The 144,179-nt window shown below is 48.0% G+C and overlaps 3 protein-coding genes across 8 annotated transcripts; 1 reads left to right on the top strand and 2 right to left on the bottom strand.

The window, feature by feature from the left end:
- The first annotated feature begins 33,054 nt into the window (after nucleotides 1-33,054).
- LOC119375092 (pleckstrin homology-like domain family A member 1) lies at nucleotides 33,055-40,355 on the top strand. Its single transcript, XM_049411158.1, has 5 exons — nucleotides 33,055-33,278; nucleotides 33,350-33,461; nucleotides 33,799-33,871; nucleotides 34,075-34,373; nucleotides 36,345-40,355. Exons 1-5 carry the CDS (start codon nucleotides 33,055-33,057, stop codon nucleotides 36,558-36,560), a joined length of 924 nt encoding a protein of 307 aa, XP_049267115.1. The 3' UTR covers nucleotides 36,561-40,355.
- Nucleotides 40,356-40,896: 541 nt separating this feature from the next.
- LOC119373972 (putative nuclease HARBI1) lies at nucleotides 40,897-42,111 on the bottom strand. The gene is made up of 3 exons (XM_037644033.2): nucleotides 41,460-42,111; nucleotides 41,210-41,351; nucleotides 40,897-40,925 (listed from the first exon to the last, which is right to left on the bottom strand). The coding sequence occupies exons 1-3, from the start codon at nucleotides 41,994-41,996 to the stop codon at nucleotides 40,897-40,899; spliced, it is 708 nt and encodes a 235-aa protein (XP_037499961.1). The 5' UTR covers nucleotides 41,997-42,111.
- A 2,293-nt stretch (nucleotides 42,112-44,404) lies between these two features.
- LOC119373622 (uncharacterized) lies at nucleotides 44,405-140,903 on the bottom strand. Of its 6 annotated transcripts, XR_005179920.2 has the most exons (6): nucleotides 140,725-140,903; nucleotides 112,873-113,012; nucleotides 112,747-112,814; nucleotides 82,068-82,154; nucleotides 80,021-80,175; nucleotides 44,405-44,624 (listed from the first exon to the last, which is right to left on the bottom strand). XR_005179920.2 is itself a non-coding variant. In XM_037643672.2 (5 exons), exons 1-5 carry the CDS (start codon nucleotides 140,875-140,877, stop codon nucleotides 44,488-44,490), a joined length of 585 nt encoding a protein of 194 aa, XP_037499600.1. In that variant the 5' UTR covers nucleotides 140,878-140,903; the 3' UTR covers nucleotides 44,405-44,487. The 6 variants fall into 6 exon arrangements, 4 of the variants coding, with proteins under 4 accessions (XP_037499600.1, XP_037499601.1, XP_037499602.1 ...); XR_007414346.1 differs by lacking the exons at nucleotides 80,021-80,175; nucleotides 82,068-82,154 and adding an exon at nucleotides 99,230-99,303; XM_037643672.2 differs by lacking the exon at nucleotides 80,021-80,175.
- Nucleotides 140,904-144,179: the final 3,276 nt, after the last annotated feature.

Here is a 144,179-nt window from a genome sequence, read left to right as displayed (position 1 = left end):
GGCCAATTTTTACATTGATTGGTCAGTAAGGCGAATAGGAGACGATAGTAAATTAGAGTATCTCGCACATAACCCTATTCAGGATATGGATGCAGTGTGCTGGTAAAGCACTTGTTCATTTGCTCGGGCACACACACAGCCCACCTGCATGTATTAATGGATGATGCATGCCGAGAATTCAAGTTACGTCCATGTTGACCATCATGTCCTCATAACTGTAGAAGCCAACAAACCTTACCCGGTAGAACGTGTTGTTTTGAGTTGTTCCATCGTCTTCTTTCCGGAGGATGCAGGAGGTCCCTGCGGCGAATGTTGTACTCCTTACTGTGCATCTTCAGATGCATCACACCATTTATCTGCAGCAACAATGACCAGCACAAGGACGGTCATTTTACGCATAGCAGCCATTGCTTCGAAAAACAAAGCTGCTGCTTTGAAATCGGCAAGCACGGAACTTATATGCCCCTTTTTGGTTTCTTAGTGTGCCATTTTCTCTTAGAAATACGGATGGGTGAAGCGGCAGCTTATGACGTTTGCCGTCATCACGTCCACCTTTTGCAGACGTCATGAGCACTTGAAAGAGAGGGAGCACCTGGAATAATAGAATCGACGTCATATTCATCACAGGTTCATGCTCTGGTTGTTTGTCGAACAAATCAAATAGCGCAGGAAAAAAACAATAAACAAGATGTGCACCGCAAACTCTGATGACGTTAACCATACTCACATGAAGGTGCCGCTATTTTTTCTTTTTTTTTCTTTTCACTAAAATGTACAAATAGGAAATAAATTCGCGCGACCAATTACCTTGTCTCCATAGATGTTCCTATTACGATCGCTCACAATTGGATTTCATTGGCGACTAGATTTGCGGCATTCCATTTATTTCATGCTCGAGTGATAGATTTCTAGAAATAAATGCTCATACATTTTCTTTCAGACTGGGTCCTATATTTCATTGTACAATATTCATTGTACAATAGGTTCAGTCGCCCGCAGGCTGTACAGAGCAGAGGCTACAAAATGTAGAAGTGAAAGAGGTGACGTTCGAATTGTCGAGGCTACATGTGGCTCTCATGACGGCGTGGTCGCGGTTCCCGGGCAAGTGAGCTTCTGGAGTAATGGACTGATGAGAAGTCAGACAGAGCAAATTTCTTTTCTACAAATATGTCTGAGCAATTGGTAATGATCAAACATATTTCCGGTAACTGATGCGACAGCTCTCTCTATATATATACTTAGAACTAACGGACAATAATGCCAAGAAAAGTACAGGAGATGATATTTGTAATAATTGGGATATAAATGCGAAGAAAGAAAATTGGACGAAAACATGAATTGCCGCCGGCAGGGACAAAGGCAGGTAACAAAGTAAAACGAGCTCTTGAAAGCCATCTTCTTTTCACACACACACACACACACACACACATATATATATATATATATATATATATATATATATATATATATATATATATATATATATATATATATATAATATATATATATATATATATATGTATTATATATATATATATATTGTTAAGCGGTTTATTGGACGGGACTCGGCGACAATTCGCTATGGCGACAGTCCAGGCCAAAGCACGGGCTCCGAGAGCGAGCGGCGTTTACAAGAGGACGACCCACTAGGAGCCGCTGGAGAACGCAACCGTTTAACCGTACCAATTGCTTCGCCACAATTACCCCGGGTACGAAAAGGGAGCCGTCCGGCGACCTAACAGCTCGTCACTATGAGTGGGTCATAGTAGGCCTTGAGACGCTCCACGTTGACTATGTCGCGCCCTCGACGGCGCATGTCCGAAGCTGGCTCGATGGGTTCGATCAAGTAGTTGACCGGGGATGTGCGCTCGACGACCCGGTATGGGCCTTCGTATTTCGGCAGCAGTTTTGAAGAGAGGCCACTTGCAGTGGTAGGGACCGAGAGCCATACGAGCGCTCCAGGGAGGAACGTGGGCTCAGAAGTGGCGGTGCCGTCGCGAATGCTCTTCTGCAGCTCTTGTTCCTGCGTCGTAAATGTATTGGCAAGCTCGCGACACTCTTCAGCAAGCCTGGCTGTGTCAGAAATAGGCGCACACTCAGATGGATCCGGCTTGTATGGAAGTATCGTGTCGATGGTGTGCGACGGGTGCCTTCCGTACAGTAAGAAAAAGGGTGAAAAACCAGTAGTGCTCTGAGGGGCGGTATTATAGGCGTAGGTGACGAAGGGCAGAATGGCATCCCAATTGGTGTGATCAGCGGCGACGTACATTGACAGCATGTCGCCGAGCGTGCGGTTAAAGCGTTCAGTTAGGCCATTCGTCTGCGGGTGTAAGCAGTAGTTTTGCGGTGAACAGCATGGCACTCTTTCAGAATGGCTTCCACGACTTCCGATAAGAAGACACGGCCTTGATCGCTGAGAAGCTCTTGGGGTGGACCGTGACGCAGTATGAATCTGTGTAGTAGGAAGGAGGCAACATCGCGCGCTGTAGCCGCTGGGAGGGCGGCGGTTTCGGCGTATCGCGTTAGATGGTCAACAGCGACGATGGCCCAGCGGTTACCAGCCGAAGTCAGAGGAAGGGGTCCATACAAATCGATGCCCTAGCGCCCAAACGGCGGTTAGGGCAAGGTAATGGTTGTAGACCTGCTGGCGACACGTGCGTTGCAGGTTTTCGGCGTTGGCAATCGAGGCAGGAGCGAACGAACTTCTGCACGTAGCGGTACATCCCACGCCAGAAGTATCGTTGTCGTATGCGGTGGTAAGTTTTGGATACCCCAGAGTGCGCGCATTGCGGGTCAGAGTGGAAGGCTTCGCATATTTCAGAACGCAGACTGCGGGGTATTACTAGTAGCCACTGGCGGCCGTCGGCGTTGTAATTGCGTCGGTGCAGCAGGTCGTCACGAACGGCGAAATGGTGGGCTTGACGACGCAACGCGCGAGTGGATGGTGTTGCCGACGGATCAGTGAGCAAGTCGATCAGCGAGGTGATCCATTTATCCTTGCGCTGTTCGGTAGCGATGGTGTGAACGTTGATTGAAGCAACAGCCATATGAGATACTGAGCAGGGGGCATTGTCGTCAGGCAAGGGAGAGCGCGAGAGGGCGTCGGCGTCAGCATGCTGGCGTCCGTTGCGGTACAGCACGCGGATGTCATAGTCCTGCAGGCGAAGTGCCCAGCGGGCGAGACGGCCTGAGGGATCCTTCAATGACGACAGCCAGCATAGTGCATGATGGTCGGTGACGACATCAAATGGGCGACCATACAAATAAGGTCGAAACTTTGTAAGGGCCCATATGATCGCCAGGCACTCTTTTTCCGTGACTGAGTAATTGGTCTCGGCTCTGGTAAGCGTACGGCTTGCGTATGCCACGACATATTCGGGGAACCCTGGTTTGCGCTGCGCAAGGACAGCGCCGAGGCCTACACCGCTGGCGTCCGTGTGTACCTCCGTTGGGGCCGTAGGATCGTAGTGGCGTAGGATGGGAGGAGACGTCAACAAACGACGGAGCTTGCGAACGCGTCGTCACACTCGGACGACCACGAATTTAGGGGCCCGTTACTTCCAAGGAGCTTCGTCAGCGGCGATATGATGGTGGCAAAGTTTCGTATGAAGCGTCGAAAGTACGAACATAGTCCTACGAAACTGCGCAGTCTTTTACGGTCGTAGGTTTGGGAAATTCGGCCACGGCCCGAAGCTTGGCCGGATCAGGAAGGATTCCGTCCTTGGAGACGACGTAGCCGAGGATTGTCAGCTGCCGTGCTGCAAATCGGCACTTCTTCAGATTTAGTTGGAGGCCGGCGTTGCGCAAACGCGTCAAACATGCCGCAGACGTTGGAGATGCGTGGAGAAGTCCGGAGCGAAAACCACGACGTTGTCGAGGTAACACAAGCACGTGTGCCATTTCAAGTTGCGCAGAACGGTGTCCATCATGCGCTCGAAGGTCGCGGGCGCATTACACAGACCAAACGGCATGACGTTGAACTCGTACAAGCCGTCGGGCGTGACAAAGGCTGTCTTCGGTCGAGCGTCATCCGCCATGGGTACTTGCCAGTACCCCGAGCGCAAATCAAGAGGCGAAAAGAATTCGGCTCCTTGCAGGCTGTCAATCGCGTCGTCGATTCGCGGCAGCGGATAAACATCCTTGCGAGTGATCTTGTTGAGCCGTCGGTAGTCCACACAGAACCGCACGGAAACCGTCCTTCTTCGCAACGAGAACAACGGGAGAGGCCCATGGGCTGTCCGAGGGTCGAATAACGTCGCGTCGAAGCATATCGTCCACTTGCTCGTTAATGACCCGGCGTTCTGCGGGAGACACGCGATATGGACGTTGCCGCAGTGGTGGTTGGGCGCCGGTGTCGATGCGATGCGTAACAGCGGAAGTGCGGCGGAGAGAAGTTTGCCCGACATCGAAAGAAGAACGAAATTCTTCCAGCAGGCACAGAAGTTGGGAACGCTGGACCGATGTGAGGTCGTCAGCAATGGAGCACCTAAACACATCAGCAGGTGACGAATCGGACGCGGAAACAGCACTGAGTGTACCGGAACTGGGACAGTGCGTGTCATCGGGTGCGTCCATAACTTGTGCGTCTTCGAGGGGTTCCACTCTGCCAAGACATTCCCCTCGCACCAACGTAACAATGTATGGAGATGGGTTGTTAACAAAAATAGCGGTGCTGCCCTGAGTGACTTGGACGGTCGCGAAAGGTACCAGCAAGCCTCTCCTTGTGCAAACGTGGTCAGATGGCGAAATGAGCGCAATGGTGTCGGAAAGACCGGCGCAGTCGACTGACACAGCCGTCGACGAGTTTGGAGGCACTTTGGTATCGTCTTTGACGAGGATCTTGCTCGATACCGATGATTGATAGATTCATTCATTCATTATTATTATTATTATTATTGTTACTATTATTTGATTGTCCTTAACTTCTGCTTCGGGGGTGCGAACGAACTGCTGTTACGAAATTTTTTTTTATTCGTTGTCATGATATTCTTTACAGATAATTGATTATTTATTGTCGACTAATGAATGCTTTTATTTCAAGCTCTCTTTTGGGAATGAAGGTTTCAGATGCCTCAGCAATAGCAGAGCGCGATGGGCTCGAAACATGCGAGCCACAACATCTTTCATTGTGCTGGGTCGCTCGGTTATGGAAATAGAGCAGGGGTGACGCTCAAACCAAAACGCACGCGTAAGAGCTTCGCTCAAAAGGAGTTGCATCAGATGAAATAGTGCTTTAGGGGTATAATCTTTCGTTTTACTGCTTCTTCTTAATGTTTTTTTGCATTCATTACCACCCACACGAGGAGTTTCGTGTCTTCATCGTTGAATATTACGCACTGACGTCACACTGGCAACGATTTCAAGAGAACTGTGTGGCCATGACGCTCACGCACGATAATGTAAGATAAAATCAAACACACAGTATGATACACGCAGAAATATGGGAAAGGCCTAAAGACATCTGCGATCGAAAACGTCGCTTATATGCAGACTAAGCTTCTCTTGCGTAGGACAACCGTTGCAGCGCCATTATGCCTTTGTTTTCTTTTATGTACTCTTCATCATCACGTTTACCTCTAATAGGGATATCAGCCATAGAAACGATATTACCATCTTGTGAATGTCAAACCACGTAGCCTCAAAGAGGTGTATGTACTGTGATGAACGAGACACAAGACAGCACCCGTTCCTGGGCCGGCTATTCCATTCTGAACGTCGTTGTTCTCTTCCATCTTCCTTGTCCCTGTTGCTTCCAAGCGATGGTGCCACTCTTCACTACACTCGGCCACGCTACAACGGGTCTATTCCTGCAAGAAAACAACGTGGGCCAACGTCACGTTTGTAGACGGACGCAGTTCTTAATTCGCGGCACGTGCACAGTACCAGTAACTATGAAGCAGAAAGGCCACCTATTACAGCCGTCTTCATTACGCACATGACAAGCAGTGGTCGTGGTAGTTCTATAAATTAAGGATTTACAATTCATTTACGAACACTTAGAAAATTGCAGTTACAGGTAAGGGATCTTAGTACGTGTATTAGCGCGAGGTTTCTGTTTTGAACCTTTACAGCACCTAGATTTTTTATTAAACAGGTATTTCTTACGTCCTTTACTTTTACACACACACGGGTGCATCATTCTTAGCATCGGACGAGTTTAAGGTTTAAGAGTGATTCGTGGAACTTGCTTGCAGCTTCTTTTATAATGGGTAGAAGGCCATAGCCGAATGCCCTAAAATTCTCAAAGTATTTTCGCTTTGTTGCTTTGTGAAAAGCTCGCTGTACCCAGTGTGAGCTTGTATCGAGGCGTTGTCGACATAATCGATTTCTGCAATTCTTATTGCATAGGGTCAGTGTTAGTGTGCCCTTCTTCAGATACAGAATGCAGTTACGCTATTGCTAGGAACCTGCCTATTCATATCACATTCGCTCCCACATCATTGCACAAATTGTATTGCGAATTCAGTGGTTATATTCCAGGGCACCGTAAGAGAAGCTACCCCACACACAATAGGGGTAACTTTCAAATAGAGAAAGGACTGTTATTTGTTACTTATTCTGCGGTTTGAGCAGTTCGATGTTGTCAAGAAATAAAATCAGGGATGTTCTTCAGGAGCCGAGAGGTCTATTGATACCAGTGACCCAAGCCCTCTTGGAAAGCGTTCTCGATTTATTTGGCATATTTTACGACGTGATGATTACCGTGATCTTCGAAGATGTAGACGCACCGTAGGGTCACTATCGCTTCTGCGAATCTCGAAAGAAGGTGTACGCGTCCGCGTTGTTTCCGAAACTGCGATCGTCAGCGATATTTCCAAAGCAACATTTGTTCAAATTGTTAACGTGTATTCTTTGTGCGCATTTCCCACTCACGTCAGAAGCTCTGGCACTAGTGGACGCGTATGCATCCTTGAACAATACAGTTCATCGCCTAAAGCCTGGCTACTGGCATGACGTTATTAGAAAAAAAGCTGATGGAATACTGCCTCCCATATCGGCGCTGTTCTTGCAAAAAAGTCGGTGTATTTCACCACCACCAATATGCTTCTTTACGGTAAAGCGAAATGTTTTAGCTGTGACGTTTATTGACTCCTGGAGATGTCCTTTCTGTCTTGGCATTTGTCTCATGATTCATTTGTGATTACTAGCGATCTATATTAACATACGGTGCCATCTGATCTTCGGATGGCAAGCATGCCGGCATAATTCGGGGGTCATATCGTTTTTCTGAGCATATTGCTTGGAAAATCTCCAGCCTCATCGCTCGCTGACCGTCCTACTGTTCCAGGCTTTCTAAGCATGATTTGGGCTCTTGGAATGATGGTCTTCATTTCTACATGTAGTCTAGTGTCACCACAATTCGGCTCACTCACAAAGATGAACATCAATGCATGTGGTTCTTTAAAGAAATATTTCTCTCTTTCCGTTGTGGTGCCGTAACGCCATGCTTCAACAGGGACTGGTTCGCCAGAACGTGGACAACATCGGATAGCACATACTTCAGGTCTTTTAACCTTTATTGCTCGGAGGAAGGGTAAATCTTTTTAAGTCTTCCTCTTCTAAAACTTCTTTGTCCAAATGGTACCGTAGATCGCAAGCAGGGACGCACGGGGCCCTCTCTGTGTGTACGGTGACGAAATAGCAGGAGCTTCTCAGTGAAACCTTGTTCCTGGTGAACACTTAGTCACAATCATTCAAGGACTTGCAGTACGAGCCCTTGCAGCGGCGTTCCTATGTCTTCATTTGGCGTAACAACATGTTCCAACGCACGTATGGCCTGACGCAATAAACAACCAATGCTGGCTATCACAGAAAATGCGCCCGACAGCCAGCATGTGGCCCGTGGACCTTTCGCTATGTCCGGGCATGTACATGACTGCCTTTGTTCCATATCTGTTTAGTAATGAGAATATCCGGGAGCCCTCATCCGACATTGGAGAGCTATCCATGCCAAGAAAAAACTTGGTGGGCAAGCGGACCCATGCGTCCCAGTAAGACATAGCCTGGCATTGTATATGTTTAGCTGTACTAAGAGTGATTAAGCTGGTAGCAATATAACTTTGGCGAAACTGTCATCCGTTTGAAAGTAAGAGCAGATGCAGTCAGATATGCGGCATATACAATTTGTTTATTAGAGAATGAATCGTAGGGTACAATGCAATTGCTCTTCAAATCTCAGGATGCCGAGCGTATGGTAGCATAAGAGTTTTTCTAGGCTGTTTAACATGCCTACCTCTCCTCTGCGTCTTGTTTCTTCCTTTCTTTCTACATATTTCAATTACTTAGCAGGGGATTAAGAAGCTGGAAAGAAGAGGGCGGAAATACCAAACAAGTGACCGATCGCATAAGTCCATTCCTCAATAGACGCGATCTGAACGGTTGCGTACACACAAACATTTTTTTGAAAGGGCGCATTTCACGCAGCGGCACGCACTCGCTGACACCTTTCATGCCAGGATCATGGTAAATTGTACATATATGTCTCTTTCACCCAGCTATTCAACGTTGTTCACTGCAACCTATTTTTCCCAAATGCTTCCCATTTGCTGTGTATATATATATGCTGCACATGTGAAAATGTGCTGCCGCGGAGGTAGACTTTAATGTCAATTGGTGGGCGTTAGATGTGTCTCCCAGTAATGTTTCAGTGAGCTTTCGGCAATAATTACCGATCAGTTATTCATTCGAAGGAGAGGATGACCTTTTTAACAACGCAGGTTTTAAGCTTTTCGTTGCGCTGTTTGGCGTGACCAGAAAACTAAACTGTGCCTAACGCGTACAACACAATGACTCCGACGGCGCGCGCTTTCTTCGCCCTCTTCCTCTTGAGCTTGACTAAACGCGTGTGTTATTATGCATAACACTGTTGACCGAGGCATGAAGTCTACCAGATAAGTGAAGTGATCGTGTGCTGATGCATCGAAATCTAGATGTAATTTGAAAAAAAAAAAGAAAAAAAAAACAGGCGTAGCTTGCAATACTGCGATGTAAAAATTGCCCCTTGTCTATGTACAAAGGTGAAGATTAAACGTTGCCGATCACTACCCGCTTCCAAAGTATAGCTGTTTCCTTAAACGGGGTCTCCTTAGAAACCTTGCACGTTCTTCTCCTAGAGACGTTGTACGTAACCTCTCGTGGAAGTGTTGATCGCTATCACTGCATATGTAATTATGCTCTCAACTCCTTGGCAGAAAAGAAGAAGCTGCCGCGGACATCAGTCAGTAGCCATTGCGGTCCTGCAAGAGCCACGAAGCTGCATGTAAAGCACCATATATTTCTTCCCTACACAGCAGCTATTATTACAACTTTTTAAGTACTGTGTGGTGACAAGTATTGTGCATCGGTCACTGTAAAACAAACAAAAGTCCACCATTTCCACATGTCATATTCCTCTGCAAAGTTTATAGCGTCACTGTGCTCCTACAAACCGTGAGGCAGGACATAGCAGTGGCAAGAAGCATGCATACATACTACTTTCTGCCAAATAGACAGCGAATATTCCAGCTGTTGTGAAGGCACAAAGGTGGAGTTTATTCTGGCAAAGCCTAGGGATGTACTGTTCGCACTCTGGCTCATTTGAAAAGAGAAGGAACGGAAAAGACGAGGACACTTCAACTAAAAAAAAAAGAAGGCAATCTCTGCAAAAATCACTTTTGCATCTATCTTGCAATAATAAATGAGCCACACAGAAGCAGGTTTTAAATTTTGATGCATCCACAGCATGCCCACAGTCACTGAAGAGGAAACGGCATGTGTCCCCGAAACCACTGCACGAGTGAACAAATGTAGTGGTCACAGAAAAAAATACCAAATGAGTACTTTGCAGACGACATTAAAAAGACACAAAGGCGAGACATTAGGTTTGGCTGAAATGCTAGATTATCAAATTGATATTCTACATATGTAAGGTGACCAGGAGAGCGAGAAAACAGCGTAAAAGTAAAAACCGTATTTTGCCCACTAGCTGTCGCCAACGCACATTGGTGGCGAACGGATTCGAACAGAGGCTACCTGAGAAGGGGCGTTTGTTTTTATCAGAAATACCGAATTATAGGGACAAAAGAGGACATGAAAACACGATCGGTGAGATTTAGCTTTTCTGCGCAAAACAAGGCACATGCAACATGAAACAAGGAAATCAATATATACACAATTCACCATTGCTAAGGTGCGCTCGTGAAACAGTTCACAATATCACGCACTGACGTCACACTGGCAATTATTACATGAGAACTGTGCCCGCGTGACGCTCAAGCGGGATAATATAACATAAAACCAAACACGCAGTTTGAAACACATTGAAATATGGGAAAGGCCTAAAGACATCTGTGATCGAAAGCGTCGCTTATATGCAGAGTAAGCTTCTCCTGCTTATGATAACCGTTGCAGTGCTTTTATGCCATTGTTTTCATTGATGTACCTTTTTTCGCCATCCCGTTTATCTCCTATAGGGATAGTAACTGTAGAAACGCTATGACAATCTTATGAATGTCAAACCATGTAGCGTCAAAGAGGTGGTTATACCAATGACTATGAAGCAGAGAGGCCAGCTGTTACAGCCTTCTTCATTATGCACATGATAAGCGCTGGTCATGGTAGTTCTATAAATTAAATGTGTATAATTTGTTATAACGGACACTTAGGAAATTGTGGACGAATAAAGGCTTTTATTTCAAGCTTTCCTTTGGGAATGAAGGTTTCAGACCCATTTGGCCTACCTCGGCAATAGAAGAAAAGCGTGATGGGCTCGAAACAGGCGATCGAAAACATCTTTCATTGTGCTGGGTCGCTCGGTTATGGGAAGAGAGCAGGGGTGACGCTCAAACCAGAGACGGACGCCTAAGAGCTGCGCTCAAAAGAGAGATTTAGGTTTTAGTTTCATCAGATCAAATATTGCTTTAGGGGGTATTCATCTTTCGTTTTACTGTTTCTTCCAAATGTTTTTTTTTACATTCATTGCTACCCTTACGAGGAGTTTTGTCTCTTTATTGTTGAATCTTACCCACTGACTCACACTGGCAATGATTTCAATAGAACTGTGCGTCCGTGACGCTCAAGCACGATAATGTAAGATAAAATCGCACAGTATGAAACACGCAGAAATATGGGAAAGGCCTAAAGACATCTCCGATCGAAACCGTCGCTTATATGCAGAGTAAGCTTTTCTTGCGTGTAATAACCATTGCAGCGCCATCATACCTTTGTTTTCATTTATGTACTTTTCTTCATCACGTTTACCTCTAATATGGATATCAGCCATAGAAACGCTATTACCATCTTGTGAATGTCAAACCACGCAGCCTCAAAGAGGTGTATATACTATGACGAACGAGACACAGAGACAGCACCCATTCCTGGGTTGTTTGGTTGGTTGGATCCTCAGTACTTTGGCGTAACCCACTCCGGGTGATAGGCCGTGAAGCGGACGGTGCCTTGCTTAGGAATCTAATTCACTTAGTGAAGGACCGGCTGTTCTATTCTGAACCTCGTTCTTCTCTTCTCTCTTCCTTGTCCCCTTTGCTTCCAAGCCGTGGTGCCACTCTTCACTACACTCGGCCACACTGCAATGGGTCTAGTCACTGTTCCTGCAAGAAAAGCACATAAGAAAACGTCACGTTTGTCGACGGACGCAGTTCCTAATTCGCGACACGTGCACAATACAAATAACTACGAAGCAGAAAGGCCACCTATTAAAGCCTTCTTCATTATGCACATGACAAGTACTGGTGATGGTAGTTCTATAAATTTGTATCTATAGTTCATTCTAGCGGACACTAAGAAAATTGCAGGTACAGATAAGGGACCTTATTACGTGTATAAGCACGAGGTTCCTGTTTTGAACCTTTTGAGCGCCTACTTTTTTTATTATGCAGGTATTCATTATGTCCTTTACTTTTCCCGACACAAGGGTGCATCATTCTTAGACTCGAATAATGTCACGTGGTCGTGACGTCGACGAAGGCAGCAGTCGGCGTTTGCAGGATGAAATTGTTTATTTGGCCGAACTTGTGGCCGGAAAATGAGAACTGGAACTACAGCAATATACGCTGTACAATGATAGCGGCGAACAGGGCGTCGTTCGTCGATCAACTGCCAAGCAGTCAAGCGCGTCGGCTTTTATACAGGCGCTATCGAACTTTCCAGCGATATCGCTGGTGGCGGCGTAATCTCTAGACAAAGCTGGAACATTCGCGTGCGGGGCGCAATCTTAACAAACCGATCTACTACAATCGCGACGCTTCTAGAACACTACTTCGCCGACAGCGTCGAGCGTTGATAACCGTCCCTGCCGGTCAAACCCGAATACATCAAAACAAGACAAGAAGTGGGCGTGGCATTGCCCCCCTCTGAAAAAGCATCGTCCCGATGCATGTGAAAGAACATAGAAGAGAGAAAAAAACAAGTGCATACACAAATAAATCACAATAACAAAGGAAAAAAATAGAGTCCCCAGGCTCGCTAACGCGCAAAATACGGCTTCAGGCGCACGACATGGACGACTTCAGGTCGCGCACGGCGCCGCTGAGAGTTCGTAATGCCGTCAGGGACAACCTCATAGTCGAGTGCGCCGAGGCGTCGAAGTACCCTGTACGGTCCGAAGTATCGTCGAAGAAGCTTCTCACTAAGTCCTCGTCGGCGTATTGGCGTCCATACCCATACACGGTCACCGGGTTGGTATTCCATGTGGCGTCGTCGAAGGTTGTAGCGGCGGCTGTCAGTCGTCTGCTGGTTCTTGATCCGTAGGCGGGCGAGCTGTCGTGCTTCTTCGGCGCGCTGTAGGTAGGTGGTCACGTCGATGTTTTCCTCGTTGGTCACGTTTGGTAGCATGGCGTCGAGCGTCGTTTCAGTTCATGAAATGCTTCGACTTGCGCTGTTTGCCACCTGAATTCGACGTCGGTCTTCGTGAGCTGCGTTAGTGGTTCGGCGATCCGTGAAAAGTCTTTGACAAAACGTCTGTAATAGGCGCACAAGCCGAGAAATCGGCGCACGGCCTCCTTGTCGGTGGGTAGCGGGAAAGCGGCGATGGCAGCTGTTTTCTGCGGGTCTGGGAGCACTCCAGTCTTGCTGATCACGTGACCCAAAAACAAGAGCTCCTCGTACGCGAAGCGGCACTTTTCTGGCTTCAGGGTGAGCCCGGAGTTCTTTATTGCTTGAAGTACGGATTGAAGTCGCTGGAGGTGTTCGTCGAAGTTCGAGGAATACACAACGACGTCGTCCAAGTAAACAAGGCAAGTCTGCCACTTCAAGCCAGCCAGCACGGTGTCCATGACGCGCTGGAACGTCGCAGGTGCCGAGCAAAGACCGAAAGGCATGACCTTGAACTCAAAGAGGCCGTCGGGTGTTATAAAAGCGGTCTTTCTCGGTCTCTTTCGTCTACTTCGATCTGCCATAGCCGGTCTTGAGGTCCATCGACGAAAGTACGTCGCGTTGTGTAGTCGATCCAGGGTGTCGTCTATCCGTGGGTGGGGGTACACGTCCTTCTTCGTGATTTTGTTCAGGCGCCGATAATCAACGCAGAAGCGCAGTGTCCCGTCCTTCTTCTTCACTAACACCACGGGTGACGCCCACGGACTCTTTGAAGGCTGGATGATGTCGTCGCGTAGCATTTCGTCGACTTGTTTCTTTATGGCCTCACGTTCTCGCGTCGAAACTCTGTAGGGGCTCTGTCGGAGTGGTCGAGAATTTTGTTCTGTTATAATGCGGTGCTTAGCAAGGGGCGTTTGTCGGACCCGCGATGACGACGAGAAACAGTCCTTGTATTGCAGGAGCAGGGTTTTCAGCTGGTCTTGCTTGACCTTCGGAAGGCTCCGGTTGACGTGGAAATCTGGTTCGGGACATCGATTCGTTGAAGCAGGTTCGGCAGCATCGAAGAGGGCGAAAGCATTGCTGGCGGCCACACATTCGTCGATGTAGGCGACCGTCGTACCAATGCTGAGGTGCCTATATTCGTGGCTGAAATTTGTCAGCACTACCTTTGCTTTACCGTCACGCAGTTTGGCTATACCTCTTGCGACGCAAATTTGACGGTTCAAGAGTAGTTGCTGATCGCCCTTGATGACGCCTTCAAGGTTCGCAGGTTTTTCGGTGCCGACGGAAATAATGACGCTGGAGCACGGTGGAACGGTCACCTGCTCTTCTATCACGTTCAATGCATGGTTCCCTGGCGTCGCGTGGGGCGGGAGCGCTTTGTCTGAGGTTAGCGTTATCGACTCAGACCTCAGGTCGATGACGGCGCCGTGGTCACTTAGGAAGTCCATTCCAAGTATCACATCCCTAGAGCAATTTTGTAGGATTACAAAGCTCGCAGGATAAGTCCGTTATTGATGGTGACTCTCGCCGTGCAGACACCAATCGGCGTTATCAGGTGGCCTCCAGCTGTCCGGATTTCGGGTCCACTCCAAGCGGTCTTTACTTTCTTCAGCTTGGTGGCGAACGGTCCACTGAAGACGGAATAGTCGGCTCCGGTGTCGACGAGAGCTGTGACGCTGTGGCCGTCGATAAGAACGTCGAGGTCGTTAGTTCGTCGTCTCGCGTTGCAGTTAGGTCGTGGCGTGGGGTCACGGCTGCGTCGGTGTGTTCCGCTGCTTCCATTTTGCGTCGTCGGGTCTTCTTCAGTCCGCGAGATTTCGTCGTCAGGGGTCTGTCTGGTTCGCGTCGTGTTTTGAAGGTTTCGTCGCGGCGTCGTCGTCGGCGGCGGAGGATCTTCGGTAGTTCGTCGTACAGCAACCGCACCTCCATCGGTTGCTGCCCTTAGTTTTCCGGATACGGGCTAGGCGACCGGCCCCGGTTTGGGCCAGTGTACGGTCGGCGGTGCGGTGACATGTAGCGGCCGGGCGACGGCGAGCGGGAAGGTCGTCGTTCTTGCCACTGTGTTCCGGTGAGGTAGTCGTCAATGTCGCGCGGCCGTTCGCCTGGCTGCGGGCGCGGCGCGTTGATGGCGAATCCGCGTAGTCCCATCTGTCGGTACTGGCAGCGGCGGTACGTGTGGCCGGCCTCTCCGCAGTGGTAGCAGAGCGGGCGGTTGTCGGGGGCACGCAAGACATCGGTCTTCCTCGGGGTGTTGCGCTGGCCGACAGGTGGTCGGTAGGGCGTCGGTGGCGGCGGCGGCGTCTGGCGACGGTACTGCGGCGGTGTGGCGTCTTGGCGCGGGCGTGGAGGAGGAGCATGACGGCGGGCTGCAGCAGCATAGCTCATAGCTTGCGGCTGCGGCTCTGCTAGCTGAGGCGCGCCGAGTGAATGCTGGATCTCCTGGCGCATAACGTCGGCGATGGACTCTACTTGAGGTTGCGACGAAGGTAGAATTTTTCGCAACTCTTCTTGCACGATTGCTCGAATCGTCTCACGCAGGTCGGCGGGTCCTAGGGCTTGAACGTCGGCGTAGCTTGTAGCCGAGAAGCTGCGGTTGTATTGCCGCGTTCGCATCTCAAGCGTTTTCTCGATCGTGGAAGCCTCCGATGCAAATTCAGTGACCGTCTTCGGCGGGTTCCTTATCAATCCAGCGAAGAGTTTCTGTTTGACACCCCGCATGAGGAACCTCACTTTCTTCTCTTCGGGCATAGTTGGGTCGGCGTGTCGAAACAGGCGATTCATCTCTTCCGTGTAGATGGCAATATTTTCGTTGGGCAGCTGCACACGCGTCTCCAGCATAGCCGCGGCCCGTTCCTTGCGCACCACGCTCGTGAACGTGCTTAGGAACGTCGTCCGAAAGAGATCCCATGTTTGTAGGGAGGATTCTCGGTTCTCGAACCACGTCCTCGCGGCGTCTTCTAGGTAGAAGTACACGTGGCGCAGCTTGTCCTCGCAGTTCCAGTTATTAAATGTTGAGACCCTTTCGAAGGTCTCGAGCCAGGTCTCGGGGTCTTCACATGGCGAACCACGGAACGTCGGCGGCTCCCTGGGTGGCTGCATCACGACCGTTGTAGGTGGCAGGGGGTCTGTCATCGTCTCGGCGGTCGATGTGACGGTCTTCGGCTGCCTGGCGTTTTCGGGAAGGAGTCCGTACTCTGGTTGTAGTCCCTTCTGCCGGCGGCTGGTTCGAGGATCCGGGTTGTCCTTAGAGTCGTCTTCTTCGCGGCTTGGGCTTGGGTCAGCGCTCCGCGGTGGCGTCCGGATCATGAAGCAGCACCTCCACCAGATGTCACGTGGTCGTGACGTCGACGAAGGCAGCAGTCGGCGTTTGCAGGATGAAACTGTTTATTTGGCCGAACTTGTGGCCGGAAAATGAGAACTGGAACTACAGCAATATACGCTGTACAATGATAGCGGCGAACAGGGCGTCGTTCGTCGATCAACTGCCAAGCAGTCAAGCGCGTCGGCTTTTATACAGGCGCTATCGAACTTTCCAGCGATATCGCTGGTGGCGGCGTAATCTCTAGACAAAGCTGGAACATTCGCGTGCGGGGCGCAATCTTAACAAACCGATCTACTACAATCGCGACGCTTCTAGAACACTACTTCGCCGACAGCGTCGAGCGTTGATAACCGTCCCTGCCGGTCAAACCCGAATACATCAAAACAAGACAAGAAGTGGGCGTGGCAATAAGCTTTAAAGTTTAAGTGTGATTCGTGGAACTTGCTTGCAGCTTCTTTTATAGCGATTGGAAGGCCATAGCCGAGTGCTTTAAAATTCTCAGAGTACTTTTCACTTCGTTGTTTTCTGAAAAGCTCGCTGCACCGAGTGTGAACTTGTATCCAGTCTTTGTCGACATAATCAATTCCTCGAATTGTTATTCCATACGGTCAGTGTTACTGTGCCCTTTTATAGATAGAGAAAGCATCTACGCTATTGCTAGGAAACTGCCTATTCCTATCGCATTTGTTCGCACAACACAACACAATTTGTATTGCGAATTCAGTGGCTATATACCACGGCAGCGTAAGAGAAGCTACCCCACACAATATAGGGGTGACTTTCAAATAGAGAAAAGACTCGATAATCTACGATTTGAGCAGTTCGATGTTGTGAAGAAAAAAATCAGGGATGTCATTCAGGGGCTGAGGAATTTATTGATTCCGGCGACCCACGCCGTCTTGGAAAGTGTTAACGATTTCTCTGACATATTTTACAACGTGATTAGCGTGATCTCCTAAGATATAGACGCAACACCCGGGTCGCTATCGCATCTGCGAATCTCGAAGGAAGGTGTGCGCGTCCGCGTTGTTTCCGAAAGTGCGATCGTCAGCGATATTTCCAAAGCAACATGTGTGCAAATTTTTAACGTGTGAACTTTGTACGCATTTCCCACTCACGTCAGAAGGTCTGGCACTAGTGGACGCGTATGTATCCTTCAACAATGCAATTAATCACCTAAAACCTGGCTACTGGCATGACGTTATCAGAAAAGAAGCTGACCTATCACTGCGTCCCGTATCGGCGCTGTTCTTGCAAATAAGTCGGTGTATTTCTCCACCACCAATATGCTTGTTTACGTTGAAGAGAGAGGTTTTAGCTGTGACGTTTATTGACTCCTTTAGATCACCTTTCTGGCTTGGCATTTGTTTCATGATTCAGTTTGGATTACTAGCGATTTATATTAATATGCGTTGCCATCTGTTGTTCAGAAGACAAGCACGCCGGCATAATTCGCGGGTCATGTTGTTTTTCTGAGAATATTGCTTCGAAAATATCCAGCCTCATCGCTCGCAGACCGTGTTTTTCCAGACTTCCCAAGCGTCATTTGGGCGCTTCGAATGATGGTGTTCGTTTTCTTCATCCAGTATAGTGTCACCACAATTCGACTCACTCACAAAGATGAACGTCAAAGCATTTGGTTCTTTAAAGAATTATTTCTCTCTGCCCGCGCCGGTACCTTAACGCTATGCTTCAAGAGGGAGTGGTTAGCCAGAATGTGGTCAACAATGGATAGCATTTACTTCAGTTCTTTTATCCTTTTTGCTCGGAGGTAAGGTAAATCTTCCTAAGACCTCTTCTAAAACTTCTTTGTCAGAATAATACCATCCCAAGCAGCTCGCCGGCATTGAACCGATTTCGGCCCAACGTTGGCAAATGACGGCAGCAATATTGTCCACGTCGGCAAATCACGCTCGCGCTACTTTCACCCACGGGGGCTAGCCAGCGTCGGTCCGAGACGGGTCTGCCGTTAGTCAGCCGATGACAGGAAGCCGTCATTGGACCTATGTAAGCTAGCCGATGCTGCCGTGGTGTCGGCCCCGCCGACGTCGGATAGCCACCGGCGTGACCGTTTACACCCGTTATTATGGTGTTTTATCAGTGGTGGTTTACCGTGCGTTAAGTACGATAGTACTGTACCGTCGTGGTCTGCACGTAGCTGGTTTATATGTAAACATCGGCGGCAGTCGCTTGATGCGTACAGTAACTTGATGACAAAGGCTGATAGACGTGTTATAAAGTAACACGGCTGCGTGCCGGCCACGGTATTTCAGTATTGCTGTAGTTACTGTGCTGTATGTCAGCAGTGCTAAAAATTACATCATCTCTCAATAAAGGGGACCATGAGGCGATGCGAAGCCGGATCACTTGAACGATCGCGTTCCGTTGGCGCTCGTTGCGCCTGCTACCGACCTCGCTCAGATTGTTATCGAACCAAAGTCGGTCGCACAAGTTGCAGTTGTGCCCGAAGCTCCGGTCGAGGAATTCGCGCTGGAACCGGGCGTCGGCACCGTCGAAGCGCGGTCGTTGAAGTTGTCCAGCGAGGTGTTCGGCACGGGCGTTAAACTCGCGTCGTCTGTCCGCAGCCGACGCGTGGCTCGACGCGGATGCTTGGCTTCAACGTCGGCGTTGCGTACGGCGCGGTTTGCTTGCCTGACGCTGCCGTTGCGTTTCGGAATGTCAAGCCCGCATTTCATCCGTAGCAATTTCCCGTCGACGTTGCCGTTTGGGCTGTGCTTCCCTAGCCCGGAGCTCGGGGTCCGCTTGCCGACGTTTACGTTGCGCTTCGGCACGTCAAGCCTTCCGCTGCTCCACCCGATGCTCCGCGATCGCGGCAGGTGTTAAGGTATTGCTGCAACTGGCGCCGACGTTGACGTTGGAACTCATGACACCGGCGCAGCCGGCGCAGTGACTGAGCGTGTGTAGGACCTACCACGAGCCTTTTATCTAAACGAGGAGGGGGAGTTGAGAGTGGGAGGAGTGGTGGAGAGGGTGAGTGGGAGTGAAGCGGAGGTGTGTGGAGGTTTCCGCATGTGCAGTAAGGGTGGTCACGCCGCACACCATGTGAACCCGGCCATAAGATGCTTCGCATCCAATAGCCTATTCACGGCCCAACGGCATTCATCGACTACCATTGGGCCCTCCCACCATGAGGCCCTGCCATCAATTCTCCAACAACCACCCGTCACTGCGACGCTTACCTACGCCGCCGTCGCTGCTCGCCGGCAGCAGCCTATGCCATATTCTCGACCTGCCATGCCGCCCCATCCCTTGCCGACGATCGTGAACGCACCATACCATACCTGCGCGAGAGCTTCGGCTCCATTTTACCGTGGTACAGACGCGTGGAGTATGTGGGAAAATAGGCTCATCTCCTTCGCCTGTGGTATCACTGGATACGACGCCCGCTACAGTCGCTAATATTCTTCTCCATTTGACGCCGTGGGCGGGCCTGTTGCGTCGTCGTCAAGGACGCCACTAAGATGCAGCCTTAACGATCAACGATTCTACGCCAACCACCGATCACCACCTCCTCGACAACGCTCCCTGGTGCCCATGCGTCGCCGACCTACTACGGAAGAGGGAAACTGATTGCTGCAGTTCCGGGGGCAAGCGCTGTATGCGAGTCGAACGGCCCAAGGATTCCATCTTTTTCGCCACGAAACGTTATCGAGGTCAATGTTGAACGAACCGCAACGCAAGCGCTAATTGACAGAGGGACTGCCGTTTCCGTAATCTGCAAGAACCTATGCCGCAAGTTAAAAAATTGGCCGCGTATCTGCTTGCTTCGCTGCAAATGTCGTCGAACGACGATAGTCTTGGGCCGGTCGTACTACACAAGACCTCGGCCAAAGACCAAGTATATAGAGAGGCCGAACGGGTATTGCGTACGTCCAAACTGGAAGAGAGAAAACTGACAAATAAGTGGTTAACGGCGCACGCGGGTGACGCGTCGGAACGCAATGCCAACCACAATGAGACGGCACACACAGCGGCGCGAGCGCTAACTCACCGCGCCCCGGCGAAAGACCGTCCGACGTGGTTCGGAGCCAAGGACCGCATGGCGGAGTCAACAACATCACAAAAGCGTACCGCCTGGCCCGCAGGACTTTCCCACTCCCGCACCCGCGCTTGAGTCGAGCGGAGGCGGTACTACTGAGACAGCTCCAGACCGGATCGCTACCGAGCCCGGGACTGATGCATCGCATGTACTCCGAGACATACGCGACCGACAAGTGCAAGGTCTGCCGGACGGAGACGGCGGATCACACGCACATCTTCTGGGACTGCATCAAACACCCAGAGGAAGCGAGATCAAGAACAATCCCGTCGCGGCTCGAGAAAGCCACGAAGAGCTACGACCAGGATCAACAGCTCTGGGCCGCATCCAGCAGGTCCTCGGGACGCTCGAAAGGAAGGGATCCAGCGAGCCGGCCACGGCGAGCGGAGACCCGCGCCGAGTAACGGCAACTCCGAAGGCCCTCGTCTATCTATCTATCTATCTATCTATCTATCTATCTATCTATCTATCTATCTATCTATCTATCTATCTATCTATCTATCTATCTATCTATCTATCTATCTATCTATCTATCTATCTATCTATCTATCTATCTATCTATCTATCTATCTATCTATCTATCTATCTATCTATCTATCTATCTATCTATCTAGCCGCCTACGTCTGCGCGTGTTCCCGGTCGTCTCCATGGCCTGTAATATGCAAATATTTGCATAGTATAGGATGAGTGTATGAGGAACACGATTCAATGGTGATGACATGAGCAACCCAAAATACCCGTCGCGTACGTCATCAAACCATTTCCCTCAGTCACGTGTGACACATACCCGCATACCACAGTTCTATGTTCCCCGTAGTTGAGGGAGCACATCATGTCTTAAAAATGAACAATTGACTCCCGTGTAATTTTACCTTGCAGCAAATACTCCGAAGAACATGTCTCTACCAGGCGCGCAAATATTTGTGAGTATATAGCAGCCCAATAAAACTAGTGTTTCTCTCAATAAAGTGCGCCACGGTGCTGCGCTCAGCCATACATCATTAAACTAGCGTTGTAGGCCAGAATTATAATGAGTATCTATAGACACAACCTTTCTGCGCCACATGCAATTTATTTCCTTTTAACGGGCTTGTGTTTTGGATTTCCACACTTATATGCACGCGTGTGCTTTCTGGAACAGACACCACACATGAGCGCTGCCTAACTGGATTTATTTTACACCAAGGTAGTCTTATATGCGTACATAAACGTGACAAATGACACCTGAGTTATCAGACAGAAATCGCCTTACGTGGTCTATCAAACAAGACACACCATCGACAGAACGACATGGGGTATTCTAAAAAGACAGGGCGTGCAAACACGGACACAAGAAAGAAGTCAGGACACCACAAACGCCGACTAACAACTGAAGGGACGCACAACGGCTGAAAAGAATGAACACACGAAAACTTATCTGCGCATGCCCGTGCCTTCTTTGTTTTCAGCCGTTGTGCGTCTCTTCAGTTGTTAGTCGGCGTTTGTGGTGTCCTGACTTCTTTCTTGTGTCCGTGTTTGCACGCCCAGTCTTTTTAGAATGAATACTTACCAACTAGCTCAGCTCTATGTTATTCTAACATGGGATACCCCAGGACTTCACTGATGTTTTAGGGGCGAAGCTCCTTAAGGCGGCACCCGTTCGTCCCTCGTAGTCGTCGTCATCGTAGTAGTGCGTAACAAGTCTTACGCTTTGACCTCCAAGGTGGTGCCGGTGGGAGATTTCTCCTGTGCGTTGTTGAACAATAAAAATTCGCAGCGTGCGCGTTAACTAAAAGCCGAATTCTTCTGTCTCTCATTCCCCATTAGCAGCCATTGGCATGTTCCAGTAGGAAACGTTAGTAGAAGTAGAAGTGTAAGTGTTAGCTAAAAGCCGACTTCTTCTGTCTCTCATTCCCTATTAGCAGCCATTGTTTACCTCCAAGGTAGTGCCTGGTGAGATTTCTCCTGTGCGTGATTAACAATAAAAATTTTGTTCAAAACGCCGTTGATTGATGAAATAAACCAACGAAAGACGCCAGATGTTTTGTAAAAGCAGAACGAAAGAACGCCAGATGTTTTCTTAAAGTGTAGTAGTAGTACTTGTATGTAGCCACCTCGCCCGATCGTCAACGGGCGAGGTGGACCGGCAACGGCGCGAGGACCCTGCCGTACGAGAGTTAAATCACACTAAAAGACATTCTTTGCGGGCGATACACTCTAGTGAGCTTTCAACTTTTCGTCTTAATGTACATGATAAAGAAATTATTTCTACGAAAAACGCAAGGCACACCTTGAGCAATATATTTGGTTTTGGGACGCTAAATGGAACCATGAGGCGATGCGAAGCCGGAGCACTTGCACGATCGCGTTCCGTTGGCTTTTCGTTGGGCATGCTACCGACCTCGCGTCGTGGAACGCGCGTCCTGTCTTCCCTCTAGCCTTGCCTTTAATTCGCACAGGGCGAGCGGGGAATGCGGTCGCTCTTGGCGCTCTTTCGCTCGGGAGCGGACTTCTTCCTTGCATTTCACCGATCACAAGTGATAATGAAGGGACCACGTAAACCAACAGTACAATAAAAGTTGGATGTTTAATATATACACGATGTTTCACACTCTTTATATTATGTACTGGGCGCATTTCACGGAAGAGTTTCACGGTTTACAGATGATTCCCTCCGTAGCTTCGCCCCATTCATCATCATTCACCCCGTGGATATGCTGTGATTTTTTTTCCTTCGTGAATATGACGCTGCTACAGTGCATACTAACAGATGGGAAACAAAAAAAAAAAAGCTAGACGAAAACGTTCCGCAGGTGAGAATCAAATTCATGACATGTTGGTCTGCGACAATGGGCGCATGGTGCTCTACCGCCTTCATCAACGCAGCACATGCACGAGTGTTGACCAACGTGCCTTATATATCTCGCACATTCTCGCACGGTGCTCTCTGTTGGTGGGGCACCGTCTGTAAGTGGTGAAGTGAAGTACTCCGTCACGCCTCTAACAAGCGCCGCTCGCGAACGATTCGGCAACGACGCAGTAAACGGTCGCGATGTCAGTGGGGAACGCTCGCCGCGCTGGCATCGAGGAGTCGCCCTAGACGCGAATATGTTCTTTGCATTTTGCTTCGTGTTAGCGTGTGACGGCTCATTGTCGGGGTAGTGCAGCCTCCACATATACCAACAGTGTTTCTCCGCTGCCAACTGCTACGAGGGCGAAAGCATCAATTAATAAAACCGCTGCAACAGATTTTTAATGTTTTTATTCTAAAACCACTCAATATTTGATTCCGGCTTTTGGCACGCCATGCGGTGTTACATTATATATCTTGGCACGCTATAATTTCTTGCACTGCTTGCGCTAGCTGCAGGGGCGCACATTTGCCTAGCGAGTCCCGAAGGCGTCGGCAGTCTTTGTTCTTTAACTTTCATCACTGAAGAATTTAGGATGTTTTTGAGGACCTCTGCAGAATGAACATAGCTCTTCATGGCATCCCTTCATTTCTCTCGTTCCCAAACGTCGTGCCACTCTCAATATCATCTATAAAACTCCTCTTTGAGGGCTTCTCCTTGCTGTTCTCAGCAGTGTATGTTATGCATGGTTTGCACCGTGCTCGTTCTTTCCATATTACAATGGTGTATGCCTTCCCAATGATGATTTACCGTTAGAAGGTGGCCATTGGACTACGCGGGTAGGACTGCCAGGAGGTGGAGGAAGCGATTTCGATATATTTTCGGGGTTCGTTCCAGTTTGGTAATAAAGGCGCCAAGAAGCTTCTCGATGGTAACTCATTCTGTGCATATGGTTCGAGGTAAGGGGACATCACCCGGCACGGAATTCGTAATTGTCTTTTTTCAAGCCAGATATTTCGTCACGCGAATATGCTAGGCCCTACGCCTTGTTCAATGAACCTATACTATTCTTGCACATTCCAAAGCTGTTGCGGCAGTCCCCTGTAACTCTCGCATTATATATATCGCAGGGGTCTCAAACACGCGGTCCCCAGACCTCCCGATAGCTGCCCGCAGTCCTTTCGTTTTAGTGGAGGGCTGGAACTTTCAAGAACGTTTCCCCACTTTGGAACTCTGTGATCGCTCTTGCGATGATATTTATTATATTACATTTATTAGTGAGATTGAAGAATTACATTTGGGATATAAAATCATAACGAATGCAAAATAAAGCACAGAATAGCGAGATCTTAGATATATAAGCGCCTGGTCTTTTTACGCTTAGCTTGCCCGTTTAGCTGAATCAAGTAGCCGCGTATGCAAGAAGCAAACGAAGTTCAGTACTTGTACCTCATGAACTTTTCTAAATGGCCTGCCCACATATATAAAGTGTTTTTCGAGATAAAAAGTGGAATATATATGTATGCACAACGTATGTGGAGCAATCTTTAGGGACACTAAACAGAAAAAACGATTTCTCTATTATCAGCATATTACTCTTTTACAATTCCAAAAAAGCACGCTCGCTGCGACAAGAGTCTTGGTAAGCGAGAAAACGCGCGACAGAAAAATGCGGATAGCGAAGCCACCTAGAATTTCGCGCAGAAAACGCCATGACGTCATAGATTCTAACGGCGCCTAGTGGGTCCTACGTAGTTCCTAATCGGTAAACAACGAAGCCTCTGAGGAAGCCATGGACTTAACATGCGAAGTTACAGGAAATACCATTGAGCAAATGCCCCCCATACACGACAACAATTAAGTTTGAAGTCAGGAATGTCAGCGTAAAACTTGAAAATAGAACTTTGACCTTCATTTTCTCCTCTAATGATGAACTTGCGATGGTAAAATTAATGGCATTCGATAGCTCACAGTACTCTTAGTCTAAAGCGATTCATTTGAGGTAGGCGTTCAAGAAAAGATTTCCTTGCAGAGGAGATGTGACTGTCAAACTTCTAAGGTAACCTTCCCTTTGCAATATATCCACGTTGTATTTCGCACTGCATTTAGAAGCACGCATCAGATATAGAAACCGTGTTGTTTCTGCGCGACTTGTGCAACGCTGTGCTGATTTTCTCGGCTCATCTCTTTAGACTCGGGTATCTCTACACCGTGAGCAATAGCGCGTGTCATAGTTGTTTTTTAATAAACAAGGCGTGGGCATGTGCATTAGCGTTCGCCGCACACCAAACCAAAATACGATCGCGTTTTTCAACTCTATACATAGACAGCGGCCCGAGTACAGCTTTTTACTGCACACTGATTGTTAATCATGCCTTGTGGTCGTAATCTACCTCGCGGCATTAGCAGTGCCGTTCTGGTTCTCTTTAACATTCTACGTATGAGTTCATTTGCATATCTTTTAAATATTCCACTCTTTGATTTCGCATCCCACGGCGGCGTTGCATTGCCGTGCGCTATCGCGAACAGCATACGTAGGCCCGCGGCCAGCGGAAAGATGAGTGCGATGATCTTCCGAACAAACAGCTCAATCTATGGTACGGCTATGTAACTCTTTGCTCCGTGTTCTCAGCGCACCCTGATCGAAGAAAGGAAACGGAAAAATCTGGCAGATCACACGCACCGTGGGAATCAATGCGATACGAAGCAGCCAGCAAAGCGCTGTATACACCAGAGCACGCCTGTCTCGCACCCAGGCTGCTGGCGAGCCGAGCGGATACTCTCGCACCCAGACGCCGGGCTGACCGGGCTGCCAAGGCGTGCGCGGGCTGCACCAAGTAAACAGGGCAAGCTGCAGTTCTGAGGCGTTAAAGTGCGAAAAAGTACCCGTTCACGCCGCTTCAGCGTATAAGAGCTCGTCTGGGCACTACTGCGTCGTCTTTGGATGCCAAAACAAGCAGTGCAACAAGAGGATATTAGCGTTGTCTGCGACGATTACGACGCGCCACGGAAATAGTTCCGGTGCGGTGTTTTCAGCTTCGCCGCGAGTGGATAACTGTGATACAAGCAAAAAAACTAGGAGCCGAGTGATAATGCGCGAGTAAGTGCACTAACTGCGTGCATTCTGCAGTGTGATGCCCACCTATTTCATTTTGCGAATCTAATTTGCGTGACACGCAGCTAGGCTGAAGGCAGGCGCGAGCTTTGTGTGGGGGTGCAGTTCATACCTTTGAGCGTTTCCTTTGACGAAAATCTAGTACAAGGTAGTGCTTTCAAGCACAAGCAATCAGCATGCTTTGCCACTTTCAACGTAGTATTAAGTTTTGGTGCTTTTGATGGCATCCACGCCTTCGAGATTTCGTCTTCAAAAGGTAATAAATGGCACGGTGCTCAACAGCTGGCCAGAATTTCGTGCTTTCATTTCAGTGTTTGATGTCCCCAAATTTATTTGGTCACGAGGCACCCAGCTGCACATAATACATATATTGGCACGTAAGTAAACAGTACTCGCGCCAGTGTCATTTACGTCTTAAGTGTAGCTAACCGGCTTAACTAAGAGTAGCACAGTTTCGCTTGTAAAGCACCATTGTTACAAGAATAAAATCGCGCAGGTAGCTTCCAAAAGGGATCGCTGAACGATACTGCAGGTTATACTCTCTGATAGCACGCTTTTGTGAGCAAGACACGTTATTGTAAGAGCGCTCGTGAAACAAAAATTACGCTCCGCGAAACTACCCGTAAAACGTACTCTAATTTTTACGCGATGCATGCTGAAATGATGAGCTTTCACAAAACTTTGTGCAAACTTGTAATATGGGGCAACAAAACATCGTTTCACTCTTTGGCGAGCTGCACTGCAATTACGATTCACGCGTACTACAGCGAGAACGTTGTTTTACAAATGTAACAGCGTACGTATCTGACGAGGTTGCTTCCGCAGCCCACTCATCACGTACTGTATACATTGTGGACTTGCATGAGCAAGATGTCTTGATGTTCCAATATAATCAGTGAAAATGTCCAGGCTAGAAAAGACGCGAAACACGCTCTTCGACGGGCTGAGTTTCGGGAGTTTCACGTTTGCTCTGTGTAGCGTCTGCTGGCGTGGCAGCCCGCGCATGTTGTTTCGTCGCGTGTGCGATAGATGGCGCGACGCGCGATGCAAACATGGCGATGCGCATGAAATTCGCTGTGTTCTGGTCTATACATCGCCTGGTTTGTTTTTGAGGCAAATAAACTGATTCATGACATGACATCTAAAACCTAGATTTCCTGCCCAAGCCGAAAGAAGGAAGCAGCGAGATAGAGCGAAGACCCAATCTTTGGTGCTGCGCTCTATCCGGTCTCCCGTCTTCGTTCTTTCTGCATGCGCAGCAAATCTAGATTTTAGTATGAACCAGCTCGTCTCCTTGAAAGTATTCACGACATCTAGTGCCCTAAATATCGCATGTTCGTCATGCCTTCAGGCATGTACAATCTGGTTATACCATGGTAATAAAATATACATTCTGGTATGTACAATGCATGATCCGTCATCATGTTCATCACGCACTAATGTCATGCCTTATCAATTTTGGTTTATATCCAGCTAACAAAACAGCCGGAAGCACATCAAGGCAGTGTCCTCTAAATTATGTGGCACATGACAGGCACGTCACGATTTTCATGTTACCGCCTTTCACGTATGTTATTCATACAGTAACGTTGCGCAATACCAACTTCGGTGTTCATCAAATTAGCGAACCGGGCGTCAGCAAACCATGAGAGTTCACCGTCAACATTCTTGTTTTTGGTGAAAATAAAGTTCTTTGATTGATTGATTGATTGATTGATTGATTGATTGATTGATTGATTGATTGATTGATTGAAGTAAACGACGCCATACATGACATTCATATCATGATTTTCATGTTACCACCTGTCATTTATGTTCGTCGTACAGCCATGTCACGCAATACCAATTTTGGCGTATATCAATCTAGCGAAACGGCTGCGAGTGCACCATGATTGTGTCATGTAAGGCAAGCCGCACATGGCATGCTTATCATACTTTCATGTTAGAACTTGTCATTTTTGTTCGTCATACAGAAATGTGTCATCACGTCGATTTTGGTATATATACATTTTATTAAGCGATCGCGAGTGCCCCGAAACCATGTCATGGAAATCATGCTGTATATGACATGCGTATCATGATTTGCGCTTCAGGACGTTTAGCTTATGTCCGTCATACAGTCTACTCGCGTCGTCACAATTTTGTTATATAACAAGTTAATTCCCAATTTTGTTATTAATCAAGTTAATGACCGTGGCACGTAAATCACGGCGTTCATGAGATGCAGATCATGATTTTCTTGTTATATCCTGACGTTTATGTTCGCCATGCAGTCATGTTGTGCCATACCAATTTTCGTATACATTCCAATAACGAAACGGCCAGAAGAGCACAAGGAGTAGGCAGGCAGATAGATAGATAGATAGATAGATAGATAGATAGATAGATAGATAGATAGATAGATAGATAGATAGATAGATAGATAGATAGATAGATAGATAGATAGATAGATAGATAGATAGATGATACTCCCAAAGTTGCAGGAGTTCGCTAAATGGTTCGCATTAAAAATAAAAGGGGAGGGGTTGGGGGATGTCAAGCCAAAGGCAGACTCCGCATGCGGACTATTGCTTAGGCACAGTAGACTGTGGCGCAAAACACATTTCGTGAAAAAGGTGCTTAGAGAAGAGAATAAAGTGACTTTCTTCTCTTCACTTTCTTCTTTTCTCTACGCCCCTTTTTCACGAAATGTATTTTGCGCCACAGACAAGTGTACCTAAGCAATGTAAGCACGAACTCAACGTCTTTGCTCAAACACAAAGACGTAACTGTGGCAGTTGTTAGTTCGCGCTGGTCCTGTGTATATATGTGCGGTCTTATCGAGCGTCCTTCTTTCTGCTTGAGCGGTGCGCTGCAAGCTTCGAGCTGCTTGCCGTTCTTCGTGTGACATTCCACTTTCTTGCTATCGCATTTTTTTCACCTTTTTTCGAGCCGGCATCACGCAAGAGCACCACCTGTGTAACGAGCAAAGTCATGGCCACGGTGTTAGAATAGTTTAAGTGGAGCGACGGCGCATTGGAATGAGGAGAAATCGGGGACCTCTTTCCCTTTCTTGCCGAAAGGAGGCGCGCGCGGGACGGTGGCCACCGTCCTTCGAGTAACTACCGAAAGGGCAAAAATGAAATAAGGAGGGATGCATTTTACGACAATTCAATGGGAAGCGCTTTACTGTTTGAAGCGAGATCGGGTTGCCTTAGAACGGGTAGTTATAAAGCGAGATTCAGTAAAGAAGAAGAACAATGCACGTGCTGCGGGGAAGATCAGGAAACGGCGGAGCATGTTCTGATTGAATGTGGAGACATCCACCCAGGTGTACGTTTGGGCACGAGCCTACATGACGCCTTGGGTTTTAGGGACAATGGAAAGCTGAACACACCCGCGATTGAAATAAGTAAGAGACGGTTAGAGTATTGGTGGCAGAAAACTAGAGAGAAAGGACAAAAAAAATAAATAATGGGAAAAAAAATAAGGACATTCTGCCGTAAAGGGCACAGAACGGAGCTGAAAACTTAAGGTTTTTTTTTTGTCTTCGGGAGTAAAATAGTTTTAATTGAAGTAAAGACACTAGGCCAACGCTAAAAAAAAGAGTAAAGGTTTTTTTTTTCGAGCCTGGTGGCACACTTGTCACCGCCCCGTTATAAAGGGGACGCTCATAGCATCCGTCCATCCATCCATCCATCCACCTGGCTATACCCAGCACAAACCTGACGCTTCTAACATTCGGTGTTTTAGCGTGTTTAGCAATATCGCAAGGGCCTGTGAGGATTGTGTGGTATTGTAATATCATATACATAAGTTAGATATAAAGACTTAGTAGTGTTTTATGCATGACGGTTCGGCATGGGGCGTGAAGCTCATAAACACCACCTTCGGCCTAGGCGATCGTGCCCGCATGTCTCTACAAATGTAAATCTGCAGTTGCGTGACGCGTCTTGAATTAACCCTTCATTTGCCCTCGAAAGATTAATTAATGTATTTGCGGTCAGCATCATATAAAGAGCAGGTGTCATGTTAAGGGGCATTTTTGCATATGAGATCAAATGAGCCTTCAGAAGCTTTTACTACGAACCGCTCATTTGCAAATTCCGTAAACATTTGCGAGAAGACGGATGCTTTCATGTAATGGAATAAAATAACTCTATTTAGGTCTTTCGGGGCGTGGACTAGCAGGTGACGCGCCGCTCCCACGTCAGAAAATACAGAATTGAAAGAGAATGCAATGAAGTGGGCGACAGCTTGTGGCCGATGACTACGAAGCCGCTCTTTGACATATTCAAAATAAATAGACTGCAAGATATATACGTTATGGTGCGCCAAGAATTTTATCACAGTATTGGCACGATCTACGAATTTTACATATTTTTGCCTGAAAAAGCTGCTTTAGCTCGAGTATTGTATGGTGCGGCTAAATGACACGAAAGAATGTTTCCTCGCAAGAACGTTTTCTTTTAAATAGCGCTTACCATGATTTGGTGACAATACGCGCATCAAAATGTTTTTTCACAAACAAAATTTGTTGTTTGCAACTCGCGATTTTTCAGTAGAATAGCAGTGCCCACATTTTCAAGTGGTCACTATCCTTCGGAGCAGCGAAAAAGCAAATTTTCTCCGTGCATGATTTGTAGCCCGAGATGCATCGCGGCAAAGAACACTTCTTGCCCATCTGGACAATATAAGTTGTGTAAATAAGGACACGATGAACAAGGATAAGCTATTTCAAATAGGCTAGCATTTAGGCGGCAGGCGTTTCGACTGGCGAGCGTATGTGCACGAATGGGGCCTCGTCTGGTTTGGCGTGTTAGTTTTAACGGGTCAGACAGTGACGTCACGGAATATGGTGTCACTCTCAATTCCTGTCATTCCCTAAAGAAGAAACTGGAAAGCAAATGGTTAGGACGCTGAAAAGGAAACGGGTACGACCATTTCACGTTTGTGCACCCAGAGCAGGGCACCAAGTTCTACTTCTGCGACTGCAACAAACAGCATGTCTGTGACGAATAACGAGAGGCAGAATCGGAATGGCACATGGTGAGTCATGATGGATTGGTCAGTAAACGGACGTTAACCTTCACTACCACGCGCCAGCCAGCACGTGTAAACGTTGCAATGGGGGCTGAACAACTAACACCGTGGGCGGCTGCTAGAATCCATGTGATATGATGCATGCACAACGACAACCCATGAAAGGAATTTCTAACCTACCATTGTCAAATGTGTTGCTTTCTTCTTACAAGCATCATATAGAGAGACGTCAACCCCCCCCTCACCCCCGCTTTCTTTTTCAGGGAATACCTTTTTCCTTTTGACTAACCCAGTTTGGGTCCGCCACGGTGGACCAGTGTCTAAGGTGCTCGGCTGCTGACCCGAAGGTCGTGGGCACGGTGTTCCGTTGTCGCGGGTTCGATTCCGGCCGCGGCGGTCGCATTTCGGTAGAGGCGAAATGGTAGAGGCGAAATGGTAGAGGCCTGTGCGATATCAGTGCACGTTAAAGAACACCAGATGGTCGAAATTTCCGGAGCCCTCCAATACGGCGTCTCTCATAATCATATCGTGGTTTTGGGACGTAAAACACCAGATGTTATTATTAACCCAGTTTGTCGCGGCTGCCTCAACCGATTTGCCACGGTGGCCTTATTTGTGCACGAGCTAAAATATTTTTGAAATTCGTGTTCACCTGTAAACTCATTATCGCTGTTCGCAGAAGCTATATTTCCTATGAATTTCCATCTGTTGGCTACCGCCACTGAATTTCTTGATGTTGTGCATTTACTTTCAAATCAGATTGATATGTGTGGTTACCCTGATAAAAAAGGAACGGCCGGCAGTCGAAGAGTTGTCGCAAATGCAGGGGTGCTATCGCGGAACGATTCTATTTTTTATTCCAATGCTTTTCCGCGTGACGTCTTCGCTTGCGTCAGCGCTGGGCGGGAACGCGCAACGTTTTTTGAATTGTCCAATCACGAGCTCTCTGTGTTGCCCGGATGTTTCTTTTTCTTTTCTTCGCCCTTTCAGGGGCCGTATAGTTAATTTATTTAATAAGAAAGCGTGTAATGAAACTGATGTCGTATGCTTAATGAACTAAAATTGTTTTACAAATGGAACACATCAAAATGGTAGGTATTTAAATCAAAGAAAACACAAGTATCTCTATATTTTGAGTCGTAGCCGTATTTGCGCCATACGTGCAGCCAAGCCGTGTCGTTCAGCGCAAAGAAAATAGCTGCCGATGTCAAAGAAACAGCTGTGTGTGTGTGGTCGCCCGTAATACGTCGCAATTACTGCAAGGTGGGGATGGTTACTGTCGGCTAAGAAGAGTATTAGACTCTGCGATCTTTCCGGAAGCCGCGCAATCTGCTGAACCGAGGTGAGTAGAAACGTGTCGTGCCGTGGTGTGTGTTCTCGGCTGCATGCATCCGTCTGACGAGTTTCTTTTTTTTTATCTGTAGCGACGCAACGGAGAAGAAATCCGAATGACTGTGAAGCGCTACATAGTCAACAAGATGCGATTGAGAACTCACGAAGCAGCGAGTACCGTTTGTTGGGGCATCGCCACCGCAAAGCGTCACTTCATGAACGCGGTGCGCTGCATCGTGCATCGACAGTACTCCGTTGCTCAAGCTACCATGCCGATCCGCGAAAGCTGCTGCTGCTGCTTCGATTTCGAAGGTAAGTGTAGCGCAAGGAGGTTTTTTTTTAAACCTTAGTGTAGCGCATTTATTATTTTTGTTAGGTTAAAAATATAATACGGAAAAGAATGAGAGTGCGAAAATGAGAACGATTTTTGCAAGGTAGAACGATCAGCGTAGAGGAAGGTTTTGCCTCTTAAATTTTCTCTGCGGGATGGCTGATGTGGGAAGTCGGTTGGGAAAAAAAATGTCGGCGAAAGGACCGCGCGTTTCGACAGTTCAAAGGGACATGCTGATACAGTTCCTGGAGCAGCACCCGTACCTGGGGAGATCTTGCACGGAGGTCTCCCCGCGTATGACTGCTGCTCGAAAGAAGCAGCTGTGGCAAGAAATCGCCACGCTGCTGAATCAGCAGGGGCCCGCGGTTAAATCGCCACAACTATGGCGTAACCACTGGGCGAAGATGGTCTGCGGCGCGCGAAAGGAGCTCGCGAGATCGACAAGCGAGAGAAAGTGAGCTCTGTAATAATCTGCGCCTTCATTGTCGTTTCACGTTGTGGTTGTGTTTTCTTTTTATTTTGCAGCGCCACGGGTGGCGGCAGGGTTGGCGACGTTGACGGCCGCGTCTTAGATATCCTTGAGAGGACCGGCGCAGTGGTCACCACCCCGCCCGAGTATTACCCCGTTCCCGACGTGGTGCGTACCTCTTCTCTCGCTAATCATGTCCGTGCCAGTCAGACAGCGATAAAAGTGGGCATTGTGATTGCCGAAATTTGTTCCATTGCCACAGTCCATACTTTTAAATGCAGAATACTGTGACTTGTTATGAGAGCACAAGCATGGTAGTTTAACGTGCTTACGTGATCTTGAAAGATGAATCCTTTAGCGAGATTGTGAAGATGTTCATTGTTGTCATTTTTATGCATGAAGCTTGTGCGATGGTCGGCTATACATTCGAAACTAGCTTGCTTAAACGATGCTTGTTACACCCGATATGCAGCATGTGTCATCAACGTATTATGCTCAAATGCAGGAAACTGAGGTCGAGGTGGGAACCTCCCGTGCAGCTACTCGTGCAGTTCAACGGGGGCCGAGCGACGTTGACCGTAAGGCAACCTATGTGTTTGTGCTGTGAGAACTTATGTTCTAGATATTCATGCTTTCATGACAGGGAAGCATGTAGTCGTAATTATGTGTACGTGAAAATGAGGTTTCCAGGTTGAAGTTTTAGAATAGTAAAGTGGCATGTTTTCAGAGTGGTGTAACAGTAAATGAGTAATATTTCTTCTTGTTGTTTCACACACACCAGTGCAACCAGTACCCCTCCAGCCACAAGTGCCGCAGCCCGGACCATCGCAGCCGCAGCCCGGACCTTCGCAGCCGCAGCTCGGACCTTCGCAGCCGCAGCCCGGACCTTCGCAGCCGCAGCCTGGACCTTCGCAGCCGCAGCCCGGACCACAGCCTCAACCTCGCCGAAGACAGCCCAGGCAGCTGGAGGAAGCTGTGTGCCGGGCTACGGCTGAGTACGTGCGGCAGGGCCAGTGTGCTGATGCGAGGGCCCTGGCAGACCGCAAGTTCCACCACAAGATGTTGGAGCAAAACCGGCGTGTACGTATAACTACAGCCATGCACATTCACGGCATAACAAGAGTAGCACAAGTTGCCAATATCGCATCAATACTGCTCATCTTGTTCGCCAGCATGACACGGAGAAAGCAGCAGGCACGGCTTGCCTGTTAAAGCACGAGTGGCCAGCTAAAATTGGCCCATGGTAACACCGACATTTCCATTGGTGTTTGCAATTTTGTTGCTCAAGTGTGTAGTCACTTGTGCTAATAATTTCTCCGTGGCGACTGTACCTGTTTGCACGTGTAAGTGGTGTAGGTGAAATTGTAGTATAGAATGTATAAATTGGTAAACGACCTTAAAACCTACATTTAAAGAGGTCATGAATCACATCTCGGGCATGGTGAAACAAGGCATTCTACAAACATTCACTACTGTGAACACATCAGCCACATTTTGTAGTTGTATGAGGCACGCTGAGGATGCTAGCGGATCACGCTGTTGCCATTTTTTTCGGGCGCCCTTTTTTCGTCCAGAGGCAGGTACTCACTATGTTCAGTGGCGGGTGATTGTTATTCAACATAGAAGATATGGCATTTCCATTGGCCAGTAGCTGACTTGAATAGAGCGGTGTTTCAATCAGATGCGCTTCTTGGTGCAGTATGCCACCATGTGCCGGCGTTGCAGCATTGGAATCGCAGTGCAGGCACGTTTCTTGACATGCATTCAAGGTCATGTCACACGATGACGTAGCTTCTGCCCTTGTGCCATCCCTCCCTGTTAATTTCTAACACTCATCGGTATGAGACGAGGGAGAAAGCGCTTAAAGCGTGCGACAGATCGCTACTTGAAGCGCAAGACACAATAAACATCAGTGCTGAGGTCAATCAGTTATTACTTGAAAAGTGGTACAGTACTCCTCTAATGGTTTTATTACTTCTTGTACACCTTCGCGTGATGCAATTAGTCGTATTGCTTCGGCCCTTACTTGCCTAAATGAGGCTACACAAGCAGTTCAAGAAAAGAAGGGCAAATAGCATTCTTACCCATCTTTATGGAAAGAAGGCAGCACCTACAGATGCCTGAACGTGATGTTAAATGGATTAAGTTTCCTTATTGCTTGAACTTGGGATAATATTTTGGTGCATATGTAAAGCGCACACTACTGCCATATTTGGGAATGTCGTACGTGTTAGGTGAACCTGTTGTGCGCATGATCTATAGACTGTTGAAGATCATTCCATTATAGTGTTCTTGTCATTGTGCCGTTCTGCAGTGCTGTTTCACATCAGTGTGTAGCCATTCACTCGCTGGTCAAAACACTACTCTGTTGTTACATTGAAATGTGAGCACTTGAGAAATTGGACTGCACCTTAAACTGCGGCACCATGTATTGACATTGCATGCGTACACTTAGTTTTGGTAGTGCTCTGCACAATAACAAAACGTACTTGCATCCAAACACTGAGGCGCTGAGGAAGTCAATCATTATGTTTACAAGTGCTACCACCCGCCACGGAGGTCTAGTGGGTACATTGCTTCACTGCTTACCCGCAGGTCACGGGATCAAATGCCGGACGTGGTGGCCGCTTTTTCGATGGAGGCGAAAGAAAATGCTACAGGCCCATGTACCTAGACTTAGGAGCATGTTAAAGAACCCCAGATGGTTGAAGTTTGCGGAGTCCTCCACTAAGGCATCTCCCATAGTGATGTCATGGTTTTGGGACAAAAAACACTAACATTTGTTATTACGAGTGCCACCACTAAGCGGTGCACTTGCTTATTCATGTTCACGTCACCTATGTTTATGCTTGCAATCTGTGGGCCTAATGTGTTGACGTTGTGAAACAAACAAGCATAGATGGTCACAGCAATTGTTATGCATGTTTGTTTGGTGCAATCAAAGTCAATAATAGTATGCACTGAAAATACTACTATTCAGGAACAATTCGATTATAATCTGAGGCCTTGGTACCATCTCCTTGTAAATACATGAATTGCTTTCTCAACCAGCATCACGAGGCCCAGATGGCCAGCCAAGAACGGCTGGAAAACCAGCTCTGCCGCCTGACGGAAGAGGTGGGCCGGCTGCGCCACGTTCAGCAGCAGCGCCTCGACCAAGAGCGCAGGGCGAACGAATGTACCCAGCGCCTGCTGCAGCAACTTTTGGAGGCCCTGGCCGGTGGGGCTGCACTAGTCACTCGCCCACCTCAGCCTCCTAGCGCCTAAATTTTTATGATATATACTGAGTATGTACAGTGCAATGAAACGAAGGCAAGAGAAACACGCAAACGACATAGACTGGCACTGACTTCCAACTGAATTATTGAAAAGCATGAAGCCCGCTTTTACGCATGTGCACATCTTATCAGCAACTGAAACGAGTCATGGGTGAGCATACATCTCTCTGTCACTTAGATACACGCTTGGCGTAATTACACACTTGATACCGGATTTCCTAATGTGGGCTGCCTCGAAGTGCATTTACACTTGTTGCAGTGATATGCAAGATGTCCGCCTGAATTGTTTTTTTACAAAAAAAATACTCTTGTGCTCTGATGTTGAAACGTAGCCCGCCGGCCCAATGTACTCTTTTCCACAGCGGAGTGGCATCTTGTATAGCACGTGAGGCACACAATCGGTGTAACCATGAGCATGCTTCTTCGTGCAGGATTTTTTCTATTCTTTGGTGAGCATAGGGCAAATCTGACCTAACTTACATGGCGCAGAAAACACCACTTTCACACCACATTGCAATCTTAAGAAGATCACCCAAAGGTACGACGTCAAAGTGGTGTTTTCTGCGCCTTGACTCGTTTCCCATGACTCGTCACCCATGACTCGTTTCAGTTGCTGATAAGATGTGCACATGCGTAAAAGCGGGCTTCATGCTTTTCAATAATTCAGTTGGAAGTCAGTGCCAGTCTATGTCGTTTGTGTGTTTCTCTTGCCTTCGTTTCATTGCGCTGTACATACTCAGTATATTCAACACATGTACCAACCATCAACGGATCCTTCTAGCATAAATTTTACGAAGGAATGAATTTTTGTCACTTTTTTTTTCTTGGCACACTTGCCCATCTACCACTGATGGTATGAAGCCCCAGTATCTGTAACATACAACAGTTCTTTATGTCACCATTTCATTAAGGCACAACTGCAACATTTTAGTACAGTAGACTCTCAATAAACGAAAATCTCTTAAATGAAACTGCTGCTTAAATGGAACAACTGCCTCTAACATGATTGGTTTTGTGCTTGAATTCTGCACCCCTTTTCATCTCTCAGTAAACGAAACTCCTGTTAAATGAAACATATTTTCCTGGTCCCTTCAGCTTTCGTTTAACAGGAGTCTACTGTAATGCCCAGCAGGAGTGTCCAAACTGCAATGCTGTACCACCAGCTGACAGTGGACGGCAAATTGAAAGGTGTCTCATTGTTCTAATTCTACATTACTCATGACGCCTCATGGCAAGTCTTTTGCATTTTAATCTTGTCTCACGAAATGGCAACATTGCTTTCTTCAGTGCAATGTCTTCATAGGCTAAATGTGTAAGAAGCGTTCACACAAAAAAAAAATCTTGTGACAAAAATTCCTTCCTTGTGTTCCTTCCCTGCATTCATCTAGTCTCATCTATGTAATGTGTTGAGGCAGGAAAGTGAGATTGTTTTTTATATTTTGTTCATTCTGTGTAGTTTGACGACTTCATAACTTGTCCCTTGCGTCACATTAACCCGGCGCATGGTGAATGCATGTTTTCTTTGTTTTCATTGTATGATTTTTTATTTTTTAATTGACACAATGTTATAGGAGTTGCACATGCCTTCTCTTTTACTGTGACGTGTATTTTTGGATACAGCAGGCTGTGATCCCTTTACTGTTTTTTTTATGTGGTTCACATTGAATGTAACCTTTATGTGCAATATTGCTCATTTATAAAAAATGTGCACTCACTGCTTACTTTTGCATGTGGAGGCGCAATCATTTCTGCCAGTAAACAATAGTTTCTATGCATTTAAATTCCAATTAAGGTGACTTCCAGATGAGCAACTTTCATGAAAATATGTACCTCGCTAGTGGCAATACACAATAGACTTAAGAAACATTGTTTCACGTTGTGCGATATCAACAAAGCATACCTTTGCACTTTGTCTTCGGGAGGGAAGTCATGGCAATGTGATATGCTGTATGCTTCCCTGCATTGCAGGAATGCGATGTTTCGAGTACTTTCACTGTTTCACGTAGGAGATACAGCCGTGACCACATACTGGTGGTAGGACACTGTTACGTAAAGTCAACTTAACAGTGTTTTTTTAATAGATTACGGTCAATTACTCATGTACTGTGATGCATGTAAACATTTGGACGTTTTTTTTTGTGTGCTCTTGTCATCAGCTGCATGAAAGGAACAACCAGTGAAACGTTATCTGCCATTAGTGGTACATTATTACAAGCAAACGCGGTTCATGGTATCGTGTTCACAGCTACTGTTCTTACAAGATGTACCATATTGTGTGACATCCAATGCAGTTTCCATACAGTAGTTACATTATTGTATAAACAGAATGTGTTGCTTGAATGAATTGTTCCGAGGAAAAAAAGGAATGCATATTTATGCAAGAAATAAAACATCAACATTGAGGGCTTTTATTTGCGCATATGATGCTGGCTTGCATTGTACAAACTGTGCAGACACATTACACAGCTCTTTTTACAAGTACGGACAGGTTGTGTGCATTCATCAACAGTGAAATATTTCCTTTTGTCACGCGATTAGGGTGCACGTACCGGGGTTCCTCGTTTGCAGGGTTTGTACGGGAAGTATTGGAAGCAGCACAAGCATCAAAACGAAATTTAATATCTGGACACACCCTGTGTGCATGCTATGACTGCTACTACACTTTGCATCTTGTACTTGTGCTGTAACTAGAAAATTCCAAGTTACTGAGTACCGTTATTCCAGTACAGGCACTTTACGTTCACGTTATGCTCATTGGTAATTTCACTTTTCTGCATATGACTGCACTTAAAGTGAGGCATGTTCTCTGGCATGGCAGATAATGAATTTCAACAGCATTTCTGCCTCTTGAACACTGTGCGATGGTTGTGTGGTCAACTGACATAGGAACTGGAAGTGGAGTGAACGACGACACTTCTAAAGGAGCGGAAGGTGTTGTGTGCGTTGCATTTTTGTGCGATCGGAGGCTTCAATGCTTCCATAGGGAGTGAAAAGACAAATAGGAATGGATGTCAATGAGCACTGCAAAACGACAGCATACAGCTATCTCAGGTGGGACAAAAGAAATGCAGAACATACCTACAGGCAGAACAAGTTGTTCGCCATCTCATTCACAGCAGCAAAAATTCTAACAGCTACGTCACAATCGCTCGAATGCCAAGACAAACGAGATACCTTTCATATGTAAAAAAACAACAACATGGTTGCATTTCAGTGGATATTACAGGGCAATGGCACATACTCGACAGCAGCAGCAGCATCATCAAAGGGGCTACATTTCGTTACTAAGCAATGAAAACTTTCGAATGTAAAAAAAAAGTAACATTGCAGTGCATGCTATGCAACACAATTCAGCCACATTGCTTCACCCATCACACAGTTGTGAAAAGAAGTCGCCAGACAAAATATTGGCGCGTAAAAAACAACACAGCTTTTATCCCACCCTCAGCAGCAAGCTTAACACATGAAATGTTGTATGGATATGACCACGCTCCAGTGCAGTGTATGTTCATACTCTTGTTTTACACTGGCTTTTCTGCAAGAATGCATATGTTCTCTTTTCATCCCAATTCTTGTACCATGCCTGAAAGAGGTCACACATCAACGCAGTAATAATATGTGTAAATCAATTATTTGACATCTCTTAAATACACACTACTCCAACTGCTGCATTACGCATCTACCAGCGATGCTGTTGGCGTCGCAACCGCCGGCGCACCCTCCTCAAGTACTCGTAGTGCTGCGCACGGGTGGTGCCAAAGCGCGCAATGACACCGTCCCGTACTGCGCGCCCTCTTAAATAATAGCTTCTTGTGGCCCTGTTTCGGGTCAAACCCTGTTGGATGGGGGACCCGTTAGAATCTTCGCTGCTGGTGCTGCTGCTGAAAAAAGTCTTCAATGCAGGGGCGTAGCCAGAAAGTTTTTTCGGGGGGGGGGGTTCAACCATACTTCATGTATGTTCGTGCGTGCGTTTGTATGTGTGCGTCTATATATACGCAAGCAAGATTGAAAAATTTCGGGGAAGGGGGTTTGAACCCCCCCAACCCCCCCCTTGGCTACGCCCCTGCTTCAATGCCTTCAAACTCATCAACCGGCTCAGTGGCACCCTCACCTAAGCATAGATTGTGAAGGGAAGCACATGCTGCAATAATGTCAGCAGCACGCTCTGGCTCGTGGTGGAGGGTGCGGTAACGCTGCAAGCACCGGAAGCGGGCTTTAAGCATGCCAATACACCGCTCCACAATGGAGCGCATGGTGATGTGCTCAGCGTTGAACCTGCCTTCGGCACTGTGCTCGGAAGGATCGCCAGAGACCGGGATGAGGAGCTACGGCTCCAATGGGTAGCCACTGTCACCTGCACAAAGACGGAAATAGTGTACTATACTACGTATACCCATGTAGCATAACGTTAGTAGTCAACATCAGAGGCCATAATGTTACATCACTGCTGCAACAATTGTCGAGACCCTTAGTGCAGTGCTCTATTCATTTGTTCTGATCACTTGGGCCACATCCTTCTAAAAAGAAGTCGCACAGTGATTGCACTACTACTTTTTTTTTAACCTTCGGGCAGGACCCAGGGGGGTCTCAAAATTTTTTAACACAACTTCTCCCGTGAGGAAAACGCTTTAATCTCACCAAGCAGGTATTCGCCTGGCTCTGCAATGCGTCCCGCCAGGAACCGTCGGCGCAGCCAGGTCGTCTGCCAGACGAACGAGTCATGGTCTGACCCCGGTCGCATAGGGTCGATGGCCAGGATCCGCATCGCCGCATCGCAGATCTGGGAAAGCGTGCGCGGCGAAAGCCCATTGTTAGCAAGCAAACACAACAAAAGATGCAGGCGCGGGCGCAGTAAAACGAAAGGCAAAGAAGTCGGAGGTTAACTCACGATCATAACGTTGAGGGCGTAGAAGTGCTTCCTGCACATGAACGAAGCCTTGCGGGGTCCCTTGGGCGCCTTGATGCCGATGAGGGTGCCGTCGATGCAGCCGATCACTCCCGGAATGGCGCCGAGCCGAAGGAAGCCTTCTTTCACGGCCGCCTTTTCTTCGGTCGTCGTCGGGAAGCGCACCCACCCATTTCGCGCGCCCACTTTCACTATAACTTGAGCGACGCGTTTGACGCATTCGCTCACAGTCGACTGCTCCATGTGAATCGTCGTCTCGCTCCCGACGGAACCTTGGAAGCTCCCGGTCGCAAAGAAGCGCAGCGCACACAACACCTTTTGTTCCACTGAGAGCCGCGTCGCTCGCACCCCTTCCAGTTCCTCGGCCAGTTGACCACACAACCATCGCACAGTTTCCTTCGAGAGTCGAAAATGCCGCCGAAATTCGTCATCCGTCATGTCAAACGCATCGTCGGGCTCGCGTTGTTGTCGCCGGCGTCGCATGAGCGCAACCGCCATTCCGATCAGCGGAGCCGCCATTTTCGATGCTTTTCCAAACGACCCGCTCTCTGGCGATGCTAAAAACTATGCCTTTTCTCTCTGCATAATGAGTGTGTAAACGTCATTTTGACGTCACGCTTTTTTATGGTTGTTTGATTGACAAATAACATGGCCTCCCTTCGACCAATCGGAGACGACTAATGGCGGCGAAAAGCACAGAAAAAAGAATAGAATCGTTCCGCGATAGCACCCCAGCTTCGTAAGCGACGCGGCTCCCGTTTAAGCGGCTCCCATACCCCTCTCTCCCTCTCCCATACCCCTCTCCCCTCCCACTTTCCACTCTTCCTCTGAAACGCGGGCTAGACATGCCGAAATTCTCTCCTGCGCAACGCCGCGGGGAGCTCAAGCGCATGCGCGTCCCCTCCCCTTCTCTCTCCTCTCCTACGCTGCCCCCTCTCGCCCACCTGTCGACCGCGTTCCCCGCTCGCCCTGTGAGAATTAACGGCCAGGCTAGATAGAACATGCGACGCGCGTAGCGTCCCTCTTCGCGTTCCACGACGCGAGGTCGGTAGCATGCCCAACGATCGCCAACGGAACGCGATCGTGCAAGTGCTCCGGCTTCGCATCGCCTCATGGTCCCCTTTAGCGGGAGATGGTGTAATTTTTCAGCATTGGCCCGCACTCCGGTTGTAGCTTGTATAGTCTGAGGCTACCTTCACTCTCCCGGATAGTGTAGATGTCTTCTTCGCGACACGGGTTCGGTTCTCAGCATTACAGCGGCTTCGCAAAAAACGACCAGCACCTCTACCAGATGTCATACTCATGGCAGGGTGAGGCAAGCAGAAATGAAGAAACACTTGATTAGGCGAACTTGTGCACAGAAAAAAAAGAAGTGACACACTCATTGCACCGAATACCCTCGAGCGCAATCATCTGTCGCTGGTAAATTGGTGGTAGTCGCAACACGTCGTTGTTTCCGGAAGAGTGATCGGAAATTCTAGCGTTATCGCCGGTGCTCATGTAAGGTCCCGGACAAACTTGGGTAGTCGCATTCTGCACGCAGTCTTACTAGAAAATCTTAAAGAATCACGAACATTTGCAATCAATGCGGCTTGGCCTGTGCCGAGCTGTGGTATCACCTTTAAACAGGGAAGCTGTTTAAGCTGTCGGCAACTAATGCTCCGTCTTACGAAACATCACAGGTGGGTGTGCGCCAAAGAAATTGGGCAAGCTGTACCACCGAGTACCGAAGGTGCGAGAGTTAAACGAAAACTCTTCTCGGCGAAGTGGAGCGCGTGAAACACGTGAATGAGGTATAGAAAGAAAGGGGAGAACTAAAGATATAAAAGGAACGAATGAGAACGTAATTGATGGAAAGAAAGGGAAAATGGAAATAAAGAGAACTAAAGGAAACGAAGACAAAAAGATAGAAATAAAGATACATATATAATAATGACATCTCGGGTTGAACGTCCCAAAACCACGATATGATTATGAGGGACGCCCTAGTGGAGGGCTCCCGAAATTTCGACCACCTGGGCATCTTTAACGTGCACCTAAATCTAAGTACTATCGGTGTCAAATGAAACCCGAACACCGGCAAGCCTTCGCAGTGGTATACAGTGCGCGCCGTCCAGTTATCACCATGGACAGGCGCGCATATGCGCAGTGCGGTCAAACCGGATGCGCGCGTCTGTCAATGATGATGACAGGACGGCGCGCACTATACCATGCGAAGGCTTGCCACTGTTCGGGTTTCATTTGACGCCGATTGTACACGGGCCTCAAACATTCCCGCCTCCATCGAAAATGCAGCAGCCACGGCCGGGATTCGATCCCGCGAACTTCGGGCCTGCCGTAGAGCGCCATAACCACTAGACCACCGTGGCGGGGCAAGGAGATAGTAAGAAACATACGTGAAAAAGAGATAGAAAAAAAAGAGAGCAAGACCGAAACAGAATGTAAAAGAGAAATTAAGACAACCAAAGACATGGAAAGAAGCAGATAGAAAGGGATAGAAAGGAAGAGAATGATACTGAAAGAGAGAGAAAGAAATAGAAAGAACTAGACAGGAGAAATACATAGAAACAACAGCGAGCAAGACAGAAAGAAGAAGAAAGAGAAAAAAGAGAAACATTGTAAGAGAGAGAAAGAAGCAGAGATGGAGAGGAAAAAAGGAAACAAAGAGAAATAGAGAGAAAGAGTGAGAAAGAGAAAGAAATCGTTGAGAGAGAACTCAAGTAATAAAAAGAAATATAGTGAAACATCCCAAAAAGTGGTACAAGAAACAGTGAAACCTTGACTACACCAGCTTTATCAAACTCTTGCTTTCGTGGCCGCACTTGCTGCAGCTTCCAATTCCTGCAGACTGTTGAAATTATTTCTACTTGAAATTTCTTGTCGGACTTTATTGTGCAGACTATGCAAAATACACGGGGGAAATCGTATTGTTCCCGCAGTATAATCATGTTTATTGCGCAGCACAAACATTGTATTATTAATGAGACCAGTGAACTGCGGATGTCCAATTTTACTGTGAACTCTTAGCACAGCTTTCCAAATACATTGCTTGAGGCTCCGGTACTTTAGAAAAACTTTTATATACGTCCAAACAATTGCCAACACTCTGAGTAGGATTCTCTCCACCCACAAGCAAGGAATACCACTCTGAAAGAAGTAAGAAGTCAGGTAAGACTAAAATGCGTTCATTGTTCAAAACATGCTAGATAAAAAATGAAGCGAATTGTGATAGTTTAAATTAGGAATATCAGTTGTGCTACCGCATAGATGATCACTGTCACCAATAAAATCACTAAGTAGTCAAATCACCTTTTTATCAGTGGAGATGTTTATGCCAGCCGTTGGTTATTGTGATGGTGAGGTTAGTCACGTCGCAAGGCGTGTGACGCGAGGAAGATGGAGACAGTGAGGAACACAAAAGGAAGTTATATTCAACGAGACACATACATTACAAGTACAGTAACTAGACGTCGTGCACGCGTTTGGCAAACACAACAAAAAGGAGTAGGCAGTCTCGCAAGTCTGTGCAGTAGCCCGGTGCCTTGAGGTGGAACCCGTTGCGTACTCGTGGTGCAGCCGTCCATTGGCTACACAGGTCAGCGTCCCGCTGCAGAAGGCATCGCCAGGCCTAGGCGTAGCCGCACACAGTCATCGAAGTCGGCTCGCTGGGCATGGTCAGCAGCTCCGCGGTCTCGAGGACGCTCGCCGTGCCTGAGATGTCCGCAGGAGGGCTCACCCAGAACTCGTGCCGGGTCACGCCGACACGCCGTGCCCCGAGGACGTCAGCGGCTCGAAGACAGGAACCCGGCTTTCTGAACCTCGCGCGTAGTTGCGGGTTCGCCCTGGGCTCTCTCGCTTCGTCTTGTCGGCTCGGCGCTCCAACAGCTCCGTTCTGCGCGAGGACGTTGGCCGCCGCACACCCGCGACAGTCTCAACGCAGGGACGCATCGAGCCTCGCTTCACAAGGCACTGGACGTCTTCGGAGACGATTGTGGGACTGCATATTTGTTTGTTTGTTTGGAACCGCGTACACGGGCCCGTATTGTTGTTCTTGTTGTCCTCTGTGTTTGTCGCTCAATATAACTGTCTTTTTTTTGCCACTCACTGTCTCCATCTTCCTCGCGTCACACGCCTTGCCACGTGACGAACCTAACCACCACATATCTGGCGTCCGCGAGACAGGACTGCTCTTATTCCATCTCAGAGCATCACATTGCATATGTGTGTGTGACGGTTGATGATGGAGGCAGATAAGCTGATTGCAATTGGAAAAGAACTGGGTTTGAGTGGCGCAGCACTAAAGGAATGAATAGACGAAGAACGCGCACGCGAAAGAGAGGCACGCGACGCTCGTCTGGCAGAACGAAATGCAGCGAAAGAAGCCGAGGCGGAGGCCATCTCTAGAATAAAGGCAGAAAAGGAAGTCCTCGAATTGAAGTTAAGGTTGCGTGAGTTAGGTGCGACAGCAGGTAGCACGACTACTGGGCAGCTTACCGAGGGTGTGCCCGTAGGCACCACGCAGAGCTACCAAAGTCCGCATAAGCTCATCCCAGCATTTAACAAAGGACGCGATGAGCTGGACGCGTATATACAACGATTTGAGCGCGTCGCTACGAGCCAAGACTGGCCACAAGAGAAATGGGCCCCATCACTAAGCCTTTGCTTGACCGGGGAGGCCTTAACTGTTGTAGGTAGGATGGCACCTGAGCGTGCCATGGACTACAAAACGTTGAAGAAAACCCTACTACAACGCTTGAGGTTCACAGACGAAGGTTATCGAACTAAGTTTCCATCACCGAGACTTGATAATGCAGAAACTGGCAGAGAGTTCGCCGGACGTCTATTGGGTTATATTGACCATTGGCAAGAAATGGCCAAGACGGACCGGACGTACGATGCTCTGCGAGACAAGATCGTCTCAGAACAGTTTCTCGTACAATTTCATGAGAAACTGGCAGTGTTTCTTAAAGAAAGGAATTGTCAAGGACTTGAAAAACTAGCAGAAGCTACGGACCATTACCTGGAAGCGCAAGGGTTAGTAAACCTTGGTAAAGGAAGAGACGACAACCCGAACATGCCGCCAGGTCAAACGAGACGAAAATGAAAGGCCACATTGCTTTCTTTGTGGTAAACGAGGTCATAAATCTGCCGATTGCTGGACCAACACAAAGAGTCCAAGCACAAAGCTACCGTTCTGTGCAAAGTGTCACTGCACTGAGCATCACACAGGTGACTGCCCCAAAAATGCCAGCACTATCGAGCAGGCCTCGTGCTCGTTACAGCACGTAGATTTGCCGCAAGCCATTAAATCAGAGTTAGGGGCTCTGCCCCTATTGCAAAAACCAGCGCCGTTCCAGTACCCCCAGCGTGATACCAGTACGTTTTCTGGCGCTGGACCACACTGGGAACACTGATATATGCTCGAATTCACTGGGAAAGAGCTGGGTCGCACTGGTAGAGCCACTGGCTTTGCCGCTGTGACGCTGGTGCTCACTGGGAAGCGCTGGAGACGCTGGAATTCTCACTGGCGTGCGCTGGCACATACTGGAGCCTGCACTGTTCTGCCAGTGCCACGCGCTGCTTTCAGTATCGTGCGCGGAAGAATGCTTTGGTATCGTTGAATATCGAATGTCTGATTCGATGGTACCGATAGATGCTATCCTAATGGGTCTCAAACATGTGTCACAAATTCTAGCTTGGCAGAGAAAGACGAGGAGATGCGCACTATTTTCATGATATACGTGATATGATATACATATATATGTAAAATCACGGTCACTTTTAATGTTTCCCTGTCGAATGTGAAGAAAAATATGTTAATAACCCAAAGGAGCCAACACTGATAGTTTTGCTTTCTGCCACGCTTTTTCTTATTCATGCAGTGCCAATAACGTCGTTAATTTTTGCGGAGCACGTAGCAGCAATGAATACACAATTTGTTCATGCCGATCATATATATCAGTTTTGCATCCGTGATGTGTTGCGGTTATGACTTCATATTATAATGTTTCTAACTCTGGAGGCGTTGGTCTGAACATACAGAGCAAATCGTTACATCGCCGTGCGGTTGGCAAGAAGTAAATGAGCTCTGGCTTCGCGGCCCCTCCCAACGGAGGCCAGAAAAACAGCCGTCGTTCGATATCGCCACACCAGAAACGCATCTCGGGCAATTCTTGCACTTCCACTTACTTCAGCTATACGTTAGGTATCAGTTAAAAAGGTTTCGAGGCTAAAATGCAGAAACTTCAATCATCGCAACTCATCTGCGCCGAGATCGGTCCTACCCAGTGCGGCTCCCAGCGAGCGTTAGGCCTAGCGTACCGGCCGAGGCCGTCTGCATGCCACCGGCGCTTCTTGATTTAAGTACACGCAATTACAACGTGTAAGATTTACTGTAAAGTATAGTCTGGACATTCGTTAACCTAAATTAACCATTTTTTGTTGTGTACGGTGTTCGCACAAGAAGCGATGACCATCGATGCGACGCTCTTTCAGCAACGAACGTAGGCTCACCGAAAGCAGCCGGCCGCACTCGCCGGTACTTCTCTGACTCATACGTCAGAACACATACATGTCAACTGGTACGCGTTAGTGAACTAACACACCGGCATCTTTTTTTCAACTAAATGTATTTGTTTTTGCTGAGCGGTTTTATAGTTGTAGGTATCGCTAGAACTGCAAGTCAGAATACAGACACGCCCGCCCCGCAGTAATATCGTCGCTCGCGCGACAAAACTACTCAGTATGAATTCATGTAGGCGCGTGTTTATCGAACGAGTCATCATAAAGCTTCTGTACATGCTCATCATTAGCAAGGGCGAGAAACGGCTATTAAAAATTGGCAGTAACAGCCGTCAAACTGTACCCGGCTCCTCGATCCATTTGATAATTTTCGGAGTTAAAACGGGAATTCTTAAAGAAATCTAGTGCTCTTCCCATTTCGGGCATTTCATTCGTTGCCGGCCACCCTCTGTTTGTGTCTAATAAAGAAGCGAGCGTGATCTGGAAAGGAAGATCGCGTCTTCGTTGAATGCACAACACCGAAATATGAAACGAAACGCTTTCTTACTGTATTGACTAGCTCTTTTACAGAGGTGTTGACGTGTTGTGGTAGAGTACTCGCTTGGAGATTGAGAAGTGGCGAGTTCAAATCCTCGTGGTGGAGTTTTTTTTTTCGTACGGCTTTTTTTTTCTTTTTTTATTGCACTAATGCTTTCTATATGACTTTTTTTAGTAATTTATTTATGTAGGGAACGTACGCACCGCTGTTTTAACGCTGTAGAGCCGTTTTGAGCTTGAGTACCCAGCGCCTGCCAGTAAAACGCCGCTCCAGCGGCCCAGTATCCAGCGTGACGCTAGGCCCATAATCAGGCATGGCACTGGACGCTGGTACCCAGTGGCGCTGGGTTTTGCAAAGGGAACGCTACGTTTCCGGAAGCTTGGAACGCGGAAGAACGCAAACACCCACACTATACAAAAAATGTATGCCAACAGCTGAGGGTCTACTTGAAGGACATCCTGCTACAGTACTACGTGATACGGGATGCGATGCCATTATTGTGAAGAGGTCCCTCGTATCAGACAGCAAAGTGACAGGAAACACCTCCTCAGTCTGTCTTCTGGACAGAACATTGCTCAAGCTGCCTGAAGCAGATGTGGAGATAATCTCACCGTTTTTCAAAGGCAAGACTCGAGCTATTTGCATGGACAATCCCTTGTATGATGTTGTCCTAGGCAATGTGCAAGGCGTTCGTGATGTATCCGCTTCTGACAGTGACTGGAAGAGACATATTCGTGCCATCTATGAGTCATCCAGCGCGGAACATTACAGCAGTTCTACCAATAGATCCTTCTCCGCAGAGACCTCAATATCAGCTGCCTTTGGATCAGTTGTCAATAGAAAAGGTGCAGCAGTAAACCAACAGGCAACACGAGAGCCGAATCTGCTACCCGTACCAGATATCAACTACTTGGACATTAGCCCACAAGACCTCGGGGACAGGCAAAAGGATGACAGCAGCCTGCGGAAATGCTTCGAAGCAATTCACCAAGAGGTGAAGACCAGGTTCGCCGACATCCTGTTCTTTATGAAGGAGGGAATTCTTTACCGCAAGTTCACACTTCGTTCGAAGAGACAAGTGGAGCAGCTTGTGGTGCCAAGGAGCCTCCGACGTTTTGTGATGCAAATGGCCCACGAAGGGATTCTTTCGGGCCATCAAGGGCTTAAGATAACCAAACACCGTGTGCTCGAAGAATTCTACTGGCCCGGTGTCTAGTCGGACATTCCACGATTTGTTAAATCGTGCCACACGTGTCAGAGAACGGTTCCCAAGGATCTAGTTGGTCGAGTACCACTGGAATATACTCCATTTAAGAGAGTCGCCAACGATAATCTGGGACCATTATCTCGGATATCACAGAATCCAAACAAGCGATCATTCGTTCCGTTTCAACAAAATGAATCAACTGGCGATGTGAGCAGATTGGATTCTCTCACTCCTGACCGACGCATGCAATTCAAAGGTCGTCGAGAAGAACCAACAGAGTCCGCCTACGGCAGGTGGAAACACGCGACTGTATACGGGCCACGTAACTTCTACAGTCGAGAAAGGAAGCGCGATCGTTTCGAAGACTGATGAAATACGCTTTCTAGACTGTGTATGTTATAGGGCGCGAAATTGTAGGGGTAGGCTATAAGAGCTGGTTGCCGTACCCATGAGCGATGTGTCTACGAAGACATAGCGTGTGGCAACAAGAGCAAAAAAAAGTTAAGTTCTTTCTTTCGCTCTTTGTTACTGCGCGGTAGGACACTACGCAGGGATCATGACACTTTAGTAGTTCTGTGGATTGTTTCTACTTTTTCATTGTGTGTACTATTGTGTTATCAAATGTGCCGAGTGTGCGGTGCTCGGAACTGCTGTGATGTGCAATGGCGCTATTGCGCGTGTTTCCTTCAGTGAACCGGCGTGTTCCCAGTGCCCTCCAGTTCTTCTAACGAAAGAACTTTCTTAAGTGGGGGGTGATGTGAAGAAGCACCTCCAAAAACCCCGAGTGAAGCAGACGACAGCCGAGCGTCTCTCAAGAAGAGGAAGAAAACGAAATCAGATTTAGAGCTCGTGCAGCGAATGCAAAAAGAAAGGGCTCGCGAAGACGATCGGTGGTTGGAACGCCGGCAAGACGAGGCGAGAGCCTACTACGGACCCGCAACTACGCGCGAGGTTCCGAAGGCCGCACTCCTGTGTTCGAGCTATCGAAGCTTGCTTGGATTTCAGCCCCTGGATGTTCCTCGTCGCTCCTTCACGTTTGTACATGAATAAACCACGTCACATTTGCTGGAGGTTCCTGGATTCTCTGTACAGACCCGGAAGGTTGCTCCCGCAAGCTCCCCCCTGTTTAGGACACCAACAAGGCCAACGTGAGCCTTGCCCATGCTGGGCCTTCGGCCCTCCACGTCACCTGCGGCACCGTGTATCCTCAGCGACATCCAGCCTTCTTCTCCGGCTCAGGTGAAATGATTGGTTGTTGATGTACGAAAGAGTCGGCGCCAGACAGAAATGGGACGACTAAATGAAGCTTGGCTACGCCACATTTTATCTGGCGGACATCGCGCAGCTGTGGTATCTGTAATGGACTGACGCGTCAGTCGCAACGACACGGAACAAAAATGCCTTTATTACAAGAAGGACACTGCTTATATAGCTAAGGCGGTGATAGGTATCACCACACTTAGTGATAACAGAAAACAGGCACAAACCTGGCGCATGCTCTCTCGTTGCACACTGATGCCATTTTGCGGGATTTCACAATGTGTCACATCCCTTCCCCCTTAGTAATCGATGCCGTAACGTCGCACTGGGCGGCGTTGGCGAGTGGAACGCCTGAAAGGCTGCGGCGTCTCAGGCCCAGGAGGTCCCAGCAGGGCGTGGCTTGGTGTAGCCGGGAGAGCAAAAGAGGGGGGCGCTTCATGGCTTATGCCTCCGGGCTCACAGTGCCATGCTCGGCGCACGTGATCCCGGTGGCGTCGGTCAACAGTACCGTCGGCAGTCCGCAGCTCGTACATGACGTGGCCCAACCGTCGCAACACACGACCAGGAAACCACTCGGGGCCGGGGCGGAAGTTTCTCGCGTACACAGCATCACCGGGCAGGAACCCACGTTGTGGAGGCGGCAGCAAGCATCTTGCGTCACTCTCGTCCTGTTGAAGGGTTGATATGGCGGTCCTGGAGTTCCAACGCAGCATGACTACTGCAGGCGATTTCCCGGTGTCTGAGTGCGGCGTAGAGTGCTGTTTGAACAAAAAACGTGAAACCTTGCATAGTACGGTGCCCTGTCTCTGCTTCCCTAATGCACATTTCAGTTCTTGTACCATCCGCTCCGCCCTTCCGTTGCTTGACGGGTGGTACGGCGCGCTATACATATAGCCAATACCATTTCGTTTAAGGAAATCTTGAGTTTCCCTGCTGGCAAAAGCGGTGCCATTATCAGACACGTCCAGGTCGGGTAATCCATACACTCCGAACATCTTGCATAACTTTTCAAGCGTAGCTGAATGAAGAGACGGCATAATTTCGACTTCAGCCCATTTCGAGAGGGCGTCTACCGCCACCACAAAATGCATGCGTTGGATTGTTCCTGCGAAATCCACGTTGATCCCACTCCAAGGTCATTCTGGCTTACTCCAGAAATGCGCTGGTGCTTCGGTTCACTTGGTCTGTTTACCTGGCACGGCATGTAGCACCTGACAAGCTCTTCAATCCTTCTGTCCATATGAGGCCACCACGCGTACGACCTAGCAATCGCCTTTATGGTCGTCAATCCCGGATGGTTAGCGCACACAAGGCTTAACACTTCTTTCTGGAATGCCTCAGGAATTGCTACGTGGCTTCCCCAGAGCACACAGTCGCGATGCACGGGCAACTCGTTTTATCTCACCTCATATGCAGAATGCTTCGGGGCTACTCGCTCGCGTGGCCAGCCCTCAAGGATCCATTGCTTCACTTGGGACAGTTGGGGATCCCTGCTAGTGCACGCAGCCACTTCTTGTGCGCTCACTGGGGGTGGGTGGGAAGGTACTCCACAGCTTCCAGTAGGAGTATGTCACCCGGTGCTTAAGTCTCTTGTCGGGTTAGGGGAGCCGGCAACCTACTCAGGCAAACTGCGTTTCCATGGTCCTTGGTTTTCCTGTAATCGAGCACGTATTCGTAGGCTGATAGCATTAGTTCACCGTAAGATACGAGGCGAAAGAACCGCCGGAATTTGCGTTTCCGCTGAAATATTCCTAGCAAGGTATTATGAACCGTGAGAACAGAAAATTTCGCCCACAAAGGTACTAGTGGAAATGTCACACCACAAAAACAACGGCAAGAGCTTCATGGTGGATCTGAGCATAATTACGCTCGGTCTTAGATAATGTTCTAGGCGCATATGCGACCAGCTACTCATTTCCATCGTTGTCACGGTGAGCCAAAACTGCCCCCACTCCCACAGATGACGCGTCACATGACAACACCAACGGGGCATCAGGTGTAAAATGCACCAGTAACGAGTTATAGGTCAGCAACTTCTTCAGGCTCTCAAACGCTTCAGTGTGCTCTGAACCCCAGTTCCATGGTGAGTTGTTATCCAACAAACGATGCAATGTTTCAGCTATTTCTGTCCTGCCCTTCAAAAAAATTCCACCATCTCCCGCTAAAGGGGACCATGGGGCGATGCGAAGCCGGAACACTTGCACGATCACGTTCCGTTGGCGTTCGTTGGGCACGCTACCGACCTCGGGTATGCTACCGACCTCGCATCGTGGAATGCGAAGTGGAACACTACGCGCGTCGTGTCTTCCCTCTAGCCTGGCCGTTAATTCTCACAAGGCGAGCGGGGAACGCGGTCTACAGGCGCGCGAGAGGGAGGCAGCGTCGGAAAGGAGAGAGAAGGGGGAGGGGACGCGCATGCGCTGGCGCTCATCGCGGCGCTGCGCAGGAGAGAATTTCGGCATGTCGAGCCCGCATTTCAGAGGCGTCAACCGAAGCGAGAACGCGCGCAGAGCTCTACCACTTGAACGAGGGGAGACTAGAGGAGGAGAGTAGCGCATGCGCCGCGAGAGCAGAAGCAAGAACGCAGAAGCGCAAGCAGCTGCTGGGAGAGAAGTGGACAGAGTAACGCGCAGCAGTTGGAGAGAGGGAAGGAGGATAGTTGCGCATGCGTAGTGTGAGTGTGGACTACCATGCCGCGGGACATACCCCCGAGCATGAGATGCTTCGCATCTAAAAACGATTATAGAAATTGATCATACCCAGAAAGGCTTGCAGTTCCTTTTTGTTCTTCGAGGCAGGAGCCTGGTGGATGGCCTCGACCTTGGCCTTCGAGAGGTAGATGCCCTTCGCGTCAATCCGGTGCCCCAGAGACTCAAGGCTCTCCTTAAAAAAATTCGCACTTCCCAGCTAGAACTCTAAGCCCGGTTTTGGAAAATCGGCTGAGGACCTCGGCATGAATCCGTTCATGTTCCTCAATAGGCTCGCTGGCAATCAGGACGTCATCCAGGTATACCGTTACTTGCGGCATTACGGCCAGCACCACGTCCATGGTTCTTTGCAAAGCCCCAAGAGCAACGGACACGCCGAACGGCAGCCGACAAACCTTGTACCGCCCTTGCACGGTATTTATCGTGAGCAACTCCGCCGTTTCTTCATCCACTAATAGTTTCTGATAGGGATGCGTTTGGAAAAAAACACGCCCCCTTCCTAATCTCGCGAACAGTTCTTTGCTTGTTGGTAACGTGTATACATTACTTTTTACGAACTTGTTTACCGTGCTTCTATAATCCCCGCATATTCGTAGGGAGCCGTGCTTTTTTCGCACCACGACGATGGGATTGGCGTTGCCCAGTCTGAATATTGAGTGGGTTTTAGAATTCCCAGTTCCTCCAAGCAATTATACTCAGCAACGGCTTCATCTTTCATGGCAAACGGAATTCTGCGGCATTTCAGGAACCGGGCTTGGGCGGCCTCCTTTAGCTCGATGTAGATGCGTGGCAGATTAGCGCCTGGAAATGTTTCACTGAACACGTCTGCGAATTGTTCCAGAACCGCTTGAGGTCCGACATTTATGCTATGAAGACCTCTTAGGCTGATTCCAAATGGCTGGAACTAATTCCGGCCCAGTAGAGCGTTCCCGTCGTTCTGCAGTACTAGTAGCGGTAGCTGAAATTCTCGGTCTTTGAACTTCACGGGCACATACACTTTTCCCAGCACGTCCAGACCTTCCTTTGTCCAGGTCACCATCTGAGTGTCGCACTTGTCCAGCTTGATCCGCTTCGCCCCTTGCAGCTTCCGAAGTTCGTTCACACTGATATTGACCTGGCAGCTCCAGAATGTACTTCCATCGGCACGATTTAATTTCCAATCTTTACAGTGATGACGCACTTTTGGCGTGCCACTTTTTTCTTAGCTGATACTGAAGAAATTGTCGTACTCGCTCTTCGCGGAATTTTTAACACGAAAGTGTTTTATGCCGGGGTCCACCAAGTACATCCGTCACGGATATGACGTTTATAAAATGGACGCCAACGGGTGAGAAAGAAAAAAACCAAGAAAAAGATACCCCGCTGGGCATCGAACCCACGACGTTGCGGGCGCGACGGCAAGCGCCCGACGCCCTACCCACTAAGCTAAATCGGGAGATGCTAGACACGGCGCGAACGCGCCTTATATCTTTCACACATTCTCTTTCGCGGCGGGCGGAGCGGGGCGGTGCCGCCGCCTGTGAGATGTGAAAAGAAGTAATGCTTCATGACCGGCACTTACTAGCGCTTACTCCGAGATTACACGCGATATCGGAGGTCATGGTTAAAGCGTCTCGATACCAGAGAGGTAAACTGGCTGCGCTGGCGTCGCCGAGGCGCCCTTGACGCAGTTACGTTCTTTGCCTTTGGCTTCGTGTTAGCGTGCGTCGGCTCATCGGAGTAGTGCAGATTCCACGTGCACCAACGGGATTTCTCCGCCGCCGACTGCTTCAATTGCGAGAGCACCGACTAACAAAACTGCTGCAATATGCGTTGCAGAAAGGACGCGATTTCGACGGCCGAATGTCGTGCCTTGGTGGAGCGAGGGCAGCGCCTGCGAGACAGAGGCGAGCGGGACGCACGCGTTTGCGGCTCAGGCAACGAACCTCTACCTCCCGTGTTGCTGAAGCGCAGTGTGTGTTATGTATACATGAGCACAGGCGTCGGCTACGCATTACTAGAAAGCGCACACCGTGCCGTTTCTCTCCTTAATTGACGACGCTTTGAAGAAGTGCATACCGGGTACCAGTGTTGATTATGAGCTTAATTGATATCATCCTTACGCGGGATTCACGATTCGCTGTGTCCAAATATATGTTCACACCGTCAGCTACCACAACGGTTTAATCATGATCATACGGTTTAATCATGATCATGATCGTGATCATGATCATGATCATGACGGTTTAATCATGATCATAGGCGTTAGTGGTCGCGATAGAGACATGCTGTCAACATGGGTGCATCCACGTCAAATGGTGCTATAGCTGCCAAACACGAATATACATTGTACAAGCTCTCATATATCACTACACAACAAGCACTACTTCTGTGAAGACACGTTTCACTTTCGTGTTATACCGATTCCTTGACGGAGGGATCAGCCATGATTTTTTCTGTCCTCGATCTGCGCTTGCACCTCTGCTGGGTTCCTTGGCAAGCTTTTGCTAAATGCCCCTTTCCGCCGCCGTTGAAACACGCCTAATCTTTGTATCTGCAACGCCATCCTGCATGCGCTTCCAAACAGCGGAAACAACCCCGCTGCCTCTGCTTCTTGTTGGCTTCCATTTCTACTTTCGACGTCAACATTTTCTAGAATTCGGGCTCATGTGCATTGCTTGGCATTACTTTTTGCTGCTTGGCAGCTGCTTCTGCAGTGGTTGCTAATTCGTATGCCGTGTCAAACGTCAGATTTTTTTCCGCCATCAATCGTTGTTGAACCACATGTCAGAGATTCCAAAAAACAACCGGTCGCACAACATTTCCTCTAATGGAAATTTGGTTCCGCCAAATCCGCATTCATTGGCATTCATTGGCATTTCATCGAGGTCCTCCAAGCGATTATACTGGGATGCATTCATTGGCATTCATTGGCATTCACCAGAAAGCCAATGTCCGCTCACGTCATATCAATCAACGGCCAATGTGTGTCATCCAGCAGGAGTCACAGGTTTTTGGAAGTCATAATCGACAGAAAGCTGTCTTGGACTCCTCACGTAAACTATGTGAAAAAATTACACCATCTCCCGCTAAAGGGGACCATGAGGCGATGCGAAGCCGGAGCACTTGCACGATCGCGTTCCGTTGGCGTTCGTTGGGCATGCTACCGACCTCGCGTCGTGGAACGCGAAGAGGGACGCTACGCGCGTCTTGTCTTCTCTCTAGCCTGGTCATTAATTCTCACAGGGCGAGCGGGGAACGCCGTCGACAGGCGCGCTAGAGGGTGGCAGCGTAGGAGCGCAGGAGAGAATTTCGGCATGTCTAGCCTGCGTTTCAGAGTAAGATTGGAGAGGGAAGAGGGAAAGGGGAAACAGGAGAGGGGAAGTGGAGAGGAGGAGTGATGAGGGAAAGTGGATAGGAGGGGGAGAGGGTGAGTGGGGAGGGGGAAAGGGGAGGGGGATGTGTAGAGGCGGAGTGGAGAGGAGGTGTGTGGAGAGGGTATGCGCATGCGCAGTAAGGGTGGTCACGCCGCACACCACCACCACCACCGGATTGAACTCCGCTATAAGATGCTTCACATCTAAAAGTTGACCACGTCGCTCTCGGGACTAATGTCCCGCACGGCCAGATCACAGTAAATGGCACCTTCAGCTGTGTTCACCGCGCGTGTCGTTACTCAAGGTGAAATCTACGTCATCGTATTTTTCGGGCTAGCGCCATGCTCCCTCGACGTTATTGTCGGCTGGGACTTCCTTACGCTTCATCGTGCCATCATAGACTGCTCCCGTGCAGAAGTCGCCCTTACACCGCTGCAAACTGCCCCTTCGCTGGATGTCTTTCCCGACGCTTACAAACTTGTCGTTGCCGCGGACACAGCTATAACTCCGAAAACGTCCACCCTTGTAGCCCAGATCTTTAAGGCCGCTCCAGACGAAACTGTTCTGTTCGTCCCGTCCGCGGTATTTCTCCGCCGCCGCGGCCTACCACTGCCGCTTGCCGTACTCGCCGTTGAATCGGGTGCTACGATTATGCTGGTTGTCAACTCACTGATATCATCACTTACTTTACTTCGCGGGGAATATTTCGGAAACATACATGACGTTGGCCCCCTGAACTCTCTGGAGTTTGCGGCAAACCAACCCCACCTCCAGCTGAATGCCATGACACCACCTGTTGACACACCTCGCGCTCCAGGCTCTTTCCTCCCTTCTGTTGCCGCTGATCTATCGCAGACACATCGACACGAACTCTTAGCCCTTCTTCAAGAGTTCCGCTCTTTCTTTTATGCACGCAAACATCTTTGGGTCGTACAACGAGCATCAGGCACCACATTGACACCGGCCGTCATGATCCCTTACGCCAACGACCATATCGAGTTTCAACGGAAGTGTGGCGTATTCTCAACTAACAAGCCCACGATATGCTTGCGCGCGGTGTCTTCCAGCCACCCAGAGCTCCTGGTCGTCCCTTGTTGTGCTTGTGCGCAAAAAGCAGGGGTCAATAAAATTCTGTGTGGACTACCGCCACCTCAATAAAAAAAGTCAGTTTCACCGCAAGGGCGAAGCAGTGAATGCGATAGCAACAAATTGTAGTGTTACACGAAGTGAGGCTGGTAGCTAACTGTTTTGTATCCGATCTCGCGCAACTACAAAACGCTGGTGTAAGAGAGTACGGCGGCTCCAAGGAGCGATGCTCTCTGCATAGTCACTTCGCGTTGAGAGCGCAACACGTAGAAGGGTATACGAGCCGCCCGCTGTGATGGCTTACGAGATAGCGCGCGCGCCAGCAATCGCAACCGCGCCCTTAGACGCGACACTTCCCCCCCCCTCGCGTCTTTTAAGGCTAGTTAAAGAAGGCCGGGCGTTTCCTGTCTGCTTCGACGGCAGGCCTCCCCCGAGCGTGTTGATGTTATCGCATGCTGCCTCCGAGCGATGGGCCGATCGAGCACTTTTACCCGTGGTAGAACATACAATGCGCGTGGGGATGTTATCAATGTGGATTTCATACCGGAAGGACATGACGGCGACGGCAAAAACCCGTCGAGACTGTCCATATAATAGGTATCGCAATAATAACTCGGAAGGATGTATACCCGTTGCCGCGCATCAACGATGATCTCGATTGCTGGAAACGAGCACAATATTTCTCGTCTTTGGATTTACTGTCGGATTATTGGCAAGTTCCAATGGCCGACCCTGACCGATCGAAGAGTTCATTCGTCACTCCTGACGGGCTGTATGAGTTTAACTTCATGCCGTTCGGTCTCTGCAACGTCCCAGCTACCTTCGAACAGATGATGGACAACATCCTTCGCGGCTACAAGTAGAATACCTGCCTCTGCTACTTTGACGACATCGTTGTTTTGTCTCCCGATTTTCCGACTCGCCTTACTCGTCTGCGTGCAATTCTCACTTGCCTCACCTCTGCTGGCGTTCAACTTAACATCGATAAGTGCCATTTTGCTGTGCGCCAGCTCACTATACTAGGCCACGTCGTCTGCAAGGAAGGTGTTCTTCCAGACCCCGCGAAACTGCCGCGCGGTAACCGAATATTGGAAGCCCAATTCCATGAAGACGCTTTGAAGTTTTATTGGGCTGTGCTCGTATTTTCATCAATTCGCGCGTGACTTCACTTCTATCATCGCGCCTCTTACCAATTTACTGACAGCCTCAACAGCCTGTCTGCTTGGTCACGAGAGTACGAAGAATCTTTTATGACGCTACGGCGCTTATTAACGTCGCCTCCGATACCGATTCAGCGGCAAAACACTCGGACGCTGATGTGCTATCCCGCTCACCGCTACCGGCTGACACAGCTTCGTCATCAGCTCTTTGAGTGGTCTGGACGCCAAATGACTTCGCAGACATGTCGTCCGAGCAACACAAGTATGCGTAGATTTCCCATCTTCTCGACTTTCTGACTGATCCATTAGCTCATCCAGCCTCAAGAACTATCCGTCATCAAGTCACGCATTTGTCTATTCGAGACGACCTCCTCTATCGGCGGAAGTACGCTTCTCACGTTTGGAGGTGGCTGCTTGTAATACCACGCCACATGCGCACGGAAATATATACTGCTTTCCACAACGACCCGCAAAATGCTCAAGCCGACGCTCTCAAGACCTACAACCGCCTGCGTCGGCGATACTCCTAGCGCGGCATGTTCACGCCGCTTCAGCGTATAAGAGCTCGTCTGGGCACTACTGCGTCGCCTTTGGATGCCAAAACAAGCAGCGCAACAAGAGGATAATAGCGTTGTCTGCGACGATTACGACGCGCCACGGAAATAGTGCTGGTGCGGTGTTTTCAGCTTCGCCGCGAGTGGATAACTGTGATTCAAGCAGAAAAACTAGGAGCCGAGTGAAAATGCGCGAGTAAGTACACTAACTGCGTGTATTCTGCAGTGTGATGTCCACCTATTTCATTTTGCGAACCTAATTTGCGTGACACGCAGCAGGGTTGCAGGCAGGCGCGAGCTTTGTGTGGGGGTGCACTTCATACCTTTGAGCGTTTCCTTTGACGAAAATCTAGTGCAAGTTAGTGCTTTCAAGCACAAGCAATCAGCTTGCTTTGCCACTTTCAACGTAGTAGTGCTTTAGTGCTTTTGATGGCATCCACGCCGTCGAGATTTCTTCTTCAAAAGGTAATAAATGGCACGGTGCTCCTCAACAGCTGGCCAGAATTTCGTTCTTTCATTTCAGTGTTTGAGGTCCCCAAAGTTATTTGGGCACGAGGCATCCAGCTGCGCATAATACATGTATTGGCGCGTAAGTAAACAGTACACGCGCCAGTGTCCTTTACGTCGCAGGCGTAGCTAACCGGCTTAACTAAGAGTAGCACAGTTTCGCTTGTAAAGCACCATCGTTACAAGGATAAAATCGCGCGCGCAGGTAGTTTCCAAAAGAGATCGCTGAACGATAGTGCAGGTTATACTCTCTGATAGTACGCTTTTGTGAGCAAGACGCATTATTGTAAGAGCGCTCGTGAAACAAAAATTACGTTCCGCGAAACTACCCGTAAAGCGTACTCTAATTATTACGCGATGCATGCTGAAATGATGAAACATCGTTTCACTCTTTCGCGAGCTGCACTGCAATTACGATTGCGAACGTTTTTTTTTTTTACAAATGTAACAGCGTACGTATCTGACGAGGTTGGTTCCGTAGCCCGCTCAGCACGTATTGTATACATTGTGGACTTGCATGAGCAAGATGTTCTTGATGTTCCAATAAAATCAGCGAAAACGTCCAGGCTAGAAAAGACGCGGAACACGCTCTCCGACGGGCTGAGTTTCGGGAGTTTCACGTTTGCTCTGTGTAGCGTCTGCTGGCGTGGCAGCCCGCGCATGTTGTTTCGTCGCGTGTGCGATAGACGGCGCGACGCGCGATGCAAATATGGCGATGCGCATGGAATTCACTGTGTTCTGGTCTATACACACCCTTATACCGCAGTACTCAGAGACGGCAGGCGCGTATAAGCGTTTCTTCATTACCAGCGAGATGGCGCTAGGAGCGAAACGGGCGCACTTAAAGGCGTCGGCCAGCTCGCCCCGCTCAAGTGAACGCCGTTTCTCTTCGCCCTACAGGGCGTGGTTGCATTCGTGCGCTTATCCGAGGAATGAAGGGAGCGGGCGGGGGTTGTCTGTCATATGGTTTCCCCGCGATGTCCGCGCTGAAGTAACAGAGCGTACGAAGGTCCCTTCGCTTGCTGCAGCGGCCGCGTTTGCGAAAGGAGCGCGCTGTTTAAACAGAAATAAGTAACAACTATAAGTAACAACAATAAGTACAACAATAAGTAAACACACAGGCGCCCTGTGTGTGTGTCTCCCTTCTCGTCCGTGTCTTCTTTGCGCCTACAAATTCGAATCATGCATTACCAACACGCCCAGTTGCTCACCCTCACAAGTAACAACTGTGACAGTTAGTTTGCGCTCGTCCTTTGGGGACCTGTTCGTTCGTTTCGTGCGTCCTGCTTTATGTTTGAGGAGTGCGCTTCAAGTGTCGAGCTGTGACGCATGATAGTTTGCGCTCGTCTTGTGCGTGTTCTTCTCATGCGTTCTTCGCGCTTGAGCAACGAGCTGGAAATTTCGAGCTGGTTTCCGTTCTTCGCGTTACATTCCGATTTGTTGCTATCGCATTCATTGCTTCGCCGTTGCGGCGAAACTGTGACTTTTTTCATTTGTCAAACTTGGCGAAAAATCTGTTCAGTCTTCTAAGCAAGGTCCTATTTCAGTTATAAGCCCTATCAAAATTTAGTGCGCACCAATGGCTTAGATTAAGTGTGGTAAATAATTCAGCAATGCTGCAGTGTCTTACTGAACCGTAAGTTACGAGGCTGTAATCAAGTGCTCTTCCGACGAAGACGACCAAGCGGTACGATGTAAAGACCTTATAGGGCCTACTCGATCTGCACTCATAAGTTCGCGAGATAATGCCATCTCACTGTGAAGAAGATGCGCCTGCATCCGACAGCATTGCCAACGCTCGGCTCGCTCGGCTCGTGTTTCGGATCGCTGCTGTTCCTCTGGACGGTTCTTCTCGCTCCCTTGCCGTTGACAACCTTGAAAAAACCTTGACTTCATTGAACAACCAATAAACCTCTTCATATTACTATTTGTTTCTCATAGTTGTTGCTGTGTCGACTGATAGATTAAGCACAGCTGACACTGAAGAGCTTCTTCCAACCATACTTCGTTTATATTACTAGTAATGAGTCTCGTATATACCAGTACTCGTTCCGCTCTATAGCCATACATTTAAAAATACACGACAGTGTGATGGGACCCGGATCCGTGAAAAAAATGACACGGCATTCAAACGTTTTTCACGCGCAAAACAGATTGTATTCAGAATAAACGGAACACACCACATTCAGTGCCCCATAAGCTCGAGAGATCAGTTACGAAGTTACGTGCTCTCAGACGGGCATAATAAATGCCTGTCTGAGAGCAAACGAGCTTAGCATTCATGCATATATGCCCACTCACGAATACGTTCCGTCACTGGAATGGTAGTTTGGGGTTGTGTCTACGTCAATACGCGGTTCGTTGTCTAGGACCCTGATACTCTTGGTCGTGTGGTGGCAACGGGAAGGACAGCAGGCCGGTAGGCCGCCAGGCCGCTGCTCTCACTGGCCAATGTCTTGCCAGTCTGTTCGTCCGATTACTCATCCGGGTGGGTGCGACTGGCTTGATGTATTTGCTTTTGTTGGCTAGTCCCGGTGTTCCAAATAAGTATCTTGTTCACGCGGGCTCCTGGCTACTGGAAGTTTGCTGAGAATGATGTGTAGCGAAACCTTGGAACTGAGGAATGGGTTGGCTCTGCTGCGCCTTTAGTGGGCCGTCCTCTTCGTCTGCAGAATTCACAGTGATTCAGCATCGTTATTATGCCAAATAGATGTGTAGCGAGTAGAGAGAGAGACGTCAAAGCGGCCGACGTGGCCGTGCCGTTCTCGCTACTTTATTAGAAGGCCCTAGTACCAGCAGAGTGGCAGCGGCTGCCGGCGTCCAGCCCCCAGGAGCGTGAGCACGTTCTTAACTCCTCGCGCCTCGAGCTCTAGGCATGAGCTACGCGAGAGGCGCGGCGCGTAAATGGTAAAACGATGATGATGATTGTGAGCGATGATGATGATGCCGCTACAGATTACTCCCCCCCGCAGAAATGAAGCCGAAATGAAAAACTATGGGGGCGTATATACAAGGCTGGTGACGCGAGACAAAATGTCCGTGGGCAGTCTAGGTCGTCAACGGTGAAGGACTCTCGGGAACCATTGGGTCTCTGGCGGGCGGCTCTGGGAGAAGCGTAGAGGGCGGGGGTCGCAACGAATGGACGCTGTAGGCAGGAGCGAATGCACCCGAGGCCGTACACGTCGGAGCCGAACCAACAAAAATGGCTGCAGGCGATGACAGACGCTACACCGGCAAGATCGGCGAAGGGAACCACTGCGCGCACTCGGTGCACGTTGTCTTCGGCGCGAGACGAAACGCCGTCGTGTACGGTGGGCGTGAGCAGAATGCGGCAGCTTGCGACGGAATTGGGGGCTCAGCGCGGAGGATTGCGCTGGGGCACATCGAAGGCGCCGGCATGCATGCGGCCCTGCACAGGTTCTGGCATGTCGTGTCGTAAGACACCCAAAACGTCGTAGCATTGTGCGCTGTACGCCTGTGGTGCGATTGGTCATCGTCGGTGCTGTGATCAGCGCGCTTGGATGGTGCTCAGATGTCGTGTGGGCGGCATCGTGTGTCAAAAGCTCCGGAGGAAACCCGTGGTGCAACCGAGCAAGCGTAGTCTCTGCAGGTTCTGACGGTGCAGCTGCGCTCGGTGAAGCATCTACGGTAGACGGCACATGAGGGCCCGTGCGCAGGTCAGAATACTGCACGTCTGCCGTCGTCGCAGGCGTGACATTTGCATGCGGTGCTGCCTTTGATGAAACAGGCATGTCATCCTCAGGCGATTCCGTCATCGTTGCCGCGTCCCGCATGTTCGGCCGAAGTTGGTGAGGGGCACGCACTGCTGCTGCGGGAGACGTCGAGGGCGATGCGGATCGCTGCTGGCAAGACACGCAGAGCTCTGAGGTCGATGGAAGGTCACACTCGGATATCGTCGACGGCGAAACCTCCGCGAGCGAGGGGCGCACAGCGGGCGAGTTTGTCCGTGTCAGCTTCCAGGTCGTGCGGCAAGGTAGCCAGCGTGGAAGCTGAGGTCAGGGACGTGTCCTGAGCCGGCGAGGACTGGGACGGCGGGCGGATGGCGGGCATGCCTGATGGACCGTCGGCCGAGGGCGTCGAAGAAACGCACCTCGTGGTGGACTGGTCGATGGCAGCAGGAACGTCGTCGGGCGCAGGAACCTCGGGCGTAGGAACCTGAACATCGTCGGGCTGGTCGTCCGGCGCGGGAACCGCTGCGCTGGTGGCCGGACGAGAGGTTGAAAGAGACGTAGCCGGGGAAGGTACGTCGCGGTCATGGGAGGGCTGTGGGCCGGGTGGTACCGCTCGCGTTGAGGGAGGGGAAACCCGGAACTCACGGGTCGCTGGTAGCGGGCGGTACGTTTCGCCGTAGCGGGCCAGCACCGCAGCGCAGAGGTCGTCATATGGCTGCGGGCTGGAGGACGACGCGGCCGACAGATGACGCAGCTCTGGCAGGAGGGCGTCAAGCAGGATGTCGTGCATTAGTGGCTGCGCGGTGACGCCATTCACCGCGAGGGTAGCGTCGAGCTGCCAGAACCACACTCGTGGGTAGGCAGGATGGAACGGCTTCACCGGCGGGCACAGTCGCGGAAGCATTGCAGCGTCGCTCGTCGAAGGGTGTGTTCTCCGGGTCACCAATTGTAGCGAGTAGAGAGAGAGACGTCAAGGCGGCCGACGTGGCCGTGCCGTTCTCGCTACTTTATTAGAAGGCCCTAGTACCAGCAGAGCGGCAGCGGCTGCCGGCGTCCAGCCCCCAGGAGCGTGAGCACGTTCTTAACTCCTCGCGCCTCGAGCTCTAGGCATGAGCTACGCGAGAGGCGCGGCGCGTAAATGGTAAAACGATATGATGATTGTGAGCGATGATGATGATGCCGCTACAGATGTAAGGTGTGGTTTATCAGCATAATCTGCGCACTACATAGTTTTGCGGTTCCATTGTGTTTGAGCGCAGGAATATGACAATCATAAGCAAAGCTCTAAGCGTATTACAAGCATGACATGGATAGTTGAACCTATGCTGCAGAAAGCGTTCAATAAATTTTCGTGCCTGCCCATCAGGGCCAAAAACGCGAGGCTCTGGATGCAGCACGCACACTGCCACCTTTGAACAGGGTGAAGTTACCAGACATTGTAAGTTGTCCTTTTTTTGTGCTGTTTGATTTGGTTTTACGAATTTAGGCACCGGTGGCACCTGCAGTCGCGCGAATAACTTAGGGCAAATCACACCTGGCGGAAAATATATGTACGTGAATTAGGCAAGCATAGTGTCACGCGCGCTTCTTTTGGTATTTACATGTAACTAGTCCGCTGCACGCGTAGCCGCTGCAATGAGCAAGCGGCGCCCAAATAAAGGGGAACCTTCCACGTTATCTGAGAATGTTCTTATTGGCTTTAGCACGCGAAGGCGAACATTTGAGTTTTCTGGAACTAACGTGGCCACCAGCGAAAAAGCTCGAATGTTCGATGCCGCATGTATAAATGCCGACGCGCCTTACTGCATATCAAATCACCGACGGCCGACACTATGTTCGCCGCTATCAGTCTACAGCGTGTAACGCTTGTAGTTTGGCTGCTGGTTTACCGGGCACAGTTTCGCCCAAAATAAAGGTTTCCTGTAAAACCTGCCGACTGCTGCCTTCTGCAGCGTCACTGCCACGTGATATCTGATGGAGGTGCTGTTCGTTCATGTTCCGCACGCCCCCGTCAAGCCGTGAATATTAGTCGAAGTCACGAAGAAGACATAGACGTGAACCGGACCAGCGAGTCAGCCGCAGGCAAGAAGGTCTACCGCCAGAGTACGGGCCTTTACACAATGAGACCCGGAAGACAAAGGCTATGGCAAAGACTGCGACAATCATGACAGCCACTGCGCCACCGCCCGTTACAGTCGTGCTAGAACAAAGCAGGGAGCCGCCAACCTTCCGCGGATCATCACATTATTGAAGACCCGGAAAGCTGGCTCGAATCGTACGACCATGTCGTAGTTTTCAATATTAGGAGCCGTGTAAACAAGTTCCGACACGTCTGCTTCTATCTGGAAGACACGGAAAGAACCTGGTTTTAGAACTAGAAGTCCTCACTTCAGACCTGTAATCTCTTACGCAGCGCAATCCTGGACGCGTTCAGAAGCGTCGTCCGAAAGCAAACCGCTGCTTCTTTACTGGAGGCTAGGCTGCAGCTACCAAAAGAAAACTTCACCATCTTCACGAAAGAGATGACCCGACTTTTCCGCCAGGGCGACGCTACGATGCCTGAAGACAAAAAAAATTCGCCTGGTTATGCGGGGTTGTAAACAAGAACTGCTGGCAGTCTGCTACCCGCCCACGATGGTCCCCGAAATTCTCACTGAGGCTAAAACTATTGAGAAGGCACTTGACATGCGGACGAGACAATACAACCGCTCTCCGCTGTCTGCAGCCTATTCCGTTATGCACTCGTTGGCCACCGATTATTTTCGCAATACCATCAGAGCGATCGTACGGGAGGGGCAGTGCAAACTGCCGCAGCATCAAGTGAGCTCAATCGCCGACATTGTCCGCAAAAAAGTCCGGCAATTGCTTCAAATTCCCGTAGCTCCGCGGGATCAGCCAGCAGTGATGAGCTACGCCACTTCCGCACGCCGCGCCGTCACTATGCGCGCCCACGTCAGGACTCCACGCCGCCGCAATTCCGTCGAGAGCCTTCGACCCCACCTCACCCACCTGTCGGCCAGCACTACCCACCGAGAAAGACGGACGTTTGCCGTATCCCGGAATATCGCCCGCTGTGATGCCACGGCGGGGAAGCCGGTCGCACCTACCGATATTGCCTGTACTGACAGATGGGGCTCCGGGGTATCGCCGGCACAGGTTCACCGAAATAAAAAAAATCACAGCATATCCACGGAGTGAATGATGATGAGTGGGCGAAGCTGCGGAGGTTCATCCGTAAACCGTGAATCTTCCGCGAATTCTGCCCAGTACATCATCACCGACGAGAGATCGGGCGCGTTTATACTAAAGGTTCGATGAGTTATGACGACTTGCAGCTCACTTTAATTTTACATGTACGCTGTGAATTTTCATTGTTTAGAAAACCATTGATTTAGAGAACATCTGGCGTCTTTCGTTAAGCAGCTGGCGTCTTTTCGTTTTGCTTTAGAAACATCTGGCGTTCTTTCGTTTTGCTTTTAGAAAACATCTGGCGTCTTTCGTTGGTTTATTTCATCAATCAACGGCGTTTTGAACAAAATGTTTATTGTTTAATCACGCATAGGAGAAATCTCACCAGGCACTACCTTGGAGGTAAACAATCGCTGCTAATGGGAATGAGACACAGAAGAAGTCGGCTTTTAGCTAACACTTACACTTCTACTTCTACTAACGTTTCCTACTGGAACATGCCAATGGCTGCTAATGGGGAATGAGAGACAGAAGAATTCGGCTTTTAGTTAATGCGCACGCTGCGAATTTTTTATTGTTTAACAACGCACAGGAAAAATCTCCCACCGGCACCACCTTGGAGGTCAAGATCTGGTACTAGCGTTACGACTGGTTACGCACTACTACTACTACTACGACTACGAGGGACGAACGGGTGCCGCCCTAAGGAGCTTCGCCCCTAAAAGTTCCGTCTTAAACATAGCGACTGCTGCCTTCTCCATTATAACGACCACGTGTCAATACTAAGCTTGGAAGAAAAAACATGCCAAAAGTTAAATTGGTCTAGAGTGATGAATTATTCTTTCAGATTTTTATGCTGAGTAAATCCGCCATCATAGGTGATTTATTAGAAGAGGAAACGAAAATCTGTGTTTTATGGCTTCATTTTCCGGTCGTTACTTCAGAAAGTGCATTTATGTGCGGCGCCACGATTTCTGCCTTTTTTTCTGACGCCACGATCTCTGCCGGTTTTTGCCATTGGTTCACTGATATTGCCACGTGCGTTTCTTATTATTACTTTTGCTGTATTCGGTTTTCACCCACAAAGCCTGTCAGCAACGCTCAGCGCAAACCACGCCTCATTGTTCGAGAAGCTTCGTAATTATCGCAGATAGTTTTGTTAAGATTGCGCGCAAAACGCGAACACTGGAGCTTATTCTAGAGATTGCGCAACAACCAGCGATATCACTGGAAATTTCGATAGCGCCTGTATAAAAGCCGGCGCGCTTTACCGCTTGACAGTTGATCCACAGTCGACGCTCTGTTCGCCGCTATCAGGGTATTGCTGTAGTTTGACTTTCAGTTTCGCGGCCACAAGTTGGGCCAAATAAAAAGTTTCATCTCGGACGCGCTGACTGCTACCTTTGTCGACGTCACGACCACAACTACGACGTCGCGGACAACTAACATCCCGACACATGGCAGCCACATGAAATATGCATAGTGCTTGGTTCTGACGTCTACTCGAAGGTGGCAACTGGAAGGATTGATCGCTTAACCAGCGATCTGACGGCCGTGGAGACCAAGTTCGGATGGACTGTTCAGGGAACTATGGAACTCGCAGGAAGTTCAACATCTACCAGCGCGCTATTCCTGAACTGCAACACGACTTCTAGGATGCGGCGTCTTCCTTCTACGATGCGGCGTCTGGACGTCATCGGAGTCGAGTCATCTGATGAGGAAAAGGACAAGGCTCTGCCAGCACTTGATATATTTGAAGAGAGCACTGTGAACTTATCTGAGCGCAACCAAGTGCCGCCGAAGATTAAGAAAGTTCCAGAAATACCTTCTGGCAGCGACAGTCAAACATTAGCCGAGCGCTACATGCTAGTGCAATTCAACAGGTTCAAGGAACAGCCCGAACTCCTGAAGCCGTGCGGCGCAGAAACCAGAGCGTATTTTAGGAAAGAGCAGGCAGAGCGAGTTGAGAAACCACTGCCACAAGAGAATGGGTATTATATGCCTCATATGATGCTATCGCGACAGAGCTTCGTGCCGTATTTGACACTTCACCGCACGCGCTAGGTCATCCCTGCAAGAACGATGTCCTGCTCAAGGGTACAAAGCTCGACGGTGACATTGTGCAGCTAATACTCGCTTTTCAATGCCAAGCAGTACTCAAATGGAAACTCGTGGATGATAGAGCTCCTCGGTGGGGAGGCTGGTCAGACCACTTGATCACATCGACAAACGACGCATTTGGATGGTCACTTGGGCGCAACAGTCTCAACGCCGAGGGCCTCACTACTGTGATCAAGCGGTCAGGCGGTCAAGCTGTCAAGTTCAAGCGGTCATTAACATCGGACCTCTTGTTTATCTTGACTGATGAACTTCAACCGCTGACTCGATCGCACTTCTTGCTCGGAAGACGCGACGTGTACCAAGTGAGGACCTTCTGCGCCACGCGCGCTATCATGAGCGTCTCACAGCGGAGCTACGGATCCGACGGAAGCGGTCGTACCTGCTTTTACTTCAATCCAGTCTTGGGCAGTAACTAGTTACTAGTAACGCGTTACCAGTAACTAGCTACTTTTTTCAGTACCCTGTAATTGTAACTAGTTACTTTTAAGTTAGAGGAACTTGTAACTGTAACACTGTTACTTTTTTACACAGTAACTGTAACGGGAAATCGCGTTACAGTTACTTTTCCATATCCTCTCCACCTTTCCACAACACCGCTCCCCAAGCAGTTTGGGAGACTAAGTTCACGTCCATTTTTTTTCGACATATATTCTTTTGGTCACTTGAGCTGCTAGCGCTGCTCCTGGTGCACCGGTGAATCATTAGGACGTCAAGTTTAAAGTCTCCTTCGTCCGAGGATCCGAGCTAATCGTGTTTGACAGGCGGCTGGAAAGCAGCAGAACGCAAAACGGTTGAGAGCCAGAAATACCGTGAACTAGCGAATAATTTTCTAAAACCTCTTTGGAACTGATTGTAAAAGATTAACTCCGACTCGCAGTTTTTTCTCGCCACCCAACTGCGTTCGCGAGCCAGCGTCATCGCATTGTTTAGGTCAAAGCTATGTCCAGTTGTGCAGCAGTGTTCAAAAAGCTCTGTTTTATAACGCGTTGCATGAGTTGCTTTAGCAATATCCCGCTTGTCAATCATTTCCTTCCCGTTTCGCCGACGTTGGGTCGCGTCGCAATCCCCGCATCGTGCTTGTAGATTTTCACGAACACATGTTCCAAGGAGAGCTTTGCGCACAGCGGACACAGAGCCCTCCGAACAGGGTCTGATACACCTTGAACAAAAGAAATAGACCCAATGGATGTTGTCTTCACTCGTGAAGCACTCCCCGTTCCTCTTCGCATGCGCTTCTAGGTATCGCTAATAAACGTCCTAGGATGATGCTGTCGCTCCAGTGCGTCAACTACGCTTTCCGCTTCTAGTGTCCAAACCTGGAGGCCTACAAAGAAGGTTCAACTGAAATTGAAGACGACACAGCGAGCGACGGAATGAAATATAATAGAAACCTTAAAGTTCAAGAAAGAGCAGAGCGGGTCACTGAACAAACGGGTGTTACGAACGTCTTAGACAGAATCAAGAAGAAAAGGCCATGGGGAGAGCATTTATCGGGTAGGCAAGAATACCATTTGGCATTAGGAGTAACGGACTAGATAACAATAAAAAGCAAATGCCTGATGGGGCGACAGAACGTTAGGTGGGCAGATGAGATTTAGAAGTTAGCGGGAATAACGTGGCCGTAGCAAGCACAGGACCGGCTTGGTTGGCGGAACATGGGATATGCATTTGCCATGCAGTGAGCACAGTCATGCTGATGATTCATCATCAGCCTGACCCATCGACTTGATGATGACGACGTTAATGTGTTAAGTCCTTCAAAACGCACTCTAGACATATGTACCAATACGCGATTATGTAGACTCTAGGAGAAGCTGGCAACATCTGGCGCACAGGGCGGAGGGCAAATGCGTGACCCTCTAACTAGCCGCCGCGCCCAACGCGTGGACATCCTCGCGTGGCGTAATGTGCGGCTAGCCGTCGGTGAGCCTCTGCTTGGCGGTGGCGTCACCAGTACGCGAGCATAGCGGTCAAGCCCACCATGACCACGATTCTAGGTACCAAGTTTATCTTGGCCATTGTTATCGTCATCAGCGTCGCAGCCGGAGACTGTTCTGAAAGCTGATCAAACGCCCTCAACCAATGCACTACACCTACAGTCGGACGCTCACCTACAGTCGTGGCGGCCGTTAATTTGCCAGACGCCACGAGGGAGCAGGAGAAGAGGAGACCAAGAGTGATTACATGGCCATTATCGCTCGTTCTTGTGGCAAAATTGATTGGACGCGTAGTTGGACATCGCGCCACTAATGTGGTTAACGTGAAAACAAGATACCAGACATTCCATGAGTTAATTTAGACCGGAGCTGTCCAACGCTAATACAGCCCTGAGGGGAACCGGTGATAATGATCGACCGAAAACACGGTTCCTTTCGGCTTTGTGTGGACAACCGTCGGCTTAACAATCTCATGTGGAAGGATGCTCATCTGATGCCTAAAGTTTGCTCGATTGTGGGTTATGCCTAACGTTTGCCCTATGTGGTGGATTGTGGCTGGATTGTGGTTAGCTGAGAGAGGCTACATTACCACCCTGGACGCCAGGCATGCTAACCTGGACGTTTGGATGGGATGAGGCTTGCTGATGTCGAAAATACTGCGTTCACCTCTCCTCAGGACCACTAACTGTTCTTGCTTTTCTCGAGCTGCAGCTACTTCACAGAGATTGATGTGCTTATTCGCGGGCAAGTTAAATAGGTAGCTATGAAGTAAATTGATGAAACAGTCACTTTCTGCCGAATAGCCGAGGGACACCTCCGCCACATGAAGGATGCCCTCGAGAGGTTGCATGCCACCGTGCTGACGTTACACCGGAAGAAACCTCAAACAGCTGACAATCGCAGTACGTCATATGCCTTTACAATCCACAGTGGTGGCGTTGTGCCATGCGGTGAGAAGGTACGTTGATTTGTGGAGCCCCCCACGCCGGCGAACATTCAGGGCTTGCGGCGTTGTTGGGCCTGGCGAAGTGCCAGCGAGAGTTCATGTGAAATTCCGCGGACCTCCAGGCGCTTTTGTCCACAGCGTTCCAAAATCAGCACGGTGGGCCTGAGGACCCGAGCCGCAGGGTGCCCTTAAGGCGTCATCCTAAACTGTAGAGACCACAGCCCATCCAAGGCTACCTCCCGTCAACAGGGAGATCAGTGCCGAAGCTGAAGTGAGTGACCTGGGTCTCGGGATGCTACTACTTTGGCAGCATCAGTGGCCTTTCCTAGTCAATCACTCAACGCCGCCGAGCGCAACTACAACGCGATTGGAAGGGGAGGTCTGACTAAAGTTGCTTGCCTCCGGAAGCTCCATTACATTGTCAACGGAGTGCAATTTGTGACGGAAAAAGACCACATTGAGCTTACCTTGCTTAAGCGCTTGCGTCAATCATCAGGGGTCCTCATATTGTTGAAGCGGTACAACCAGAAATGCAGCTGAAACGCCGTGGCTGACGCCTTGTCGCTTTCCCACGCATTTATATGTATAAAGATGTTTATTGGCGGACACTCGGCGAAGATGACCGACAGCGACAGTCAAGGCGGGGCCGACTCTGCGCGAGCTGCGCTCTGTCCGAAGAGGGCAACCCACTAGAAGGGGCCGGAGAGGACGACCCAGTTCATGGTTCCAATAAGCTTCGCTACAATTACTCCGGGTGCGAAAAGGCAGTCGCCTGGCGACCTAACAACTTGTCACAATGAGCGGGTCATGGTACGCCTTGAGGCGCTCCACGTTTACAATGTCGCGCCCTCGACGGCGCATGTCCGAGGATGGATCGGTGGGTTCGATCAGGTAGTTTACAGGCGATGTGCGTTCAACGACACGGTAGGGGCCTTCGTATTTGGGCAGTAGTTTTGAAGAGAGGCCAGGTGCAGTGGTAGGGATCGAGAGCCATACGAGCGCTCCAGGGAGGAACGTCGGCTCAGAAGTGATTCTGTCACCGCTAATGCTCCTCTGTCGCTCTTGGTCATGCGTAGTGAAGCTCTTGGCAAGTTCGCGACACTCTTCAGCAAGTCGGGCGGTAGCAGAAATCGGCGCACACTCAGACCGATCCGGCTTGTATGGAAGGATGTCGATTGTGTGCGAGGGGTGCCTGCCATACAATAAGAAAAAGGGAGAAAAACCAGTGGTGCTCTGAGCGGCGGTATTGTAGGCGTAGGTGGCGAAGGGCAGAATGGCATCCCAATTGGTGTGATCGGCGGCGACGTACATGGAGGGCATGTCGCCGAGCGTACGGTTAAAGCGTTCGGTGAGGCCATTCGTCTGCGGGTGGTAAGCAGTAGTTTTGCGGTGAACAACGTTGCACTCCTTTAGAATGGCTTCGACGACTTCTGACAAGAAGACACGGCCTCGATCACTGAGCAGCTCCTGAGGTGGACCGTGACGTAGCATGAATCGGTGGAGCAGGAAGGAGGCCACATCGCGCGCTGTAGCCGCTGGGAGGGCGGCAGTTTCGGCGTATCGCGTGAGGTGGTCTACAGCGACGATGGCCCAGCGGTTACCAGCGGACGTCAGAGGAAGTGGCCCATACAAATCGATGCCAACACGCCCAAACGGCCGGTCAGGGCAAGGTAGAGGTTGCAGACCTGTCGGCGACAGGTGCGTTGAAGTCTTGCGGCGCTGACAATCGATGCAGGAGCGAACGAACTTCTGCACGTAGCGGTACATCCCTCGCCAAAAGTACCGTTGGCGGATGCGGTGGTAAGTTTTCGATACCCCAGAATGCGCACACTGCGGATCAGAGTGGAACGACTCGCATATGTCAGAACGCAGACTTCGGGGTATTACTAGTAGCCACTGGCGGCCGTCGCCGCTGTAGTTGCGTCGGTGGAGGAGGTCGTCGCGAACGGCGAAATGGTGGACTTGACGACGCAACGCGCGAGTGGGTGGTGTTGCCGACGGATCAGTCAGCAAGTCTATCAGTGAGGCAATCCAGCGATCCTTGCGCTGTTCGGTAGCGATGGTGTGAATGTCGATGGAAGAAACGGCAAGGGGAGACACTGAGCTGTGGGCACTGTCGTCAGGCAAGGGAGAGCGCGACAGGGCGTCGGCGTCAGCATGCTGGCGTCCATTGCGGTACAGTACGCGGATGTCGTAGTCTTGCAGGCGAAGTGCCCAACGGGCGAGACGGCCTGAGGGATCTTTCAATGACGACAACCAGCACAGCGCATGATGGTCGGTGACGACATCAAATTGGCGACAATACAAATAAGGTCGGAACTTCGTAAGGGCCCAGATGATTGCCAGGCATTCTTTCTCCGTGACGGTGTAATTGGTCTCGGCTTTAGTAAGCGCGCGACTTGCATATGCCACGACATATTCCGGAAACCCAGGTTTGCGCTGTGCAAGGACAGCGCCGAGGCCCACACCGCTGGTGTCCGTGTGTACCTCTGTAGGGGCCGCAGGGTCGTAGTGGCGTAGTTTCGGAGGAGACGTCAACAAACGACGGAGCTTCGCGAAAGCGGCGTCGCACTCTGACGACCACGTATTGAGGGGCCCGTTGCTGCCAAGGAGCTTCGTCAGCGGCGATATGATGGTCGCGAAGTTTCGTATGAAGCGCCGAAAGTAGGAGCATAGTCCTACGAAACTGCGCAGTTCATTGACGGACGTAGGTTTGGGGAACTCTGTCACGGCCCGAAGCTTGGCTGGATCGGGGAGAATTCCGTCCTTGGATACGACGTAGCCTAGTATTGTCAGCTGCCGTGCTGCAAATCGGCACTTCTTTAGGTTCAGTTGTAGCCCGGCGTCGCTCAAACGCGTCAAAACAAGCCGCAGGCGTTGAAGATGCGTGGAGAAGTCCGGGGCGAAAACGACGACGTCGTCGAGGTAGCACAGGCACGTGTGCCATTTCAAGTTGCGCAGAACGGTGTCCATCATGCGCTCAAAGGTCGCGGGCGCATTACACAGCCCAAACGGCATGACGTTGAATTCGTACAAGCCGTCGGGTGTGACAAACGCTGTCTTCGGTCGAGCGTCATCAGCCATGGGGACTTGCCAGTACCCTGAGCGCAAATCGAGCGATGAAAAGAATTCTGCTCCTTGCAGGCTGTCAATGGCGTCGTCTATTCGAGGGAGGGGATAAACGTCTTTACGGGTGATCTTATTGAGTCGTCGGTAGTCCACGCAGAACCGCACAGAGCCGTCCTTCTTCGCAACGAGAACGACAGGAGACGCCCATGGGCTGTTTGAGGGTCGAATAACATCGCGGCGAAGCATGTCTTCGACTTGCTCGTTAATTACACGACGCTCTGCAGGAGATACGCGATAGGGACGTTGCCGCAGTGGTGGTTGGGCGCCAGTGTCGATGCGAAGCGTGACAGCAGACGTGCGGCCGAGAGAAGTTTGCGCGACATCGAACGAAGAACGAAATTCTTCCAACAGGCACAGAAGCTGGGAACGCTGGACCGACGTAAGGTTATCAGCAATGGAGGAAGCAAACACGTCAGCGGGTGACGAGTCGGATTTGGTCACAGCACTGAGCGTACGGGAGCTCGCACAGTGCGTGTCACCCGGTGCGTCCATAACTTGTGCGTCTTCGAGGGCTTCCGCTCTGCCGAGACATTCCCCTCGCACCAACGTAACAACGTACGGGAATGGGTTCGTAACGAAAATATCGGTGTCGCCCTGAGTGACTTGCACGGTCGCAAATGGCACCAGCAAACCTTTCCTGGTGAAAACGCGGTCAGAGGGAGAAAGGAGTGCAACGGTGTCGGAGAGACCGGTGCAATAGACGGGGACAGCCGTTGACGAGTTTGCAGGAACTGTTGTGTCGTCTTTGACGAGTACCTTGGTCGCAGCCGATGGACTATTCGCCGGCGTCAAATTGGAGAATGGTGAGAGCTCTATTTCGGCTGGTGCGCAACGAATTACGGCATCGTGGCGAGCGAGAAAATCCCAACCCAGGATGACGTCGTGAGAGCATGAAGAAATGATGATGAATTCGACGGCGTACAGAGCGTCCTGAATGACGACACGGGCTGTGCACACCGCTGTCGGGTGAATACTTTGGGCGCTGGCTGTACGGAGGGAGAGCCCGGAAAGCGGCGTCGTCACTTTTCGTAGTAGTCGGCTAAATTTAGCGTCCATAACGGATACGGCAGCTCCAGTGTCCACAAGGGCCAATGTGCGCATGCCATCTACAAACACGTCTACTACGTTCGATGGGCTTTGCTGAGGGCTTTGGCAGTTCGATAGCGTCGCAGCCCTTGCCTCTTGGACTGCGACGACTAGTTTTCCTGGTCGCGCGCGACTGGACGGGGCCGCATCGGTGACAGTGAGCGGCGTCTTGGGGACGGCGAACGGCGGGTAGATGGAGACGGGCGTGACGTCGGTGACATAGGCGGCGGCGGCTCGTAGTATGGGCGGCTGGACTGGCTGGTGACGGTCGATCCGAATCGAGGCGCCTGCATGCGATTGCAATAGCGGGCGACGTGACCGGCGCAACCGCACGCAAAGCAGATGGGGCGGTTGTCGGAAGTGCGCCATCGGCTTGCCGGGCTAGATCCCATCCATGTCGCAGGACGCGAGGGACGGGGTGGCTGATGATATGACTGCATGGTGGGCTGCAGTCGTGGCGTATGGATGACGTCGGCGTACGCAGCCGGCACACTCTCTTCGAAGGCCTGAGGCCTTGCGACGGCTCGAGCGTAAGTATGTGGGGGAACCACAGGAATCGCTGTAGGCGGCCTGGCGACAACTTGCGCGTAACTGAGCGGCATAGTCGCCCGAGGGGGCTGGTGGTATTCCGGCATGACCTCTGCGATCCTGCTCAATAGCCCGGCGTAGGGGAGGCAGCAGTGTGCTCGACGGCTGTTCAACAGGCTGCGGGTGAGCGAAGGCCAGTAGAGAGAACTGGCGGGCAATCTCCTCGCGCACGAAGGACTTGATTTCGGCGAGCAAGACGGAGTGGTCCAAAATGGCCGACATGCCAGCGAGATCGGCGTCGCGTGATGGAGGTCGACGCGTCATCAGCCGCTGCCGGCGCAGCTCCTCGTAGCTTTGGCACAGTGTGATGACCTCAGCCACAGTGCTAGGGTTTTTCGCGAGCAACATGGTGAAGGCATCGTCGTCGATGCCTTTCATGACGTTCCGGATCTTGTCAGACTCAGGCATGGTCGCATTGGCTTTCTTGCACAAGTCCAGGACGTCTTCAATATAACTCGTGAAAGACTCGCCGGACTGCTGGGCTCGTTCACGCAAACGCTGTTCAGCTTGCAGCTTACGAACGGCAGGGCGGCCAAACACGTCGACGATGGCGGTCTTGAAAGCGGACCACGTAGTGAAATCGGAAGCGTGGTTGTTGTACCAGAGGCTTGCGACACCCGCGAGGTAGAAAACCAGGTTGCTTAGTTTTCCAGCCTCGTCCCATTTATTGGGTACGCTGACACGCTCGTAAATCGCGAGCCAGTCCTCGACGTCGGTGCCATCCGCGCCGGTGAAAACAGGAGGGTCGCGGATACGGGGGACACCGGGACAGGATGTCGGTGCAGGGGGAGGCGTTTGCTGGGCGGCATCTTGAGTCATGGTAGAGGGCACGGCACGGGATCGCAGCTCCAAGGGCATTGAATGCTGACCGTAGTTGTTGGAAGGGCACAGCACTCTCCACCAAATTATAAAGATGTTTATTGGCGGACACTCGGCGAAGATGACCGACAGCGACAGTCAAGGCGGGGCCGACTCTGCGCGAGCTGCGCTCTGTCCGAAGAGGGCAACCCACTAGAAGGGGCCGGAGAGGACGACCCACTTCATGGTTCCAATAAGCTTCGCTACATATGCTATACTTTAGTCCGCCACTCCCGATAGCCACCGCACCCACTAGCCACAGGAGCATGTAGGTCAAATTACTCGAAGGACGCCAAATCGTACCCAGTAGAGACCGCAGCCTGCGTGTCATATGACTCATGAATCGAGCAGCACCAAATCGTACCCAGCACAGACCGGAGCTCCTGACTGCAATTACTGGGAAGGCGAAAACCCTGACGACAAGGTGGCTCTCGAGTCGTCCTTCGCGCTGAGGACACATACCTGGTAGACTTTCAATGCCGCCCGTATTGTCTTCAACAGGGAATAGATTCCCAGGGCACAGCAAAAACGACTCATTATGCCAAGAAAGTGTTGGCGGGCTCAGAAAGTTTGCGCTAGTCCGCCTGTACAATGAGTTACCAGGAGTCCACGCCGAGTGCGAGACAGCTGGTAATACTGCGGGTATTGTTGAACTTGTGTGTGCTTGACGCCGGTGTAGTTCTTCTGCGCTACATCCTATTTCAAGGAACTCACCGGAAGCCAATCAAGGTGGTGATACACAGCAATTTAATGAATGCCACCCTCGGCTGTTTCCACGATTCGTGGTTGGGCGGTGATTTTCAAAACCTATGCCGCTCTTCCGTGATCGACGCGAACGACAGAAACTGATTTCCTCTACTGAAGGAATGCATAAAAAGCCATTAACTGATGAGGTTGTGTTGGGTCCTTGGCCTGACGCCAACAGCACAACTGTGGTCATAAGAGCGGTCGCAGCTTTCCTACAAGCCACTGGACTGGATGCGTGGCTATAGCACTGCGCCACCTATACTCGGGGACAACTTTGTGCGGCAATGAAGGGAAAGCTACAGAGCCACAATGCTCGTATCCTACCGCTAATGAATGTAGTTCCACAATTGCGTCCGTTTTTTCTGCGTGAGATATATAAAATACTCCTTCATTTTCTACATGTAGCTTTTTGAGACAGAACGTAGCGCTCACAAGCGAGATATTTGTATTGTGTTTACTTTATACGTTGTCACTTTGCGTTTCTGCGTGCGTGAAAAAGTCGCGCCTTTTACCCGTACCCTATAGACGCAGCGTTCGCGTCGAAATGAAACGCTAGCCATCACTTTCCACGGCGTTACGAGACGCCCGCCAAACCGGACTACTTCGCGTAGCAGTACATGTGCAGACGCTCCGCCCCCGTAGCTTTCCCTTCATTGCCACAGAAAGTTGTCCCCGAGTATAGATGGGACTGTACATACACACCTCCCTCACATACCATCGTCATCCATCATTCTTTTTTCTCCCCGTTCCCCACCCCTGGTGTAGAGTAGCAGGCTAGAGCTTACTGTGGCCTGTGGCATTACGAAAGCGTCCAAGAAGCTAGCGTGGCAACTTCTTTGTGGAGGAAGTATTTTCATCGCGAAACAAACCAGGACGAAAGACCGAGCAACAAAGAGACACAGGTGATAATTCTTTATCGTTGGTTTTGTGCTGAAATGACGTCCTGAACAACATAAGCGAACTAACTCACGTAAGGCTATTGCTAAGCCACGTTTGTCTCCTGGATAACACAGGTCTCGAAATGAATTGCCATTTTCGCCTTCGCAAATATGACATCCGCAATCTCGAAAAAGTTAACACAGGTTTTTACCCTCTTCGGCTTTCCGGCAGAGTTGAACACGGACAAAACGTATTTTACGGCCAAGGTTATTTTGGAAGCGTGTGCAGCCTTTGGCGTTAAGTAAAGCAATACAGCTACGTATCACACTACAGCCAACCCGAAAGAACGGGTAAACTAGAACATCAAAACCATGTTGACAACCTTTACGCAGCAACACATGCATTGGGGTGTAGTCTGAACGAGATAGGCTACTCTTTGCAGTCTACACTAAATAGTTAGACATGGCACTCACCTGGTTTTCTCAACTTCGGCATTGAGTGGTATAACCTCACAGATTTCGTTCGGCGGAATGACCGCAGAGCGTGCGTCACGAAAACCGGCCCTTCTGGCAATGAGGTGGAACTGCGCTCTCGGGTGAATGCGCTCCTCGTCCTGGTGCGTTCAAACCTGGCAAAAGCGCCAGATTGACAGAAGTCTGAGTACGAACGTTCTTCGACGGTTGAATCAGGAATCGCACTACCCTGTCTGCGATCTTGTCTTCAGGTCCAATCACGTCTTATGTAATGCGGCTAAAGGCATCCCGGTCGGCCAAGTGTTTGGACGCATACACACTGCACATCAACTTGTCGCCTCTGGTGTACAAGCTGGCTGACTGTCAAGGAAAACAGGCCGATGGTTCATTTCAGACCTCAAACCTTTCGTTGCCCACAGCAGCGACCAGTGAGTCGTGTCAACACCAACGCCATGGGGTGCCGATATCGACGGTCCATTTTCGCATTTGGCGAGACACCTATGGCTTTCTATGTAAAAAGCGACGGATACGTTTTCATTGGTGACACGAGTGTTACATAGTCGAGTCATTCAGGGGCGTAGCCAGAAATTTTTTTCGGGGGGGGGGGGGTGGAGGGTTCAACCGTACATTATGTATGTTCCTGCGTGCTTTTGTATGTGTGCGTGTATATATGCGCTAGCAAAATTGAAAAATTTCGGGGAAGGGGGGTTAGAACCCCCCCCCCCCAACCCCCTGGAGTCATTCTATTAGGTTCGCATACTCCTACAGCTGCGCAGCTTCCCGAAAACTCCATTTTGGAGGTAAAGTAGGGGGGGGGGGTCAAAAGTTCTAGGCCGCTTTCTCATGTAATTCTTATAGCAATGCGGCCAGGGAACATTGGAATACCCCTGTACCTGACACGCAACCTAGTGCAATGACAAAGAGAGCACAGTAGCATCTTCACAGTTTCGTCGACTGAGCGCGTTTTAAATGCGATTTTTGTCAGATACTTTACATGAAAGATCTCTTCCTCCAAGGGAACACAAATCTCAAGCATTACAAATGGCATCCATATCCTTCTCTTGAACAGTATATTTGCTGGCTTCAAGCAAGTGTTTCGCTTTGTTGTACAACGCGTAGTTAACTTGACCAGCGTTGGAAATGCTTAAAAGCGTTCTACGACGTTTTCTTCGCATTCTTCGCGATTGGTTGCCGTGACACCATATGTTTTCTGACAGCTGGTGCGAACAATGGATTGTTTTTTCTTACGATGCATCTCGAAACAAAGGGAAAGTGCTTACATTACTTATGCTTTGTGAAATTGCTTCATTCCGACTTCTCACGTATGCATTCACTTCGGGCTGTAACTGGCGGTGTGCCTCGCCATAATTGCTTAATCCCCGAATTTTCTTTATTGCCACGCACGCTTATTTCTGTATTTTGAAAATATTGTTTTGAGCACGCAAGGATGTTTGCAGAACTTCGAGACCACTTTAAAATGTTGTATATGCTTGCGCACACGACGCACGGATTCTTTCTAGTGAAGCTAATCGCAAGCAAGAACGATAACGCTCCAAGTGTCTATCACTCATGCATAAAACACGCCCTGTTCCGACGACCTAAACTATTTTTTGACGGCCGGCGGTTGTTGTCGCTGCTATCGTTCATCTTTGAGCGTTGTCTTTTGCTGGGCACAAGTTCACACGACAAACTGTACAGCCGTTCTAGGCTTGGGTTCTGTGCACTTCGTCATAACAACCTCATGACCGTCTGGGTTCCAGTTCATATAGCCCTATTATACATACCCTCAAAAAACAGGGTTGTTTTGCTTTGTTATGTTCATAATTTTAACTCTTGAATTTGCCCTATGCCTAAGGACTGGCACCCCTTGAATATTTTTCTTTTCTGCTGCATTTTAGTACGACTGTTCTTTTGAGTAGTAAGCCTTATTTTCCGTTTTTCGAGTGAACAAAAGTACACCCTTACTAAATCAAGCCTACAGCTCTTGACCGAAATTAAAAAATAAATAAATGCAGTGATGAAATAATTAATAAAACTTGCGTACTACCTGTCTCAGTATTCGATTCTTTAATTATAGCACATCGGCCTTGTGGAGGCCTATACAGTAAAGTTTCAGTATGCTTATTATTACTGTCTGCAAATGAAAAAAAAAAGAAATGCAGTATAGTAAATGATCTAACAATTGCAACAGAGGTGATAATTGGAAGATGCAAAAGCAAAGTTTCGGACTTACAATTTAAGCAGCACACAAAAGAACAAATGTTTGCTCACAAGGCAACAATTATATTGTAGTAAACACTATGCAAGTTCAGTTTCTAATAATGACTTGAACGTAAACCAAATTCTCCTTTTTAACTGATTTCTCGTATGTGCCATTGAAACATTATGGGTATAAGAAAGAAGCTTACGGCAATCATAAAGTCAAGGAAATGGATTCATAAGAAAAACGTTGGCGAACTCTAACCGGAGCGTTCTTTGAGAGCGGTCTAAGCTACGAATAAGCGTAGAGTTTTATTCTAGGAAACTTCGTGGATGCAACTTTTATTGGAACGATTTTATCGCCGTCACCGGCAGGCGCCTTTAATTTTCCTTCTTACGTTTGCGTTCCCCATGAGCGGCCCCATAGAATGCGCATACGGTGACCACCGAAGAGTATGTTGGGAGTAAAACATTCACAAAATTACAGTTTTTCATGTGTGCAATCTGCAATGTCTGCTTTACATGTTATCGTCGGGAGGATTTTAAATGCGAAGCAATTCTCAGCGAAATCAAGACACTTTGAGCGTTTCTATCTATCTCTCTATCTATCTAGCCGCCTAAGTCTTGGTGCTCTCGCGATCGCCTCATTAACTTGGTGCAGACAAAAACTGCCATGAGAGGGTAAGAGGAATTGATGAGTACGACTGTCTGCTCATGACATGAATAACGTGAAAATCCTGTACGCGACAGGATTTCCTGTCCACTCCTCCAGACACGTGTGTCACATACACGTTTACCACGGGCCACGGTGTACGGCTATGTGCCACAGATGATTTACAGCTTATATCTATCCAGGAACGGCAAGAACAAACATTGGTAATTTCATTGAGAGTGCGTTATGAAAAACCGACGTCGGCGGCGTTGACCCGGCGAATGCAAAGAATAAAAATTAGGGTCCCAGCAGGAATCTATCCAAGCCATTCTGCGTGACAGTGAGGTATTCAGCCACAGTGCCACGGTAGGTCTACAAACTGCTTTGGAGAGGCACCATATGGAGGCGTGATGTCGGTGCAACGTCAGTTTTGGTTGTGGTGCTGGCTATCCCATTTTATAACAAAGGAATAAGCGCTACATATGAACTCATACGATACAAGCGTCATCTCAATAAGCGTCTGTAGTTCCAGTGTAGGCTCTGCTTAAATAGGATTCTGATAACCATTACATTTGTATTCATATGATTCAGCATGCTATATTCAAGCATCGCTCGACCCCGCATGAATACGCTAACACAAGTTACCTATGATGTTCCCATCATCGCTCCGTAAAGTGCACTTAGTTTCGATAATACCTATGTAGGTGCCGTAACGTGAGTGCTGACGTTACGTCAGACCATAAGCTACCCTTTAACGCCAGTGTTGTCGACGTGCCCGGTAAGCGCACGATGTGCACACAACTACTTCACTTACAAAAACACGTCGATCCACCTCGTAAAGCTTGGCAAGCCAAAAAATGCATCATAGAACTTCTCGCTGACTGCTTCGCATTAACCCAGTTGCCACAAGCCTTAGGATCTGTCGAATGTTTTAAAGACGATAGTCTTTCTTGGGATACTTTAACGCAGAAATTTTGGTCTGTCTGTCTCTCTCACGCACTTGCTGAACGCCTAGCCATCTTCAACTGGTAGCTGCGTTCATACATATGAACATTGTCGATAAAAAAGAAAATATTACGCATATCTAAGGCGCACCATCAATAGGTCAGTATTAGGTGGTGTGTTCCGTTACTAGAAAATACATAGATACGTAATTCTAAAGACCCTAGTGTTTTTAGGCTGCGCTGAAAATCCGACGCTATGTACGAAAAAGCCCTCTGCCGACGATATGGGGCTGCCACCTGGCAGTGGCCCTGGTAACATCATCAGGCGTGGCCGCGGAAGAGACCAGGACTCATCTAGGACGGCCGGCAGAAGACTATCGTCTTTCGACGACATTTGCAGCGAAGCACGCAGATACGCGGCCAATCTTTTTTTATTACATTGCCACGAAATTCTTCAACGAAGGCCCCGTAAAAGATGTCTTGTAGGCGCTCTTGTTTTGCGACAGTGCTACAACAAAGTTGACTTGTTTAGATTATTTATGTGTTGTAAGCGTGGTGGTGTAGTCCGCGAGGTGAAAAAGTATCCTTCTAAGCATAGAACCCTGTTTCGAAGCCCAGCAATGACACGGGAATTTCTATTGTAATATAGTTTTTCTTCATAGACACAAGTAATGAAACCAAGAAACGATTAAGCCAATGAAAGCATAGGGGACAATATTTGTATTTTTTGCTTTAATGTAATGCCCTTGGCTTAGGTTGAAAGTAATTAAAGTGGACGAAAAATCACCCTTCGAAGCCCCTCGAACAAGTGTCATCATTTCCTACTTTTTTGTTTATAGTGACTCATTCCTCTGATATGACCGAAGAACTGACGGGCATACTGTTTTCACGCATATTGTTGTCCGCGATAACCTCGTAGTCTAGAGCGCCGAGTCGTCGAAGCACCTTGTATGGCGAGAAGTATCGCCGGAGAAGTTTTTCACAGTGTCCACGTCGGCGTATCGGTGTCCACACCGCCACACGTTCACCGGGCTGGCATTCCATATGGTGTCACCGAAGATTATAGTGACGACTGTTGGTCCTCTGCTGGTTCTTGATACGCAGGCGGGCGAGCTGTCGACCTTCTTCGGCACGTTGTAAATTAGTGGCGACGTCGAGATTGTGTTCGTCGGTGGTAGCTGGCAGCATTCCGTCGAGCGTCGTTGCGGGGCTCCTTCCGTAGACCAACTTGTACGGCAGCAGATGCGTCCTTTCTTGTACGGTCGTGTTGTATGCGAAGGTCACGTACAGAAGTATCATATCCCACGTCTTGTGCTCGAAGTCGACGTACGTGGCCAGCATGTCGGCGATGGTCTTGTTTAACGCTCGGAGACACCATTGGTCTGAGGGTGGTAGGCGGTTGTCGGCGGTGGCTTCTCTGGCTCTACCTCAAGATTGCCTGAGTTAGATCCGCAGTAAAGGCCGTACCTCCGTCGGTGATGATGACCTCAGGGGCGCCATGACGCAGGACGACATCTTCAACGAAGAACTTCGCTACCTCCGCGGCACTGCCTCTAGGTAAGGCCCCTGTTTCATCGCAGCGGGTGAGGTAGTCGGTAGCTGCATACCGATTTGCTGGAACGGTTGGTGAGGTGGTTCGATCAACTGAAAAAAGCCTGCTTGTCTTGTCGGCGGTGTCTTGAGTCACTGATGTTCTCGGCATGTCCTTATGTAGCGGGCGATGTCAGCGGCAAGGCGCGATTAGTAGTACTTTTTCTGTATACCTGCGAGCGTGCGAGAAGCACCGAGGTGTCCAGCCGCCGCGTCGTCGTGTAAGGCCGCAAGGACGTCTGGTCTGAATGCTGAAGGCATCAAGAGAAAGTAGTTGGCTCGAAGGGGCGACAAGTTGTTTAGGAGAACGCCATTCGCGCAAGAAAGACGACGCCAGTCCTCGCTTGAATGCCTTCGGAACAACGGCAGTCCAGCCCTCGCGATATTCCACAAGGCTTCTGAGTTCCGGATCGGCTAGCTGTCGTTCGGCGAAGTGGTCATCACTTATGGTTCCGAAGAAGCAGTCATCATCCTAATTGTCCTCCGGCGGTGGATCGATGGGGGCATGAGACAGGCAGTCATTGCCGCAGTGTTTTCTTCCGGACTTGTGAACGAGAGTAATGTCGGATTCTTGAAGTCTCAGGCTCCACCGTGCAAAGCGACCTGACGGATCATTCAAGATAGCTAGCCAACAGAAGGCGTGGTGGTCGCTCACAACTTTGAAGGGCCTGCCGTAGAGGTAGAGGCGAAACTTCGATGTAGCCGAGATGATGGCCAGGCACTCCTTTTTTGTCGTGCAGTAGCTCGTTTCTGCCTTCGATAGTGACCAGTTAGCATAACTGATGACCCTTTCCAGTCCATCAGTCTTCTGCACAAGGAAGGCGCTGTGCGCTACGCTGCTTGCGTCGGTGTGGATTTCCGTATGGGCATATTCGTCGATATGCGCTAGCGTGGGAGTCATCTCAAGGCGTCGTTTCGGTTCTTGAAATGCTCCTTTTTGGGCCGTTTTCCACTTGAATGGCACGTCAGTCTTCCTGAGGTGCGTGAGCGGCTCGGCTATTTGTGAAAATCCCTTGAAGAAGCATCTGTAGTAGGCGCAGAAGTCCGGAAATCGGCGTACGTTCTTCTTGTCGGTGGGTGCCGGGAAGGCAGCGATGGTAGCTGTTTTCTGCGAGTCTGGGCGAACACCATCCTTGCTGATCATGTGACCTAAAAACAAGAGTTACTCGTACGCAAAGCACCACTTTTCAGTCTTCAAGGTGAGTCCGGAGGTCTTGATTGCTTGAAGTATGGCTTCAAAGCGGCGGAAGTGTTCGTTGAAATTTGAGGCAGACAGAACGACGTCGTCCATGTACACGAGGCATGTCTGCCACTTCAAGCCGGCCAGTGCTGTATGCATAATGCGTTTAAAAGTCGCCGGTGGCACGCAATGATCAAAGGGCATGACCTTCAACTCCAGCAGGCCGTCTGATGTTATAAAGGCAGTCTTTGCTCCAAATCTGTCGTCGAAGGCGTGTGGCAATATTCTACATAGGTCACCACGCCATGAAGGCATCCCGTAGCCGTTCAACAGGAACAAGAGTGCAAATAATATTATTGGGGAATTACAGAGCCTCGTTCTTAGTTTGCATCGAAGGAAGAGATAGAGAAAACATTTAGCAAGTACCACGCCTTCAAAACAATCGGACAGCTAAGCTGCACACGCGCGAGTGTATGTGATTGAAAAGCAAGATCACATGGTATCGTAAATCAGCCGCTAGATTTAATATACGCGCGATTACACCTCATTTTTAAACGCGGGGAAGTCACCTGGTCTACGGGCTCAGGCAAAGACGTTTCCGGAAGAGCCACGCGTCATGTGATTTCTAGCAAGATCATGCGCTAGAAATCCTGCGCTAGAATTCAAATGCGCGCGATTACACCTTATTGCTAAAAAAAGAGACCCATGTGACATGTGGCCTCAGACAATGGCGTTGCAGTAAACAAGTCGCTTCATGTAACTTGTAACACTATCACGTGACCTGCCCATGGATGAAGGAAAACTATGGAGAGGCCCTGACGTCACATTCGTGATGTCAGGCCGTCTGACGGAGTGTGCCAGCGATTTAAAAAGACATCAGTACCACTCACATCCAGCTCGTCAACTAGGTATCCGCACAGCACTTGAACAATTCGATGTAAAGCCGGGAACGCTTCACGCTGCGGTTGTCCACGAGCTTCTGCCTGGCACCGACTTCTCAAGATCACGTACATTCTGACTAAAAGTACCTATTGGGCAAACATGGCGTTGTGCCTTTGCGACAGTGATGTAGCTATAACTCCAAAGGTGCGCCAAATAACGTGACATACACACTTAATAGCAACATATTTGAATAACGCGTACTTGGTAGTCCCGAACTGGCCACAATTCGCGCACTTGGATGTATGGATGGATGCTATGAGCGTCCCCTTTATAACGGGGCGGTGACATGTCTGCCACCAGGCTCGAAGGAAGAAAAAAAAAACTTCCTTGTTTCAAGTTGGCTTAATACCTTATTTGCACTGATTAAATCTGTGCTATTATACAAAAAAAAATATAAATTCACGGTCCATCTATATGCCTCTTAAGGCAGAATGACCTTATTTTTCCCCAGTATTTATTTTTGTACTTTATCTCTACTTTTCTGCCACCAATACTCTAACCGTCTCTTACTTATTTCTATCGCGGACGTGTTCAGCTTTCCATTGTTGTCCCTAAAACCCAAGGCTTCATGTAGACTCGTGCCCACACGTATATCTGGGTGAATATCGCCACATTCAATCAGTACATGTTCCATCATTTCCTTAGTTCCCCCGCAGCATGTACATTGTTCTTCTTCGTTACTGAATCTCGCTTTATAACTACGCGTTCTAAAGCAGCCCGACCTTGCTTCAAACAGTAAAGCGCTTCCCCTTGAATTATCATAAAACCTTTCCCTCCTTATTTCGTTTTTTCCCTTTCGGTAGTTACTCAGAGCCGGCTTCTTTTCCATCGCTGCCATCCAATAAGTCCTCTCCGCCTCTCTGACCTTCCGCTTAATGCTCCTTGTTGCCATATCGCCCGCACTGCTAGCCGTATATTTACTGGTGAGCCTCCTAGTTCTTTTCTCCACTGCGTGTCAACGCTTTTTCTATACAAATACCTGAAAACCTTCTCTGCCCATCTACTCTTCTTCATTTTCCTCAGCCTCTCTTCGAATCTCATTTTGCCCTGAGCTTCCCTCACTTCAAAGCCTGTCCATCCCATATCACCCTTTATAGCCTCATTTGTCGTCTTCCCGTGAGCGCCCAACGCGAGGCGGCCCACCGTCCTTTGATTTACATCCATTCCTGATTGTACCTCTGACTTCATGCACACCACTGAGTTCCCAAATGTAAGCTCCGGGACCATCACACTCTTCCACAGCCCTCGAAGCACCTCGTACCTATTGTATCCCCATAAAGCTCTGTGCTTCATAATTGCAGCATTCCTCTTTCCCTTTGCTACCGATGCTTTCTCGTGTACCTCCATATATCTGTGCCCCTCATTTACCCATACTCCGAGGTACTTGTACTCGCTTACCCTCGGTATTTTTTGGCCCTGTATTATGACCGCATAGTCTTCGTGATCATTGAATACTATCAATCCACATTTTGTTGCACTAAATCCTTGTCCTAGAGCCTCACATTCCCTTCCGCATATATCTTCCAGTCGCTGTATATCATCTTGACTGTCCGCAAATAAGACAATATCATCAGCATAAAATAGACCTGGAAGCTTCTGCTCAACCATCGTGCCGACCTGTTTGTGTGCCAAATTAAATGCAATGTTGCTACCTTCCAGCGCTTTTTCCATCCTCACCATGTACAACATGAATAACAGCGGGGACAAAGGACATCCCTGTCTCAGCCCCTTGCTAATTTCAACGCTGTCCTTGCTACTTTTAGATGCGAAGTATCTTAAGGCGGAGCTCAATCCGGTGGTGGTGGTGGTGGTGGTGGTGGTGTGCGGCGTGACCACCCTTACTGCGCATGCGCATACCCTCTCCACACACCTCCTCTCCACTCACCCTCTTCCATTCCCCTCTCCACTTTCCCTCTCCCCTCCTCCTCTCTCATACCCCTCTCCACTTTCCCTCCCCACTATCCCTCTCCCCTCCTCCCCTCCCATACCCCTCTCCACTTTCCCTCTCCCCTTTCCACTCTTCCTCTGAAACGCGGGCTAGACATGCCGAAATTCTCTCCTGCGCAACGCCGCGATGAGCTCGAGCGCACGCGCGTCCCCTCCCCTTCTCCCTCCTCTCCTACGCTGCCCCCCTCTCGCCCGCCTGTCGACCGCGTTCCCCGCTCGCCCTGTGAGAATTAACGGCCAGGCTAGATGGAAGATACGACGCGCGTAGCGTCCCTCTTCGCGTTCCACGACGCGAGGTCGGTAGCATGCCCAACGAACGCCAACGGAACGCGATCGTGCAAGTGCTCCGGCTTCGCATCACCTCATGGTCCCCTTTAGCGGGAGATGGTGTAATTTTTTCCTTCCCATTCTATACAAACTGTATTTTCTCGGTATATTTCCCTGAAAAGCTGTATACATCGTCCCCTATGCCCACTTCTTTCAATATATCCCACAAAATTTCCTGATTAACGTTGTCATACGCCCCGTAGATATCTAGATAAGCTACGGATAAGGGCCTGTTTTCTATTTTCGATATTTATATACACTGGGTAAGAACAAACAGATTATCGTCTAACCGCCTGCCGATTCGAAATCCATTCTGAAGTTCTCCCAAAATATTATTTTGTTCTACCCACGCTTCTATTTTTAATTTAACTGCCTGCATCGCCAACCAATATAGCACCGATGTAATGGTTAGCGGTCTATACGAGCGAATGTTATCCTTTTCTCCCCTGCCTTTATAGATTAAGTTCATTCTACTTTTTCGCCAACTGTCTGGTATTTCCCTCTCCTGTAAGTACTTATCTACGGCTTTCAGCGGTGCTTCTTTAGTTTTATGTCCGAGTTCGTTAATGAAGCTGACGGTAACCCCATCTAGGCCCGGAGTAGTGCGCTTAGGAATTGTTCCTTCGGCCATCTTCCAATTGAAATTCTCTAGTACTACATCTTCGTCGGTTGCACTCCTTTGCGTACTTTTACTCACCGGGGGAATCCCCTGGGCGACCTCTTTAAACGAATCGGCTGTTATCTTTCGGATGTAACCTAGCGCTTGATACCCTTCCAATTGATTTCCTCCTTCATCTACCAAACGTTGTTGCATTGTGACAGACTTCCTACCCAGCGCTTTTAGGTGGCTCCAAAATATCGTAGGCGCGGCCTTCTTCTTTTCGCGAATCTCTGTCATCCAGCGTTCACTTTCACCTTTAATTTTTGCCTCGACTAATTTCTGCACAATGGATTTTTGCTCTAAATATATTTCCCATATTTGGTTGACTTCGTCCTGTAGCCGCTTCTCCTTTTTGGCCTGTCTGTGCTCCCGTGATGCCTCACGTCGCTTCTCGATCGTCTCCCGGATTTCTTTGTTCCACCAACTTTTTGGCTTTCTCTTTCCTTTCCAACAAATAGTTTTCTTCTCTTTTTCCATTTCTTTCGTGATTACATGTAGCAGCTCACTATACTTCCAGTCTTTGCCTGGTAGTTCGTCTACTTTTTCCTCGACTCTTGCGGCTATATTTTTTATTTGTTTGTCATTTAGATACAAGCTGCCAAACTTTGATTCTATGTTCTTATTTTCAGTTTTATATCCCATCTGTAATATCTCTCCGTTTATCATTTGGTGTCACGCGCCACCTAGCGAGGCGTTGACGCGTCGGTAACACGCTGCATCTTCTCAGTCAGTCAAATTCGCGAGCCACTTCGGAAACTATTGCTTTTCTTGCATGTTTTTCATCATCTTGGGTTAGTTTTTTTAACTTCGTCTTCTAGCGTCTTTTTAATCAGCAATTAGCCTAGATCTATTGAGGCAAGTTCGTCAAAACATTTTCCTATCCGTTTTTTGATCTACTGTGCGCTTAAAGTTGCACACAGTCTTGTAGAACTCTAGTGGTCCCTCAGCTTGCGGTCCATTGTATCTCTCCGTTCTAAACGTAGTCTATAGGGCAATTGTCCATTACATAGAAGGCTCTTTCCTGGGTATTCCAGATGAGAGAGCAACCCAGATATTGTTCTTGCTGCCAGTGCTCCAGTGAAGATTTTAACATCTCGTAGACCCCGACAACCACGGTCTGCGGGCAGATTGAGGCAACTAGTCTTCACCTTGGCAGGTGTATGTTCCCATATAAATGCTGCAATGACTGTCCTGAGGCGCTGTGCGAAACTGCAAGGCAACAACGCAACGTGTGCGATGCAAAAAGAATACGCGCAAACTTGCGTCTTCATCACACCTGCTCTTGCAGCGAGAGACAGCTTGCATTCCGAAGCCCTATTTATCAGCTGCCTCGTCCTGGCTATTGCGTCTTCCCATGTTATATTTGCAATGCTCTCTACTTCAAAGAACAGTCCGAGAACTCTGACAGTGTCCACGAATTGGCCTCGACCTAGTAGATCATCGGCCAAGGCACCAAAGCACATCACCTTGCTTTTGTCGGTATTCAAGTACGTGCCAGAGAGGGCAGAGTACTGCTGAAAGAGCTCCAAAACTATGGCAAAACCAATTTCGTTTCTTAGAAATATTGAAATATCGTCGGCGTACGCTGTAACCTTAATTTCCTTGGTGCCTTAATTTTCTTTGTATCTGGCCATTTGAGGGCGCATTGCGACTTTTCTTATGATGGATCCAGTGACAGTATAAATAAAACTGTGCATGCCTGCCTAACACCCATTTCTACAGCGAATCTTTCAGTCATGTTAACACTTAGGTAGGGGTGAGTACTGGTGCTTCCACAGAGCAACTCAAAGCTCTTAACTAAATCTTCTGGCAAGCCATGATTCCTCAGTACTGCGAACAAGTGACGTCGACCCTCTCAGACGCCTTCGCTTGGTCGCGGACCACGATAGTTTCGGAAATTCCCTTTTCTTTGGCATAATAAAAGAGGTAACTGATCAAAGTCAGCGTTGTGAAAGCCGAACGGCCAGGGATAGGACATGATTGGAGGTGTGACACTAACTCACACAGCAGCGGTATCAGCCTCAGCAGGGTGGTTCCACGAGAGATCGAAAATGCCTGTCCGGTCAATATTTTTGTTTTGCCTGGGTTGTGTTATATGTTATGTGGCGACATTCCAAGCGCACGGAAAGGAAAATTTTTTTTTGGCGCTCCCAGCATGCCAAAATACTTTTCAAGGGGAGCGCGCGGGCGTCCTGTTTTAGCTCACCACATCATTTTCGGATTCACGGCCGAATTTAACGGGAACTGTGCACGTTGTCTCGAAAAATTTTTCTGCTGGTTTTAACACGCATTGCTGTGAATTACATCCATGCTTTTTTATACCGTCTTCAAAAGTGAAAAAAGTCACAGTTTCGCCGCAACGGCAAAGCAATGAATGCGATAGCAACAAATTAGAATGTGACGCGAAGAACGAAAACCAGCTCGAAATTTCCAGCGCATATCGCTGAAGCGCAAAGGCAGCACGAAAAGAACGAACACAGGACGAGCGCGAACTATCATGCGTCACAGCTCGACACTTGAAGCGCACTGCTCACACATAAAGCAGAACGCATGAAACGAACGAACAGGTACACACAAGACGAGCGCGAACTGTCACAGTTGTTACTTATTTCTGTTTGAACAGCGCGCTCCTTTCGCAAACGCGGCCGCTGCAGCGAGCGAAGTGACCGTACGCTCTGTGAATTCAGCGCGGGCATCGCAGGGAAAGCACAGGGCAGACAATCCTCCGCTCCATCCCCGCCTCCCGCCCGCCCCGTTCTTTCCTCGGATAAGCGCATGAATGCGACCACGCCATGTAGGGCGAAGAGCAACGGCGTTCGCAGGAGTGGGGCGAGCTGGCCGACGCCTGTCAGTGCGCCCGCTGCGCTCCTAGCCCCATCTCGCTCCTAATGAAAAAACGTTTACAAGCGCCTGCCATCTCTGCGTTTTGCGGTAAAGGGTGTGTAATAACGCTCGCCGTTCATCGGCGAGCGTTATTACACACCCTTGCTCATCCTGGTTAGAGCCACGCGCTGCGGAAGCATTTTTTTTGAATTATTTTTCTTCGGGACGTTTGTATATATATACATACTTATACATATACGCAGCATGACGGCGGCGACGGCGACCGCAAAATTCAGCCGAGACTGTGTCCATATTATTGCTATCGCAAAAAATGTGAAAAAATTGCAAGCACGGCCCAAATAAAAAGTTTCCTAAGCTTGGTGCGCCTTGGCGCGTTTCCTATATCTCATAGAGACTTCAAAGTAGTGTCAAATATAGAAAAACACTTTTTAACATTTCTGCTGAAGATAATTTTCCTGCTGGCAGCACAAAAGAAGAAAAAAAAAATGTTAAAGAAGCGAGTTTAAAAAAAATCAATAAAGATAAAATAAAATCTCCGGTCTCTATTTTGACGACAATTTGTTATCGAAGAGCGCTTATTTCAGTGAAAGCACGTTTTTAATATCATGTGTCCTTATTTGCTTTGTTCACGAGATATAACGGGCCAAAATGACCCTTGCTGTGTGTACTCACTTTAGTTTGGTTGGTGGTTGTGATTGTTCGTAAATCTAGAGTTCAAATTATTTTGCTGCAGCGAAACTTTGCTCTGGTGGCTAAGACGTGTTCTAAGATTTTATTTGTGCATAGCGTGTAAGAAAGAAGGCTGCTGCCGCCCTCTAAAGTGTTAATGCGTACGCAGTTACGTGTATACAGGCTTCAACAAACAGCTTGATACTGCAATCAATGTTTGCCGTGACGTCATCTGTCAATATTTAAAGTAAGTAGACAATATGCAATCCTGTTGAGAGATATGATGAGTTGAATGCGATCAGTGAAGCTGCTAATCATGTTATCACTTATGCAGTCGTCAAAAGACAGCTTGATACTGCAATCAATTTTTGCTGTGATATGATTTTTTAACAATTTAAAGTAATATTGGTCCCGAAATAGAACCTTGAGCGAATTTGGAAATTAGAGGGACTCGTCTCATTTCCTATGATCCAACAGTGCGAACTGCAGGCGATAAGCTATTTTTTAAATGCGTGGTATTTCTTTGTGAACCGAAGATACTTTGACCATATCTATCTATCTATCTATCTATCTATCTATCTATCTATCTATCTATCTATCTATCTATCTATCTATCTATCTATCTATCTATCTATCTATCTATCTATCTATCTATCTATCTATCTATCTATCTATCTATCTATCTATCTATCTATCTATCAAGCTTTCCTACATTTGGCCTCTTGTAGTCCCCTTAACTAAGTGCATACTTATGTAAAAGCGAAAGTCTTAAGTGCTTGATCAAATGCGAAAATTGGCCAGCGTCCCGCGTTGGCGTCGTCGGCATCCAGCGGAGTCAGTGCGAACACAAGGGAAGTACGAACTGCTGGGCGAGTTGGCAACTCATCAGTGAAGTAGAAAATGATCATGAAATGATCACACTAGGATACGAAGCCACCGTGACGTCACAGATTACCAAAATTTGGGAAGTGATCATGGCGTCACTGTAACGTCGTGATCACGTTAGATCACATGATGTCAGATGATGACGTCATGACATGACATCATCGCTTGGTCAAAGGTAGGCCGATAACAGAGGCATCCGGTCCAAGAAGCATCGCAAATGATGTAAGCTGCCGAACGCTTTCAGAGGGGTGTGTGGGAACATCACTACATCCACTCAGAAGGAAACAGCGCTGCATGCGTAAAGTCTCACAAGGCTGGGGAATAGCTAAACAGGTAGGTATCTAGTTCGTCTTGGCTGGGCTAGACTATTACCCTGTCGCCTCTTTTTTTCATCCCTTGCTGTTCTGTGCTATACATGGCCATGCGTGCTCTCTTTTTTGTCAGCGTTTTTGGATGCGTTCCTTTCAATCTTATTCTCTCTCTGTCGATTTTTCTCCGTATTTCTATCTTTTTATTTCTTTCTACCCTTTCGTTCTCCTATCGCTTTTTTTTTCCATGTGTTTCATTCTTCCTCTGTACTCATTCTACCTCCTCCTCACTGTCACCTGTCCAAACACTGTTTCCCTTTTCCATTTCATTCCGACAGTATGCTATAATAATAATTTCTGGGGTTTAACGCCCCAAAAGCACGATATGATTATGAGAGACGCCGTAGTAGAGGACTCAAGAAATTTCGACCAACTGGGGTTCGTGCACCTAAATCTGAGTACGCAGGCCTCAGACATTTTAACCTCCATCGAAAATGCAGCTGCCGCGGCCGGGATTCGATCCCGCTACCTTCTGGTCTACACGGTACTATAAAGACCACGGTATGCTTTATAAAGTCCCTGGATAGCCGATTCGTTCGATGCTCGCCTGCAGATAGCCGGGACGCGGGTTCAAATCTTGCCTCGCCAAGAAATTTCTTGTCAAGAATTTGTCTTTCTCTTTCTCTCGCTGTCCATTGCCCCACGCCGGTCAAATCAGCACATCTGTCCTGCGAGCGCAGCAGAATCGGAAGACGAGCAATACGATGAATAACATAACGAAGAGAGCACGTGTCACCTCATGATAATGTTAATTTCTACCTATGGCATACGGCAAATAACAGCGCCGCGATAAGAGAGACTGCGATTTTCAGCATAGGAGGAAACTAGTTTATAACACGACGGACGTGTGTGAATAACGGACTTTCCTGACGTGTACCGCATGAAAAGCTCTCTGGAGACCGCAATATGCGCGTATGTTCACGTCCCATTCGCAGTTCACACAAACGCAGATTTTGGAAATTTTAACACGATAGCTTGAAGAGGCCCCTGTCGCGGAAGCTGTGATTACAGCATTGGAGTTGTTGCCATTGGGTGGCAATGTAACCAGAGAATAAAAACCGAGTGTCACGAATGAGAGCTATTTGGCGAAGCAAAGAAGAGGAGGACGAAGCGCACACAGTGTCCGAGGTAGCGCGATTGCGTGCTTGAAAAAATTGGCCGTCACCTACCCCCCCCCCCCTCCCTGCGATCGTGAATGTCCACCGAAGCTCTATCAAACACAACACATGCTGATGGGGGACTACGTTTTAATATTACATTAGTGTAATGTTCGTGATAACCGCTTTGTGGTCATTGCGGTAGACCCCAATTGCTTTCCCGATCATTTTCAGCAAGAGGAATGTCTTCCTTTCGCAGAGTATTGTATTCAGGCTGCTCTTCGGGTGTTTATATTACGTGGTCTACTATTGACAGTCTTAGAATAGAACATAATGAGTTCCTAGAGGGCTCTTCCTTTTATATATGAAAGCGGCCAACACGCGCGAGGTAAAGGAAAGACCGTTTGACATCATTCGAAGCAACCTCATATTTACTGCGAACGCAATAGCGAAGCTGCTGAATGCAGGAACGGGCATCTAAGTGATACGCTCTGAAGCTCATGGACGCTCGAGGCAGGTGAAGCAAGCCGTCAAGAAAGAGGATAGCAAATAGCTGTACTACATTGTCTGCGGGTGCTCGGCACGATGAGGTTGTCTCGGCAGCAGACGCACTGGCGATGGGAGCGCGTGGGCGTTTGGGTCTGCAGCTTGTGACGTAAGCGTGCCGCGGTTTGGCTGGAGAACTCGACGGTGGTCGAGCCAGGCTCCTCGGCAATGCAGCTACCGCGCACAGCAAGTATCAGCGTTCCTATCAAAAGCCCCCTTAAGGCGCAGGCCGCCGAAGACAATCCCCGGAGTGCCAAGCCGACGTTGGGATGCCACGCCGGGCGAAGGAGCCGAAGACGAAATTAGCCCTAGCTGGACTGTAAGCTACATACGTGGGCCGGACATTGGCCTGCGTATACAGGCAACGGAGACGGATAACTCATCAAACGCCAGACTGGATCCCAAGATCAGCGGGGGAATGGTTGGACACAATAAATGACCAAACGAGGACGACGACTGACCGGACAGTGGCAACGAACCTCGTCCGCACAAGCAAATAAGAGCGGCCTTGCACATTAACGAATCTGCAATGGCCAGACTAAGAGCAGTACTGTTTAGTTATATAGTTGGTTGATAGTTGGAGTTTGCTTGCAGTGACTATTTTTACGTATTTGTATATTTTACTAACATCGTGCGTTTGATGAATTTAGTTTGCCTGTAACCGAATGTTACCTCAGTCCATCACCCGGAACCACCCAAATTTGCGACATTGGGCCGCATTCGAATCCAGGCATTTTACATACCCGTCAATGATTCTGCCTTGGAGCCACGCGAGTGCTTCAAACTATATCCGAAAAGGTCACTTGTGGCTGCATAACGTTTATACGAATGTATAAACTATTATATATTGCCAAGCGCGCTCTGTTTGCTATGTTTTTTTGAAACTGGTCCGTTGCACGTGCGATCGCTGTCTTGCGCGGGCCGCGCAAGAATGTCTTGGAACATTCCAGATTGTAGTAGATAATTTTTTCAAGATTGCGCACATGACGCGAACAGTCAATATTATTCCAGAGCTTGCGCAACCACCAGTGGTAAGGCTGGAAAGGTGGATGCATGATGTATAAAAGACGACGCGTCCCAGCCATGATGAGTTTTATCGACGGCCGACGCTCTGTTCGCCGCAATCAGTGTACCGTGTGTATTGCTGTAGTTTGACTTTCAGTTTCACGGCCACAAGTTCCGCCAAATAAAGAGTTTCATCTTGGACACGCCGACTGCTGCCTTCGTCGATGTCATGACCGCGTGACAATAACAACACATGCTATTCCGCACGCGGCAATCAAGTGTGCCATCGCTACATATAACATGAACACATCGCACTTCGTTGCGATAAAACTGCTGTCTCTGCTCTAAACGTGAATGCCGACGTTACGTCGGACCCTAACTACCATTTACACACCAGTGTAGCCATCGCGCCTGGTCAGCCTACGATATGCGCACGACTACTCAATTTGCACAAATACTTCAATTAATATTTACCACTTTCCTTAAAGAAATCGAAAATGTGCGACACATTTAGACTGCTTCTCGTTGGCAGCTTCGCATGGCAATGATTTTTACAGTGTGTGGTGTCTGCCCAATTTTAAATGCGAAGTATTTGTTAGCGAACTCATGCGACTTAGAGCGTATCTATCTATCTATCTATCTATCTATCTATCTATCTATCTATCTATCTATCTATCTATCTATCTATCTATCTATCTATCTATCTATCTATCTATCTATCTATCTATCTATCTATCTGTCTGTCTGTCTGTCTGTCTGTCTGTCTATCTATCTATCTATCTATCTATCTATCTATCTATCTATCTATCTATCTATCTATCTATCTATCTATCTATCTATCTATCTATCTATCTATCTATCTATCTATCTATCTATCTATCTATCTATCTATCTATCTATCTATCTAGCCGCCTACGACTTTGTGCTCTCCTGGCCGTTTTGTTATAGGATGCGTACCAAAATTGGTATAGTATAATATGACTGCATGAAGAACATAAATCACATGTCTTAAGATGAAAATCATGACATGCATGTCATGTCGTGTACGTCATGACGTGCCTGCCGCACTCATGGTGCGCTTGCGGCCGTTTGGCTGTCTTGACATGTAATGGATTTGATATTGCATGGTATGACTGTATCAAGAACAGAAATCACAGATGGGGACATGAAAATCATGACATGCATGTCATGTACAGCGTGATATACATGTCACGCTTATGGTGAGCTCGCGGCCGTTTCGCTAGCTTGATACACACCAAAATTGGTATGGCGCGACTGGACTGTGCGGCGAACATAAATGACAGGTGGTAACATGACAATCATGAGAGGTATTTTATGTACAGCATGACTTACCTGCCACGCTCATGGTGCAGTCGCCGCCGGTTCCCTAGCTTGGTATACCCCAAAATTGGTTTTTCGTGACGTGACTGTATCATGAACATAAATGATAGGTGGTAACATGAAAATCATGACATTCATGTCGTGTAGGCCATGATTTACCTGCCATGCTCATGGTGAGCTCGCGGCTGTTTCGCTAGCTTCGTATAATCCAAGATGGGTATGGCATGGCGTGCCTGTTCGACGAACATAAATGACGGATAGTAACATGAAAATCGTGATGTGTATGTCTTGTAGGGCATGATTTACACGCCAAGCTCTTGGTGAACTCGCGGCCGTTTCGCTAGCTTGATATACAACAAAATTGGTATTGCGTGACATGAGCGTAGGCCGAATATAAATGACAGTGGGTAAAATAACAATCATGAGAAGCATTTGATGTTCAGCATTAGTTACATGCCGTGCTCATGGTGCGATCGCGGCCGGTTCAATAGCATGGTATACCCCAAAATTGGTATATTGTGACATGACTGTATGAAGAGCATAAGTGACAGTTGGTAACATGAAAACGTTTTACAGAATGATTTACAGGCCACGCTCATGGTTCGCTCGCGGCCGTTTCCCCAGTTTAATATAAACCAAAACTGGGATTGCGTGACGTGACTGCATGATGAACACTTATGGCAGGTGGTGACATGACAACCATGACATGCATACTATGTACAGCATGATTGACATGTTATGCTCATGGCGCGCTCGCAACCATTTCGCTAGCTTGATATACACCAAAAGTGGTATTGCGTTACTGGACTGTTTGACGAACATAAATGTCAGGTGCTAACACAAAATATCCTAATATGTATGTCATGTCTGGCATGATATACATGGCACTGGCTTCGTGCGCTCCCGCGAATGGCCTTGGATATTGCATGACATGAGTGCGTGACAAACTTAAATGACAGGTCATGAATTGTATATACCAGAATATACGTTTCTTTATATAAAATACTGTACATGCATGCATGCATGACAAACATGGAATATATAGTGTACTAGATGTCATGACATGAAGGACTTCATTTTCCTCAAAGAGAAGGCGATGTTTGCAGCTCTGGGCTGGCTGCTTCGCATTACGTCGATTCCCACAGTGCGTGAGATCTGCCGGCGGTTTTTTTTTGTCCAAGAAAGCACGCTTCCTTCTGCAATTACGTCTCTGCCTTGCTGGCCGTTTACTATGGCATATGCAATCGGGAGCTTCGTCCAAATTATGTCTCTTAACCTAGGATTATTCATGGTAAATGCGAGGCCATGAACTACCGCTCTTAGTTGGGTAACTGTGGACACGCAGCTACAAAATTTGTATTGGTCAGGCGACCGCGACGTGCAGTACTCTCCGGGGTCGCTGGTCTTGCTGTGGTTACCATAGCGACGTGTTGGTCTATGCGAAAAACTGATGTCCCGTTATGTTGGCCCTTACCGCGTCATACGAAAGGTCACTAGCGTGACCTATGAGATTGCTCCACTCAATCCTATCTCAGCGACAGCTTCAGCCACGAGCGATATAGTTCATGTCTCGCGACTTAAACCGTACCACTCTCGCCCCGAGAACTGATCGCACCGAGACGGTGCTTCTGCCGCCGGCGGGTAATGTCACGGGCGGAGAAGGGCAGCGAATGACGACGACGAAGTGCTGGGCGGAACACGCTTGGACTGCGACAGCGTTGTACGCTCTTGCTGTTAAATATACCCTGTGTATATAGTTTCATCCCCGTAACAATATGATTATGAGAGACGCCGTGGTGGAGAGCTCCGGATATTTCAACCACGTGGGTTTTTTTTAATATGCACCTAAATATAAGAACACGGGCCTCAAACATTTGCGCCTCCATCGAAAATGCAGCCGCCCCGTCCAGGATGTCATCCCGCGGCCTACGGGTCTGCAGTCGAGCGCCATAACCACTAGACAACCGTGGCATAGCTGCTTCTAGGCATCAAGTACGAGTATTTACTTCAGTACCGGCACACAGAAAAATCTATTCTTCATGTAAACTTGTGCATGATAAGTGTTCCGCCGGCGTGAATACGATGTCCTGCAGCGGTAGTTTGGCAGCACCAGGACGTGACGTGTAAATTATGCCTTACATCACATCCATGTCATGATTTTTATGTTGCCACCTGTAATTCATGTTTGTTATACAGTCACGTCACGAATACCAATGTTGGTACATTTCAAGCTACCGAAACGCTCAAGAGCGCGCCATGAGCAAGGCAGGCATGTGATGTCGAACATATGTATGTCATGATTGTCATGTTACCACTTCTCATTTATCTTCGTAGTACCAAATGCTTTGTCGTACTAGTTTTGATATACATTGTAAGGAAGACAGAGCGACGCTCGGGCATGGGCGTGAGCTCGGCTAGCGTGAAGACGATGATGATGCAGCACAGAATAAGAACAACCGGCACAGCATACGGGTGTTGTCTCTGGTTTCTCTCTTTAAAATGGCGCAGCCGTGGAAACGAAGCCCTAAGGCAGCAGCCGCCTGTGCGCGTCTGTCTTCGCAGTCAAGGAACACCGTGCACGCTTCCTCGGATATGCAACCCGCATACCTGCCACCGCAGCAAGTACAGCATGCTTCCTAGGCAAATCGACGGTAATGTACCAACGCTTTAATTGATGGCGTCGACCACGCTTTCATTAGTCACGGCATCGCCGCGCTGATTGTTACAGCGACGACATATTCCGCGACCGCCGCCACTGGTTCTCCGGGCGGTTCACCCGACGATGCAGCGGAGATCATCCGCATCGCTGCAAGCTTGTCGCAGCACTCTCCTGCATGGCATCACGTCGTTCCGGGTTCTCGACCACGGCCGTCAGTGCCGAGGGCACTCTAATCTCCGCGGACACCACCCCTGGCTCTTTAAGCTCCTCGCTTGACCGCCTCACAGACGTCATGCGGGTGACATCCCGGCCAGCTAAGGAGCTAGACCATTTCGCCGCGAGAACTTCCGGGTCCTCGCAAGCCACATTAGCATGAAAGGCTCCATGGGATCTACCGGTGTTTCGGGGTTTCCAAGATGGCGCCGATGTATCGGTGGCTTCCGTCTGTGTGCTCGGCTCTCGCCATGCCTGGCCGCAAGACCACAAATTACTGGTGGCCATTGACCGCCTTCGCGATGCCACTAAGGCATGGCATGCCTACGAAGGCGTCAGGCAGTGATCCGGTTCTGAATGGCGTGCGAAGTTGACAAGTGTCTTTCGCCCCCTTTCCCATGCCCGCGACCCTGTGCCTGCCGAGCGAGTCTCTACCACGCATGGCATTTGCGAACCACACCACCTCGACGGTGCAGCTCGGGCGTCCACCAACCTGCGCTCCGTCGGAGCTCATGTGGGGCACCGCCTTGATCGTCCATCGAGCCTCACGACAGAAAGCTTTCCTGGCTACCCAACAAAAGATGTTGGATGCACTCCGCTTCTGCTCTCGCGCCGGCATCCGACACCAAAACACCGCTTAGAAAGGCTAAGACCACTGTTGATCCAGCGCAGGTACAGGAGAGGGTATTAGATTCGCTTTCTCTGGAACACGCGCAGATGCCAACCCCTGTCGTGCTGGCACGCGTCCAGCGAAGGCAACAAAAGAACCTGTGGTTCTATCACCGTGCTTGCCGACAAAGTGGAGCCGCTTCCACAGCTTCGACAGCCACCTCCAGAGCTTTCGGTCTCGATCACGTTCCGCTGAGCGAGACGGTTCCACCTGGCAAGCGCAAAGAAGCTGCCGAGACGCTAATACCACTGCCCATTGACGTGACCCATGAGCCCTCGATCATTAGCGTGGTCAATGTGGCAGCTTCCGCAGAGGCATGAATTATAGAATTTCCTGACAAAGCTCATGATATTCCTCACTTTTTTAAATGCGAATGCATTTCTTAGTCGGGCTACGTAAGGTATCCGGCGTTGTCCGCGGGCCTCTCCGCTTTCACTCCCTCTCCCATAGCAACAGCTGCGGCCGCGCGTGCTTATCCTCGTCCCTAGCAACCGGAGCAGGTGGTGCGGCGGAGTAGCGGAGAGTAAGTGGAGAGGAGGAGCGCGCTCTGGCGTGTGAGGGCGCTCGCATCGCGGGAGCTCGGCGAGCGCAATTTTTTTTCTAGGTGGCATTGGCTCGGCGGAGCTCCCACGTGTGTGGAGAGGGTAGGTGCAGTGCTTCGGCGCTCCTTCTCTCGCCGTTCGCTCTCTCTCCTCCCTGCGCCACCGCCTCAATGCAGTGCGTTTGAAACGCGTTTGAAACGCGCTTGTAGCGTTTGTGCTGCCTTGACACAGCCTGAAAACAGAGCGTTCTAAATGCGTTTGTGCTGCATTGAAGGCGGTGCAACATCTCTGAGGTGATTACGAACGTACGTAGGAAGCGTTCGTTGAAAGAGGCGCCCAAAAGGAAGACACTTGAGCGCGTCGATGTGTCCAGCTTTACGCCATTAAAATTACTACGTCGTGTACTCTCGGCGCAAGAAATGCATTCGCATTTCCTCACGATTCCCTTCGGGGAGATGGGGGCATTTTTTGACAATGATGCGGGTGTGACTGAATTCTTGAAAGAAGTGGACAAGAGGCACTGAGAAGCCATGCAGACATGGACGCCTCTCGGATCGCTGTTCCGGCCCCATTCACTGAGTATGCCGCCTTCGCCTTTACCTCCACGATACAGCCAAAGCCGACTACTAGAAGAATGTTTCATAGACCATGAAATAAAGTCGCTGCGTGGCCGAGACCGTGCAGCACACAAAAACCAAGGACGTCTTCTTCAAGCGATGTTGCAGCTCGCGATGCAAACTCGCAGATTGGCCGAGTGTAAGGAAGAGAGAGCTTGGCTGGAGCGAAGAAGACAGCGATGCAGCAGAGAATAAGAACAGCCGGTTCAGCGTACGGGCGTTGTCTTTTGTTTCGCACTTTACAATATCAATTTATTAAGTAGCCTCCAGCGCCCCGAGATCATGTCACGCAATTCATGCTGTGCATGACATGGGTTTCATGCTTTACTCGTTATAACCTGTCATTTATGTTCACCATATACTCTTGTCAAGCCACACCTATTTTGGTATATATCAAGTTAACGAAACTGCCGCAAGAGCACCAAGACAGTGCTATATAAATCATGCCGGTGATGACACATTATATATCACGATTTTCATGTTATTTTCTGTCGTTTCTGTTCGTCATATATTCATGTTATGCCATTCCAATTTTGGTATACATCCCAATAACGAAAGGGCCAGGGAAACGCAAAGTGGTAGGCAGATAGATAGATAGATAGATAGATAGATAGATAGATAGATAGATAGATAGATAGATAGATAGATAGATAGATAGATAGATAGATAGATAGATAGATAGATAGATAGATAGATAGATAGCCACCTACGTTTCCTCTTGGCGCGTTTTCCCGCTTACTAAGAGCATAGGACTATGCTAAGAGTCTTCTCGTAGCAAGCGTGGTGTTTTTGGTAGCGTGAAAGAGTACTTTACTAATATGAAAAAAATTGGTTTTGCTCTTTTGTGTCCATGTAGGAAATAACACGCACCTGCGCAGACGTACACTTTGTTGATGCTGTTGCTGCTGCTGATAATGACCAATTATGCTAGAACGCGTTGTAATGAGTGGGCATTCAAATGACCAACTCCTTGGGCAATTAACATCTTTTGACGCCTAGGGCAATTCTACGCTTCCGCCACGCAATATCACATGCGTTAAGGGGACTCCTGGCTCTTCGTGATATTCGTATAGTTTTGTTCGACGCAGACCCAAGCACTAGCATCGGTCTGTAGTAGGACACCTGCTTCTCACGCAGATTTCCTGGGCTCCATTCCGACTCGAATCAAATATTCATTATTGATTTATTGCATCTATATGAATTTTCGCTCAGGAGCAAAGCTGATTTATCGCTCACAATCAACGACGACGGCGCTGACGAGGACGCTAGAACCGACATTCCTGCGAAACAAGCTCTTTAATGCTATCGCGTGAAAACAGGGTACGCTCTTTCGAACCTGATGTCTGTGGCTCAGTCGCTTGCGCAGAAGGTAAAAGGGGGCACACAAGCGAATGATGCTGTATACGGTGAGTTGAGTTACCCAAAACCTGAAGTTCCGTCGTATGCGCATAACTGAGCAACAATTTAAAAAATAACGTCAGGCCTGCGCGGAATGCGCAGGACAGACACAGTGAAAGCTGGAAGAGCGGCATTTCTAGAACCCGTTATAAACACTCTTGGCGCATGTACACTAGCAACGTACCCACTGCGCCCACAAACCATAATTTTTGTGAAGTTGGGAGGCACCCACCAAGACATTATTCGTCATTCTGTGGAGAAGCGAGGTACCATCTGTAAGGCATTATGTGCACTTTGTTTATGCGACGGTTGATGACGATGAAGAACTATGGCTGAGTCCTTTGTAATGGGTCGGAAGCCTTAAACGACCCGCTAGTTACGCAATTCACATTGTGTGACGCTCGATCGTTATTCAACTCTCCCACCACGCTTTATAGCATACGTTAACGTGAGAAATATACATAGAGAGAGGAAACTTAACTACTGAGGCCCTGAGGAAATGGATTATGGAAGCCTTATGGGCTTCCTTGGCAACCAATAGAAGAGCACTGGCGAGGAACCCACTACGCTATAAATCATCTTAATTTTTGTGAAGTAAGGAAGGAGCCACTACGCAATTTTTCGTCATTCTGCGGAGAACAGGAGTACCGGCTAAACACCTGTAAGGCATTATGTACACTTTTTTGATGCTGTGGCTGATGAGGAAGAAGAATTATGGCATAGCCCTTTGTAATGGGTTGGAAGCAATCAACAACCCACTCGTTGCGCAATTCGCATTGTGTGATGCCTGGTTGTTATTTCAGTCTTCTACCACACTACATTACATATGTTATTGTGGTTCCTTCGCGACATGAAGCATGTATAGGGTCTTTTTCCAAAGCAGCTTCAAACACCGGCATGGCTCTGAGGTAGAATACTGGGCTCCCACGCAGAGAGCCCAGGTTGGAACCTCGTTTCACCACAGAATTTCTTTGTTATTTCTTTTTTTTTCTTTCGCGCGATACTGGTTACGGACCCCGGCGGCGGCGGCGGACAGTTACGGCGCCAAAAAAGGCCCTCGTTGTGATCTTATAACAGCTTTCGCTGTAAAAGGTGGCTAATGGGCACGGTGCACCTGCAGTGTTCTCCGCTGTAAATATGCTTGTCCAATTGTGTCCACGCCTCATGAGCCATCATCTGAGAGGCTGTCATGTAAAACATGTTAATCGTATGTAAGTTGTACCACCGGGATGGCGTATGAACAATGGTAAATGTTATCTAAGCAAAATGGCATCTGCGTCAATTACAGAATAAGGAAGCTGGCAAAGTCCTTCAAGGAAGACTCGAACGCGCATTTTTCTGCGCATTGCAAGGACTGCATGCTCTCCAAGGTTTCATGATGTCAAGATCAAAAGTTTGAGTGAAGAGGAAAACGGTTCGTGTGATTGTGGAAGCATTAGATATCAAAGAAAATAGCATTGACTGTATAAGTCAGACGTCTTTTGTATTGTTTGCTACGGAGCACGTTTTCTTTCCTACATTCATTTGACTTCATTATTTTTGACTCGTGCCCCTTACAGCCTGCCTTGTGTAACGTATATTCTGCCGGATGGGAGCAGTTAACATTATTTCTTCTATTTGAATGTAATAGCGCACAACAAAACAAGCAGACTGATAGGAGGAGAAACGAAGCACACAAGCGCTGACTCGAAATGGAACGGTTTATAGCACAATACACATACGTACCCAGGCAGCACAGCACATTGGTCCAATATTGTTTACACGTTGGCAAACGATGGCCCAATGATGGCCCATACAAACCACTATAAAACCAATGTTGGCAAGCCAGCCTACAAGGATGCCAATAATGGTCCATGTTTGCCAGCCAACATACAATATTGGTCGTGCTATTCTTTGAGGTTGGCAACAACGGCCCATGGTTGCCGATGTAGATACGATAGTGACAGAACCAGGCCGTATGGATGGCAATATTGGGCCAGCTTATCCGTTGGTAAAACAATATTGGTTAAGTAATGGCAGTAGATCGGATATATTGTCCAGTCAATCTGACTGGTTAAACAATATTGGACAGCCAATGCTACGCGCCGGACAATATTGTCCAGACTTACAAGTTGTCGCTCCAATGTTTTAAACGCTGGCAAGCATATGCATGATTAATCGGCAATAATGTTTTTTCCCCTTTTACCATCACTGAGGGAAGGTTAGCCCGAATCGAGCCACCACCTGCATGCACGCTATTATGAAAATCACTTTGTCCGGCATCCAGCGCACCTCAACGAAGATTTCTGGTTACTTATCACCATAGGCGTGCGCAGGGTTCCCCATTAGGGGAGCAAAGGTTCGTCGAAGCGCCCCCAACCCTACTAAGAGGTTCGTCCGAATTAGCCGGGTTGCGGACAGGTATGGCCGAATTAACGAGAGTGCCATGCCGTTAAACAATAAACATGCTTGCAGGGACCAGAGAACGCGTCCTAATTATCCAACTTTCCGAATTAATAAGTGTGGAATTAACGAGCTTTTACTGTATAAAGATGGCAAAAACAGTCCATCGTTGTCAGCCAACAAACAAAACTGCAAATTCCAATCTACAAGAAAGGGAACAATGGCGCACACAGGGTCTTGATTTTTAGGTTGGCATTTAGTGTGGCACAAAGTATATGCTAAATAGTTGGACAAAATTCGTTTGACAGATGTTGAGCAATGTAAAATAAGTACCAAGTTCTCAACTGAGTTTTGCGCGCTGTTGGAAATACATCTATGAGAAAGGGAACACAAAACAAAATCTCACTTAGCAATGCTTGTTGAAAGTTAACGTTAATTGTGTGATACAGCCAGCGTATACATCGCAACTGTATAAAAACAACCAAAAAACCCTGCTTTTACATTGATTGAAGCTGTACATAGCGTTGACGAGTTAATGGAGTAGAATAGAAGTCATCTGCTTCGCAATGGGCCCCTGCGCTGGTGCGCCTTCTGCGCACCGCACACGCACCGAAATTATTCTCACGGCTTTATTAGCGGCAAAGAATCAAAACATTTCATGTGACTTCAACCACGCCACGTATTTTCGTGTTTGCTACACGACTGGTTGGATTACAGCATTATAACTTCTTTGTGTGCGCGCTACAGCGACGTGCTGTTCAAGACTACGGTATAGCCCGCGGAATCTTTAAATGATCGATGAGTTATGTTTGCACTTTCAACGCTTCACACAACCAGACGTGTTCACTTTGAATAAATGTTCTCGGTGATCGGGAGGCCGGAGAAGCAGCGCGGCGCCATGTTTTGCTCCGGAATTTCACGTCCTCTCCTCGCGGCAGTGGGGCAGCGCGGTGGTCGCTGGTGGACACTTGTCACTTGACGGCTGCTCCGCCTACGACGGTTCGCTTTCAATGCCTTTGAAAACGAGGGGGGGGGGGGGTTGAGGGAGATAGCGGGAGACGACGGCGCCTCGGAAGATGCGTACGCGCTTCGGCCCCTTCTGCCAGGCGGCTATTCCTTTTCAGTCAGTGGCAGTTACTTTCCCTCGTTCGGGCACCCGGCATCGGCGGGCGCCCGCCCCTCAGTATTCAGTCGAGAGTCATCGGGAAAAAACGGAGTCGGATACCGAGACAGGATGCCACGATTCTACGGATACCGAGATTCGACGGCGATGCCATAGTGAGAAGGCAGCTGCCCTGTTCTTCATCGGACCTGACTATTTTGACTTTTGAAGAGCGATCCGCAGATGAGCGCCGATGTGTTCTGACAACTCGCAAACTTTCCGCCGGATTTTTGTGTTCTTATCGCGTTTAGTAAGTCGTTTTTCTCCTTCGTCGCATGTTACTTTCCGTGTTTTTCGTAAGTGAAATGTGTGGTGCGTTTATTATTGTCTGCATTACCGCGTAATTTTTTTTTAAATTTGTTAGTTTGTGAATACCGATGTGGTGGGCTTTATTGTGCGCTTCGAAGTACGTTGGTTAAGTTCTCGCCCTCAGCGATGTTGTCAGCATTTGCGTGTGCTATTTTGTTCTTTTCTCGCGTTGCATTGCGTCAGCTTAACACCCGTTTTTCATTTGCCCTTCGCCGCTCGATTCGCGCAAAGAAATGATGGATTTGTAACACACAAATTTTTATTAGTTGTGAAGTTGTCGAAGACTTTCAAGGTCTTGCCGCAGTCACCTTTTAATTAATAAATAGGCGATGAACTTTCTGGTAGTTCAAGGTGGTTATGGATCTCGGCTGTATCGAATGTCTGTTCACGTGTACATGTTCATTTATTTCATTTTCTATCACGCTTCGCTTTTCACTGACTTCCTTTTGAACCTTCGCTGAACTGACAAATCAAATAAGCACTAACACCCAGGGAGGCTGTGTGTGTTTGTGAGTGGTCCCGTTTCCCCGATTTCTAATATGAGGGCGTTATTGAAGGTAATTAGTGTAGGTTCTGTGCAGCTGTTATCTGCCAGCAAGCGGTCAGCAGAACAAAGCGCGAAATGCGAAATTATTTTCAAAACTTTCAGTATCTTTGCCATATGTATACATGCAGAATAAACTTGTGTGTACTCTCAGCTTTTGTGCGCTTATTATCCCTGCTGCTTGCCTAAAAGCAAAAGCGTGGGCAACATGCATTTATTTATGTGCACAAAAATCTACCTCACGTTAAACTACACATTCAGTGGAAAATGTTTTCATTTCCAGCGTTAAACGCTGGAAATGAAAGAACGATGGTGCAGCCAACGATAAAGGCTGGCAAAAAATATTGGAGCTGCCAATATTTATACAATGTTGGCGATACGTACGACGAACAATGTTGGCTACAGCCATCCTTGCCATTATTGGCGATTTGTTGGACAGACAATGTTGGCTACAGCCATCCTCGCCATTATTGGAAAATCATTGGCATCCAATATTGGACCAATGCACATTTAGGTGTAGCAAACCCCCAAAAGCCAACGCAGGACCAATATTTCTGCCAATGTTTACCAACATTGTTCCGAGATTGGTCCAATGCCGGCGTGCTGCCTGGGTATAAGCAACATGCAAATACATGTGACATGGAGTCTACGTAAAATGAAAGCATGAAAAACACCTGCCGCGGTAAATTCTTTGTCAAACAGATTAACTGAAGCTTGGCTTACACAGTTTTCTTTTTTTACAAAATGATATGTTTCTACTACCTCTCTGTTAATAGGATGCGAATCCTTATAAATTATCATAGTGTTTGTGAAAACTGGGGAGCAACAACATGATCGACAGGGCATAGCTAGACTAGAATTAGCCGCATTCTTCAAAGAAGCATTGTTTTCTTTCAGTCTGGTATTATTAGACCGTCCCGTCTGCTCAATATGTATATTGTTACAAGGGAACGGAATTCTGTAAGCGACAACACATTCGCACGGTACATACTTCCCGGACTTCTGCTCGTACTTGGCGTGTGTCGAGAGTCGTGGTTCACAATCAGGCACATTCTGCTGAGCTTATTTTTATCAGAGAACACAACGTTCACGCCAAATTTGTTCCCAACTTTAGTGAGTCCGTGGGCCAACTCGTCCTTGTGTGGAATGACAGCACACTCTCAGTTTTTGTCCATCCCCTGTTGCACGGCTCCTTTCTTGAGTTGCCGCAACAGCTTTTCGCACATCGATGAAATTACTGAAACAGGGAATCATGTGCCCTGCAATCTTCGCACTTGATTGAAAAAGCTCTCATTACCAGGTTAGTACAGAACTTCTTCAGTGCTGGTCTTAGCGCTGATGCAGCAATGCCTCGCTTCATAAACTTGGAATGCTCGGACTTAAAATTCAAGAGAGGTTTTGTATGTCTTGGGTTATAACATCAGCACATATCATACCCCTGTAAGTCGAAATGTAAGTCCAGAAACAGAATCCGCTCTTCTCAGGGCAGTTCTTCGGTGAAGCATAGTCCCCTGCCTTCTTGAAATGTGCTCAGTACTTCAGTGATACAGTCAAGTCCACCCGATCTTGGCAGAAAAATTAAACATACATCGACGAATCGAAACATGCCCTTCAAACTATTGGCCACTCTATCTTGTGGTGCCGTATCGACTTTTCCGTGTAAAATATTATTGAATAGAGGGGCCACTCGAACGGATACTTATTCCGGTTTTTTGAAGAACAACCTTCCCTGTGTTCTTTCTACGTCTTCGTGCTTATTGCGCTGGTTTCATCATGAAAGTTCCCTTTCTAGGTAATAAAGGTCAAATTAAAAAAAAAGAATGTGAATAATTCGATGCGAGGCTCAATCGAAATCCCACACTTTGCAGCAAATTGCAGGTCGTCGTTGTCTTTGGTGATGCAATCTTTCGCACATTTTACCGTGTCTGGATAAGGCAACGAGTAGGAAAAATTAAGAACATAGGCACAAAAAGGCATAGCACCCATGAAACCTTCCTGAGCAGAATTCTTCTGTTGAAAGCGTCTTTGACGTCCAATGTTTCAAGCATGCGTTGCAAGAAACCGGAAACCGCATGCTTCTAACTTGCCGTTTACAGACTACTGCGCGGAACTGTCGCTCCGGCTTGTGGGTTTAGATGGTGAAGAAAACTTGCAGATTAGCTTTTTTCGCCTTCCCAATTTGTTTCACGAGGTGCGTTAATTATTTAGCATCCAAGAGCGGCTCTGCTTGCTCTTTTACTTTCTCGGTTTTTACACTGACTTGCTTGAAATTCTTGGTTATTGCTACCAACGCCTTCTCCTTGTATTGACCATCCGTTAACAGCACAAAAATCCTTGTTTGTCAGCCGTGACATGCTTCAAGTTCCTGCCCCTCAAGTACCAACCAATGGATTCCACCCTGGCGGCTGCTCTGTGGCGGCTCTGTCGATTCTACCGAAGTAGCGCTTCCACGCACTCTGTATGGATCGTCTTTTTTCTCCTTCCGGCGCAATCTTTGCAACGTTCCTTGCCATCACTAATGTGCCAACTGGTTTTAGCTTGGGTTCCATGAAAAGTTTTTTACCGAACTTGAGGACTTCAAGATGGTTTTCCGCAGCAGGTGCTCCTGAAAGATTAAGGAACGCCGCTGAGCGTTCAGGAACCTTTGTCTTTTCATCAAAGCCGGGCGGATGCTATTCAACAGGCTTTGTGCAGTAGAATCTGCAAGAGCACACCACTCATTGTAATAACAAGCTGTTTTTGTTTTCTCTTGTATTTTTGGCATTTATGTTCATTGACCTTCAACTAAAGCTTTTAGTAGGACTTGTGTTCTATAGCTCTGTGTCGTTATATCTTCGTGCTACACTATGACTACCAGCAAACACTAACTAGCTGAAGAAGTATTCATGTATAGGAAGATAGATACGATCCAATTGCCTTCGCTTCCACCAAAAAAGCTTCGCATATAAAGAGAAACTGCTTTTTCGATGATTGGAAGATATGCAACAAAAGATGTCTCGATTTATTTTTCATAATAGACTCCAAAGAACTTACTTTGGTCTATGTGCCACATTTCATCTCCGGCTTGAGATAATGTCCACATTTTCACTGGAAATTGTGAGCTGAAAGAGAAATTAAGTTTAAAGTTCACCGAAGTCATGGGTAACGCTATAGTACCACCTTTCGGCCCCATTTCGCACCGTTGACTTTTGCAGTGCGACTATGGATTCGCTAATGCCTACACGTCTCTCCTTGATGCAGCTTGCCGTAGTGTGAGGATCCATATAAAATATCCACATATATTCATTGTCGCTCCAAAACTGCAAATCACAAAAAATACAATTTCAGTCAAGAAAACTTTTTCACTTATTCATGTGTTATTCTGAATATAAACCGCGATATGTAAGAAACATTATTATTCAATGTCAAATCATTACTTTTACAATGATGCAGAAACAGCTGAGTGGTTGGCTGACGGTGGATTAAGTAATGAGAAGTGTGTTTTATCTGCATCTGTGCAGCAGTAAAAAAATATTCATTGCTACTGGTAGACGAAATAATTTCTGTGTAATTAATACATTTGATGTAGTTGAAATATCGAGATCAGAAGTAGTTATTGCGTGTCGAGCCATTACACTAAAATGTGAGCCTAGAGCGATTTACGTGACAGCAGGTACATATAGGTCACTGCACGTCACTGCACGTTGCCTAGCAACCGATTGCACAGCTGTAGCGCCTGTTTCGCTAGCCCATACAGCGCCACCAGCCCGCCTACCTGAAGAACCTCTCGGTCGCGCAAGACGTGACGTCATGGATAAGTGTGCATGCCCCCTTCATTCTGTGTAAAGCCGGCTCCCGGCGCCAGACACGCACAAGCGGAGACCGAAGAAGGTTCGAACTCCCGATGAGGAATGCGCTTACTGGTAATCGCGGCGTGCTATCAAGCGAGACTGCTGGGCTCGGCTAGTTTAAACAGTCAACGACGTAGTATGACCGAGATGGCGAGAGGAAGCTGTGCTGGACTCGACTGGCACTTGGGATCACTTGGCATTACTTCGTATAACTTAGCATCACATGGCATCACCTCACGACTTCGTATAGCCACTGCCGTCTAGAAACTGATCAGCTTCGCTGCCCTTTGCCTTGCGACACTAGTGCAAGCTTCGCCTGGCCTTTCCTTTTACAGCGAAAGCTGTTACGAGATCATTTCAACGGCCGTTTCTGGCGCCGTAGTTGTCCGCCGCCGCCGCCGGTGTGCGTAACCACTATCGCTTGAAATAAAAAAAAAGGTAATAAGGAAAAACTTCCAGGATGGAACGAGGATCGAGCCTGGGCCCTCTGCGTGGGAACCCAGTGTTCTACCTCTGAGCCATGCCGGTGCTTGAAACTGCGTTGCAAAAGGACCCTATACAGGCTTCATGTCGCGAAGGAACCACATTAACATATGTAATGTAGTGTGGTAGAACAGTAAAATAACAACCAGGCGTCACACAAACGCGAATCCTGTAACTGGGCGTCACACAACGCGAATTGCGCAACGAGTGGGTTGTTGAATGTTTCCAACCCATTACAAAGGCCTCTGCGATAATTCATCGTCATCAGCCACGGCATCAACAAAGTGCACATAATGCCTTACAGGTGTTTAGCGAGTACCACGGTTCTCCGCTGAATGACGAAAGTTGCATTGTGGCTGCTTCCCTAATTCACAAAAATTATGATGATTTATAGCGTAGAGGGTTCCTCGCAAGTGTACTTCTATTGGTTGCCAAGGAAGCCCATAAAGCTGCCATGATCCATTTCCTGGGGGTCTCAATAAAGTTAATTCCCTATCTCTGGCTCTCCGTTTCTCCGGTTAACGTAGTTATAAAGCGTGACTGGACAGTTAAATAACGACTGGGCGTCACACAATATGGATTACGTAACTAGTGGGTCGTTTAAAGCTTCCAACCCATTAGAATGGACCCAGTGATAATTCTTCATCATTCTTCGCATCAACAAAATGCACATAATGCCTTACAGATGGTACCTCGCTTCTTCGCAGAATAATGAATAATGTCGTGGTGGGTGCTTCCCAACTTCCTAAAAATTATGATTTGTGCCGTAGTGGGTACGTAGCTAATGTACCATAAGAGAGTTTATAACGGTCTCTAGAAATGCCTCTCTTCCAGCTTTCGCTGTGTCTGTGCTGCGCTTTCCGCGCAGGCCTGGCGTTTTTCGACAAGCTAGATTAATGATGAAGGCAACGGAGATTTATTGATGGTTAGTTTCTTGTGGAACAAGGATAGACAATACCGACTTCTGTATTGTCCTTACTGCGGAGGTTTTTGTGCGAGGTTCTGCGATGCCGTTAAAATCTAACCAAATCAAACAGGTGACCCTGGGGCGCTTTGGTAAAGGTTCCCACTCACCCCATTGTACACGTGGATATATACGCGCACACATACAAACGCATGCATGATCGTACATAAAGGGTGCCTAAGGCACGCCCCCCACCCCCACAAAAAAAATGCTGCCTACACCTTTGTCGCACCAAACTGTCTATCGCGTTGTATTTTACTACAGCTATAGCTCCCGGTCTCATTTTAAATGTGCCCATTGGGTGAAGTACATTTATATAAAGACATTGCCTGAAAAACATCACCCGCTTGTGCACAGAGAAAACCTGCTCCGCCTACGGTGCCTTGAAGTGAAGCCCTGCCTTTTGTTTTTGGCTTCCAGGCCTCTGTCAAACTGCATACCGCAGATTTTATCCCTGAAAACCATTCCAAATATATTTTGAAAAAATAAATAATTTGAAATTGAATTGGAAAGCGGGTGTTTCAAGAAATGTGTTCAAAATCCTCAAAAATCAGGGACATGCGATATTTGTTCCATGCCTTCAGAATTACTTCTTTTGCGACCACTGACATCTTAAGGTGACTAAAGACATCATTTGGGACAGAAATTAGGAAAGTTATAATAATCATCCTTTTTTCCTTGAAGTGAGCCGGTTATGTCAAATGGGAGAATAGAAATCCCTCAAGAGAAAAACTCATGCAGCCTTGATACTTTGAAAAAGCGCCATCTAGTAATGGTTGCGAAATAAATTAAACCGAATTCATCGGCGAAACCGATACCGAAACGCGCCAGAGCGCAACTTTTATATTCTTCTGAGACATCCAGAATGAGTGAGCATGAATATGTCAACCATAAATCGACTGTGCGGGCTGCGCTTGCAATTATAGCATGCATTGCGCACGTACGGTAAGGAACGCGGGCGAACTACACCTCTATAATCGTTGTCGTCAACAGTGATGCCATTCTGGTCGTCTGCTTTTTGCGCTCATCGGTGTTTCGGATTCCGTTTCGTCGTTGAACTTGGTTGAATTTCATTACGCCACAATAATAACTAGCGGCCGCTTTTTCCCTATCTCAATGCTGCGCTGGGTTCGTCACATGGGCAAATTCAATTCTCCCATTTGACTTAATTTAACTTGCTTCACTTCTGTAACAAGTGATGTATTTAGCCATCTTAAGATACCTTGCTCTACTGAAAAGGCAATTGTGATGGCAACGGAAAAATATCGCATTTTCCTAATTTTTAAGAATTTTGGATACATTTTTTTGAAACGCCCTGTATATAGAAGTCGGGTAGTCGAATTATCAGTTAGATAGCACTGTTTGGGAACACGACAATATTTTAACGTCACTGCATAAGAATCTCAAAGGCTATATCGAACAATACTAGCCGGAACATTAGATACATCGAATACATAGGACATCACGAAACGCCTCAAGAAGTTGGTTTTCCCCCACAAGAGTTGCCTATTCCTCGCGGGAAAGGACATTTCCGCATGCCCCCAGGTGAGCAAATGTTGTGACTAGAAATGCACAGCGCGTTACGAGTTGAACTACATACTGCCTAATAGATATCACATGTTTATTTCACGATTCCACGTCGTCGCGCCCGTCGCGCGCAGTCGTCGTTCGCCTATCCGCAATTCTCCGCTCTCTTTGGTAACGGAATTGTCGCCGCGAAACGGGAAAACGTGCTGTTCTCTCCAACACTGGCGACAACCGAAACAGTAATATTATGTGGCGTTTTACGTGCCAAAACCAAAATATATTTAGTAGGCAGGCGTAGTGTAGGGCTCCGGAAATTTCGACCGTCTTTGTTCATTAATGTGCACTGACATCACGCATTACACTGGCCTCTGGCATTTCGCCAGCCCCAAAATGCGACCGCCGGGGCCGGGATCGAACCAGCGACCGTGGGGATAATCAGCGCAGCTGAACGGGGAAAAAAGAAGCCCAATGTCTTCGCTACGCACAGCATCCCAAGAAGCACACTCACAATTGAAGAACAACGCCGACTTAAGGGCCACAATGGTCTAGAGTAGGGTGCCTTGATGCGCGTTTTGTTGCGCGTTTTGTCCGCACACATCGAGGCACACTAGTCTAGAGGCCTCCGCCACTCTACGAGTACACATATCTGCTAATGACGATGAAGATGTCGTTTACATCGATACCGTACTTTATCGCATGAAACCCGCCCCTGCATACACCTTACCCCAAAACCAATACGCAGGAAAATAAAAAAGTAAAAAAAAACGCCAGTCCTGCGCGGAAAGCGCAGCACAGTCACAACGAAAGCTCAAAGAGCGGCATTTTTAGAGCCCGTTATAAGCTATCTTGTGGCTACTAATACAACTACACTAGCAACATACCCACTACGCCACAAATCATAATTTTTGTGAAGTTGGGAAGCCACTACATTACTCGTCATTCTGCCGAGAAGCGAGGTACCACCTTTAAGGTATTATGTGCGGTTTCTTGATGCGATGGCTGATGACGATGAAGAATTATGACTGAGCCTTTTGTAATGGATTGGAAGCTTTAAATGACCCACTTGTTACGTAATTCGCATTGTGTGACGCCCGGCCGTTATTTAATTCTCCCACCACGCTTTATAAGAAACGCTAACGTGAGAAAGAGATAGAGAGAGGTAAGTAACTTTATTGAGACCCTGAGGAAATGGATCATGGGAGCCCTATAGGCTTCCTTGGTAACCAATAGATGTGCACTTGCGTGGAACCCACTACGCTATAAATCATAATTTTTGTGAAGGAAGGAAGCAGCCACTACGCAATTTTTCGTCATTCTACGCAGAACCGTGGTACCTGCTAAACACCTCTAAGGCATTATGTGCACTTTGTTGATGATGTGGCTAATGACGATGAACGATTATGGCAGAGTCCTTTGTAATGGGTTGGAAGCATTCAACAACTCACTCGTTGCGCAATTCGCGTTGTGTGACACTTGGTTGTTATTTTACTCTTCTACCACGCTACATTACATATGTTAATGTGGTTCCTTCCCGACATGAAGACTGTATAGGGTCTTTTTGCAAAGCAGTTTCATGCACCGGCTTGGCTCTGAGGTAGGATACTGGGCTCCCACGCAGAAGGCCCAGGTTCGAACCTCGTTCCATTGTCCTTCAATAACGTTCCATTGCGAGCGATAGTTGTTACGGACAACGGCGGCGGCGGAGCCTGCGGACAACTACGGCGCCAAAAACGGCCCTTGTTTTGATCTTGTATCAGCTTTCGCTGTAAAAAACGTCTATTGCCATGAAGCCGCCTTCCTTGCAATATTGTGAATCGGCGCCGTGAAATTTAGAAACACTTACACACAAAAACTCACACCGAAAATGACCGAAATTCTTTAAAGGCATCATATAGAACTGTGAAATATGCCGAGCCAACTCCCGTATTTTTGCGAGTTGGATATAATAATATACGGGTTTGACTACCCATAAAGGTGATAAAATAAAATCTCGAAAAGCAATCTACAGTGACAGCTTTTAAGGCCGTCGGATAAAATGACACCAAGATTTGATTTTCTCGCACATCATCGACGAGAGCTGGAACATCTAGCTAAGGTACACATTACATAAATATAAGTTTTTTGCTTAGACGTACCAGCCAGTAAAACTCGCGATATTAATAAGTTTGCCCTTTGCTTTGTCCATCCACATGTACAGCGGACCTGCCCAATTTCCTCTTACCCTCACAAACCTTTGAAACTCCATGTGTAGTGGAGCAGATGCACGAACGAGGATACACCGAGCGGTTCAACCGCACACTCGGCGACATGTTGAGGATGTATATCTCCTCCGACCACACCAACTGGGACACTGTACTACCTTTTGTTACGTTCGCTTACAATACCGCGACGCAAGCGACTACCGGCTTTTCCCCGCTCTTTCTCTTGTACGGCCGCGAACCTTCCCACCTACTGGACACCATACTCCCGTACCGCCCTGATGCCTCTGAGTGCACTCCAGTTTCTGAAGTCGCCAGATACGCCGAAGACTGCCGTCAGTTGGCTCGTTCCCTTACAGCGGAAGCTCAAGGTCGACAAAATACGCGTCGTGATGACGACGTTCATCACCCAGCTCCTACGTTTCCTGCTGGCTCCCTTGTTTGGCTTTGGGTACCCCCCCCCCCCCACGTCCCTGGCCTTTCCTCTAAACTTCTGGCGCGGTACCATGGTCCGTACCGTGTCATTCACGCCACCTCGCCGGTGAACTACATCGTCGAGCCCCTCACACAGTCGCCAGATTTGCGCTGTCGAGGGCGCGAGACTGTACACATCGACCGTCTCAAGCCCTACTACGACCCCCTCATTCTACGTACTCCATGAGTCGCCAGGATGGCTACGCTTCACCCCGGGGGTATTGTAGTGGAGCAGATGCACGAACGAGGATGCGCCTGTGAAAGAGGACGAAAGACGACCCGCGCGCTGATTGCACGACAGCCTGTACCGCCTCCGTCAGCCTTGCACTGCGTTGCCGTACGGTCCTTTTTCGTTGCGACCTCGTTGCAACTTCATTACTCCAATAAACCTCATCACGTATGTTTCTTTTGTAAAAGTTGTTCGTGGTTCTCTATTCTTGAGTGATTCTTTCGCATGAAACCTGCACCTCCCGCTATGACGTACACAGTAAACCAGTTTACACCCTTAAGGGGGTCTTGACGCGTCTATAACTAACACCCCTACACCCTACACTCTAAGAAAAAATCGAGCATTTGGGCCGTATTTCTGCCACACATCAATGATCGTCATCCACCTCGCGTACTTTCCTCGCGTTATCACCGCGGTCCCCGCACTTCTCGGTCACGAACGGCGAGCGCGTTATCAGCGCGACATACCATTCTTGTTATGAAAGTGACGAGAGCCCGGTTTTCAAGAAAGGAAACGCGAGCAAGCCTGATGACGATTATTGTTGTGTGGCAGAAATACTTCCCTAATACTCGATTTTTTCTTTGAGTGTAGGAAAAGTGTGTTTTCACGTATCAAAACGCCCATGCCGTAGGGTGTTGCCACTGGCCTAACGCCGTTACAATAGGGTGCTTCCAATGGCCTAAACACCCTTACTACTGAAAACAACGGGAAACATAAAATCTACAAGTCAGAGAACATGCAATTACAAATGAGATCAGCATAGAAGGTGCACGTACGCGCCAAGCCGTACACGCAACAGAGCGTATTGTAAAATACTCCATGTACGGAGCACTCGCGCTACACAGCCTTACAATGACCATCTGGTATATATGTAGCCATAGTATCTTAACTCGCCATTCGGTACTAGTGGGGATATTTTGCTCCGTATAAATGAACTTTAAACATTAGAATAATATGCATAAATTTGTAGTACCCTTGTAGATAGCCCTAAAAGAGACATATCTTTTAATCTCAACTCGCCTAAGATCCAACGACTTTTTAATCAGCGAGTGCCAGTCATCATCTGGCACGTTGTGGTATGGGCCATGGGTGCTTCGATAACCCATAACACTCAACTCCTAAAGGGTGTTTTAGTTAGAATATCACTCATTAAAGGCTACTTGGGGAAAGAAAACACGCTTACACCCGAACTTTTGCAAATTTTGCTTAGGCAAAAGGGTGTTTTGCTTGCTTGAAACCACCTCAAGTGTGCCAATTTCTTTGTTATAGCTGAACAACAATATATCTTCTTGGGATTGTCAGAATGTTTGCGATTGGCGTACAAAAATGCTTTAACCAACGTTTGACTCCGACTAGACGAGATTTTCTCAGATCCCCAATTTCGTAAAGCCGAAGCACATTCATTGTTCGTGGTGCCAGAACACTTCAGTCCTCACTGAAGTGTTCTATGTTAGTTTTACGTGCTAAATTTATAATGAAACATCACGCACAGTATTTGTAAGGCGCCTTACGTACAGCATTCCTAAGAACCGATTACGTACAACGTTTCTTGGAATCCTTACGTACAACATTCTTCATATCGTGGTTTTGGGACGTTAAACCCCAGATATTATTACTATCAGAAGATTTTGAGGAGACTTCGTTTAAAGAAACAGCTATATTTCAGCAACAGAAAGGTGTTCGGCAACTTTTTCCTTTCACTTTGTACGTAAACTAGGGGCAAGGTTTTTTACAGTGTACGCGTCATGCGATACTTCAAAGCGTCGTCACTTGAGGAGAGATAGGGCAAGGCGTCCACTCCCCAGTAATGGGGTAACCTGCGCCTGTGCTCATGCCTACACTATCACACCGCGTTTCAGATACGCGGGCGGCAGAGGTTCGTAGCTTGAGCCGTTAACGTGCGAAAGCACTCCGCCGTGATGGCTCTCGCTCCACCAAGGCGCGACATTCGCTCGTGGATGTCGTCGCCTTTCATCTTCAAGCTTTCATCTTCCTTTTGACTCCGAATGTATCCAGAATTTAACTTACCTTCTCAAATACCCCTTCCTTTTCACGCACGAAATATTTCTGCCCTTCATATGAACTCACGTTCACTCGCTCATAAGCAAGATAGAAGATATTCTAGCTGTGTTTCTTGCTAAGTTTGCTTTTTCATTTGACGTTAATAGGTCCTCTGAAACATGGTATCAAGTACACAGTGAAAAGCTTTTCATAAACGGGTATAGGCACTTTTTTGTTATTCGCGCTGGAAAATGTGAGGGCGGAGTTGGACTGCATGTTAAGCGCGGCATACAGTGCTATATGCTAGAGGAATTCACCTGCACCACGCCTCATCATGAAGTGCTGAGCGCGAAATCGGACAACGTTCTGTTTGTCGTGATTTATCGACCACCACTGGTATACTATCTCTAATTTCTTAAAATTCACTTAAACACTTTTAGAGCATGCTTCTTTTCACAGTTGGGTGATTCCACGAGAGATCGAACATGCCTGTCCGGTCGCAATTTTAGGGGCGAAGCTCCTTCGGCACCCGTTCGTCCCTCGTCGTGCTCGTAGTAGTGAGTAACAAGTCTTACCCTTTGACCTCCAAGGTGGTGCCGGTGGGAGATTTCTCCTGTGCGTTGTTGAACAATGAAAAATTCGCAGCGTGCGCGTTAACTAAAAGCCGAATTCTTCTGTCTCTGTAGAAGTGTAAGTGTTAGCTAAAAGCCGACTTCTTCTGTCTCTCATTCCCATTAGCAGCCATTATTTACCTCCAAGGTAGTGCCTGGTGAGATTTCTCCTGTGCGTGATTAAACAATAAAAATTTTGTTCAAAACGCCGTTGATTGATGAAATAAACCAACGAAAGACGCCAGATGTTTTGTAAAAACAAAACGAAAGAACGCCAGATGTTTCTAAAGCAAAACGAAAAAGACGCCAGCTGCTTAACGAAAGACGCAAGGTGTTTTCTAAAGCAATGGTTTTCTAAACAATGAAAATTCACAGCGTACATGTAAAATTAAAGTGAGCTGCAAGTCGTCATAACTCATCGAACCTTTAGTATAAACGCGCCCGATCTCACGTCGGTGATGATGTACTGGGCAGAATTCACGGAAGATTCACGGTTTACCGATGAACCTCCGCAGCTTCGCCCACTCATCATCATTCACTCCGTGGATATGCTGTGATTTTTTTGTTTTGCCTGGGTTTTTTATTTGTTATGTGGGCACATTCAAAGTGCACGGAACTGAAAATTTTATTTCCAGGAAACGCTCCCTGCACGCCAAAAAAAATATTTGAAGGTGGCGGCGCGGGCCTCCTGTTTTTGCTCACTGCAATGTTTTCGGATTTCACGGCCGAATATAACGCGAACTATAAATGATGTGTCGAAAATATTTTTGTTGGTTTTAATACGCATTACTGTGAATTACATCCATGTTTTTTCATGCCGTCCTCAAAATTAAAAAAATGTGAAAAAAATGGCAAACCCGGTCCAAATCAACAAAGTTTCCTAAGTTTGATGCGCCTTGGCGCCTTTCCTATTTCACACAGAAACTTCGAAACAGTGTCAAGTATTTCAAGGAGCCTTTGCAACATTTATGCGGAAGATCGTTTTCTTACAGGCAGCGCAGAATAAGAAGAAAATAGTTAAAGAAGCGAGTTTTTTTCAAAAAGTACATTTTCAAAAAATAAAGAAAAAGCTGAGGCCTCAATTTTGACGGCATTTTTTTGTCGAGGAGCGCTTATGTCAGTGAAAACACCATGTTAATATGCATGTCCTCATTTGCTTTGTTCACGGGATTTAACGGGCCAAAATTACCCTTGCTGTGTGTGCTCACTTCAGTGCGATTGATAGTTGTCATCAGCTTGCATTGCACGTAAATCAAGTTTTAATTATTTTCCTGCAGTGAAACTTTGCTCTGGTGTCTTGTCGTCAAGAAAAATGTATTCTCAAAATGTAATTGTGTCTATCGTGTGCGGGGGTGGGATGCTGCCGCTCTCTAAAAGCTTGACGCGTACGCAGTTTGCAGCTTACAACCTCAACTTACCCCGCCAGTATTCGCTAATCAAAAGCACGCGAGACACCGCGAACACATGGTTTAAGTCACTGTGCCAAAACTCTCCTTGCACACAGAATAAAGCATCTGTACGAAGCGAAGGCCAACTTAATCTAACTAAATGACACAATCAGCAGGCGGGCTGTTATGCAGTTGTTTTCTCACTGCCTGCTTGCTTCCCTTCCATTACGTGCATTGTACGCTCTAACCATCTTCCGCATTCGACGCACACTGTGCCTAAACAACATTTGTAAAAAGTTAGCTCAATGATTTCGGAGCCGTTTATTTCACTTCCCGCTATCACATGTTTTCGGCGTCGCAGATAACGTCTTCCTATATCATCTCGACCTTTACCTCAGCGTTTCAACAGCCAGAAAACGTGCGGTGCGGCATGATTAAGCCATGAGTGGCCGAAACTGCCCAACTGATGATGTTTTGTTGCCACTTCACTAAAGTGCTTTCCCACGTCGAGGACAGCAGAGGTCACTGGTGGCGCCATGCAGACGGACATTACCCTTAGTTTTGACAATGAGTGCGGCCTACAAATTAATTATTACAGCTCAAAGCGGTTAGACACCCTTAGTGATAAAATGTTAAACCGTGAGCAGTTCTGCAAAGGCATTCATGACAGCTGCGCACATGTGAGATAATTTGTGCGGCGCCGTTCAGTATAAACGTTTCGACTTGCTCCAGGTCTAGCTGTTCACTACACGCGATGCGCGCGGCCCATGACTACGTCCGATTGTTCTGTGCCGATTATTTACGCGTTCACAAAAAAGAAAATTGCTGAGGAAAACGTTTTCGTTGCGCAAATTTTTTTTCTTTGCTCTTTTTGTTGTTGCGTACCTCCAGAAGCTACTGTCATAGGCTGAGGATCTTCGGACACCTGCGAAGTCTGCTTGCATTGCTTTACGTTCCTTAAGGAAAACCTGTCTACATCTAAACCGCGATGAGGCAGACCAGGCATTCCTCCAGGAAGAAGAAGCGATTGATATCTTGAACAGGCACGCCCATCTTTACTCTGATGATTGTAGGCGAGGTTGTAGGCTGCAAACTGTTTACACGTTAGCCATTTAGAGGGCGGCAGCAGCCCGCTTTTGCACACGCTAGACTCAAATAAAATCTGAGAACACATTTTCTTGACGAAAAGCCACCAGAGCAAGGTTTTGCTGCAGCAGAATAAATAAACCTGCGATTTACGCACAATGCAAGCTAATAGCAACCATTAGTCGCACTGAAGTGAGCACACACAGCAAGGGTCATTTTGGTCAGTTATATCTCGTAAACAAAGCAAATGAGGACATGTGATATTAAAAACGTGTGTTCACTGACATAAGCGCTCATCGATAAAAAATTGTCGTCAAAGTTGAAAACGGAGTTTTTTTTATTTTATTTTTTGAAAATATACTTTTTTGAAAAAAACTTGCTTTTTTAACTATTTGTTTTCTTTTTTGCGCTGCCCGTAGGAAAATGATCTTCTGTATAAATGTTGTAAAGGCTCTTTTCTATAGTTGCATTCGTTTTCAAGTTTCTGTTTGAAGTAGCAAAGGCGCCAAGGCGCCTCAAACTTAGGACCCTTTTTTCATTTCGGCCGTGTTTGCCATTTTTTCACATTTTCTTCTTTTTGAGGACGGCATAGAAAAAGCATGGATGTAATTTACGGTAATGCGTATTAAAACCAGCAACAAAAAATTTCGACACATCATTTATAGCTCGCGCTAAATTCGGCCGTGAAATCCGAAAACATTGCAGTGAGCAAAAACAGGAGGCCCGCGCCGCCACCTTCAAATATTTTTTTGCCGCGCTGGGAGCGTTTTTTGGAAATAAAATTTTCAGTTCCGTGCACTTTGAATGTGCCCACATAACATATAAAAAACCCAGGCAAAACAAAAATTGCGACCGGACAGGCATGTTCGATCTCTCGTGGAATCACCCAGTTACAAAGTGCTTCTTGGTGGCGACTTCAAAATTAGCGTACTCTATGATGGCACTAGGACACGTGCAGATGCTAACCTTATGGATTTCCTCGTTTTCTGCGTTGTTATCACAACGCCTACTCGTGTGACGGCATCTTGTTCTCGATACTTTCATCGTTAACGCGGGTACACAGATTTATACAGCCGGGCCCATCAGCTATTCTATCAGCGACCTCTGCCCGACATACGTAGTATCTTGGAACTTACACATAGACAACGTATGTTCTGCTGCCTTCCGTAAACTGTGTTTCCTGAAACATAAACTTAGAAATTCTCCTTCTAACATAAAACTACTTAGTTACTTTACATACATAAGACCAAAACTAGAATACTCTTGTGTTGTATGGGACCCCTTTACTAAATGTAACATTAGAAAACTGGAAGCAGTACAAAGAAAAGCTGTTAGGTTTGCTTATTCTAAGTTTAAAATTACGGACTCACCGACTGAACTCATGACTGCTAACAACATCGAAACACTTGAATTACGGCGAAAAAGAAACCGGCTTAACTTTCTTTATCTTCTTGTTAATCATAAGTTAGCCCTTGACCCGCATGCATATGTATCTCCTCTGTCCACTAGGCATACACGCCATCATCACGCCCATTCTTTAACCCCGTATTTTGCTAAAACTAACGCGTTTCAGTTTTCCTTTTTTCCGCGTACTGTATCAGAGTGGAACTGCCTAACTGATCTTAGCCAATTTTCTGTTACTTAGAGCTAAAACATGCACTGTTAATTTGTGTTATGTATCCATTTAATGTAATACTTTTGCCATGTTATCTTTTATGCGTTCTGTTAGTAGGTGTTTCGATTCCATTTCTCGTGATATATTCATATGTTATCACATGTGTTTTTGATTATATCCTGCCTCTTGTACCTGTCCTGCTTGGACCAGTTCTTGGTCTGCAGTATTCAATAAATAAAAAAAAATAAAAAATATGCACATATATGTTCATGAAAAATGCTTGCCTGATACCACGTTGAGTTATAGATGCCTATCTAGGAAAAATATGCAACATTTTTGTGCACTTGTACTGCGCAGAGTGGTCCTCCGATATATATAAAAAAACGTGCTAGTGAGGCATATAGAGAATTCCTGTCAATTTTCACTCGTGTGTATAATTTATCTTTTTCACTCAAAACAGGCAAAGTAAAGAGGCGGATTAGAAAGCCCTGGGTGCAGCCTCAACACGTTCAGATGATGAGTAAGAAAAATAGGTTATTGAACAGATTTTTACGCACGCGTGAGGAAAGCGATCTCATTGCATTTAGGAAGTTACGGAATGTAATAAATAAAGAAGTGCGAAAGGTTAAATCCCACTATAAAGAAACCGTCTTCGCTTCGGTACAAAGGCATAATCCAGAAAGAACGTGGAAAATTATCAGTGACATCATACGACCAAAAAATGTGGAACAGCCTTTTCATGAAGTCACCGCAAACAGTGAAAAAGCGACGGGCGTCGCTTCCACTGAATGCTTCAATAATCACTTCGTGAGCATGATGACGTCATCAGATAGCGCGGTCAGTGGCACTGCTGTTAATTGATGTATATTGAAAGGGTTTGCAGCACAAGCACGGTGGTGCTGAAGGAAAGGTTTAAAAGCGAGGAATGGAAAGCAAAGAGGGACGACTCGTGTCGTCCCTCTTTGCTTTCCATTCCTCACTTTAAACCTTTCCTTCAGCACCACCGTGCTTGCGCTGCAAACCCTTTCAGTATGCATTTTACCGAACTAGCCCAAATAGCCGTTTTTCTATAATTGATGTATGCCTAGCATTTTTTTCGAGCCGACTGGTGACACTGAGATTTCTCGTACGTCTTTGCGCCTAAAAACAGCAATACTGTTAATGCAGAGTGTTAATAAAATCAGACGAATTAAATTTCTAATTTACGTCTTCTCAATCCACCTTGCATGTGTGTTTAATCATGTTCTGGAAACTGGCCATTTTCCACGGGCTATGAAGAATGCCATGATTTCAGTGATTTTTAAAGGCGGATAGAAATGACTTGGAGAACTACAGGACAATTTTATTCAATCTGCCCTTCCTAAGGGTTTATAAAGGTAATCTCAGGTCGAATCAATTATTTTTTTTAAGAATAACACTCTGCCTGACTGACAGCACAGACTCTCTCAGGAAGGTTGACAGAGACAGCGTTGTTATGTAAAAAACAGCTAATATTAGACAACAAAAGATAACACTGATGCAGGAAAGCTAACTTTTGGTATATTTATAGACTATAGCAAGGCATTCGATCATTTAAATCATGAAATTTTAATTAGAAAGTTAGACGGCTACGGTAACCGTGGCGTGGCAAACTTGCTTCGATCGTATCTCTGGGCGGACTTAGTGTGTGGCTATTGAAAAGTTCTGCTCCTCGTACCAGGAAATTAAATCACGAGTACCACAGGGTAGCCTATTGGGATCGACCTTACTTAATATATATGTAAATGATATTGCTGAAATTGTTAGTGATGCCATTATTGTGCTGTATGCTGACGATACATGTTTGTTTGTCTCTGGGCATTAACTTGATGGTCTGTTGCGGAAATCTCTCAGTATTCTTTCTAATCAGTCGGCATGGTCTCGTAATACAGTGAAACCTCATATGAAACCTCAACGTATTTTTCGTTGTTCCCGGCCAAGACCCATTGGCCTGCCGTGTAATGGAGTACGGTTAGTTGCTAACCGATTTTCACCCAGCGACGTTTGATACGAACGTACGCTACTGCCCAGGTACGATGAGGTGCTGTCCGCGCTGTCACGGAAGACGCGTCAAGCACGTGCCAGCGCGGGAACGCGAGCTTGGGCATGCGAGCCGCACCGCCAAATTGTCAGAATCACGGTGTAAGAAAAACACTTTTCTTGCGGTCAGAATAAACCTTCAGAGACGCGTCACGGCCTCCGAGATTGCGCGCGCGATTCTTTGAGGTTCTTATGTGCCTCTGAGTGCCTTCGCGTTTAAATATGACATTAGCGCCATGCTTCTTGTTTTTCTAACGCGAAGACGCGGGCTGATGTCGTTGTACTATGTTTACAAGTGCCTGCCTCGTGCATCAGCCATTCTATGTAAGGTGGACGAGGACCGAGAGCAGGCGAGGACGGTCTTTGCGAAGGAGTCAAGCCTCACAACCTCAACAAGAGCGACCGTTGAGGTCGCACTTTTGCGGGCACGGCCGTAAAACTCCCAAAAAACATCCCCAATACCTCCGCGATAACAAAATCATAACACAGGACCGGGGTTCTGTAATTTTGTGGCCCTGATCAACCGCGTCAAAGCGCCTCTTTCGTTACTTTCGCTGCAGTACTCCGGTATCAAAAAAGCATGGTATCAAAAAAGCATACTAAAAATTGGAAGGGGCTACTGCTGTCGCGGGTCACAACGCACCTGGTTAATTAATTAAATGCACGCGCACTGGCCGTATATTTACGAGCGCTCGTATGATTGCCGACATCTAAAATATTAACTGACAAGTATTCAGGGTTCTTCCTGACGTTTTGTGGCCCTGAAAAACAATAAATGAAAATGTACGCCAGCTTTCTTTTGTCGCATGCTAATTTTCCATGCGCTCTGGTGATACGAATTTCGGATGATACGAATATTTTGGTGGTCCCGTGAGATTTGTATCACCGTGGTTTCACTGTTTTCTCTAACATTTAACAGCTGAAATCAAAGGTCATATTATTCAAGGCGAGAGGCAGGCAGTCTTGCTTCAATCAAGAGTTATACTTAGGCAGCGCTCCCATTGAAATTTTGAGAAAATACAAAATATAAGGCGTGACGTTTTCAGTAAACATGAATTGGGCCCATCACGGTGAACTAATCTGAAAATTGTTGTCATCTGCCGCTGGTGGGCTGTCTCGCTGTCAGCATTTATTTCCTGATAAGGTAAAATTGCATATATATTAGGACTTCTTTGAATTGTATCTTAACTATAGTGCGCTTGTATGGGTCACCACCACAAAATGTAATATTCGCGTACTTCAACTTCAAAAACGTGTGCAAAAGGTAATATTCGTGCACTTCAAATTCAAAAACGTGCAGTTATACAAATAGCGAATGTACCCTATTTTTATCCCAGCGCGCAAATTTTTCGAAAACATAATTTATTACGTGCAACTTGTTTCTACGAATACCGACCTCTATATTCATTTTATTCTGGCTCCGACAATACCAAATCCTTCGTAAAGCATACGTCACGATTGGAATGCCAAAAATTGGCTCGCGCAGCCGTAGCCACGACAGGTGGTCCGTACCATACAGCCGTACAAATTATCTCAGCAGTCATTACGACATAGCCTACCTTCGTTGTTAAATAAATTCGAAGGAGAAAGATTTATTCCAGATACTTTGTCTCGCAAACAAATTAGACAGTACTGTTAAATCGGAATATATACCTAAACAAAGGCGTTCTTACATTTTGGCATTTCCTTTTGTAATATCTATTTCTTGCTCAGTGTATAAATATACAGTGTATTATCATATTGTCCATAATAGTCGTGCTTATAGCAGTGCTTTTCCTAGTGTTCTAAGTACCATTGTTTCTGTTGCATGACAATGCATTTTGACATTTCTTCTCACAATTGTATCTATTTTTTATGTCCTTTCAAAATATCATGTGTTCTTAGGAAAAGACAACTGTTATTCAACATGTTGGACTTCTTTAGTTGCATTAAAATAGTGTATTATATTTCCATGTATGTTAAACATGTGTATATATGCTGGTTTTAGCGTTACTGCTACCATGTGAGGGCATTCCGGCACATTAAAGCTGTACTGTGCAGCTTTTCGCCTGAAGGACCGCGAACAATTTCGTCGCAGAATAAAAGCATTTCTGATTGTGATTCTGACTTGTCTTCGTCATGACTAGAACAATAATACTGGGTTATTTAAATGCGAAGCCTTCCTTAGCGAACCTCAGACACTTTGGCCGTTTCTATCTATCTATCTATCTATCTATCTATCTATCTATCTATCTATCTATCTATCTATCTATCTATCTATCTATCTATCTATCTATCTATCTATCTATCTATCTATCTATCTATCTATCTATCTATCTATCTATCTATCTATCTATCTATCTATCTATCTATCTATCTATCTATCTATCTATCTATCTATCTATCTATCTATCTATCTATCTATGCGCCTACGTCTGGGTGTTCTGGTCGTCTTCATAATTTGTAACATACCAAAATTGGCATAGCAGGGGATCAGTGCATGACGAACAAGATTCATTGGTCAAGACATGAATAACGCAAAATACTTGTCACGTACATCATGAAACCCTTTTTCTCTGTCACGTGTGGCGCATACCCATATACCAGAGTCGATGTTATGCGAGTATGTACCACAGGTGATACAGTCAAAAGTAGCATCGTAACCGCGAACACACACAGGAATGTGACAATAATAATAATTGCTGGGGTTTTATGTCCCAAAACCACGATATGATTATGAGAGACACCGTATCGAAGGGCTCCGAAAATTTTCACTATCGGGCATTCTTTAACGTGTACCGAGGTCGCAGACTACACGGGCATTTAGCATCTTGCCTTCATGGAAATGCGAACACCGCGGTCGGGATCGAACCCGCGACCTTGGAGTCAGCAGCCGAGCACCGTAACTGCTACACCACCGCGGCGGACGCAAGGAAAGTGACGAAGCTGAAAACAGAACACCCCTGGAAGACGCTCAACTACAATACACTCGTCCACGTGGTCCGCAACGTGGACCTCGTGGATTACGCAAAAACCGGGGTCAGTGCTTCCTACAATAAACCTTCTGAGGGAACCAGGCCTCTCATCATTACCAGTGACTGCAATATTGATTTATCAAGACCCAACAACGCTTGGTCCTTATACTGCGTGAAAGACGGCTTGGATGTGGACAGGGCAACAAAAAATCTCGCTGCCACGTCCACGGCAGGAGGCATCATAGATGATTTCATCGTAAAAGGCATCCAGGATTTCCACCAGCTGCAATATACGTCGCACTTAACTACACTAACCCCCGTATTCAAGAACGTCCCTTCACTCAACGCTCCACCTTGACTTGAGAAAGTCGATGGGAGCGCCGTTTCTAGGCGGAACAAATCACTGCATATCAGCGATTATCTGCAGCGATTCTTGAGAAGCGCGGCGTCATTTTCGGTCGAACAGCGGCGCTGTGCTCGACTTGTTCAAGTGAAGGACGAAATTCGAGTCGAGGAGCGTTTGTGAATACGGGGGTAAGACTCCTCATAGCCGCGATCACAAACGGATCTGATTAACAAGTCCGGTCCAGCTGCTGGTGCTCACTGATTACGGTGACAACGACCTTGTGCAAGAACTGTCAAGACCCCTTCTACACGTACACACGGGTTCGTGAAACGTGCGTGCGTTCTCCGTCATAACGGCCAAGTATGAGCATAATAACTGTAACTGTAACTGTAACATACGTGCAGTGCGCCTGCGCGTGCCACTCGGATGTGTATATATCTAAGGAAGCTTTCCTGAGTGAAGCTTAGTTGCGAGTAACGCCTGTCCTGTGCATTTGAGTCCTTCTTCGTCCTGTTCGCATTCGCGCTATTCAGTATGGAAGAATATAAGCACTACATATCAGCTTACCACGTCTGGAGTCAGTAACACCCATATTGCTGTTGGTATGGTTACGCAACTGTAAACAATTGGTTATTTAATACATACGCGACTCTTCAGCATAGGAGTGTGCGTACACCACGTCCACATTTCTCTAGCGTCATTCCGTAACGTTTCGCTCAAAGTGGAAAATTGCGCCATTGTCACTATCCCGCGCATGCTTCGCATAACATTGATTCCCATGGTACGTGGGTTCTGCCGAATTTTTCTAGAGGAGCCTCGAACTCTTAGCCAATATTATTTGGCATCGTGTCATCAACTTTTCTGTGGATGCAATATTTTCTTCGGAAACAATATGTCATTTCACCATAAGGACTTTTAACGCCGTTCAGTGTTGCACCGATATTCGTCGTACCCGGTGTTGAGAAACCGCATTGATGTTTAAAAACATTGTGATACGCGTCGGCTTTTCGGTGGGCCCATTTCTGGCGGGATACAACGTGTCAATTGATCGTCATCATGAATCAGCACGTCTTTTCAGCACGTCATCATCAGCACGTCATCATGAATCAGCACGTCATCATGAATCAGCACGTCATCATCAGCACGTCATCATGAATCAGCACGTCATCATGAATCAGCACGTCATCATGAATCAGCACGTCTCTCTTCGTCTTTTCTTCTTCTCAGCTGTCTTTTTCATCTTCTGCTTCGCTTCCAAAGGACGTGTGCCGATTTCTCCGGCGCGGCCTGTAATAACCCCGATGGGTTAGTGGAGCGAACGAGTACAGAGAGAACAATAAAGAGAGAAAGCTATAAAGAAACAGAAAACCTTGACGAAAAAAAATCCCTCTGACGAAAACCCGTCTGCCCACAAACCGAAGGCGAGGTCTTAACCACACGGCCATCAAGGCACGTTGACAGAACCTAGCATAGCCTTGTGTACTACCGTATAGCAAGGAGGTAGAAAAAGGAAGTGAGGGTGAGGAGGAGAGATGTGAGGGTGAAGAGGAGCAAAAGGACCAGGTAAGAAGTAAGGCCTGCTGGGCGAGTTGGTATCTCATCTTAATGCTGTTTTGCGCGAAAGAATGAAAACACGAAGGAAGGCAAACGAAACACGGCGCAAACTATCAACTGAAAATTTATTGAACACCAAACATAATATATATATATATAATATATATATATATATATATATATATATATATATATATATATATATATATATATATATATATATATATATGCGGTTATGTGACCCCGTGTTAAAGACACTTGTACACACAGCGATTGTTTATCTCCGCAGCAAGTAGTGTGACGGAGGGCTTCGCGACACATGCGTCACCAGCTTTGATAATCAGATATGCTTCCTCAATTTCACGAGCTGCCCTATCTTGAACCTCGATTCCACCGACGTCTCATCGAACTGTGGTGCGCAGCCGCATTCTCTGCAGTGCAAGGAAAAGTTAGAGCATGGCTGTCCCTTTAGTGAAGCTTTATGATCCATCAGCCTGTTATTAATACAACGCCCGGTTTGTCCTACGTAACGCTTGCCGCACGAAAGCGGAATGTCGTACACCACACCCGTGGCGCATTCAACCTCTTTAGCCCTGTGCTTTACCTTGCAAACGCCTTTGTCTTGCTCGCCGCCCTGGACCTTCCTGTCTACAGCCGCGCAAATGCTGCCTAAATGGTAGCCAGCCGAAAATAAAACATTGCATCCGTTCCTTGCTCCCACTTTCTTTAACCGATGTGAAACACCGTATAGGAGAGGGATGCTGGCGACAGGTAGTTTCTTTGAACCCGTACCGTGCTCAGAACTTCTTGCCTTCACTTTACAGTCCTGCAGGACCCTTTCCGCCAGCCTCGCCAAATGATTCTGCGGAAACTTAGGTGACTTGAGCCTGTCAAGTTGCCTCTCGAGGCTCTTTTCCATACTGTGCTCAAAAGATGTCTTCAGCGCGGCCTTCAAACACGACGTCGCGTAAAGCACATGATATAGAGAGTAAAGCACATCATATAAAAATAAAAGAGAAAGAAAAGCAGAAACAGAAAGAAAGAGAAAAAGAATAAAATCAAAGGAAGAGAAAGAAAGATATATTGTGGGCATTTATTATGCACATCTTCTTCATGTGTACATTATCACCATCATGATGCATTTGGTTATGCATCCTCATCTTCGTCGTGTATCATCACCATCAGTGTGGGTTGATCGTGCCTGTTCGCTGCCGGACCTTCGGGAGAAATAAACGTCTGCCCTGCCAAGACCTCATACGTGGTGGAGGTTGCTTCTGGATCCCCCGTCCTCTACTCGTCCGCTCTACCTCCTGGAGCTTCGCTCAGGTCGCCGTTTGCGCCAGCTGTGCAGCAATATGTCACAGCACGAGCAGGTCGCTGCTGCTACCGTCCCCACTCTGGCACCCGCAAGCCACGCCGTCACACGTCGTAACAGCCCCCAGCGCGAACCTCATCTCTTCGCTGGTCTGCGCGGAGAAGACGTGGAGGACTGGCTGGACGATTTCGAGCGTGTCAGTTCTGCTAATCGGTGGGACGACACGTACAACCTAACTCACGTCTCCTTCTACCTTACCGGTGTGGCGAAGGACGTGGTTCTTCAACCACCTGATTGACATCCCCGACTGGGCTACCTTCAAAGAACAGCTGCGCCAAGTCTTTGGCACACCGGCCGTTCGGTCGGCTCTCGCCAAGAAAACCCTCGAGGCTCGGAAACAACATCTCGGCGAGTCGTACACGTCCTACATCGAGGATGTTGTTGCGCTCTGCCGACGTGTCAATCCATCAATGTCAGAGTCGGACAGGGTACGCCACATTCTCAAGGGCATTACAACTGTCGCATTCAATGCTCTTGCCATCAAGAATCCGGCTACCGTTGCTGAAGTTGTCACAACGTGTCAGCGCCTCGACGAACTTGAGTCTGTTCGCCTCCCACCGGACAGTGACGAAACTCGTTCTACAACGGACGCAGACCTACGAGGCATGATAAGGGCACTGATACGTGACGAATTGCGATCCATGGGATTCTCAGTGCCTACGCTGTGTCCCAGTCAGCCTTCCGGCACGGCCTTGCGTGATGTCATCAGGGAGGAGCTAGCGTCCTTGACTCACTCGGCGCACATTCAACCCGCTGCTTCTCGCCTCCTACCAACATTCGCGCAAGTTGCTGCCACACCTCTAGGGAACGCCAACTCGACGTTGCAGCCATCAACATACGCGTCGGTTGCTGCCGCGCCCCCTGCGAGCTTCCCGTCACCGCCGGCTGAGCCCTCCTCTGCCCATGTGACTGCGCTATCACCCGGTGCCCCAAACCCTGCCTACTACCCGCCTTGGCGATCATCTCGCCCTACGTGCTACTATTGCGGCTATCGCGGCCACATCTCACGCTTTTGCCGCAAGCGCCAGCAAGACGAGCGTCGAGGATACGACATGTGCGAGCGTGACTTCCCCGGAGGAACCTTTTACCAAGGCCACCGTTATTCGTCACCTCCGCGTAGGTCACCATCCCCGTCCGCATCGAGTGAAGTGCGCAATAGTTATCGGCCAACCAGACGCCGTTCACCTTCGCCCTTCCGTCGCTCCTCGTCTCCGCTTCGGCCTGCCTCCCTCACCTCTGACCACTGTCCGGAAAACTAAGCGATGCAGTTTCTGGAGGAAAAACTGCATTCACACACAGGACTCAAATTCCTCCAGCACGCCCTTGCAATATTATTTCTGTAATAGTTGAAGGAGTGCACGTCGATGCCTTGGTGGACACTGGTGCTACGTTTTCTGTTCTTCGTGCTGATTTGTGTGCCCGTCTCAGGAAAGTGATGACGCCTTACGATGGACCTACACTGGTTGCAGCCCAGGGGAACACAATTCGCCCTTCCGCTCTGTGTACTGCCCGCGTGCTAATCGATGACATTCTTCACCACATAGAGTTCGCTGTGCTGTACCCGTGCTCTCACCAACTCATTTTAGGATGGGATTTTCTGTCGTCTGCTTCCGCGGCTATTTGTTGTGGCCAACGTGTCGTCCACCTTACCGGCACAGACTACTCGCTCGGCGACGACATCTACAAGCCACTTCGCCTCGTCGCTGCTACAGATACCGAGCTGCCAGCACGTGAACAGCGAATCGTAACGGTCGTGTCCAACGACGTCGACTCTGGTGACGTATTGGTCACCCCGTCACCCCGCTGCCTTAGTAAAGGCATAGCTCTTGCATCGGGTGTCGTTCGCTTCCACAATGGTTCAGCTCTCGTCGCCGCCACGAACGCAACATCGGAAAAGATTTTACTTCCGCAGGGCACCACGGTAGCCTGCGTTGCCGATCCGGAGCCTGTATGCGTCGTGCCTCTTACGCCTGTCTGCTCCAAAGGCCACTCTACTGCTGATCGTACTTCTTCCTCCGCCCTTACAGCAGTCATCAGCAGTGACTTGACAGATTCGCAGAAGCAGCAGCTGGTTGCTTTGTTGAACAAGCACGCAACCTCTTTCGATGCCTATTCGTCCACCTTGGGCCAAACTACCGCTGCAGCACATCGCATTCAGACCGACGGAACGTCGATTGTGCACCGCCGCCCGTACCGCGTGTCTCTATCCGAGCGAAAAATCATCGAAGAAAACGTAGCCGACATGCTGCAACGGGACATAATCCGCCCCTCAGCCAGCCCTTGGTCGTCTCCCGTTGTTCTGGTGCGGAAAAAGGATGGTTCCGTACGCTTTTGCGTAGATTACCGGGCGCTCAATAAGATCACTAGGAAGGACGTATACCATATGCCACGGATTGACGACGCTCTTGATTCCTTACAAGGTGCGGAATACTTTTCGAGCCTCGACTTGCGTTCCGGCTACAGGCAAATCCCCATGCACGAAGATGACAAAGAAAAAACAGCGTTTGCCACTCCGGACGGCCTATATGAGTTCAACGTGATGCCTTTCGGGCTATGCAACGCACCCGCGACTTTTGAGCGTGTGATTGACACCGTGCTGCGTGGCCTGAAATGGAAGACTTGCCTGTGCTACCTAGACGACATTGTTGTCTTTTCATCAACGTTTTCTCAACACCTGCAACGCTTGGATGAAGTTCTGTCGTGCCTTGCGGGCGCTGGTCTTCAAATTAACACCAAGAAATGCCATTTCGCCAGCAAGTCCATTAAAGTCCTCGTTCATGTCGTGAGCAAGGACGGAATACGCCCTGACCCCGAAAAAACCGCTGCGGTGCTTCGCTTTCCTCGCCCTGAGAAGCCTAAACACTTGCGAAGTTTCCTTGGCCTCGCGTCTTACTTTGGTCGATTTATACGAAACTTTGCCTCCATAGCTGCACCACTACACAAGCTACTTGTCTCCGGTACGCCCTTTGAGTGGTCTCAGGAATGTGAATCGGCTTTTGACATGTTGAAGGATGCCCTCACGACCGATCCTGTTCTTTCCCATTTTGACGAAGCCGCTCCGACTCTCCTGCACACAGACGCTAGCGGCCGCGGTTTAGGCGCCGTTCTTCTGCAGCGCGACAACTGTTCGCGAGAGCGAGTCGTTGCATACGCCAGCCGCGTACTCTCTGCAGCCGAGAGGAACTACACGATCACCGAGCAGGAATGTCTGGCCGTCATCTGGTCGGTGCAGAAGTTTCGTCCCTATCTGCACGGCCGTCATTTTACTATTGTTACTGACCACCACGCGTTATGCTGGCTTTCCACACTCAAGAACTTATCGGGATGCCTCGGTCGCTGGATTCTGCGTCTTCAGGAGTATGAGTTCGATATCATCTACAAGTGTGGCAAAAAACATCAAGACGCCGACGCTCTTTCTCGCTGCCCGCTACCTACGGCCCCGCTCGGCGCTTCCGCAACCGCTTCGCCCACTTTTACATCGGTCCCCTCCCTGGCCTCTATAGACCACCTGCCTCCGGACAACGACCAAGAATTTGCCTCTCGCCAGCTAGCTGACCCGTACTGTCGACGGATCATGGGCCATCTCTCTGGAACTTCCTGTCCACTTAACGCGCGGCTACGTCGCCAACTCTCGCAATTTAAGCTCGACAACTCCGTGCTGTACCGCCGAATTTACCATCCTGACGGTCAGCGCTGGGTGGCCGTTCTACCTCGCTCTCTCCGCTCTCACGTCCTCACAGCCTTCCACGATGATCCGACTGCTGGTCATCTCGGTTTTCATAAAACCTACGACCGCCTTAGAAGTCGTTTTTATTGGCCTGGCATTACTACTAGCGTAGCCAGGTACGTCGGGTCTTGCACTATCTGTCAAAGTCGAAAACTACCAACATCTGGTCCTGCCGGTAAACTGCAGCCTCTTCCGTGTCCCGCGACACCATTTGAAGTTGTAGGTGTCGATCTTTTCGGCCCCCTTCCAGTCACTGCCGCCGGCAAACGATGGATCGTGACAGCTGTGGACCATTTGACCCGCTACGCTGAGACATCTTCTGTGGCTACTGGTTCTGCTTCTGAAGTTGCCGATTTCGTTCTCCAAGCCATTATACTGCGCCATGGCGCTCCACGTGTTCTGATCAGTGACCGTGGAAAGGCATTCCTCTCTCAACTATTGAACGAACTTCTCCGATCCTCCGGCACCACTCACAAGACCGCTTCCAGCTACCATCCTCAGACTAACGGCCTGACCGAGCGATTCCATCGCACCCTTGCCGATATGATCTCCGCTTATATTCAACCAGACCACAAAAACTGGGACGCGATTTTACCATTCGTCACTTTCGCTTATAACACAGCCATTCAGCGGACAACCGGCTATTCACCGTTTTACCTGGTTTACGGACGTTCCCCTACTTCCCTTCTGGACGTTTCTTTCTTTACCTCCAACGTAAATCCGTCGCCATCCTCTGCCGAGGAATACGTTTCACGACTCGCCCAGTGCCGCCAGCGTGCTCGCCTGAATACCGAAGCCAGACAGCAAGACAGGAAAATTGTTTATGATGAAGCGCATCGTGCTGTCTCCCTCCGACCCGGTGACGAGGTCCTGCTCTTGACGCCTCTTCGCACACCTGGTTTGTGTGAGAAGTTTCAGCCACGGTTTATCGGGCCGTACACAGTTCTGGAACAGACTTCACCTGTGAATTATCGCGTGACGCCACTTGTAAACCCAGCAGACCGCCGTTACCGTACTACCGAGATTGTCCATGTCTCCCGCATCAAGCCCTTCATACGACGTTCCTCCTCTCCTTGACCTGCAGCGGCCAGGCTGGCCGCTTTCACGTGGGGGGAATTAGTGTGGGCATTTATTATGCACATCTTCTTCATGTGTACATTATCACCATCATGATGCATTTGGTTATGCATCCTCATCTTCGTCGTGTATCATCACCATCAGTGTGGGTTGATCGTGCCTGTTCGCTGCCGGACCTTCGGGACAAATAAACGTCTGCCCTACCAAGACCTCATAATATATATATATAGAGAGAGATACAGTGAGAAAACAATAGGAAGAAATAGAAATATACAAAGGAAAAAAACAAAAAAGAAAAAAAAGAGATAAAGAAAGAAATTCAAATGAGCAGATACAAAAAAAAGAGAAGGAAAGAACAAATACATGAAAGAAAAACAAAAATGGCGCAGGTGGGTATCAGCGAGTCTCCTTAAGGCAAACAAACCAACAAACAAACTTCTGTCAGGCTCCGCTATTGCGAAGCTGCCTCAATTTTTTCCCCATCTGTTCCTGAATCGATGTCATGAGGCAATCGTCATAGCATTCGAAAGCTGCTATATAGCCTAATGTTTCGCAGTAAGACTCACTTATATAAGTTTTCATTCCTCGTTAGGCCTTTAAATGTGAATCGGGGCGCATTTCAGTAAAAAAAAATATATAGTCCGTAAGTTCTGCATATCTCTTCAAAAATTATAAAATAAGAATAGATATTGTGTGCATGCGCATAGTATTCAATACAGAATGAAATGATAATTGAATTTGGTCTTGGTTCTGGCGGCTTCCTTTCTCCTGTGCTACAGAACAAAGTATTTAGTAAAATCACCACTACATGGGATATTGTGGTATTATATAACATATGGCTTAAATATCGTAAATTCCAAATTACAAGTTTTTAGACAACTTCTCTTTTTCGACCAACATCAACATTCAGTTTCTGCCCGTGAATTTTTGCAAGTTATGACGCACATCTGTCGCCTACAAGGCATAAATATTTACTACGAGTTTGGCACATAGAAAACTGAAACAAAGACGCTCGTATTCGAACGTTCCAAGAAATGTTTTATGTGACAAATATACCTGTCCAGACGCATATTTAGGTAACGAGGTGGCGGTAGGCAACGGTCCGCTGGTCGGCAGCGTACATACGACCCCACAGTAATACCAGTGATGTATGTGGCTTTCTCGCAGACGGTGTTGCCCGCACACACGTGTTTTGTTTTGCTAATTAAGGTGGCCAATTGAAGAGGATCAGTCGAAGCGGTAGCCGCTATATTGAAGGTGGTCGGACAGGCCAGATTGATGGGTGGTGAAGTGGACATGTGAGCCATCATGCGCAGACGCAACATATATATATATATATATATATATATATATATATATATATATATATATATAATATATATATATATATATATATATTATATAATTTTGGGGGGACAGGGACACCTATGCAAGGAATGTTGAGGAGTGCATAGCATGGATGCAGGCTACTATCGGTATTGCTTTGTCAGCGCTTCGTGTATGAACAAACTTACCTTTTTGATGGTATTTGATGGATCTTCAGGGCAGGGAAGGCAGGATGGACAAGTACGCGCTTCAGCATTATCAGAAGTGGCCAGAGCTGCGCTACAGTGTGTCGAAGGGGTTATTGTCAACAGTGCTGCTGCACACAAAATGAGGGCTGCCATACCTTCGTATTTCAAACGTAGGTTATCATTTAAAACCTCGGTTGCCTGGGTTATATATACCTTTTGACACTTCAGCGCTCCATATAAAGCATTTCATGTCGCAATTCACGCATCGTATTTCCTTTTGTTTTTTGTTCTTCTTTAACGCTATTGCTTTCGTTTTGAAAGGCGAATGAGATGGTATTCTATCCAAGTTGACGGGCTTGGGTTTCTGCGTGAGTGTCACTTGCCGGAATGAAAAAAAATATCTTGTTAAAATATAAAAGACATTTATGGCACAGCAAAAGAAAAATATAATGAGAAAATGAAAATGTGCATGAATCAGAACACCCCCCCCCCCCTACCCTTGTGATCAACATTCGAGACTTCAAGGTAGTCACCTCAGAATCACAGAGAAATACGAGTTTGCTCAGCTTTAGAGCGCAGCTCTTAGGCGCCCGTTCTTGCAGTGAGTATCGTTGCCGTCGCTGTCGGTGGCGTAACCGGTAGACGTGAAAAAATAATATAAGAAAAAAATACCCAGGGTCGAATGGGATTTGAACGCGGGCCCTCTGCGCAGCAGTCAATTATTGTACCACAGAACCACGCAGGTGCTGGAAAACCTATTTGCAAAAAAATCCGGCACATCCCACGCACTGTGGGAATCGATGTAATGCGAAGCAGCCAGCAAAGAGCTGCATACATCGCTTTGTTTATTTTTGAGCCGAATGAAATTATTCATGCCATGGCATCTAGTTCACCATATATCGCAAGTTTGCTATGCACGCCTGCATGCACAATATGGTATATACCATGCCAATGAAACGTATATTCTGGTATGTACACTGCCTGACCGATGATTTATGTTCATCACGCACTCCTGTCATGTAATGTCAATTTTGGTATATATCCAGTTATCTAAACGGCCGGAAGCGCACCATAACAGTGTCATGTAAATCATACCGTACATGAAATGCATAACATAATTTGCGTGTTAGGACCTGTCATTTATGTTCGTCATACAGTCACATCGCACAATACCAATTTTGGCGTATATGAAACGAGCGAAATGGCCGCGAGCGCAGCATGAGCATGCCATGTAAATCATGTCGTACATGACACGCATATCATGATTTTCATGTTACCACCCCTAATTTACGTTCGTCATACAGTCGCGTCGTGCAATACCAATTTTGGTGTATATCGAGCCCGCGAAACGGCCGCGAATGCACCATGAGCGTGGCATGTAAATCATGACACACGACATGCATGTCATGGTTTTCATGTTACTACCTGTTATTCATGTTCTTCATACAGTCACACCGCGCAATGCCAATTTTGGTGTATATCAACCTAGCGAAACGGCCGCGAGTGCGTCATGAGCGTGGCATGTAAATTATGTCGTGCATGACACGCGTGTCATGATTTTCATGTTACCACCTCTAATTTACCTTCGTCATACAGTCGCGTCGCGCAATGCCAATTTTGGTGTATATCAACCTAGCGAAACGGCCGCGAGTTCGTCATGAGCGTGGCATATAAATCATGACATACATGACATGCATGTCATGGTTTTCCTGTTACCACGTGTTATTCATGTTCTTCATACAGTCACATCGCGCAATACCAATTTTGGTGTATATCAAGCCAGCGAAACGGCCGCGAATGCACCATGGGCGTGGTATGTAAATCATGACATACATGACATGCATGTCATGGTTTTCACGTTACCACCTGTTATTCATGTTCTTCGTACAGTCACATCGCGCAATACCAATTTTGGTGTATATCAACCCAGCGAAACGGCCGCGAGTGCGTCATGAACGTGGCATGTAAATCATGACGTGCATGACACGCGTGTCATGATTTTCATGTTACCACGTGTCAGTTATGTTTGTCATGTCGAAATGTCTCGTCATACCAGTTTTCGTATATATCCATTCATTTAAACGGCCGCGAGCGCCCCATGACCATGTCATGTAAATCATGCCGCACATGACATGCGTGTCATGATTTGCACGTTAGGACCTGTCATTATGTTCGCGATGAACTCTTGTCACGTCACACCAGTTTTGGTACATATGAAATTAACGGAATGGCCGCAAGAGCCCCAAGGCCGTGGAATGTAAATCATGATTTCATTATGACCTGTCATTTATGTTCGTAATACGGTCATGTTATTCCATACCAATTTTGGTATACATCTGTGGTTAACCAAACGGCCAGGAGAGCACAAAGTCGTAGGCCGCTAGATAGATAGATAGATAGATAGATAGATAGATAGATAGATAGATAGATAGATAGATAGATAGATAGATAGATAGATAGATAGATAGATAGATAGATAGATAGATACGCTCAAACTCGCAGAAGTTCGCTAAGAAATGCTTCGCATTTAAAAGACCCTATCCAGGCGTCTTGAAGGGCAAGCAATTGCGTTAATATATGTAATATAGCGTGGCAGAAGAGTGAAGTAACAACCAGTCATCACACAATGGTAACTGCGCAACGAGTGTTTGGTTTAATGCCCCCCCCCTCCGCACTTCACTGCAAACTGCTTAGCCATAAATTCTCACCGTCAACACCCACATGCAGCATCAACAAAGTGAACATAACACTTGACAGATGTGTAGCGGGCGCCTCGCTTATCCAGAGAAAGACGATATGCGTAGTGGGTGCTGTCCTACTTTACAAAAATTATGAGTTATGGCGTAGTCGATACATTTCTGAAAGCCAAAACTTCAAGCACATTTGGCCTTGCCCCAACATGAACCTGCGCTCAGAATTCGCATTAGGCAGTATTGTGATCATGCTGATTTTTTTGAAGTTCTAACGAAATCTGGACCAGGCAACAGCGCTCGTGCAAGAAGATTTATTGTTAGACAAACTTTTGAGAGGTTGTAACTAAATCAATCGACGTACATTACAGTACCAAGAAAGACATATAACAGATGTACTCTAGTCTAAGGATTCCGTGTGTTTGTGGTGTCTGGGCGCTTACTGCTGTCTGTGGCAAGCGGGTATGTGTGACAGGCAATTTCAAGTCTATGTCTACCCACACTCGAAAACTTTAAGCTCATAGCGTGTTTGTCAAGCGAAGATATCAGCACCACTACCCAATGCATACAAAGATGTCAATCTACCTCGCATAACAGGGCTCAAACCCAAGAATCCGGCATTGGTTGCTATGCCGTGACGATTTCGCAAAAAAATTATTCTCTACAATGCGGGGAATCTTCCTTTTTTTAATGCGGAAGCCTTTTTCAGCAAATCTATCTATCTATCTATCTATCTATCTATCTATCTATCTATCTATCTATCTA

Source organism: Rhipicephalus sanguineus, chromosome 11, assembly GCF_013339695.2.
Source record: "Rhipicephalus sanguineus isolate Rsan-2018 chromosome 11, BIME_Rsan_1.4, whole genome shotgun sequence".
NCBI lineage: Eukaryota > Metazoa > Arthropoda > Arachnida > Ixodida > Ixodidae > Rhipicephalus > Rhipicephalus sanguineus.
This window is presented reverse-complemented; position numbering and strand designations above follow the sequence as displayed.

What these genes read in the sequence shown, in the direction of transcription:
- LOC119375092 (XM_049411158.1), top strand. Translation starts at nt 33,055, where the DNA reads ATGCTGATACAGTTCCTGGAGCAGCACCCGTACCTGGGGAGATCTTGC. An exon ending in ATTACCCCGTTCCCGACGTG is followed by an intron (nt 33,462 to 33,798) that starts GTGCGTACCTCT and finishes GCTCAAATGCAG; the next exon opens with GAAACTGAGGTCGAGGTGGG. An exon ending in TGTTGGAGCAAAACCGGCGT is followed by an intron (nt 34,374 to 36,344) that starts GTACGTATAACT and finishes TTTCTCAACCAG; the next exon opens with CATCACGAGGCCCAGATGGC.
- LOC119373972 (XM_037644033.2), bottom strand. Translation starts at nt 41,996, where the DNA reads ATGGCGGCTCCGCTGATCGGAATGGCGGTTGCGCTCATGCGACGCCGG. An exon ending in ACGCCCTCAACGTTATGATC is followed by an intron (nt 41,352 to 41,459) that starts GTGAGTTAACCT and finishes ACGCTTTCCCAG; the next exon opens with ATCTGCGATGCGGCGATGCG. An exon ending in GCCAGGCGAATACCTGCTTG is followed by an intron (nt 40,926 to 41,209) that starts GTGAGATTAAAG and finishes GTCTTTGTGCAG; the next exon opens with GTGACAGTGGCTACCCATTG.
- LOC119373622 (XM_037643671.1), bottom strand. Translation starts at nt 140,877, where the DNA reads ATGGCAGCCCTCATTTTGTGTGCAGCAGCACTGTTGACAATAACCCCT. An exon ending in CATCAAATACCATCAAAAAG is followed by an intron (nt 113,013 to 140,724) that starts GTAAGTTTGTTC and finishes TGTGATTTGCAG; the next exon opens with TTTTGGAGCGACAATGAATA. An exon ending in AATGTGGCACATAGACCAAA is followed by an intron (nt 112,319 to 112,746) that starts GTAAGTTCTTTG and finishes TTAATCTTTCAG; the next exon opens with GAGCACCTGCTGCGGAAAAC.